Source organism: Asterias amurensis, chromosome 11, assembly GCF_032118995.1.
Source record: "Asterias amurensis chromosome 11, ASM3211899v1".
In the NCBI taxonomy this organism is placed as follows: Eukaryota; Metazoa; Echinodermata; class Asteroidea; order Forcipulatida; family Asteriidae; genus Asterias; species Asterias amurensis.
This window is the reverse complement of record NC_092658.1, coordinates 18,186,124-18,305,732: the sequence shown is the minus strand read 5'-3', so window position 1 is coordinate 18,305,732 and position 119,609 is coordinate 18,186,124. Positions and strand designations below refer to the sequence as shown.

The window sequence follows — 119,609 nt, the reverse complement described above, 5'->3', positions numbered from 1 at the left end:
TTACATGTGAACATTTCATTTCAAAGTTTGGTTGCGTTTTTGAGACAACAGCGAACATCCGGAGCAATATGTCCACGTAGGAAAACATAATCCGAGAAGCGTTTCCGACAGCTAACGCTTCGCATATATTCAAAATTTGGGGCAAACAAACTGGTATCCTTTTTACCACAATCCTCCGAAGTGATACTCTACATCATTTTATATACTTGCGTCAATACTCTTCTTTTTTTTACAATGCAAATTCAATCTGTTTACAATGGTGCCCTCACAAGCCCCGACCTTCACATTCACTTCCTATAAAAATGCCAGTGAAGCAACACTAGCAGACTCTGCTCACTCTCCATTTTCAAACCCAGAAAACAAATAACGGAAAGCTGTTTGCTTAGCCAATTTACATGTTATATCCTGGGCCCAATTTCATAAAGCTGAATATGCTTAAAATCTTTCTGCTAAGGAGAAACTTTATTAAATAAATAGTAAATTTGCGGGTTCAACCATGTGTAAATCTCTTTTGAGTGAGTGTTGGCTCTAAGACCAAACCAAACCGGCTCTTTTCAGAGCCAACACTCACTTACAAGATATTTACACATGGTTGAACCCATAAATTTACTATTTATTTATATTTTCTTCTTATTTCTCCACACCATGCAAAGCTTCAAACAATACCTATCTCTCTGCTACGCAAAAATAAGCAGGATACCAATCACAAATTGTGACATGGTACTTTGGCTGGTAACCTTATTATGGTAAGCATAATTTGGTTGTGCTTAGCTACTTTTTGTGCTTACAGCAGCTCTTTGAGATTGTGCCCTGGTGTCAAACATACAAGGTATATGAAACACAGTCACGAAATGCATTTTTACAAAAAAAAAAGAAAACAAAAAACGTGGACAAAATTTCACATAATACACCTTTGAGCTCGTTTATATATACTTTTGGTTACAATGTGCCACAAGTTCTGCCACTTTGTACATTAACTAATATCCTCTCACCACTAATACTTTTTTTCTATAAATATTGCAATATCCAAATACAAAAATTGTTTTGGGAGAAAACTGTAAAAATTGTCCCCGTCGTTTTCTAAGGCACAATTAAAAAAGAATGGATTTTGAAATTATATTAGAAAAAAGCAGAAAAGAATAGTTCAAATAAATTGGGAAAGAGATACGTTCTTTAAAAACCAACAGGTAACTGAAGAATTATATTTGTCATCAGAACGTGTTAATAGTTGTTTTAAACAACAAAAATAAAATTTGGATAAACAACATACCACCATACTGTTTTCTCAGAGAATATACATCATTCCAAAATTCACGTTAAGAATGTACAAGAACATGTTGTGACCAATGCGACTATTAATTCAAAACAGGTAAAGAACATCCATATGAAATTGTTGATGATGTTCAAATAATAAACTCCTCATTTGGAATGAGGCTCAATTTGGCAAAAGAAAAAATAACTTTTAATTCATGTTCTTCTTACACATGTGAAAATGGACCCTATTGTGCATATTATGTCATTTCAGTGGGGCGCACAAACAAAACCGTTTCTGTAAAGCAATGATTTTCTTTGCTCAGAAAGTTTTTGTGCTCACAGGCTTTTATAGAATCGGGCCCTAAAGGGATGAGCTATTTATTGACAATTTATTACTCAAATTTATAAACGGAGATGGTAAATTCCTTGTTTGTTTCTGTCCCTTTGGGCACTTAATGTTTTTAACTATACATAAATCCTGTATTCTAAATTATTTTTAATTAAGCAACTTATCCATGCAGTCCATTTATGCATGCACTTCAAACCCTTTTCATAGCACTGCCATTTCAATATTCTCATATTCAAAGACGCCAGAATGAGGTGCATACTGATCAAAACGTCAAGTTGAAACCAACAGTTCTTTTCAGAACCACCCTAACTCATTACATGGTGTTACTGCAAACCTTACTATATCGTATTTCAACCATGCAAAGTTTCCTACATAGTGAGGCTTGAAAGACATTTATAGTCTGGCCCCTCAATTTTTAAAAGTATGCATTTCTAACTGTTGTTGATGTAAGGAACATAAAAAGATGGCAGCAGCATTTATAAAAAGGTCTACGACAAAATGAAAGGCATGCATCCTTTTACTACTTCATTACTAATCAGCCTCAGGTATAAATATTATCCAAGTTGAACAATGGACCATTTTCACCATCTGTTAAAGCAAAACAAAATACATAAATATTTTTGACTAAAAAAGTTATTAAAATAACGTAAGAAATTGACATTAAGATTAAAACATTCGCAATGTATTTCATGTACTTGAACTGACGAGTCTCACATCTTACCTTTTCCTTGCTGTTCTAATTGAGCCTTGAGTCTCTTAATTTCATCCTGAAGTGCTTGATATGCCTGCGATCAGTGAAGAAGAAACAAAAGCAACCCCAAAGGTATGGTTAGAGAGTGGAACCTCAAGCACTGCTAGGCCTCCGTGCCAACCCCGAGGAAACCCCCCTCCCCTCCTAAGCCTTTCTCTCCGTCCCCTGAGAAAGTGTCCTTGAGATGACACAACTCGGACCACCTCTTTTCTTGTAACAAAGCTTTGTGTTTAAAGGCACTAGAAAGGTTTGGTAATTGCCAAGACCAGTATTCTCACTTGGTGTATCCCAGCATATGCATAATACAAATCTGTGAAAATTTGGGCTCAATTATTGGCCTTCGAAGTTGCAAGAGATGAATGAAAGCATAACACCCTTGTTGTTTGTGTGCTTTCAGATGCATAAGAAAAGACTTCAGCTGAAGTCTTCTGGGGGAGCTATTTTTCACAATGTTTTATATTATCAGCAGCTCGCCATTGCTTGTTACCAAGTAAGTTTTTATGCCAACAACTATTTTGAGTAATTACCAAGAGTGTCCAGTGCTTTTAAGTATTACTAAGACCCAAAATGTCTTACCACTGAGCAAGACTCCAATGAGTCAAAGTGATCACCCTGTGGTCCGTCATGCGTGTTGCTTTTCTCAGGGTGTTTATGCGGCTCTTTCTTTACTGGATCCATGATCAGACCGGCTTCTTGGAAGATTTTATCCAGTTTCTTCTTGTATCCCTGCAATTTAAATGAATCAGGTTTACAGCTGAAAACATGCATTGTGTCATTTGTTTACAACTGTTAGGTACTCCGCCAATATTTTGGTCAAGAATCCCCAAACATCCAAGGTCTGAGAAGTGTTTTCCAGATTTCGTATCACTATTTGGGATTTAGAGGACCCGATATAAACTTTTGAGTCAAACAAATTGCAAAAGTTTGTTTTATCGTTGATTCTTCTTTATTGGGTTGTTATTGATGACATTTCCAAAATGGGACAAGAGTTTCAACCAATAAGTGACCTAATTTGCCTATAAAAGTGTTTCTCAGATTGTGTATTGCTATTTTTATTTTTCCTGTATGGCAAAATCTCTCAATATTTTCGACCAATATCTCACCTTTTCAAATGAAATAGTCACATGTTAGTTTAATTGTATACATCTCCATTTACATAGGATTAAAACAATCGAACCATTCCCAAAACCAAAGGTATACTTAGCCTTTAAAACATACTATTCGAAACAGTGCGTTGGTGTAAGCGTACACAAGGAGTTCAAACTCACCTGCTGTGTTATTTCCTCATTGAATAATTCTCCCTCGATTTCGTCCCATCTGCTCTGAAGTGATCCGGGTAGTGTTGGGTAAACTGGAAAGGGGACATAAAATTGACAATAGTAATACAAATAAATCTTTCTGGTATTGAACCAGTTTACAACATGCTTCGATTTCCTCTCATTGCACTTGTTTTTTTCTAATTTACCGAGTCCTGTCAGTACTTGAGCAGAAGCAGCAGAATTTCAGCCCTGGGTTTTCACCTTTGAGGGGGCAAAGCGCACTTCCATTGAAAAATCAAAACAAAATTAAGGAAACTTTTGAGAGGGGCACCAAGGCCAAGACCAGAGCCACATAAAGAGATCTCTGTGTAATTACAACCTGGAATCTGACATGATTCTTACAATTCTAGAATAACCAGAAACTCCTACAGTGTCCCAGCCTTCAAATGTGCTCTCAAAACCAACCTTTTTCCCTCATCAAAGCTGGTCGTCTTTGTACGCGTTCTGTCTTTTCCCCTTCTTTCTTTGACGCCTTGTATCCTTTGGCAATTTGGCGCTTTTACAAAAACAGTTTTTTTTATATTTCTTGGTCATTGATAAAGTCTAGACTTACCAAGTAATGAATGCTTATGGCAGACAAGTGGCGTATTAAAGACCATGGCGTATTCACAGGTAGAAGGTTCAGACACATTGACTATGGAATTCAAGGCACCACAGGCTAGTTGCACCTACATCGAGAGAAAGAACCAAAAAACCAGATCTCAGGATGAAAAAGTTTTGAACATATGAAAATGCCTGGAATATATACTTATAGAAACTTACACTGGAATATATTATTAGACCCATTCGCAGCTGGATGCTAAATTGCACGGTTATTACAAGGGAATAAAAATACTCGAGAAGATAAAACAAGAAAAATTAGAAAAATGAACTGCAAAATTTAAAATGAATAAAAACTACATGACTTACAGGGCAGTGGACACTATTGGTAATTACTCAAAATATTAATTAGCATAAAACCTTACTTGGTAACGAGTAATGGGGAGAGGTTGATAGTATAAATCAATGTGAGAAACGGCTCCCTCTGAAGTGGAGTAGTTTTCGAGAAAGAAGTAATTTTCCAAGAATTTGATTTCAAGACCTCAGGTTGAGAATTTGAGGTCTCGAAATCAAGCATCTGAACGCACACAACTTTGTGTGACAAGGGTGTTTTTTCTTTCATTATTATCGCGCAACTTTGACGACTGATTGAGTTCAAATTTTCACAGGTTTGTTATTTTATGCGTATGTTGAGGTACACCAAGTGAGAAGACTGGTCTTCGACAATTACCAATAGTGTCCACTGCCTTTAAACACAAGTTTTATTATGAGCACTTACTGAAACCTGTCTGTTTTTTTCACCGCACTCGTCGCCTTCTTTCATCAGCATTTTCTTAAAGGTGTTCCTCTCTATACTCCACTCTTGCCATACCCTGAAGAGGTTAAAAGAAGAATTGAATGTTAAAAAAAACCTCACTGTACATTGGATTCTAGACTGAGCAACTTCACCCCCCCGCAACCCCAAATCCAACAGAACCTTGCTACACCACTCCCCAGGATCCAATTCCATAATGCCTGTAAACATAAGAACTCGCTAAGCACAGAAAAATCTCACTGAACAGAAACTGGTAACAGACACAATTCCATAAAGTTTACATTGTTGCAAATGGTGCCCCACTAATTGTATGCTTAGCAAGGACATTTGCTAAGCAGTATTTTCTGCTTAACAGCTTTATGAAATTGGGCCCATGTTCCGAAGGGAATATGGGGACACAGATAACTAAACATTAAAGTAAGTGATTTATGCAAAATAAAGCGAGTAACAAATATAATCTGTGAGAATGCAAGGGGCAGTTTCATTTTGCATGGGGCACTTCTGTTACAAAGGAGGTCTACATGATCACTTTGACGGGGGACCAAGGCCAAAACCCGGGGCAGATCAGGCCTCAGTCATTTCATTCAAACACACAGATTTCAAAGACTGAAAAAGACACCTTACTTACCCTAAAACACCACTGTAGGGGTTCCATCTCAAACTCTGCTCATGCTGTGTCACATTCTGGAATGGACAAAACTCATACTTGTACCTTGTGGGGGGGGGGGGAAGTAAAAAAGACACATTTGGACTATTTGAAAATCCAGAGCAAAATGTCACATGTGTATTGCTTCTATTACAGCTATATATACACTATCAGAACCATGAACATTATGCATTGGCTTATATATAGTAGCACCACTATAAATATTAATTAGTGATAAAGACATTTGTAACGCACCTAATGCAAAAAGCCTCTAAGTGCATAAAAAGAACAGTAAAATATACAATTACCAAATAAGAAGCTTCAGACAAATAAGTTTTATAAGTTTTACAAATAAGTCTGTTTTTAACAGAGACTTAAAACATTGTAAAGAACTAGCCTGGCGAAAACGCACAGGAAGACTATTTCATAGAAACGGTGCTGCGTACAAAATGATCCATGGCCCCCCTAAAATGAAAGAAGCTCTTGTAGTTGAAAGCAATGACTGTTGAGGAGATCATAAAGTCCGAGTAGGAGAAAAATTGTAAACACGTTCAGATAAATAAGCAGGAGATTGACATGTTTGAGCCTTGAAATATAACAGAAGAATTGTATAACTTGTAAACAACTTAACTGGGAGCCAATAATATTTCAGCTGAATTGGACTTACGAGTCAATAATTTTTGAGAAGCATCTTCCGTACAATCTCTTCAGATGAGGAGGACCTGCAGTTCAAGAAATTAATCATAGCGTCATTAACTTAAGATGTTTACATTTTGATTTAATAGGGGAACATACAAAAGATATGCCCTTTTCGGCTCAGACTGGCTTGACCCCGCAGTTGTTTTTACAATCTCGGTGCTTCACATCTGCACTCAGGGCTTCAGACGAGAGGACAAAGTCGGAAGTCGAAAAACAAAGCCGAGGCCGTGGATACGAAAATGGCTATAGTTTAATTTTGGGTTGAACAAAGAAAAATCAACTGTAGTGGGACATGAACCTGCGACCTCCAGATTAACCTTCCGGGGCTCTTTCCCAATGAGCTATCCTAGCCCTGATGTTAGTGGTCTCCAATCTTGAAGTGGTCTTACATGTACCATTCCGCTAAAGTTGAGTGATAATTACAATGTGTACAATATAATTACAATGTGTACAATATTAATTTTGGTTGTTACACATTTTTTCACAAGGCTCGGGAAAGTACTGAGTATACAGTGCTAACACACATTGGTGTACGGGTAAAAACCAAAATTAATATTATTTATCCCCGATGCAAATTTACCATCTCTAACAATGTGTACAAGTTGGCACTCTAGTTGGAAAGACACTACTCTCGGATTGCAACGGTTGTGGTCCACTCGAGTTATATGCTTGTGGTTTATGTTCATCGGTGTTGGTAAAACAAAAAGAAATATTCTTTATCCCTGATGCAAATTTTCATCTATAAAACTGCTGCAGTACCCGCTGCTAAAATTATATAGGATTTGAACTGCCTCTAGCTACCGGGCAATTTCAGTGGCCTAGTTGGTAAGACACTGCTCTAGAAATTGCAATGGTCGTGGGTTTGAATCCCACCCAAGTAATGTGCCTGGGGATTTTTTCACAGAGCTCGGGAAAGTACTGAGTATACAGTGCTAACACACATCATGTAAATGGGTAAAACCAAATTCTTTATCCCCAGTGCAAATTTACATCTATAGTTTTCATATCCATAAAGACAAAGCGACAAAATAGTATAACGACAAACACTCCATTCTTCATGCTCAAACAATAATTTCAATGAACATTTATAAAGCGCTGTAATCAACATAAATGTTTATGGCGCCACTTAAAATCTCATATGAGCATCAGAATCTTCACAAAAAACCTACCTGAGAAATTGGAGGGTTTGACTTTCGGCTGAAGGCTCTCTGGTTCATTGTTGTTATCATAGTTTTGCCTATGTACAAAGAGAAATATTAAGTTACATGCTTAAGTCTGTAGGTATAGCCGGTCCATGATTGACCCCATAGGTATGACCTTTTTATGACTGACCTCACAAGTCACACCTGCTCATGACTGACCTCACAGGTATGACCCTTTCATGATCGACCTCACAGGTCAACCCTGCCCATGATTAACCTCACAGGTAAGACCAGTCCATTATTTACATCATAGGTATGACCTGTCCATGATTTACATGTACCTCACAGGTATGACCCGTCCATGATTGACCTCACAGGTATGACCTGTCCACGACTTACCTCACAGGTATGACCTGTCCATGATTGACCTCACATATATGACCTTTTCATGATTGATCTCACAGGTATGGTCCGCATGATTGACCTCACAGTTATGACCTGTCCATGGTTGACCTCACAGGTATGACCTGTCTATGATCGACCTCACATGTGTGACCGGACTACAACCAATATTACTCAGAGTGTTAAAATGAACTTTGCTGAGTTAAAAATAACTATCAGACAGGAAACAGTTATGTTAACTTGTTTCGTTCCTGGGAATGCGAATGCCATACAACAATGTTTCACAGTTGAGATGAACACATTTCAAATGTTCTGAATTGTTTGTTGCAATTTTGTGACGTCAAAATTTGTATGTACTAGGTTATATTTAAAAACAAATTTTCGAGTTCAAGCTCATAAGACACTTGATGCAAGGCTCTGTACTTGAGACTTCTCACTCAGAATACAAATGATCTTACCCTGTGTTTATCGGTTCCTCTACCATTCTCATCCGGACTTGACGAGCTGAAACAACGTTCCCATCTGCATAAATGATGAATACAACTCAATTAGCACATTTAACCCTTAAAGGCACTGGACACTATTGGTAATTAATAATAATAATAATAACCCGTTTTTATATAGCGCTTTTCACACCCGGAGGGTGTCCCAAAGTGCTTCACATTATTATCCCTGGTCACTGGGCCTTAATTCACTCCTTAAACCTTCTCAACTCCCTGGTGGGGAGTATACAGCCTTGTGCAACATTAATATGCGCTACTCGGCTAAATCAATCACAAGAACCATCTCTGCCCTCACAGGTACCCATTTACCTCTGGGTGGAGAGAAGCAATTACACAAGTGTCATGACTGGGATTCAAACCCACACTCTGCTGAACAGAAGCACCAGAGCTTGAGTTCGGTGCTCTTATCCGCACGGCCATGACACCCTTAACGGTTTATTATTATTAATTACTCAAAATAATTACAATTTTTTAAAAACTTGGTGATGACCAATGGAGAGCAGTTGATAGTATAAACTATTGTTAGAAACGGCTCCCTCTGAAGTAACATATTTTTTTAGTAAGAGGTAAATTCTCACTCAAGTAATAAAATGCTCTCAGCTGAAGCCTTTTATTATGCATCTGAAAGCACACAGAGTAATGCAACAAGGGTGTTTGTTATTTTATGCAAGGGTGTTTGTTATTTTATGCCTATGATGTAAAGATATCTACAAGTTCTCCTTCATGCCCACAGCAGTCAGACTATGGAACGTACTCCCTGCAGATGTCATCACCGCTCCATCGGTGACCATCTTCAGGTCACACATCTACACCCATTAGTTTCAACTAGGGCATAGTGTTGTTTTTACTTGCACTTATTTCTAAGCACAACTTTACACCTGTTTCACGCACACCTAGTCTTGCTAGCTTTTACATCCAAAAGTGGACTTTGCTAAGTACCAGCGTAGATGTTGCTGTAGAGATACAACAAGTAAGAATACATTGTCTTTGACAACATGCAAAGGTGTCAACTGCATCTAATTTGAAGTATACATTGTACCATGAGTCATGTAGTTTTGAGAAGAAGGATATTGAATTGAATGATTATTACGGGCAATACTAGCCATTGTTTGTAAAGTGGGGCTACCATTTTATTAGCCCACCTTGTTGAGCTGTTAATGGCTCCGCTTTTAACATCAGTCTCATCACTGTCACCATTACAGCCCACCTTCGATACATATGCCTTAAACGCTAAGTTTTCAAAGGTCGCAAAATGCGTGGTAGTTTGATTGCAAATTTCTTCCATTTAAAAAAGTCCTATACTACTCCAACATACCTCATTTTATTCCTTACATTTGTGGAATTACTATGACACATAACAGGGCTTACTAAATGATGACTTTGTCCAGATGTGATGATTTGAAAATTGGTCCAAAAAATCGTGTACAAAAATTACATTTAACGTGACATGTTCTTGGGCGCCGCCATGTTTGAATGATTCTCCTCTCGTTGGACGTGAGAAGTCAGGGCACCAGGCAAATCTTGCAAGTCATGAATATCCAAGAGGTAATGTCACGTGGCGCTGATTTATCAATTTGTGTGGTGTACAAAATAAATATATGTATGAGGTGACGTTGCGCGGTGGTAGTTTCCAGATACAGCGCATCGCTACGTCACCATTCAATTTTTACTGTACACACACATAAGCCTAGCGATCATGATGTCACCTTATAGATATTCATGACTTGCAAGATTTGCCGGGCGCCCACGATCATTTATTACAGTATTCAGTAAATCCCCCCAAAAAATGTTGGGTCATTTTCACTTAAAATATTTTAATATTTTCCCCATATTGGCACACCATAGAATCCCAAATAGTAACCACCTCACGTGATCCATCTAGTGACTAAAGCAGAATGAAACTCAATCTAGCAGATAGTAATTTTGTTTTGAACATTTGAAGTTGGATGATGTTTCTTTGACTCATTTGAATGTTGGCATAATAATGTACTAGTGATTAGTACAAAAAATCAATCATTTTATAAATGTTTGAGCATAACCAACGACAGGAAACTTTTTTCTCAGCATGATTACGTCTGATGAAAATACAGACCGTGAGTAAACTGCATAGCTTCTGTCACCGGTGCAGCTTGCACAATCTCGCGGTAAACGGGAATCAAAGTTTGGGACCGAAAACATATGAGGGTCGATAACGTATGACGCTACGATCATTTTAGTTACTTCCAAGCAAGAAAGAAAGAAAGAAAAAAAAAAAATAAAATACAACTCAGCCCTCAGAAATTACCCCTGAGGTGTACTAGAATCGTCAAAAGACAACACAGGGAATATTTCCGTTCGGTACTAAGTTTGTGGTAAAACTAAAAAAAAAACATTTTCACAATTAAAAATACAATTTTTTCACCAGTTTGAAAGAGGTTTAGATGCATATGACTTGTGTGCTAATATTTAACGGTTGACTTATGTTCAAATGTGCTGTTAAAGTGCATTTAAAAATTTGTTGTCGTGAGTTGTCGTGAGTTGTCGGTAATCGGTATTTAGTGCGACCGATGGAGGCAACTCGGCATCGTTTAGCGTAACGTTTAATGTCCGGAATCTGGGCAGCAACATTTTTCTGAAAATGTTATCGAAACTGACTGCAAAACGTACCAAAAAATCAGGTGGATGCTTCAGAAAACAAATCAAAATCGAATCAAGTCGTTTTAAAACTTACCATTGACCACGACCAAGAGTAAAATCGTTAGATACAGAACAGGGGTGAAAAAAAGTTGGCAACCAGAGGCTGCCATGTTGGAATCAACCTCGTTACTTTAACTTCGTTCTCGCTGTTTAAAAGGCATTGATCTGAATAGTAAACAAGATGCACACGCATAGGAACGAGGTGGTGATCATGACTCACAATTTGTTTTGGAAGAGCACAACGATCGACTTGTGGGTGAGTTTGTCTCTTAGGGAAGTTTACTTCTGGCCAAATACTGGTTATCAAAAAGAGTGCTTCCAGATGATTTAACTTTTGATATTGTTACCATAATGTGTATTTGAGTTTGGTTCCACTGTGTATCACCGATCCCGTTATTTCAATATTTGATTGAGATCATATTGTCGGTGTTCAGTGCGGTGTCAGTATGATATGTCATTGTGTATAAATAAATGATGACAGGAGGGTATCCCCCCAATGGTAAATATGTGATCGTAGCCGTTTTTAACCCTACATCCTCATGAAGACCAGAGGATTACACTTACAGATTTGCCCATTTTGTTAACCACTTAAAAAAAGAAAACGCCCATTTAAATTCAAAATGACACGTATTATTTGAATTTGATCTCCATGCATTATACACAGATCATTCACTCAATGATCAATCACTGGTTTAACCAGTGGTTATTGCACCTATTAACTATTTTCTAAATTTATTAAAGCTCAACTTTCCACCTGTTTCACGCACACCTAGTCTTCACCTCCGATTGTTTTAGTTTACATCCAGAAGTGGAGTTTGCTGAGTACCAGTGTAGATGTAGATGTAGACTGCGTACGTAGAGAACAGTATTGTGTTGGGCGCAAACTTCAATCCTCGTGCACACTTTAGCCTCTGCTGAGTACGCAAACTTGATTGCTGAATTCCATTTTTTGCACACAGGTTTTACATTAGCTTGCGCACCAGAATTTTCCAAGCAAATTTCAAGCCTTGCACTAATTTGGTGCTGTCAAAAACAATTTTTTTTTTTGACTTGCGTTTGCTGCATTCCCGTCAAACCACAAAACAAACTTTTATTTAAAATAGAATCCTTGAGAGTTTAAAAGGTTTTTTTGTTGATTATGACCCAAGAAGTCCAACTGGTGGTCAGACAGGATAACAATCATCAAGGTAGATTAGTTTATCAACTTTGTTGACCATTTTAATTATTTTTTGGAATAAGCATTTAACTCGTAATTCTTCATCAGCTATGCGCCATTACTCCACGCATGCTGAGTGAGGTACCAGAAGTGGCGGATGATTGAGATTTGTACTGATGCACCATGGGTGGCTTATTCGCAAAAAAGAGCAGAGTTACTGAGCAAGACAAAGCTGTGCTGGTAAGTTGTCATTTATTTATTGTTATTTTAGTGTCCCTAAAGAAGTTTGTTTTGAAAATCCAATCCCAGGTTGTAGCGTTAACATGGGGGTGATCCCTGGCTACACAGTTACAGGTTTTATGGCTTCTGACTGGCACCCCAAACAAAGGTATTGATAAAATAGGGACACCACAAACATAGGCCTAGATAGCTCAGTTGGTAGAGCTACGACCTGTTAATCCGAAGGTCATTGGTTCAAATCCCACTCAAACCTCTGGTAAATTTGTCTTTGTTCCCCCCAAATCATTAAAACATGATATTTTTCTGTTTTCCGATTTTTTTTTGCCCCCAGAAAAATTTGAAAAGTCTAAAGAGCCTACACCATGTGTACTTAGAGTGTTTCCTTAACACAAAGCAGTAAACTTCTTACCTTGCAAAAGAGAGCTGTTCGTAGAACTTCTAATGCTGGTGCCCATCACCATACAGCTCTGTTAATTTTTTAACCTTAGATTATTACAAATTGTTGACTTTTATCAACTAAATTTGGGTAAATTAATGTATAGGCATAAAGCTATGAACAACGCTTTGCCAAGTTGCATTAATTCACTTTTCACACTTACTTCAAACATCCATTCACACTATACTCGTAGTACTGCCAATAAAAATCTGTTTGTTTCCCGCCAGAGAACAACATTGTACCAAAATAGTCTTGTTTAACGTGGCATTATGTTTTGGAATGGTTTGAGTTACTCAATTAAATCTTCAGTCAATCCTCCTGCCTTCACAAGAAAAAAAAACAAAAAACTTCTTGATGCTTATTCGTAGGTTTGAAGAATGTTGTTAACATACTCACCATCAAACATTATACTAGCCCCTGGCGTGTATTCTGTTTGTCTAGTCTGTCGCGTGTTTTCTGTCTTCTGTATAGTATTTTCTGTTGGTTGTCTGTCAATAGGTTAAGGCACAAAAGCCTCTGCTTCACCTTAATCTAATTGTTGTCCTACTTAAAGCTTCCTATTATATATAACTATCTAAATCATTGTGAACTTTCATTTGTTTTCATATCCTAAGTTATGTATTACTGTAAACTACTCATAATTTGAATATAATTAACAAACTTTGTTAAATGTGTAAATGTACATGTACAATGTACATGTGTAGGGCAGCAATAAAATAAATGTGTGCAAATACAAATACAAATACAATGTAATTTTTTCCAAAGACCAACTATCATGCCTGCCGTCGATTTCACCAGACTCTTTCTAACTTAGGATAAATCTTTGGACTTATAGGGAGTTAAGTTCCATATCTATAGATATTAGGATGCATTGAATCCATCCTAAGTTAGGACGGGTGTTTCGTTCAATACCGTTTCTTGAAATCGACTGCTGATTATTTACCCAGTCAGTTTCCTTTGTGGTTTATTATTTGAAAAATAATGGTTTATTATTTGAAAAATAATAATGACAAAGTGTTAAATTGTTTTACTCAGCAACTGAAACAACAGAGAGATCAGTTGAAGAAATACCAGAGAAAGATCGAGAACAACTTATCGAGGGAAAGAGGAGTGGCCAAACAGCTGCTAAAAGATGGAAAGAAGGAGTAAGTTATTTAAATTGTTCAGAACTCGGCCATCTTGCTTTGTCTCCATTGAAATCAGTATAGACCTGTCTATAGTATTGTAACGTCAAAGCCCAAGTTTTTGCCAACTGAGGATGGAAAACTATGGAAAGCTACAAATGAAAAACAAAAAACAGATAGCTACTGTTTGATACAATGTTACACAAATATTCAAACATACATGTAGTGTTGAACTTGTTGGAAACAACCAATATTTGAGGTATTTTATTTAGCTGAAAAGTTGCAGAAAATGTTGAATTTTGTTAAAACATCTGGGAAAAAGGCACTGGAAGTGCTTCAGTAGAAACTAGTAGAAACCCAATTTCTTCAATGGGTGCCCTTTACCAAATGCCTTGGTGACCCATTCCTTTAAAAAAAAACGAAGCATACAGACCTGTTTCGCATGGGTGCTTTAATTTGTGGGATGTCCTCAATAGACCTTTCCCATAAAGTATGCTAATTACATTTACGCATGCGTACAGACCCTATTGGTTGGCAAACGCCATAGGGTTGCACTGTAAGCACAAGCACAAACAAATTTGCATCACGCCACCATCATCCCCCTACAAAAAGCAGCCATGTTTCTTTTTTTGCCGACCAGTCTAATATTTCATGGGAAGGGTTTATTATATTTGCCTTTTTTCATCGTTTTAGGAAAGCCAAATTACTCTTGAAGAAAAAACGCTACCAGGAGCAGGTGCTGACCAAGACGGACAACCAACTGGAGAGTCTGGAACGGCTGGTTCAGGAGATCGAGTTTGCTCAGATTGAGGTGCAGGTCGTTGAGGGTCTGAAAAATGGCAATGACTGTCTCAAGAAGATGCACCAGGTTTGTCTCTAATAATAACATTAATAATAATGATATTAATTTTGGTTGTACCCTTACACCTATGTGTGTTAGCACTGTAAACTCAATTGTTTCCCGAGTTTTGTGAAAAGAATTACAGGCACATTACTTGGTTGGGATTTGAACCCACGACCTTTGCAATTCTAGAGCAGTGTCTTTATTGACTAGACACCGAAATTGCCCATCTGTCTAGTGTTCAAGACCCTATTCTGAGATGCAGGGCAAATACATTTAAGCAACAATAGAGAATATAAAAAGATACAAATCATAAAGTTAACACTAAAGGACATGCATAATATCACTACTTATATATGAGTCTCAGGCAAGAAACAGTAAACTTGCAGGTACAATCATGTATTGAATCTCTTTTGTTAGAGTGTAGCTCTGAAGAGAGCCAGTGTGGTCTTGTGGCTCTGAAACCAACACTCCAACAAAAGAGATTCAATACGTGATTGTTATTTTTTTAATAAACTGAACTGTATTGTTTGTAAATAATATGCAAATGCAAATAATATGCAAATGCTGATTGTTTATTTACAGATGATGTCACTGGATGATGTGGAGAGAATAATGCAGGACACACAGGACGGAATCGAGTACCAGAGGGTAAATCTTGAAATCAGAAATATAGCTCATATATTTATTTCAGTTTGTACATTTGCAAGAATAAGGCATTTGCGAGTTAGATTTTAATAATATCTGGTACAATGGCGCTTACATTTGAATTCAGCTGACTATGGAGACAGTTGATATGTCAAGTGGTTCGGGGCAAGCTTTTGTATAGCAACCTCCAGATGTTAATTTTGGTTTTTACCAATACACCGATGTGTGTTAGCACTGTATACTCAGTACTTTCCCGAGTCCTGTGAAAAATGTCACAGGCATGTTACTCGGGTGGGATTCGAACCCACGACCCTTGCAATTCTAAAGCAGTGTCTTACCAACTAGACTTCCAAGGTTGCCCGGCAGCTAGAGGCAGTTCGAATCCTACCCGAGTAACATGCCTGTGATATTTTTTCACCGTCTCTTATGTAAATTAGGCAAAAGCTTGCCCTGAATCATGTGACATAGCAACTGTTGTGATAGTCTGAGGAATTCAAATTTAAGTAGTAACTTGTGATCAAGCTCGTCATTGTACCAGACAATATTCAAATTTAACACCCAAATGGCTTAGAGCCACTTGCATGTAAAGGCCACTTGTGGCAGACATTTTTCCAGGGGGAGGAAAACTGGCACAGGAGAAAAACATTGCACATTTTTGTTCTCATATGGTCCTAGTTGGGAATCGAACTGGGGCCACAGTGGTGAGAGGCGAGCGCTTGAAAGGGTTTGGGTACTTTTTGTACGACACAAATCACAATGTCTACAGGTATAAATTGAACTAACACATTTGATGATAATGATAGGAGAAAGTTTCCCTTGTATCATTTCTTGCAGATGTGCTGTAGTTTTTTTGAAAAATGAGTTTATTTTTTTATAGCATGTACAACAAATTTATGCAACTCTCCTGAAAACATTGCTCTGTGATTTTTACTTTTATTTCTCAAAAACTTAACTACTAATGAAGCTGAAACTTCTACAGGTAAATTATATTACATATTATGTTGAAATTTGAAAAAAGTCAGTAATCAGACATCACTAATGGCCTTTAAAAAAAGTTTAAGTGCTTGATGATTACCTTTTAGTATTTTTTTTGTTTGATAACAAAAGAGAGTGAGGAAAAGCACTATCTGCTGATGGACCACCTTTCCTGGAGTGTCACTCTTAATTATTACTGAGATGCATAAAATTACTGACTGAGGTTTGATAAACTGTGATGTTGTTTCAGTATTGTGGTTCTAGACCTGAGTACAATTTGATACAAGCCACAAACAGGACTGCTTGCATTGACAGAGCAGCTCTAAATCAGCATCATACAGGATTACAAACAAAGACTAATTGGGCAATATGGATGGCGCTATTATAAACCTGTTCAGAGTTCTTATTGTCTTGATGCCATGTGTTGGGAGTATTGGATTTGTTGGAAATGTTCTTGTATGTGTGACTATAATCTACACCAAGAAACTGCATAATGTGACCAATTTGATGATACTCAACCTCGCTGTTGCAGATGCTTTGGTCTCTGTATCTTATGCTCCGTATGCATCTATAGCTTTGCAATACTTACTTCTTGGAAACAGTTCATCTCATTCTAGCATCAGCCAGTGTACAGCAGACAGGCTGGATCAGTTCACTAGTAATTGGATATATGCTGTTTTTATCAACTGCTTTTGTGCCAACTCTGTTCTCAGTCTCACATTGGCCAACTATGAACGATTTATTGGAATCAGTCGACCTTTGCATTATTCAAGCTACTTCACAAGAAGGAAAATCACACTGTTGTTACTTGCTGTTTGGGTAATTCCAATAACAGTGTATTTGCCTCGGTCAGTCCTCATAGTAGATCAGTACAAAAGAGACAATTGCACATTGGTGGTACAAAACAAAACTGTAGTCTTTGGCATTGCAGCAATGCTGTTGCTCCTTCTACCCATTGCAGCTACAATTTGGATGTACATCAGAATCCTCATCAACCTGAAACAAGGAGCCAGAAACCTAGAAGAGCAAGGAATCCAAGGCCCAGCTCAAGAACTTCACCAAGCTCACAGGAAAGTCACCAGCACTCTTGCTATCATCACTACAGCTTTCTTCATTCTTGTCTTGCCTGGAGCTATCTGGTTTTCCGTTTCATTGGTGTTTGAACCAGAAGTTGTTTTTTCATTAGTTAATGAGGCCATATGGAGTACATGTGGACTTCTCGCCATGCTGAATTCTGCCATCAACCCAGTCTTGTATGGATTAAAAGTTGAAAAGCTCAGAAAAGCATTCATATCCATGGTGGGTCGATGTTACCAACGAAATCATCAAAACCAAGTTGGACCTCTGTGATTAAGATGACATTGACATGTATCAAGCAGGATGAGAAGACTTGCACAAATATGAGCGCCTTGCACAACAAAGCTAGAAAAAAAAAAGTAAGGGTAAAAGAAAAACTCACCAAACTCCAACACCATTGTTGTAACCCACTGTTGACTTCAGTACTCAGTGATTCAAACTGCAATCTTGTGGAAACAGTACTCAATCCGTCAAACTCCAGCACCACTATAGTAACCCACTATTGGCTTTAGTACTTATTGAATCAAACTGCAACAGTTCTCTTGTGGAAACAGTACTCAATCCATCAAACTCCAACAATATAGTAACCCACTATTGGCTTCAGTACTCAGTGAATCCAAACTGCAACAGTTCTCTTGTGATCGCATCAACTCCAATACAACTTCAGTAAAGCACAAGTCTCAACTCATCAAACTGAATCAGGTTGCGTGCTCTTGAACTTTATAAAGTTAGTGCAATATTAACATCTATTAAAAAGGTGCAATATGATTGTAACCTTTTGTCAAGCAGTCTAGGACTTAATATTTTTTTTTGGGGGGGGGGTACAACGATATATTGTTGTTGTTCACCTAACTTGGAATAAATTAAAAAATGAAGTGATATATTCTTGTTGTAGTCAGGTTTGGTGACTGATTGATATGATCACTTTGAATTCAAACTGAAAAGAGCAGTATCTAATGATGGAAGTGTTTGGCTGAGTGGTTAAGAGCACCTAGTTTTAACTCTGGTGTTTCTGATCAGCAGAGTGTGGGTTCAAGTCCCAGTTGTGTCACTTGTGTCCTTAAGCAAGACACTTAACCATCGCTTCGTCCTTCGGATGGGACGTAAAGCGGTTGGTCTGTGTGTTGTGTAATGCACGTAAAAGAACCCAGTGCACTTATCGAAAAGAGAAGGGGGTTCGCCTCGGTATTCCTGGTTTGATTGACAGCATATTGCACAACAGCGCCTTGTAAACCATTACATGGTACTATGTCAAAGGAGTTGATCTCATGATTCAAACGTAGTCCCACATACCTTGCAGGAAAAAACGCTATGTTAAAGCGCCTTGAGCATCACTGAGTGATGGATATGCACGCGATATAAAAAGCCGCTGTTATTATTATTATTATGATGGCCTTGACCTGATATCAACCACTTTGTCTGTTAATAAAGTCACAAGACATATGAGTGACGGGCAGCAGTCACAGTATTACAATTCTGTATGGGATTTAATTTGGTTGGGCGAGCAGCAATGAAAGTGCAATGAGCCAAGTACAAATATAATGCTAATTGCTTTTTAAAATAGGTTATATTTACTTTTGGGGTTGCAGGTATGGTACTTTTGATTCAATCAAGTTAAATTCAATAGAGTGCTTGTTTTGTTATATGCATACTTAATTGCAAACAAAATAGTTAGGAAAAGCAGTATTTGCTGATGGACCACCTTTCCTGGAGTGTATCTCTTAATTATTAAACTAAAAGGAACGTTAGTGACTGTGATGTTGTTTCAACACTGTGGTCCTAGACCTGAGTACAATCTGATACAAGTCACACCCAGGACTGCTTGCATTGAGATAGCAGCTATTAACCAGTCTCACATGGGATAACACAGTGACTCGATGTGCAGCATGGATGTATTTTTTAAAACATCTGCAGTTATACTTTTCTTGATTCCAATTGTCGGCAGTATTGGATTTGTTGGAAATGTTCTTGTATGTGTGACTATAATCTACACCAAGAAACTGCATAATGTGACAAATTTAATGATACTCAACCTTGCTGTTGCAGACACTTTGGTCTCTGTATCTTGCGCTCCTTATGCATCTATTTCTTTACAATTCTCCCATTCTAAAAACATTTCATTACATTCTAACAGCAGCCACTGTCCAGAAGACAGGCTTTTTCAGTTCACTAGTACTTGGATATATTATTTCTTTATCAACTGCTTTCGTGCCCACTCTGTTCTCAGTCTCACATTGGCCAATTATGAACGATTTATTGGAATCAGTCGACCTTTGCATTATTCAAGCTACTTCACTAGAAGAAAGATCACGCTGTTGTTACTTGCTGTTTGGATAATTCCAGTAATAGTGTGTTTGCCTCGGTCAGTCTTCAAAATAGATCAGTTCAAAAGAGACGAGTGCGTAAACGGCGAGCTACAAAAACCTACAGCCTCTAGCATTTTAGCAATGCTGTTGCTCTTTTTACCCCTTGCAGCTACAATTTGGATGTACATTAGAATCCTCATCAACCTGAAACAAGGAGCCAGAAACCTAGAAGAGCAAGGAATCCAGGGCCCAGCTCAAGAACTGCACCAAGCTCACAAGAAAGTCACCAGCACTCTTGCTATCATCACAACAGCTTTCTTCATTCTTGTCTTGCCTGGAGCCGTTTGGTTTTCTATATCCTTGCTTCTGGATGCAGACCTTTTCAATATTGATGTTGCCATATGGAATGTATTTACACTTCTCTCAATGATGAATTCTGCCATCAATCCAGTCTTATATGGATTCAAGTATGTTCAGCTGAGGAAAGCATTCATATCCATGGTGTGTAGATCATGTAACCAACAAAGACAGCCAAACCAAATTGGTCCTCTGTGATTAAGAAAGTACCAGGGTGTGTCTAACTACAGAGAAGTCTTTCAAAATCTGACCACCCGAAAGCTAACTTTAAGTCGTTAAACACTCCTAAACCCATAAAACTCCAACACCATTGTAGTAACTCCAGTATAGCGTTGCCTGCGCAAGGAGTTAAGCACAGCCTACCTTGCGCAGGAGTAGGCTAACTCTCTGGACCTTCACCCCATAAGTCTAACAGAAAGCAGAACCTTGACAGTTGGTAACAGGTGATGGTAGCCCCGCAGTGTTCAGCTAACTAGGACTAGTTGACCCCTGCCATAGTCCCATGCGTTTAGCTTCAGGGTCGTTGGTAGGCACTAGATGCTGGGGGAAGGGAGAATCTCCCAGACGGCCGCCAGCAATAGACCGTATTGAATAACCCTAATTTTGCTGTGAAAGTCGCCATCTTGTAGGGCAAACCGTATGCGCGTCCAAACGTGTACATCAATAAGGCACGCAGCACGCAGCATTCCCGGTTTGATTTCTACTGCACATGCACGCACACAACCATGCACACGCACACAGACGCCATGTTGTAGGGCAGATATTTGAACGGTGACGTCATATTCAATATGGTCTATACCAGTACAACTGTAGTTAACGACAGTTCTCAGCTCATCAAACTGCAATAAAAGGAGTACGTGTCATCGAGAGGCTTCCTCCATTGTATTTCATTGTATTTTGACTCCACGAGGGTAAGTCCAGAAAGACCTGGGGCGGATTGCAATAAAACGGTCTTAGTCAGCTGTCTAAGACCAGTCAGTTATAGCCGGCTATCTGTCTTAGACGGTCTTAGCTTAGTCAGTCATTAAGCCTGTTGCAATAAGCCGGTCTTAGATAAGTCGGCGAAAAGTAATGCAATAGAACAAATGTCCCATTATACTTAGCACTTCTGCAGTCACTGGCGGTACGGCATTCTTCTTATTGCTTTGGTTTAAATCATTGGATATCAAATCTGTGAGTTGTATCATTTTTTACTCTTGGGAACATATGTTTACGATACACTGTATCGTCATCAATGCCTCTCACGGGTGTAATCTATTTCTAAAATACAATCTCGTCGTAGAGCTCTTTGCATCAAATCATCTACAACTAACAAATGCAGCGCCATCTTAAAGAACCAAAACAAAGACCGATTATAGCCAGCTCAGGGGCGGATTGCAATAAAACGGTCTTAGTCAGCAGTCTAAGACCAGTCAGTTATAGCCAGCTATCTGCCTTAGACGGTCTTAGCTTAGTCAGTCATTAAGCCTGTTGCAATAAGCCGGTCTTAGATAAGTCGCTGAAAAGTAATGAAATACAAACAAATGTCCCATAATACCTAGCACTCTGCAGGCACTGGTGGTACGGCATTGTTCTTTGCTTTGGTTTAAATCATCCGATATCAAATCTGTGAGTTGTATCATTTTTACCTTTGGGAACATACATTTACGATACAATCACCTTGATCATCATCATAATGCCTCCCATGGGTGTAATCTATTTCTAAAATAAAATCTAATCCTAGAGCTCTTTGTATCAAATCATCTACAACTAAGAAATGCAGCGCTATCTTTAAAAAAACAAAAAACAAAGACCGATTATAGCCAGCTCAGAGCAGGCTTAAGATTTAAGACTGGCTATAATTATAGACCGCGCTATTGCAATCGGTCTATAATAAAAGACTGTCTAAGCGCGTCTCAAGTTAGCCGGCTATAGCGCATATACTGGTTTAAGACCGCTTGGTGCAATCCGCCCCTGAGCAGGCTTAAGATTTTAGACTGGCTGAAATTAAAGACCGCGCTATTGCAATCGGTCTATAATTAAAGACTGTCTAAGCGCGTTTCAAGTTAGCCGGCTATAGCGCATACATGTAGACTGGTTTAAGACCACTTGGTGCAATCCGCCCCAGAGATTTCAGTCTTGGTTCTGGTCATGAATCGAATTGACGGCCTTGTCTCACATCCGAGGTTTTGCAAACACAGTTTGTGACTTAAGGTTTTGTCTCAGATAAAGAAACAACAAATCTTGGTACTTCAAACACAATGTTTGTTTCTTTGGCTTTGTTAAAGTCATGGTGCCAGCGCGGTACTAACTAAAATAAAACATTATTCTGTTAATTCCACTTAAATAACTTTGTCAGACTTGAAGTAATAACTTCGTTTCTAGAGCACAATACTCTGCTCTTTAAATACTCTGAAAATCTGATTATCTTTAATTGCATGGTATCAATAGTTTCTTTTTTCATTTATTTAATTTGTTTGTGGTAGTCAGGTTTGATTGAAAAGTTTGAAAACAAAACAACTGAGAAGGGTAGCATCTAATGATGGACTTGACCTGATTTTAACCACTGTGTCTGTTAAAGGAACACGTTGCCTTGGATCGGTCGAGTTGGTCTTTGAAAAGCGTTGTAACCGTTTTTTATAAAATGCATATGGGTAGAAAGATGTTGCAAAAGTAGAATACAATGATCCGCACAAACATGCCTCGAAATTGCGTGGTTTTCCTTTTACCTCGTCGACTAACACGTCGGCCATTTATGGGGGTCAAAATTTTGACTCCCATAAATGGCCGACCGTGTTAGTTCGCACAGTAGAAGGAAAACCACGCAATTTTGAGGCAAACTTGTGTGGATCATTGCATTCTACTTTTAAAACATCTTTCCAACCATATGCATTATATACAAAACGGTTACAAACGCTTTTGTTTTGACCAACTCGTCCGATCCAAGGCAACGTGTTCCTTTAATGAAGTCACAAGACATGTGAGTGACGGGTACTAGCAATCACAGTATTAAAGTTCTGTATTAGGATTTAATTGGATCTTATTAACTACACAGGGACTGCTTTTATTGGGTGATGTGAAATTGCAACAAGCCAAGTACAAATACAATGCTAATGGCTTTTTAAATAGATTATAATTACTTTTTGAGTTTCAGGTACGCTGCTTGATGCTCGTTTTTATATGTGTATATGTTACTTGTTTGCAAACAAAACAGAGTGAGGAAAAGCACTATCTGCTGATGGACCACCTTTCCTGGAGTGTCACTCTTAATTGTTACTGAGATGCATATTTAGTGACTGTGAGAATGGCTTAGTAGATCTGAGTACAATCTGATACTAGCCACACCCATATTAGTGACTCTGATGTTTTTTAACACTGTGGTCCTAGATCACATCCAGGGCTGCTTGCATTGAGAGAGCAGCTACATGTATAAACCAGTCTCACACAGAATAACACAGTGACTCAATGGGCAACATGGATGTAATTATAAAAACATCTGCAGTTTTACTTGTTTTGATGCCAATTGTCGGAATTATTGGATTTGTTGGAAATGTTCTTGTATGTGTGACTATAATCTACACCAAGAAACTGCATAATGTGACCAATTTGATGATACTCAACCTTGCTGTTGCAGATGCTTTGGTCTCTGTATCTTGCGCTCCAACTGTATCTATTTCTTTGGAATACTTTTATTTAACTAACATTTCAATGAATTCTAACCTCATCCAGTGTACAACAGACAGGCTTTTTCAGTTCAACAGTACTTGGATATATTATTTCTTTATCAACTGCTTTCGTGCCCACTCTGTTCTCAGTCTCACATTGGCCAACTTTGAACGATTTATTGGAATCAGTCGACCTTTGCAGTATACAAGCTACTTCACTAGAAGAAAGATCACGCTGTTGTTACTTGCTGTTTGGATAATTCCAGTAATAGTGTGTTTGCCTCGGTCAGTCCTCAAAATACATCACTACAACAGAGACAATTGTGTAAATGGTGAGGTACGACAACCTACAGCCTCTGGCATTGCATTAATGCTGTTGCTCCTTCTACCCATTGCAGCTACAATTTGGATGTACATCAGAATCCTCATCAACCTGAAACAAGGAGCCAGAAACCTAGAAGTGCAAGGAATCCAGGGCCCAGCTCAAGAACTGCACCAAGCTCACAAGAAAGTCACCAGCACTCTTGCTATCATCACAACAGCTTTCTTCATTCTTGTCTTGCCTGGAGCCGTTTGGTTTTCTATATCCTTGTTTCTGGATGCAGACTTTTTTAATATTGATATTGCCATATGGAATGTATTTACACTTCTCTCAATGATGAATTCTGCCATCAATCCAATCTTATATGGATTCAAGTATGTTCAGCTGAGGAAAGCATTCATATCCATGGTGTGTAGATCATGTAACCAACAAAGACAGCCAAACCAAATTGGTCCTCTGTGATTAAAGTTGGGGAACACCACCCGAGTTGGGGAACACCACCCGAAATAAACTGAGCTAAACTTTTGTTTAAATTATGTGAATTGTGAACTGTCGACTGAAACTCACCATTATTCTGTTTTAGGAGATTGATGAGTTGCTTGCTGGTAGCCTGACGGACGATGACGAGGCGGCCATCTTGGAAGAACTCTCTCAGCTGACGGGAGTGGAGGGGACAGAGTCTCAGCTTGACCAATTACCAGATGCACCAACAGATCAACTTCCTGAAATTGGTAAGAATGAAATCGCAAGAAAAGTTTTACTAAAAAAAGGGGGGGGGAAGTATCCCAGATATATTTTAACTCAACTTATTTCGATTTATAAAAACACAATTTGACTTCAAGACTGTGTTTTGCAAAACAATGCAAACACAATTTGTTCACATTAGGTCTAGTTCCCCAGGTGTTTAATTAAAATTATGAACAATTTGGATGGAAACTAGACAATTTTTACTAAAGCAGGGCTTTAACCTGCAACCTGCAACCTCTGGAGAAACATGCCGGCGCTCTACCAACTGAGCTATCTAGCCCTAATGTTATTTGAAAGTGTTTGTGCCCTGTAACATTTGGCTCACGCTTTGTGTTATTTTTAACTGTTTTTTGCACTGTAACATTTGGCTCACGTTGTGGGTTATTCTGAAGTGTTTTTGCTCTGTAACATTTGGCTCATGATGTGTGTTATACTTAAGCATTGTGCGTGTAACATTTGGCTCATGATATGTGTAATTTTATACTTTGACAGAGAAAGAAAAGAAGAGACGGAAAGAACAAGATGAGGATGAGCGGGTTATGGTGCCAGCTTCATGAGACCATTATTTATCCCCAATAGACCTTATGCATTGATGTCATCCAGCCGCCATCTTAGAAGTAAAACTATGACGACATAGTCAAAACACACAGATTTATACGAGCGGCGCACAGGTTTGGCCAATGAACAGCCCGCTTTTTGTAACTCTAGGTGAGGGCGCCCTACTGATATGACATCATTCACATAAGGTCTATAGATAGTTCCTACACATTTTCACACATTGTCAGCCGTCTTTACTGGCAATCATACAGCATTAACTCAGGACTTTTCTGGGTTAATACAGCATGGTGTACATAGGAGATTTACTAAAATTCCTTGCCTGACTGGTCGGTGAGTTACTTGGGTGCGTAGGAAATGAGAATGCTTATAGCGCAGCTCTTAGCTGCCTGTAATGATGACGTGTATCGGGAACTATCTATAGACTGCAAGTCTTGTTAAATTTTTGGGTTATTTTTTTATGCAAGTTGCCAGACACACCAGAGTTGGGACCCCTTTTGTTTCCACTTTCATCATGAAACATTCCTATGCGTTATCACCAAATTACTTAGTCATAAGAATGTTTTTCCTTTTATGTTCATGAAAAACTTTTTGCAGAAAATATATTAAAAACTTTTAACTTGGTAAGCATACGTGTTGTAGCTTTCGATTCAGTTTATTTTGATTTTCGCCAGTCACCCTTCAGTGCGGCATGGAACTCAAGTGTTCATACAATTGGGAATAATAACTGTTCTTGAAGTCCGTTTAAGTACTGTTCATTTTATTTTAAGACACAAAGGCAGCATGGGTAGGCCTATCCCTCCTCTGGACTTAACTGTTGTGGGGGGTATTTAGCCAAGTACACTGCGATGGAAACGTGTCAATAATGTAGAGTCAGTACATGTACAAGAACAGCTCTTCTGTCTCGACAATGCATTGTCACGACTGGTAAGCAAGAAATTGTTCTTGGTGGTAATTTTACTTAAGTTTGTTGACCCCCAAGGTCATCTCACACATGCATGCTGGGACGATGTAAAATGGCGACCATTAACTAATGCATGGTTGAATGAATAAAGTATCAGTGATCTAGAAATCAGAAGGAACGTGTGTCATCCTTTAATGTACACTCACGCTAGATATGGTGTTTATACTATGAGACATAAACTAACGGAAAAGTTTCTGTATCACACCACCACTTTTTCATTTGATATGAAATAATATAGTATCTAATTTACCTTACTTTTTGAGATATGGCGGAGACAATGCTACAACACTATAAGGTTTGGGTAAATTTGTGTGTACACGTCTGCCATACCTCAAAAAGGCTTACAAGATACCCCTTTTTGTAAAAATGAGTGAATGGGTTTTCAAGGGGTTTCAAGGTGTTGAATTTACACCAGCTCTAATTATCACAGTCATACATGTAAGTGGAGAGTGGTTGGGAAAAGAGTATTTACCTCACATTTGTTGTGTAAGTCAGAGATTCTGGTTGGTTACTTAAAGCATCTCCAAGAAAATAACACCTGGATCAAGAGGCAGGCAGTTTCATCAGTCTTGAATGCTCTTTCTGATGATCTATTTGATTAAGCATGTCCCATTGGGGAGACCTCGGGGTCATGGATAGTCTTGGTTTCAATTGTTTTTACTGATTTGCTGATTCAACAAGGATGCCCTTGTCTTATGATGTGATTTGTTTTGATTTCTTCAAGTGAATCTTTTTAAAATGTGGAATTACTTTGAAGTGCGCCCTCTGTTGACGATTACTAAATCCAGCATTGATAGTGGTCATCAGCTAGTGGTTTATAATTTGTCTAGGACATATAAAACCATACCCTTTTTGTTTCAAGATTCATTTTGGCTCTGTGGCAAACTGACACCTTGCCAAGATTCAAGAGAGGAAAAATGTGAATAATAAAAATAGTGAAAAAAAAACCCCAAAAACAAACAATAATTTTGATCACTGTTTTGCATGCTGTGATATTAATGTAATAATTTGGTCTCCAAACTGCAAATGTTGACAGATGTTTTAGGCCTGTATGCTTCGTTTTTGAAAGGGCAAGGGCACCAAGGCATTTTCTCCTTGTTAAAGGGCACCCTATGAGGAAACTGTAAGTTTCTACTGAGCATACCAAGGCAATGATCAGGGGCCATGAAGACAATCGCCTTCGCTCAAACCTTGGGGTTCAAACTTATGTCCACAGAGGACAAAAGACAGCGTAACACTCCCAACATGATTCCCATTAATTTAAATAATAATAATAATATTATCAAAGTGTTATATAGTGCATGTATCTACCAACAAGGTACTCAAGTTATTAGTATATACATTTTTATAGAAAGATATGTTATTGAAGTTATAAAATCTAAGACCCAATTACATATATGTAGCACTTTTTACAAGGGTTTACAAGGTGCTACGGCACATTAAGCAGCCACAGCCAGGAACACAGGGGCATACCCATTCTCTTTTCGATAAGTGCACTTGGTTCTTTTATGTGCGTTACACAACACACAGTACCAGCGGCTCAACATCCCATCTGAAGGACAAGCAATGGTTAAGTGTCTTGCTTATCGACACAAAAGTCACAACTGGGGACTCGAACCCACACTCTGCTGATCAGAAACACCAGAGTTTGAATTCGGTGCTCTTATACCGCTCGGCCACAACACTTCCACTCTTAAAGAACTCATTGTGAACTCAAAAAGCAAAATCAAACAGCTAAATGTACAATTAATAGCAACTATTTGCATTTTTTATTTCACTTGTTAAATATTAGTTGTTACTCTTTTCCTTCCCCCCCCCCAAGTAAAGTAAATAGTATATAATGTTAGAAAAACAACACCTTCACAGTTTATTTTTTAAAAATGTACAAATATTTACAAAATGCAGTATCAAAAGTTATTTCTTTTCAGCCAAAGAAATGTTGGAAGCAAATAATATACAAAAAATGTTACATAGTATGTAAATAAAAAAATATACTGCATAAGAATCGCCCCAAGAAATCTCCTCTGTGCTTTTAAAGCCATTATACACTTTCGGTACAGAAAAAAAAAAAAGTTCACAGATTTACAAATAATTTACAGGGTTTACAGAAGGTAATGGTGAAAGACTTCTATTGAAATATTGTTTCATGAAATGCTTTACTTTTTGAGAAAACATTAAAACAATATCAATTCTCGATAGCGAGAATTACGGATTTATTTTAAACACATGTCATGACACGGCGAAACGTGCGGAAACAAGGGTGGGTTTTCCCGTTATTTTCTCCCGACTCTGATGACCGATTGAGCCTAAATTTTGTTATTTCATATATAAGTTGTGATACCTGAATGGTGGGACTTGGACAATACTGTTTACCGAAAGTGTGTAATGGCTTTAATGAAGCTATTTAGCAAATAAAATTCATTGATAATAATAAATATTAATAAATTGGGATGATAATCATCCTTTCTCGCAGCTGAGTAGCTGAATTGTGAAGGACACGGCTACAATGTTGTCCAGCCAAAAGCATGCAAGGGTGACTGGCAGCCAGCCACATGTGACCATATATGACCACAGACCACAGCCAGAGATCAAAAGTGGTTTTTTTTCCGGAGGGAAAGAAAACTTGAGAAAAGCGCTCAGGAGAGAAAGTAAAGTTTCCTTGGCATTATTGCGCGTCTGCTTAGTGCACAACTCTATGGCGTTTGCCAACCAACAGGGTCTGTACGCATGCGTAAATGTAATGAGCATATTTCATGGGAAGGGTCCATTGTCAAAGACCAGTATTTTAACTTGGTGTGTCCCAACATACATGTATGCATAAAATAACAATTCCATTTTCACATGTAACCAGCCATTCAAAATTGTGGACAATATCTCAAATGAAAAAACTGTACAATTTTTCAAGCAAAAATTCAAACCAATCAAAGTGTTCCTCACAATTTCTTTCTGGCCCGAGTATTCAAAACATATCCAGTGTGACACAACACAATAATCATCCATCCCAAAATTATTCAAACAAACAGTTGCAAAATCAGAAGATATTTCTAGTTTAAGACACTGGACACATTTGGTATTTATTAAAGACCAGAATTCTCACTTTGTGTATCCACCCCAACATATTATGTATAAAATAAAAAATCTGTAAACATTTTAACTCAATTGGTCATAGAATTTGCAAGAGAATAATGAAAGAAAAACAAAAGAAAAAAGAAATTTGTGTGCTTTTCAGATGCATAATATAAGGCTTCAGGTCTAAAGTCTTTTATTATTATCTTTTTAAAAAACTACATTACTTCAGAGGGAGCCGTTTCTCACAATTTGTTATCTATCAACAGCTCTCCAGTGCTTGTTATGCTAACAATTATTTTTAATAATTACCAATAGCGTCCAATGCCTTTAAAATTGCTTGAATTGGGACACACCACACGATAAGTGATCCAAACAAAACCAATCTTAGAATGCTACAAAATTTATCTTCATGTTTGAATACAAATATATATATATTTTTTAAAGGTGTCAACGTCAGTATAAAGATATAATATGTTCATTCACTTATAATAAAATAACTCTCTGTGATTAACAATGTTATAATGAAACAGTATTATTGCAATATTTTGTACAATTATCCAAAAAGACAAAACTATTTTAAAAGGTTTGGGTACTCTTTGTAGGACACAAAACACAATGTCCACAGATTTACATTAGGGTTTAAAGATAATAATGGTACAAAGCTTTTCTTAAAACATTACTGGCTGTGATGTGATGTAGTATTTAAGTTAAACAATGTCACAACAATAATTTTTATGCGACTCTCATGAAAACATTACTCTCTCAATTTCACCTTTTTCTCTCTCAAAAACTTGATGACTAATGAAGCTGAAACTTCTACAGGTAAATAATATTACATACATGTTCATTTACAGTGACTAGGGATTCATGTCATGGCTAAAAACTTGATCTACAAAATCTATCAAAACCCTTTAAGGCACTTTGTCAATTGATTTACAGTTGAGGCACATGATGATAAAAGTTTCTCCATAAAAAATAGATTTGTTTAAAGGGTCTAGGTACTTTTTGTGAAACTCACACAGTACATGTATGCAGATAATGATAGCAGAGAAAGCTTTCCTTAAAAGATTAATTGCTAACGTGTTTGAGAAATGAGTAACACAAGTCACAAAAATTATTTGAGTATGTAAAACGTATTTACAGACATTAGCGTTTGATTGTGAGGTCCCTATGGAATCATGAACTATAACCCAGTTATTGCTCGCTTGTGCATTGGCCGCCAGCTATCAAAGGGTACCATCATGAAAGGGCACCCTACCTTAAAGCAGAACTTGGGCAAAACACACACCATTGCAAATGTTTGTGCTGGTCTGACAAAATACTGAAAACTGTGACTGTAAGAAAAAGAACTCAGCTACAGGGCGAAGGATTTCTACTTGATGGCCGATTGTTTCTCCCTCTGAATGATGACGTCTAGGAGATCCTGCCGATCCATATTATGGAGGATGGAGACCAACTCTTTCATCTTGAAGGGTCGGAGCGGCTGGGCCTGCTTCTCCCAGTAGGCCAGGATAACCTGGGTGGGCTTCTTGCTGTACCGGCGGCAGTAGTCGTCAACCATGAAGATCTCATTTGCAGTTAGACCTGCAAAGAAATAAATGGAGATTTTCATATTAATAACATGATTCAATAGATGGTAATTAGCATCGGGGATAAAGAATATTAATTTTTGGTTTTACCCATTAACACTGATGTGTGTAAGCACTGTATACTCAGCACTTACCCAAGCACTGTGAACAAATCACAGGCATATTACTCGGGTGGGATTTGAACACAAGACCTTTGCAATGCCAGAGCAGTGTCTCACCAACTACATGTACACCACCCAGATTGCCCGGTAGCTAGAGGCAGTTCGAATCATATATTTAAGCAGCGAGTACTGCAACGATTTAATAGTACTGCAACGATTTAATAGATTGACATTTGCATCAGGGATAAAGAATATAATTTTTTGGGGTTCTTTTACATGCAACACACAACACACAGGACCAACGGCTTTACGTCTCATCCGAAGGACAGAGCATTATGGTTAAGTGTTTTGTTTAAGGACACAGGTGTCATGACTGGGGATTCAAACCCACACTCTGCTGATCAGAAACACCAGAGTTTGAATCCAGTGCTGTTACAACCACTAGGCCATGACACACCATAACGTTGCTGTATAGCAAGACTCTGACATGGTTCTAGCTTGAGTCACGAAACGTTTAGTGACTCAGACTCAAATCATCGTTTGCTGTAACTAGACATTGGGAACCCTTGACTTAATACCGTGAGGTTAGTCACTCAAGAATCTACTGTGGGTGACTGGACCTATTTCTGGGGCTTTCCCCCAGAATTGCATTCAAGGTGTGAGACAAAACAAAAACAAAAGTTTCATCCCAAAAAACCAATAAGCCTTTTTAGGATATGGCAGACACTACTATTTTAGGTTTGGGTAAACTTGTCTGTATACACTCAAACCAAACAGTGTACTCCTAAAGCGGCCACCATACCTCAAAAAGGCTAATGTATTACACAGCAGACATATCTTTGTCTTACAGTGTTCACTAGGTTACTGATGATCTGATGGTCATTGTGGAGCATTTAAAAGTTTTGATTTGGTGAGTTGGAATTTTCAAATTGTTTTCATTTCCCCGACGACGTGCAAGTCAAATATCTAAGCAATGGATTGTATACTTCTTGTACAACTTGGGACAAAAACAAAAATTTGTCTGTTTGTTTACACATTAAATTTTGAAATATCAGCAGTACTTTTTCACTCTTTGTATCGGTTTTAAATACTTAAAAAATAACTTGCCCCACTTTAGCCTCATTCTGAAAGGTTTGTGAAACTGGGTTTGATGCAATTTTCATATAAGTTGTACAATAATAGAGTTTGTTTCATGAGGGTATAACAAATCTACATGAAGTAGGAGGGGGAGGGGGGGGGGTCAAGATACAGCTCGGATCTAGAACTTTTTGGTACCCCTATAATTTGTTATTTCCCTGGGACCTTTTGAGACGCAAATCCAGTACATCCCATGACGGTTGTATGTAGCTCCCTGGAGGTAATCCTTGTTCCCGTCTTATGGGAAGGGACAAGTTCTCTGTAAGTTCCTCAACGAGGGGGGGAGGGGGGCGGCAGAGAGAGAGAGAGAGAGAGCGATGCATGGAGGGGGTCATGTGGTGTTACAAGATTAGAGGCAAACGAGGGGAAGTTGAAGTTTGGAGGGGGAAGCTGCATTTTGACTTCATCCTCTGCATTTATTTTTTTAAATATATTTTTGTTCAAGAACGTTTTTAGATTTTGAAGATGCTTTTGAGATGTTTATGCACAAATAAGTCACAAATTAAACTGCAAAAGAAGAGGGAAGTAACCTCTCAAATACATGTACATGTATTGAGTAAGAAATTCCATAAGTACAGCACATAAACAGTCCTGTACGCTTCATTTTTGAAAGGACAAGGGCACCAAGGCATTTTCTCTGGCTAAGAGGCACCCAAATTTCTACTTGAGCATTTCAAGGGCACGAACAGTGACCAGGGGGAGTGGAGGCAATCGCCTCCGATGCCTCCCTGAAGTACGTGTTTCAATTCAGAAAGAGCTTTTTCAAATGATATCCCAACACTTGCCGATGCAAATACCCAAAAAACACAATGTACAAATTACGAGAGAAGCACATTCCATTACTTACACACAAAATAAGTAAGTGCTACTGTTGTTGTAACTTGACTGACTTTATAGGAAACAATACGATGTAGTAGCTGCTCAATATCCCCTGCATTTAATTTAACTCCTCTCATTTTAGCATGGTTGTAAAATGTAGCAATGTTTCACAAGAGAACTTGGACAGTAGAAACAATTGTTGTCCTTCCCCATCAGGTATATTTTGTAAAATGTTACAACCATGCTACAAATTAGCAAGGGACCCTTGCTAACTTTCTCTTGTGTGAAAGGGGCTTAAGACATTGTAACACCATTGTTGGGACAAGTTAAACATGGTGGAAAGTTGATTGAACAAATGAAGTCACTACATGTACCTTCACATGTACATCCGCAAATTGTTTGAGACACAGGACACTATTGGCAATTACCCCCAAACTTACTCACTCAAATATTAAAAGGCTATGCATCTGAAAGCCAACAAAGTTGTGCAACAAGGGCGTTAAGGGTGTTTTCTCTTTCATTATTTATTTGCAATTTTGAAGACCAAATGAACCAAAATGTTTCACAGATTTATTGTCTTGTGTATATGTTGGGATACACCAAGTGAGAATACTGTGCAGATGTTGGGATACACCAAGTGAGAATACTGGTCTTTAACAATTACCAAAGATGTCAAGTGCCTTTAAATCAAAATTGAATGGATACGGATGTCAATGTACAGTGTACTTTCCGTTCTTCTTTGGGGTCTATTTTTGTACCACTACTGCACGTGACACATTCAAGGACTGAAAACTGTGCACTGCCGAAAAATGAAGGAGATAAACAGGATTTGTCTCTCACATTGGAATAAGGCCAGATAAAAAAATAAAACTGTTGAGCATCCCGACCGCTTCCTTTTTAGAGGCTGCCTCTATTTTTTGTCTTTCCTTTTTTTCTGAAAACAGGGATACATTTTAAAGACACTGGACACTTTTGATAATTGTCAAAGACCAGTCTTCTAACTTGGTGTATTTCAACATAGGCATAAATAACAAACCTGTGAAAATTTGAGCTCAATTTTGTCGTCGAAGTTGCGAGATAATTATGAACGAAAAAGCACTAGTGCTGGGTGAATAGTGAAATTTTGTTATATTAACCGGATATTCGAATAGTTTTTTCGCCGCTGTTCGTTTGTGAATGAGATCTTATAGGCGGATTGATATTAGTTTTAGACAGTATCACTCGGTTCATTCATAAAAATGACCGGATCTAATTGAAAGATGGCGATTTGCTTTTTCTTTTGATCGTGATTGACTCTACGTGAAGGAAAACTTTTGTAATCTTTGAACAAATTACGTCATTGTTTGAACTCTTCACGGAGGTGAGCATAGTTAAATACTTAATTTATGCTGTTTTATGCTGTCTTAATGGAAGTTTCATAAGGATTCAGACAAAACATTCATATCAGTTGTCGCCCGACGTCCCCGGATATTCGGATATTAAAGAATATCCGGTTACTTGGCTGTAATTACAGAACTATCCGGTTTATAAATAGCTATTCGCGCCCTATGCGGATATCCGGTTAAGAAAAAAAAGGCATTCGCGGTTACGGATAGAAAAACCTATTCGCCATTAACCGGATATTCAAATAATTCCCCCGGGCCTAAAAAGCACCCTTGTCACACGAAGTTGTGTGCTTTCAGATAATTGATTTTGAGAACTCAAAATCAGCTTATTCTGAAGTGTCAGAGGGAGCCGTTTCTCACAATGTTTTATATTATATAACTGACATACAGATCCTTGTCATTTGATTGGTGGAACTTACTTCACGTGACATTCACTATTACTCCCATCCACACCGGCGATCAAAAAGACCTATTCGCCCATGGGGAATAGCATTTCCCACTCAACAGTTAGGATCATTCTTGTTCTCAATGTTTTTGAGCAGTACAGTGCCGCCGCGCCGCTAATGTTATACTTTTAAAATACATCAAATGACAAGGATCTATATGTCAGTTAAATAAAACAAATATTGAGTGGCTTTAACTCGTGGAATGGAAGGAATATTATCGCTCGGTAAAATTTGGACTGTTCCATTTCACTCGGCTTCGCCTCGTGAAATGGAACAGTCCAAATTTTACCTTGCAATAATACTCCTCCCATTCCACTCTGAGCCACTCAATATTTGTATACTATCAACCTCTCCCCATTATTTGTTACCAAGTCAGGTTTTATGCCTAGATAGATAATTATTTTGAGTAAATACCAATCGTGTCCACTGCCTTTAATGATCTCAGACGATAACAAATTAATTTTGAAAAAAAGCTGAGGGGTGTCTTTAAAAATGTGTCATTTTGAAAAAGAAAAAGAACAAAAAGGCCTCCTTCCTTGTTTCAAAAAGGCAGGACGCTAAACATTTATTTATTTATTTAACAACAACAGAAAAGCCTGTGGAGGATGAACCTGCTGTACATGTGATGGGACAGCAGTGGGTCAGACTCTGGTTAACAATATCAACAATGACTCATCCATTTTAGTGCACCTGTAGACCCTTTCAGCTTAATACAGAGCAGGCCTGAATTACTATTGTTATATAAAAGTACTTTTTCCCCCAAAAATGGTTCAATATAATAATATTAATACTTCTGTATGTTCTTAGTAGTAGTTTATCAAAACCCTAGGGGCATATCCCAGCGCTAAATATTTATAGTCCTGCAAGGTATGTGGAGCTATGTTTTAAAGTATGAGACCTATTCCTATAATATAGCACCATGTAAATGTGGCGCAATGCAGCCAATCAGACCAGGGACACAGGGGCGAACTACTTCTCTTTGCGATAATTGTAATGAGTTCTTTTAGGTGCATTACACAAAACATAGGACCTATGAATTTTCCCTCCAATAATGGGTCAGTGTCACAACCAGGAATTGAACCCACACTCTGCCGAATCAAAAACACCAGAGTTTTAGTTTGGACATGTTGGAGTTCTTATTCGCTCCTTCACGACATCCCAATAAAAAAGAAAAAAAACCATAAGGGATGGAAAAAAAATTACTAATGTATCATTATGTTATATTTCAAAGAAACACAAAAAGTTGTCTTGTGACAGGAAGAGTCAAGTCTAAAGAGATCGGAAGTCACTAATTTACCACACAAGCATAACGCACCCAGTCCCACATTAATTCAATGAAGCTCCAACCTTCGAGCGTTATTCATATATTTATATGTAGGTTTAGCCGTGAACCGAAAACCTATAAAAAGGTTTTATTATGCACAGGGCTTGAATTTCTCGGAAAAACCCAGAAGACTATCGGGCTTGTAGCTCAAAATATTTACTAGACCAAAATTTGGTTACAAGACCAGAATATATACATGATGAAAAGAAAAATTGCTTTCACATGTTTAAAGGCAGTGGACACTATTGGTAATTACTCAAAATAATTATTGGCATAAAACCTTACTTGGTAACAAGTAACGGGGAGAGGTTGATGGTATAAAACATTGTGAGAAACAGCTCCCTCTGACGTGACCTAGTTTTGGAGAAAGAAGTAATTTTCCACGAATTTGATTTCAAGACCTCAAGTTTAGAACTTGAGGTCTCGAAATCAAGCATCTGAAAGCACACAACTTTGTGTGACAAGGGTGCTTAATTCTTTCATAGTTATCTCGCAACTCCGACGACCGATCAAGCTCAAATTGAACAGGTTTGTTATTTTATGCATAATGTTGAGATACACCAAGTGAGAAGACTGGTCTTTGACAATTACCAATAGTGTACACTGTCTTTAACAACTGAACTGTTTATTTTTGAAAATGCACTTTTCAAGAAGATTTATATAATTTGGCTTACGGGCAATCATCCTTTCAATTAACAAAAGTAAATTTATCAGAGACCTCTGGACTTTGTCCAGTTTTTAGTTTACTGGCCCAGTTCTAAAATCACTCTAAGGCCTCAGGCCTGTGGTCCAGTGATAAAATCCAGCTTTAATTGGTCTCATTGTGCTAGCTAGGTTCTGAAACTAGCTGAAAAACCCCCAGTAATTAATATTTGTATAAAAACCCAGAGCACGTTTTGTGATTTTTAACCCATACTTAATATCTTGGACTGACTAACGACCTGTTTTGAAAAGTCACCAAACCTTTTTCTAAATGAGCTTACCCAATACAAATTGCTCACTTGATAATTGTTGCACGTACATTTATAAACATGTGTACAAGAAATGGTTTCCTTTACTCTCTTTTTGGTTATGGGGAAGGAGAGGTTGGTTGGGGTGTGGGGGAGGGGGGGGGGGTGTCTTGGGTCTGCTAGGACAAGAAAACATGCGATTTTGAGCTAAACTGTTTATCAGATTTCACCACACTTTATCTGGGCCAGTCACATCGTGTTTAAACGGTGACCACAGTATTAGGAAACAAACATGCCCGTATTGGGGTGGGGGTGAGGTGGGGGGGGGGGGCAGCATTGCAACAAGGAATCTTTTAACTGGCTTACCTAGCTGTTCTGCGATGCCCTTCCAGTTGTTCTGGAATGTTATTTCTGTGTCGCACATCAAGCAGAATTTGACCAGGACGCCGTGAGGGAGTCCCATGGAGCAGCCCATCTCCTTGACATGCAGCATGGCATCCAAGACCTCATGAAGCTCCTAAGAATCCAAGACAAGTCAAATACACATTTTCAATATGTTCAAATGTGTCTTACATACATAAATATAATTATGGTTTTTACCCATACACCGATGTGTGTTAGCACTGTATAATCAGTACTTTCCAGAGTCCTGTGAAAAAATATCACAGGCATGTTACTCGGGTGGGATTCGAACCCACGACCCTTGCAATTCTAGAGATAGTGTCCAGTGTCTTTAAGGAAGTCAGTTAGGGGAACTCCCTAAAATTGTCACAGGTTATTGTCTCATTGTAGGATGATCCTTATGACTTCAAGGGGAGAGTGCTATGGTCTGACATGTGACATACTGTGCGGATGTTGTTATCATTAACAGGATGTGATGGGCAGCAGGATGTGATGGGCAGCAGGATGTGATGGGCAGCAGGAACTACCTGAACTGGTCAGTTAGGGTTAAAAAGGGCAAGTGCCAATTTCAAAAAACAAGCATTAAAAATTGCTAAGCATGGAAACAGGTTACTTAGATGCTTTCACATTCTGTTAATTCATTAAAGACGATTCTGTGTAACCTGTCACCATAATATGCCCAGACATCGGACATTGCTCATGTTAGAGATTTTGGGTCAGGAAAAAAGTTGGTAATATTTAATATGAAATAGAAATACATTGCTTTATTTTAGAATTGTACGTTTTATGTTAACATGGGAAAATTGGAAAATGTCAACCAGATTCAATAATACCTTATCATTGACCCTCTGCTCTGAGCGGGAGTAGGTCAACTTTGGCCGCCGTTGGTGGCCGCTGTGGGCAAGTACGTACAAGTTGTTTGTGCCCACTAAGGTCTCTATAAAGGTTTAAGGGCAGTTTTCAGTTTCATATACTGTAAGAGGAAATCGCAGCCTAATATCTTGGTGCTCATACATGTACACAGGAAAAACCTAATAAGAATTTTTTTTAAGGCACTGGACACTGGTGGTAATTACTAAAAATAATTGTTAGCATAAAAACTTACTTGGTAACAAGTAATGGAGAGCTGTTGATAGTATAAAACATTGTGAGAAATGGCTCCCTCTGAAGTAACTTAGTTTTTGAGAAAAAGGTTATTAATTTCTCACCAAATAATTAAAGACTTCACTGAATTGCTTTTTATTATGCATCTGAAAGCACACATAGTAATGCACAAAATTTCACAGGTTTGTTATTTTATGCATGTTGGGAGACACCAAGTGAGCATACTAGTCTTTGACAATTACCAAAGGTGTCCAGTGCCTTGAAGATAAAATAAAATTGCAAAATATATTTGAAAAAGTAAGACTGGGAGTTTGCAAAAACCGATTCCCAGGGACCTAATGCTAGGTCACTCCAGGGGCAATCCGCTTATGGGTCAATTATAGTCAATTTCCATAGGCGTCACCTTCTTGAGGGATACGGGGGTGAAAACTTTAAACCCTAATGTTCCCCCCAGAGTTTGGTGTAAAAATAGGTAAATAATTTGACAAAACCCAAGCTCGCCCAAACACTATGTGCTTCTGACTTTCTCCTGAAAACCTGTCACATCCAATTGCACATTTTGGCAAATTATGGACTGAGAATACCATGAATACTATAAACTGTTTTGGAAACATAAATTTAATTGAAATTTATGATTGTTATTATTTATTTGTTCTGGTAATGAAACCAAGGATGCCTCATTTAAGTGAGTTTAATCACTGTAAATGTATAGCTCGCAAGCCTGAGGAAACCCTGTAAACAATGCAAGGGTGTTGGCTTTAACAGGAACCAGAAACACCTGGGTTAAGCCCTACTCTTCCATCTGTAAGTGTCCTGCAGCCGATAATGAAACGCTAGGATTTAACTGGAGTTACATGTAGGACAAGTAACTCATCCAACTTAGGGTTAATCAAGGCTGGGACTCGTCGAAAGTCCTAAGATTAAACCTAAGTTAGGAAGAGGTTGGTGTAATCGACGGCTGGGTTCTTTTACAGGCCAGGCACTACCAAATCTAGTCCACATGACCTACATGTACATGGCTTAATATCCCATCCAAAGGACACAGCAATTAATGCTTAAATGTTTCATGACAAAGCAAATATGGTTTTAGTATCTTTCTCAAGGACAAAAGTGCCCGACCAGGTGCGACTCGAACCTACTCTGCTGATCAGAATTACCAGAGTTTGAGTCCAATGCTCGTAGCTACTTGGCCACTACAAGCCACCCATAAAACTGTAACTTGTCAATTATTTCGTTTAGTCATCGTTAATAATACAGCTCAATTCCTTTTTTAGACTGAGGAAGGATCCTTTTGAGCACCTCTAGGGAGATTGCACTAAAGGGAGTTTTATGGGAGGTGGAAACTCAACTGGATACATTGTCCAGACGCAAACAAGCAGAGTTTACATACATGTTTCAATGAACAACCAAGGTACATACGTATGAGCCTACATGTATACTGTATGTATTTCATTTTCAAGCATTGTTTTAGAAAAAGGAATTAAGACTACTATCGAAGTAAGATACTACATGTAAATGTCTCTTCAAGTCAAACCATCAAATGTCTTTTATAATAACAAACATGTATCAACTGTTAAATACAGACCAGGCCTGATAGCCTACATGTACTTACGAAGAAACTGAAGGCGATTGCCTCCTTGCACCCTGGTCAATGCCTTGTTACCCTAAAAATGCTCCAGTAGAAGTTTACTATATCCTCACAGGGTGCCCTTTACCAAGGAGAAAATGCCTTGGTGCCCTTGCCTGGTGCCCTTGCCATGATAGAAAACGAAGCATACATGCCTGACTGACATCGATCGGCACTGACTAAAGCAAGCTGAAGTACCCCGTAACTCCCCCCCCCCTTGCCCCGGTCCCTCTTTAAAAAAGAAAACACATCCCTTACAGTGTCCAATACAGGAACACACCTTGTTTGAATGGTTTCCCCGAGGAAGCCTGGCAGCTTTGCACAGGGAAATTAAGAGTCGGATGCGGATTATTGGATACAACCTGGATTTATACAGACCGGCACCAGACTGCTGTCAGATGAAAAGAGGGAGGGGGTAACTCGGGAGAGAGGGGGGGGGGCAAGGGGGAGGGGACAGCAGAACTGGGTAACTGGGAGGGTTAACATGGGAGGGAGTTTGGGGTAACAGGGGATGAATAACAAAGAGTGGGGTAACGGGGGGGGGGGGGGGGGGGTAACATGGAAACGGAGGGGTAATGGAGAGGAGATAAAAGCCTTGGGGACGAGGTAATGGGGAGGGGTAACAGGGGAGGGTTAACAGTGGAGGGAGTTGGGGGTAACATGGATGGGGGTTATTTGGGGAGGGGCACAAGAGGGGGAGGGGATAAGAAGAGGTGGGGTAACAGGCGGAAGAGGTACTAGGGTGGGGTAATATGGAACTGAGGGGTAATGGTGAGGAGATAAAAGCCTTAGGGATGAGGTAATGGGGAGGGGTAACATGGGAGGGGGTGTAGTGAGGAAATAATAGGAGGATGGGTAATGTGAAGGGGTAACAGGGCAGGGAGTGGAAGAGGTAACAGGTTTACCAATTGGTATAATTATCATTAGACAACCAAGCAGTAAAAAAGCACTTCGCTGTACTTTTGTTCCCATTCTATTGCCATGCATGGAATGACAACAACTTGTTCTCAGTTCACACAACCTTTCCCCCAGTTAATGAGAGGCCAGCTCCTTGTTCTTGCCACAAATCAATTTTTCATATGTGTGTGAATTTTCCTTGGCAGTCGGAGGTTTGGTTGTGTACACATGTACATGTACATAGAACATACATGACCACATTGTTTTTCTTTTTGTGACAGTGTCGGTCCTCAGTGCTTCGGAATTTCCTGTCCAACCTTGGGCATACATGTACAGTATTTTCAATGCCATAAGGAAGTAAGTAAATCGCACTGCTGTGATTTGTCTATCTTCTAAAAATGTGTGAATGTGTAACTACTGTTCAATGTACACACACAAGTAATGCAAGACTGATACTTCATGGAGGCAATGAAGGCGATTGGCTCCGTGCCCCTTGGTCATTGCCTTGGTGCCCTTGAAATGCTCCAGTAGGAATTTACACTTTCCTCAAAGGGTGCCCTTTACCAAGGAGAAAATGCCATGGTGCCCTTGCCCTTTCAAACATGAAGCATACATTAACGGCATGGTAGTGTCCACTGCAAATTTTGCAGGCTGGATTTTGTTCCTGACATGATTTGAGAACCACCTCGGCCCAATTTCATAACGCCTGTAAGCACAAAAACCTGCTAAGCACAGGAAAAACTTGGTAAGCAAAAACATTCCATGAAGATGACATTGTTGTGACTGCTGCCCCACTCATTTTTTGCTTGGCAAAAGAAATTTGTTAAAAGCAATATTTTCTGCTAAACAGCTTTACAAAACTGGGCCCTGCCCCTCTCTAATAGTAATTCCAATTCATGGAATGAAAAATCTTTTCACTGTTATCGAGGCCAGCCTTCAGAAACCGCCAGTTTTTTTCAGCGATCGTAAACAAAATGTTAAAACACGACGATGCACTCGGCCACATCTGTCGCCCACACCATGGAAATACCCACTGCATGCAAAAAGTGCAGAAACAGTCCGCACGCTGTGATTGGCCGTTTATAGACTCAAAAAAAACACGCATATTCACGCACTGAAAAAGAATTGCCACTCAGTGTGCCGCACGACTGTACAATGGTGCAATGTACAGCCTTGAAGCATATTCAAACATGTATTACTTTTGCCGATTGAGGGCATGCGCGATGCGGGGCAAAGTTCATTGATAAATAAATGTTCTGTGAGTTGTTACCGATCGTAATTCTGTGCGTTGTTACCGATTGTTGAATCGTGATGATTTTATTGCAAACGTTGATCTTTAATGCCGGAACCGCTAATCACTAGTTCATGAAAATGGTTTTATTGGAAAAAGTAATATTTAGGGCCAACATTTGGGGATATGATTGTCCAAAAATGTGTGGATTTTTTTTCTCCTACGACGTAGACGTAAAACAAAACAAAAGAACTGACCGACCCTCCCGATTTTTTTAGCCAAAAAGGGCAATAAAAGTTTTGTTGTTATGCCTGTTTCTTAAAAAATTTTCATCTTTTCACACGAGGTAACATTTTACAACCATGCTACAATTTAGTAAGGGACCCTCACTAACTTACTCTGTGTTAAAGGGGCTTTAGTTTGTTTACCTACCCGACTGAACAGCATCAGTAATGTGTAAATGACGATTTGTTTACATACGCACACAGCAAATAACAAACTGGCACAGGACTTCAGCACTTGTGTACAAGTAGTTTCATTGTCCATTTAGGGACAGCCCCTGCCATTGTATAAGCCTGTGACTACCACACTGCAGTCAAATAATCGACCTTGAGCTTGGCTAACAATAACCACAATTGAATGATTATTCTATGCAAAGAATGTTGTTGAGTGGGAAAAGAAGAAAAATTGTCTGGTTGGATCAGCACACACATTCTCGACAGCCTTCATTTCAATGTAATACTATTTACAAATGGGTCCCTGTGGAATGCTTATATTTTTTGTTGAAAATGTGGCAACACTGTACATATCCCCTTCATTTAGTGGACACTATTGGTAATTACTCAAAATAATTATTAGCATAAAACCTTACTTGGTAACAAGTAATGGGGAGAGGTTGATAGTATAAAACTTTGTGAGAAACAGCTCACTCTGAAGTAACGTGGTTTTTGAGAAAGAAATGATTTTCCACAAATTTTATTTTGAGACCTCAGAATTATATTTTGAGGTCTCAAAATCAAGCATCTGAAAGCACACAACTTCAAGTGACAAGGGTGTTTTTTCTTTCTGGTCTTTGACAATTACCAATAGTGTCCAGTGCCTTTACTAAACATTTGATACAAATCACTCACCATTGATTCACAGCTCTGAGATCCTGAATGGAAGTGGTCAGTCCTATCCAAAAATAAAATACAAAGAAATACATAAATAGTTTGTACATGTATGTTCATTGAATCAAACCAGCGCGCAACAGCCAGACTCCATATAAGAATTCCATTCTATTTGTATTGTTAACAAAAATGAGGCAACATAAGTCATCATCGAAATGTGTTAAATTGCTTATTGTTAAACTTTTACCAATGTATGACTGGTGACTGGTGTACACAGAACTTGGCCCATGTGGCTATGACACATGTGTTCTGTCCTTCAACTTGTACATATTTGTTAATGTGCCTTTTTTTTAACATCTTGGACTTTTGTTATGAAGGGGTGGAACTTAATAATAACAAATACTAACAATAATAATAACACTATTTATAAAGTGCCTTTTCCTAAAGTTGCAAAACCTAGTAGATCAGTCTGAAATAAAAAACTTTAGAACACTGACTTTGTGAAAATGGAAATTTGGAAGTTGTCAATTCATGTCAATATGTAACCCACTTGCGATCGCGGATAGGGTGTAATGTCAGAGAGGTTTTAGGTCATTCTAGTGCTTACAGAGTTAACATTTTTAAATTTCTGTATTATGTATAGGATATATGAATTTTTCATCTTTTAAATGAGCAAGGTCTTGGAGGGCACATCTTTTTAACTTTTGACTTTTCCCTGGACGGCCTCTGCTTGTTATTATTATCATATTGTCCGAAGAATTCAAATCAAACAAATCAATATAAATCAGGAGGCTTTCATACCTGGTTGAACCTGGATGTGCGGGGGGCTTTGTCCTCGGTGGCAGTGGTAAAGGATTGGGAGGTAACGTTAAGCCAGGGTTGACATAAAGACTCTGCTCAGACGGCAGGTTGATGTACTCACTCTCAGCCGAACAGGACTCCATCCTTCTTACATGTAAGTACCCTTCCTTGAGAGACTCTGTGGACATGTACTCCGGCTCGACCAACTCTGTGAAGCCAGAGTGGGTCTTGGGCAGCTCAGCGGGAACAGAATGCGAGCGAATGTAGGTCGGGGTTTTCGTATCGCTTGAAGGATGACTGAAACCAGTGAGGGACTGGACGCTCGTCCGAGTGGGGCTCGTCTTCCTTGATTCCACCGAGGAACATCTTCCCCGCTCTTCTTCCGACGACAGCGACGACAAGCTCTGCGTCATGTCCATTGACGTCACGTCACTGGTTTGTGACAGAATGCTGGTCATAGAGCCTCCGCAAGAGTCACAATCATCAGTTGGCTTCATCACCCTGCTTGCCTTTTCCATATTGCCAGGCGAGATCAGCGTAACCGGTGGTTTTGGCAGCGGTAGTTGTACTGCAGATGTGACTTCCGGACAGTCTGGTTTCTTTGGAATGGGCGGCAAGGCTCTCCCGCCAGTACTAGTTGGTGAGTCCCTGGATGGCTCAAAGACTTGCTCTGAATGAATTTCGTGTAGTATACTCGTGGAGGCAGACATGCCTTTCTTCATTCTGGTGCCGGCCTTACTCTCAGTCCATGTGGGATTTCCCTGCCCTGGCAAGACATATGAAGTAGTCCGTGGTGGAATGCAAGGACTTTGTTTGTGGCGGAACTCAAACTCTCGCCTGGAGTCTGTTTCAGGAGAAACAGGAACAATTTTTATCGCGGGGACACTGAGGAACTTGGGATCTGACATCTTCCTCATGGCAGTACCACAATCGCCTTTCTGTGTTTCCAGTTTACAGGTTGGGGCTTCTTCGCACCGACATGTTTCCCCGGGCAACCGCAGATGCGGATGGTAAGTGTACATATTCTCACTGGGTGTTTGATCAGCTGGCATATTCTGAGAGGTCCATTCCGATTTACAGCTGGAGCTCGTCATCGTAGTAGGATCACTGCACACCGAGGTAGAACCATCCGGCGGTACCTTCTGGTTATCTAGGAGGCACATTGTAACAAACATCAGGTTAGAAACAGAGACCGGGCATTCAAATAATTTTTCAAGACAAATGTTCAATAAATTTAATACTAACAGGTAACAGATAAAGATGGAAGCCCAGCAGCCGATTTCGACTTAGGACGAGTAACCTATCCTAACGAAGGATTAGTTCAAAGCGTCCCAACGTCTAAGCTTGATACTAAGTTAGGTAGATTTTTAGTGAAATTGACAGAGCTGTTTTCAACAGACTAAACGCCAACTTCGGCTACACCTATGGCTAGATCAGAGCGTTTGACAGTGTTGAAGAATAGGCAGATGCGCGCAATCTAGCCGTAGCTGAGGTTGCCGTTTTGGACAAGGTCTAATTCTTACCGTTCGGACAAATGTAACTCTGACCCAAGTAACGAGAGCGTAGATTTTCCACGACTTCTTTAATCTTGGCAGCAAAGCGTTCCTTTTCAGCTTTCACCTCGTAGTAACCTGAAAACAATTTTTAATTGTTAGAATCAAGAGATGCAATATCCCTCAACAAAATAGTCTTGTCAGTGCAACAGTCCATAGACTTTGTGTACCTTTATCGCTATGGCTTTGGTTAGATCATTTCATCTGGCAACATTACACCCTGTGTCACTACAACCAGGAGCCACTACAAACACTACAGACTCTAAATACGTCATCATCACAAAAACTTTCAATCCTAAATCTTGCTCTTACAGACCTCTATCATGCTGCCACCATCTCTGTCATGTTCCTTGTATCCAATAAACAGTAATGGTTATTAATAATCTTTGTACAAAAAGGAACCAGACTATTTCTCCTTCAAGCTTCAGTTTGATTACATTGATTGGAAGGGGGAAAAAATCAAGATGAGTGCCCCATGATAAAGGTCTGTAGATACTGTACTGTGTTCCATAAAAACACTCACCACTATTGTTGTTATCCTTCATGACGTTGAAACAAAGTTTGGTGTTTTCATAGGAGATGTGCTGGATGGTGTCCAAGCACCAGCGCAGGTAGTGTCTAGGGGGGTTGAGGTAGGCCAAGCATACACTGGCCCAATTGATGTGTAGTGTCAGACCGTCCTCCTTGGTGAAGCTGTTGGCACCCTCTAAAGGTTTCACCAACCAACTCTCTGGTGGGGAGTAGAGAAAATAAGGCACTAGTTAGCTTGAGTTCTACCAGGAAAATGATCATGGCTCAATTTCATGGCTCTGCTTACCACCGAATTCTGCGCTTGCGATCACCATTCCTTGCTTGTAAGAGTGTAAGCGTAGAATGCCTAGTATTGTGGAGTATGTATGCACAGGCACAAGCCAAAATTCCCTGCTAACCTGTGAAACAGGCTTGACATACATGTAAGCACAGAATTCCTAGCTTCCGAATGTGCTGATTCTTTGCTTAAGGTACAAGCAGAGCCATGAAATTGGGCCCTGTAAGGATGCTCATTCAAGGCCAAGTCAATCACTTACGATGCTTCCAGAAATCTTTCACTTTCTTATCCCACTTCTCAAAGATGGACACTGTTTTTGCACCGTTGTTGTGGCTGTGCTGGAAGAGCAGCGTGGGGTTCTGGATGGTGATGATCGCCCAGTAGCGGGCGGGCGACTTCTTGTTGTGCTGCCTGACGGAACCTCGCTCCGTCCCGATGAAGTTCTCCTTGCTTAGTACATAGGTGTTTTTCTCATTGGCCTCTTTGTCGTCCCTGAAGAGGCGCAGAGTCAAGGAATCTAAAAAAATAAATACAAAAACAAAATTGAGGGATGAAGAATCAGGAATGAGAAAATCTTGTTTGCATTCCTTGCATTAAAAATACACAACAAGTATTAAAGGCACTGGACACTATTGGTAATTTAATAACTCAAAACAAATGTAAGCATAAAAACTTAATGGGTAACGAGCAACGGAGAGCTGTTTATAGTATAAAACATTGTAAGAAACGGATCCCTCTGAAGATCATAGTTCTTGGCTACTACAGTGAATGCTTTTCAGAGAGTCCTTGGCTTTACAACCACCACAATAAATGAAAACAAATCAAATTAAATGAATCTGCAATAAATCTAGTACTTTGAAACTTACCACCATCTGCCGACTTTTCCAGCACAGCCCATCTCTACAAAGAACAGTGGAACAAATTTACAGTTAATAAAGTAGCTACAAATTACATGCATAAACAGGAGTTACTAACTTAGCTCGAAGTAAATAAACAAATATAGGGTATGTTCAGACAGCGTACTAAGTTAGACCCAAACTGGTTTAACTTTTACGAGCAGCAGGGGGTTATAAAACCTTACTTGTAACAAGTAATGGAGTGCTGTTGATAGTATAAAACATTGTGAGAAACGACTCCCTACTTGAAAGTTTAATGCAACTGCAATGAGACTCCATGGGTATTTTGGCATTTCAAATCTTTCTTTATGTATGTTATTTGACCACCACTGAAAAGCCATCTATTGAAAGCCTATTGAGGGTATTGGCTAAATGTCTGCGGAAAACTAGGTTTGGTAACCAAATGGACATTGTGCTCAGGCTTGAGTAGTTTCTGTGTGGGATCTCAGGCGACTTAAGTCCAGGCCTGATACTTCCCTGAGGCAACTAAGGCGATTGTATGTGTGGTGTAAGAACTAAACTTACACAAGGGCTAAAGGGTCAGGCTTTTTAAAAGAATGAATGAACAGTGTGTTCTGTTGGTTGCACTACCCGATGCTAAAACATAGTCTTCGCACTGCCTCTAGCTGCTCGGCAAACTTGGTGGTTTACATGTAGTTGACATGACACTGCTCTAGAATTCATTCATTTCAATACATTTATTTCAATGTTGCCATAAAGTTACATTTGTGTACATCATTAAAGTTAATATACATGGTAATGAGTAAATAATGACAAACCACAGATGAAGTAAAACAATAACAATTTACACCGAAGTTGAGTAGATAATGACAAACAGGACAACATCTAGGCATAGGGTGAAGCCAGGCTTTTGTTCCCGTACCTACGGACAGACAAAAAACGAACAAAACAAACAAATACACCAACAGACTACCACAACACTGACTTACATACAAAACATGTACATGTATGGGTACAAAGACAAACATCATCCGGAAAATATATCATAACTTTAACTAAGAATTAAGGACTGCTTTTAATTTTTTTGCAAATTTTGACAAAGTAAGTGCAGATTTAAGTGAATCACTGAGACTATTCCAATATGTAGTACCACGTTGGACAAGACTATTTCTAAATAAAGATGTTTTGTTGAAATGGACATAAAGATTTTTCTTACGAGTACTTCGAGTATCATACGAATGAATATTTGAAGTTAAGGTAAAGAAAGAGTTAAAACAAGAGGGTAATGCATTATGGTTGTATTTATACATAAACTTACCTAAGTTAAGGCGATAAAGATCATTTAATTTTAGAAGTTTAAATTGTTCAAAAAGTGGAGCTGAATGATCACGATAACCAGCATTAGAAATGATTCGAACAGCCTGCTTTTGTAAAGTAAATAGTTTGTTACACTGAGTTGAAGAACACCCCCAAATGAGAATGCAATAGTTTAAATACGGCAGAACAAAAGAATTATAGATGGTCAATAAGATATTACTAGGTAGGAAAAACTTTAAGCGATTCATTATACCTATATGTTTAGATATTTTAATTGATACATCTTTGATATGATTTTTCCAAGTTAAATGTTCATCAATATATATACCTAAGAATTTCGTGACTTTCAGTTGATACCATTTAGAACTAAGGGAATAGATTGAGTGTATTTATATTGATTTGCACAAAATAAAACATAGTTAGATTTTAGTACATTAATACACAACTTATTTGCTAAAAGCCAAGTACTTATTTTTTAAAGTTCCAAGTTAAGGTTCTGAATTGCGGCATCTACATTATTATGACTGTACAATAAACTTGTGTCATCTGCAAATAAGCAAAATGAAATAATATCAGATGAGTTACAGATGTCATTGATGTAAATAATAAAAAGCAAGGGACCTAACACGGAACCTTGTGGAACACCACAAAAAATAGGTTGATCAATAGAATTGACGGCATTATATGAAACAAATTGTTTTCTATTTGATAAGTAACTCTTGAACAAGTCCAAGGCTATTCCACGGATACCGTAATGTTCTAATTTACGAAGCAAAATTTCATGATTAACTGTGTCGAAAGCCTTGGACAAATCCAAAAATATACCAATAGAGATGTTCTTGTCATCAATAGCTTGTGATAATTTATTAACTACATAAGAAATTGCTAGGTCAGTTGAGCGATTTTCTCTAAATCCAAATTGGGATTCAGACAAAATATTGTTTTTGTTTATAAAAGAGTTTAATCTAGAATAAATTAACTTTTCAAAAGTTTTTGAGAATATAGATACTACTGTGAAGGGTCTATAGTTTTCAATATCATGCTTCTGGCCCTTTTTATGTATTGGAGTAACTTTGCCTATTTTTAACCCGTCAGGAAAAATTCCTAACGCAAAAGACATATTGAACAGCTCGGCTAATGGCTTCGCTAATGAATACCTAGCCTGTTTAATAACAAAAGAACTTAAACTGTCACAGCCCGACGCCTTACCATGAGGAATTTTGTTAAGAATATCCACTACTTCCTCTTGCGTAAAAGGCGTTAAGAAAAGAGAATGTGAACATCTGTCATTCAGAAAGGATTCAAACGCTGTATTACACAATGGGAGGTTACTAGCAAGCCTGATGCCAATATTAACAAAGTAATCATTAAATGTATCAGCAATGTCTTTGTTATCATCTATTCTCATGTCATCCTGAATAAAACACGAGGGGTTTGGTTTTTGCTTATTCTTATTTAATAATGAATTAATTAGCTTCCATGTACCTTTCACATTGCCTTTTTCTTTATTAAATTTTGTATTTAAGTAAGTTTTCTTTGATATTCTGATTAAAGAATGTAACTTGTTTTTGTATACAGTATAACAAGATTTATTTTCTAATGTAGGGTTTTTAAGAAATTTTTTATACAAGTAATTTCTCCTTCTTATGGATTTATAAATACTATCTGATAGCCACGGAGACTTATATTTATCATAACGGCATTTGATTTCTTGCACAGGGAAATGTTTGTTATACAACGTTTGTACATGCTTCAGGAAAATATTGTATATTTCATGAATATCATTTGGAGACTTTAAAAATTTCCAATCAGTCTCATTTAGATCATCATTAAAACTGTTTACGTTATTCGTGTTAAAATCACGACTGACATATTTACGTTCAACCTGATTTTTTTCTTTAAATTGATCAATAATAAGAAATACAGGTAAGTGGTCACTTATGTCAGTAACTAAAATACCAGCAGAATGGTTTAGAAAATCATTTGTTAGTATATTATCAATTAAGGTTGCACTATAACCTGTGATTCTAGTTGGTTTGCTTATGGTGGGATAAAGCGATTGAGAAGAAAGAACATTAATAAAGTTTTGTACAGTATTATCAGTATCATACTGAAGTAGATTGATATTGAAATCACCCATAATATAACACTTTTTATTCTCAGAATTACAAAGGTTGTTGGTTGATATGACACTGCTCTAGAATTACAAAGGTTGTTGGTTGATATGACACTGCTCTAGAAATACAAAGGTTGTTGGTTGATCTGACACTGCTCTAGAAATACAAAGGTTGTTGGTTGATCTGACACTGCTCTAGAATAACAAAGGTTGTTGGTTGATATGACACTGCTCTAGAAATACAAAGGTTGTTGGTTGATCTGACACTGCTCTAGAATAACAAAGGTTGTTGGTTCAAACCCCACCCAAGTATAATGCCCGAGTGTGATTTTTTTTCCCACAGAACTCACGAAAATACCAAGTATACAATGCTATGTATTACACACATCAGTGTACATTGGTACAACCAAAATAAATATTCTTTATCCCAGATGAAAATTTAACATTAAAGTGCGTTCTGTATAAGCACAAGTACACATTCCAATTTTGAGGCAGTTTCTATAGAAACTGTCTGGAAATTGGGTTAAAGCCATTGGACACTTTCGGTAAACAGTCCAAGGCCCACACTTCGTGTATCACAACTTCTTTATATATAAAATAACAAACCTGTGAAAATTTAGGCTCAATCGGTCATTGGAGTCGGGAGAAAATAACGGGAAAACCCACCCTTGCTTCTGCACGTTTCCCTGATGTCATGACATGTGTTCAAAATAAATTTGTAATTGTTGCTATGATCGAGAATTGATATTGTTTTAATGTTTACTCAAAAATAAAGCATTCATGGAATGATATTTTAAGAGAAGTCTTTCACCATTACCTTCTGTAAACCCTGTAAGTGTAAGTTATTTGTAAATCTGTGAACTTTTTTTCTTTTCTTTTCTGTACCGAAGTGTGGCTTTAAAAAAATTATTTACATGTATGACATTTCAATAACCACTAAATTTCTGTACACTGTCCACTACCACCACTACAGAAACAACACTTCGCAAGAATAACAATTCTTTTCTTGCATTTATTTCTAAGCAAGCAAGCATGTCACAGGAATTAAATAGCACTGGCATGTTCTAATATACATGTACATAGACTCAATTATATTTCTGTCCCCCACTCCACACACGTTCACCATAAACACCCACACAAAATAATTACCAGCTTCCTCTTCTGAATCGCATCCTTTAAAACACTTTTTAAAGGCAGTGGACACTATTGGTAATTACTCAAAATAAAAACTTACTAGGTAACAAAGAATGGAGAGCTGTTGACAGTATAAAACATTGTGAGAAACGCCTCCCTTTGAAGTAGCGTAGTTTTTGAGAAAGAAGTAGTTTTTCACTAAAATATTTGAATTTGGTTTCAAGACCTCGGAATTAGATTTTGAAGTCCTGAAATCAAGCATCTGAAAGCACACAACTTCATGTGACAAGGGTGTTTTTTCTTCCATTATTATCTTGCAACTTTGACGACCAATTGAATTGAACATTTTCACAGGTTTGTTATTTTGTGCATCTACATGTATAGCCTACAATGTTGAGATACACCAAGTGAGAAGACTGTTCCTTGACAATGACCAATAGTGTCCAGTGTCTTTAATACATCTGCCTCCTTTAAATACAGTATTTGGACACCCTGTTTTTAATTTATACAAATTTGGGGCACCTTATTTTGAATTTAGACAGCTTTTGGACACCCGTTTTTGCAAATACACATTTTTACAATTTACCTGTTTACAGGTTAGAGACACCCCGTTTTGAATTTGGGGCAGTGTTGTTTTAAACAGTTTTAAGACAATATGTACGGGGTGTACTGAATTTGGACAGTGTTGTTAGTTTTATGACATTCTGTTTTGAATTGGGACAGTGTTTGTTTTGGACAGTTTCTGGACACTCTGTTTTGAATTGGGTTAGTTTTTGAACACCCCGTCGGCCCGGATGTCCCCTGCATGCAATGCCAACTTATACAGTAGTGTATCATGAGCCGATTTTGTGTGCAGTTTAATACGTGTATTTTAAGAATACTGCCCAGCCGGATTTCATCAAGGTCCACATGGTCCTGATCAGGGATATAACTTTAACTGAAAGGGGTGAGGCTCCTAGTCGGATTTACAAAGCACGTTTTAGTCGCCCCATGTGCCCCGGAACCCACCCTTGCCAACGGGAGACTATCAGCTGAAACGAGCCCATGTTTTACTTAATGAGATATCCTGCCGTGTCAATTTGAGCTATCCATGCTGCATTATGAAGGGTGAGGCGAGTGGGGGAACTGAGCAGCGCATCAAATCACTACGTTTCTCCAATGAGATCATGTTTCGTCCCAACTTTACAATCGTCCCAACTATGGTTTGGACAGGTCCTAACTCCAGTGTTACAGTTGGGGCGTCCCAACTGAGATTGGGATCGCCCACAGGATAGCCTCAAACCTATTTCCTCTGAAAAACTATACTTTTAATGGTTATAAGAACAAAAGAGAACTCTTGAAGATAACACATAAAACTCAACAAACAATTTGTTAATTCATAATAGTTTGATCTGTAAAAATGTTAATTTTCTAGGATTTTGCTATATTATGTATCAAAAAATCCCTAACTCCATACTCCCACTACATATATGCACAAGGCAAATTCAGAGATCCCCAGCTTGCTCCACTGGTACCCTGTACAATAACAACTGCCCGAACTACAGTTGGGACGCCCCAACTTGTGAACATTCAAGTTGGAATAACTACATGTAGTCCCTAACTATAGTTGGGACGATTTTTCAAGTTGAGACGGAACATGTACAATATATAGTGAATGATCCTCGTGATTAATTAAATTAAAGATAAACAGTGGTGCCAACCAGCCTGTGGTTAACAATTACTTTATTGTAAACCATGAACTTCAGAGTACACAAGATCATTGGCTCATGCATGGCTCATGGGTTTATGGGTTTACGTACAAGGGTGAGGAACAGCCATTATAGAGCAAGGATGTCTCTATTATTTTGGAATCTGACTTGAAATTGAGAAGGGACAGGTCTCTAAAGTGGGCATGGCAGAGTTCTTCACAATGTTCATTATTACGCCATGTGTAAAACATGTGAACTGCTAAACAAAACATGCATAGTAAACAACTGAGAAGCCTGAACTAAACTTTGTGCACTTTTTGCTATTTAAAAATGTATCGCATGTAAACACAATTCAATGAGAAATAATAAAATTACAAGTTATGATGAAGGCCTACATGTATACAGAAGTAAATATTCATAAATGAAAAATACCAGTTCCTGTTTTGGGTTTTGTTGTGTCTGTCTCAATTCCATTGGGCCTTAGTTTCTATCCATTTACATACTACAAACAGTCTAATAATTGTATTCCTGGACAAAGGGGAAATTTATGTACATTTGAAGCGTACAGTGTCTAGGACTATCCTTGCTCTGACAATTATCAGGCTGTAGTGCTAGTGGTGAATGGCATGGTGGGTAGCAAACATTGTGCTGCCTGTCCTAGTTTTCAATCTCAAATTCTAATTTGAGGAGAAAAAAATAAAAAATTACAATGATTTAATTTAAAGTGTATCGATAGCCTTTAAATGTCATACAAGCACACATAGGATAAAGGTTCTTTGTTTATAAATTATAATCAGTCTCATGATGATTTATTCTTTTAGAGCAAGATTGTTTTCACCTGACAAAGCAGGTTTTGCCCTTGAACTTGTTTAGTGACTGTCCAGCAGGACCAGTTTGATTTGTCATTTCCATAGTCCTTCACCTTGATCGCTTATCAGCCTGTTTCTCAAATGAAACAAGGATGCTTTTTACCATAAACTAGCCAGCCAGACTACTTGGAGCACATTTTGGCTTGTGTTTTAACTGGCATTGCGGATTATCATAAAAATAATTGGGGAAGCTAATCATCCTTACTTGCCCACATGAATGTAGAAGCTGTATTGCAAAGGACGCGGCTACAACATGTTCGCAAGGCAGGCATCGACCTTGGGTGCCAGACACATCAACCCATTTTTTCCTGACGGAGGACAGCAGAGAATCAACGCACAACTCAACTCACATGGCCCTGGCCGGGTATCGAACCAGGGTGAGAGGCGAGCGCTTTAGGCCAGCTTGCCCCCATACATTAATTGATGGACATGGTGGCGTAATGTCTTGCTTGAGTGGAGGGGGGGGGGGGGGGCCTTCCCGACGAAACAGTAATTCAAAGGAAAAGGGTGTTTCTATATTCAGGCTATGGACTGGATTATGGTGCAATAACTTTCTAAGCCGGTGTCATTATCACCAGCTTTAGACACTTTCTGGGCCAACTTTTCACAATCTGCCGCCCGCTGATAAACCTTTACCATGGGTGTACAAATTGTACTAGAAACATGAATTACATGTATTAGAGGCATGAAGCAGCGAAGAGGAAATTATACACAGTGTATGAAGTTAATGTATAGTTAGTTAGTATAAGCAATCAAACAAACAAATATTGTTACTTCCCCAACTCCCTTTAGTCCTCACTCCCTTCGAAAAAAAAAATACAACTTTGAAATTGATTTGAAAAAGCCAGCACAAGCACGTTAATCCGAAGGTCGTTGGTTCAAGTCCCGATAAACTTTGTTTTGTTCAACCACCCAAATTCTAAACATTTATCTAGTCAGTTTCCCTTCCAACATTATAATACTTTGTGGATTTTTTTACACATTTGAAGCTTTTGTTATAAAAGTATCAGATGGCTCTTGATACAAGTAGTAGACTTTCAAAGGCCTACTGTACAAGTAGGCTACACGTATAACTTTCCAAATAGATTTGAACCAGACCTCCTTCAAATCATGATCTATTTACTTTCCCTCCTGTCATTATTTTAAGTCGTTTCTTGCATTGTTGTTTCTGTTTTGGTTTTAAATATAGTTCTTTGATTTTGCCCTGCATTGGTTTTTTCTTTAAACTTTGTAATGTTGTGGAGCAATAAATAATAACAATTATAATTATATAACTTTTTAATAATGCTTGAAAAATGCTTTAGGGAAGTGGTTTGCAGTTTTTTTTTTCAGGTTTCCTGTTCACTTTTTAAGAAACCTTTACATGTGACTACACACACGATAATAAAACACTACCACAAAGCAAAGGTCGTACACAGTAATGCAACAAATATGTCTCTACGTACATGTAGCGCCTATTGTGTATTATCCACCGCATTAATTATGGGTCAGAAAAGTTGTTTCGGAATATTCCAGTGGTTTTGGAAAATATGTACAATGTCTGTGGAAATATGTTTTCATTTCAAGTTTAGACACATTTATAAAGTAAATGTACAATTTCTGATTAAAAAAAAAATTAAATTAAAAGAACAAATTTAACTTAACAGATAATGTTTTGTTTTATCATGGAGGAATATTCCACTCTTGAAAACAAAACAAATGCACACGAGCCTTGAATTAGGGTCCTGAAGGGTCACAGCAGGGGCACTTCTATGTAATTTTGTATTGGAACTTTGCAGCTACATGTAGGTCACCACAGCAAAAGCAAAGGGCACCATGGCAATTGCTTTGAGTCCAGGGATTATTTCGAGGCCTGCGCATGGTACAAAGGAGATTCAGGCCTTTTTATTTCCTGTGCTCGTCATTGCCTAGTTGCCCTATGATCTGTTTCAATTTATATACAAAAATAAATTTCCGCCATAGAAGTGACCTCAACTAAAGAAAAACTGCCTTGACCTTACAGGAACATTACACAGGTCTACTTTAAAGCTACATTTGTACAGCGGTGTACAACCCACTGGGCACACAATACAAAAAGCACATTCAGGCCCGATACTTTCAAATTGCCTTCATGCTCCTATTGTAGTCATTGCCTTGGTTCCCCTTGAAGTACAAAGTGAATTTTTTGTCATTGAACGTGTTGAAGAAGAGCCCTTTACCAAGGAAAAACTGCCTTGACCTTACAGGAACATTACGCCTACAAACATTGTAGCTTACAGCAGTGTACAACCCACATTCCTAAAATGATCAACCTGTTGCCATAAGAAAGAGAGCCATCACTTGAACATGGAAAAAAACAATTATTTGCCACGTGAGCCCTCATTAACTAACTCTGAGCAGGGAAATCACTGGCTTCCCCCTCATCTTGACAGCTTAGACGTTTGCCCCCGAATAATCAGGTCATGCATTCGAAACATTGGAAGGAGACTAATAAGTGCACATTGTTTATCATGAGCATGCAAACATCCACGTAGGTGAAACCTGCAAGAGGTTTAAAGGAAAACGCCGCCCATAATCCGTGTGTTTCCTGAGTCCAATCACTAACAGAATGTGGCCGTATAACGATAATTGTAACACGCCAATAGATGTCATCATTAATTTCCCCCAGCCCATCAGGCTTATAAATTTAAAAGGTCCGATGTTCATACACTTTGCAGAAATCCACAATTCCCAATAGAGGTTGCTAATACATTAACTGCACAGTATAAATCATGCACAAAAATTCCCTTAAAACACCCAAGGCTAAATCTGTGGTATAAAAAAAGACTTGTACAATAAAGTGGCATACGTGTACCTTGTACAGCCAAACCCATTTCCCCTTCCCCCACCCTAAATTGTTTTTTTATTATGTCTTTTTTTGGGGGGGGTCGATCTAATTTTGCACGTGAAGCAGCTTCAAATTGGTGGAATCAGGCGTTGTTTCCCCAACAGGACCTGTACTTTGTACTTGCAGATTAAAATGAATCCCACATGTTGAACTTTGTACAGGTTTATCTATCCAGCTACTGTGCACTGTCGGTACTTTTCATAAAGCAGTGTATACAGTGAACATATACCTGGCCTACATAGTTTGCAATACATTAGGCCTACATATTGTGTATTTGAAGTACATTAAAGCCATTAAAAGTTCACACATTTACAAATAACTTACAGGGTTTACAGAAGGTAGTGGTGAAAGACTTTACTTTTTGAGAAAACAGTAAAAGAATATAAATTCTCGTTAGCGAGAATTACGGATTTATTTTAAATACTGTCATGACACGAAGAAACGCGCGAATACAAGGGTGGGTTTTCCCGTTATGTTCTCCCGACTCCGATGACCGATTGAGCCTAAATTTTCACAGGTTTGTTATTTGATATAGAAGTTTGATACACGAAGTGTGGGCCTTGGACAATACTGTTTACCGAAAGGGTCCAATGGCTTTAAAAGAAAATCTGCCCACAAGTGACATGTAAAAAACATTGTTTTGTACAATGTTCTCCTGTATCAAACATTTACTCTGTGAACACTGTCATCTTACACTTTATAAATAATTCACTGTCATCTCCTTGGATGTACATTGTGTCCACAATGTTGTCTCAATGTGAAATCTTGTGTGACTAGGTCTATGCAGAAAAATACAGAGACTGTGATTGTAACACAGGCCTTGTGCTTTTGCCGTGGTGCCCTTAAAAAAGTTCCCGCACAAATTTTAACTTTCCTCATAATTAAAAAAAAAAGACCCTTACATACTGGTCAGAGGAAAATTGTTTGCCCCTTCAAGATTGAAATTGAAGGCATGGTAACATCTTCAAGATACAATTTGCAGTTTGATTCTGATAAACAGGATACAGACTTCAAATCAATGCAATGTCCATGTCAGTGTTAAAGGAACACGTTGCCTTGGATCGGTCGAGTTGGTCTATGAAAAGCGTCCTGTATCCGTTTGTTATAAAATCGATATGGTTAGAAAGATGTTTTAAAAGTAGAATACAATGATCTACACAAATATGCCTCAAAATTGCGTGGTTTTCATTTTACCTCGTCGACAAACACGACGGCCATTTATGGGAGTCAAAACTTTTACTCCCATAAATGGCCGACCGTGTTAGTTCGCGACATAAAAAGAAAACCGTACAATTTTGAGTGATACTTGTGTGGATCATTATATTCTACTTTTAAAACAACTTTCTAACCATGTGCATTTCATAACAAACGGTTTCAAACGCTTTTCATAGACCAACTCGTCCGATCCAAGGCAACGTGTTCCTTTAATAATGTGTTACAAGTAACTTTTATATAAAAAACAATAACAACAAAATAAGAAGAATGGGAAAGGGGACTACGAAGGGGGAGGGGGGACTGGGAACTAGGGAAGAGGGACTTAAAAGGAAGAAGTTGGGATACAAGAAACCTCTTACCTTTACTATTCTAGTGTCAATCACATGGTCAAGAAAACCTGAGATGAGCCTCTCATTCAAGTCCGCCATGGCACCCATCCAAATACACTACTGATCCCTCCAGCTTTTAGCAGTCAGGTAGTTGTGTACACGTACACTCTGGCACAAGGTATAGGCCCAGCTGGTTTAGCCGGAGCCACGTCTTATATTAATAATTTCCGTCTGTCTGTGGAGGATGATACGCCGCTAGTTACAGGGATCTGTCTACGGCCGCCAGCCACACAGGAAAGGCGCTGTAAATTGCTCGAGTACCCATAAGATCAAGGCTGTAGCTCTCTAGCGCTCGTTGTTTTGAGAGCAGGGTACCAGCTGGTAACCACTGTATAGTCGTGTATAAGCCAAGGTTATGAGATCCAACCCCTGCTTTCTTTAGTTCGACGTTGGTGGCGATGAATAGTCCGTGAATAGCAATAAATGAAGTGTCAGCAGTTGGTGAAATGAGCTTCTGTGTACACCTTAACACAGCTACCAGCCAGGTTACCAAAGTAGAGTGAAAAGGAAACACTCACTTTCTAGATAAATTGACTGAGCTGTAGAGTTCCTTCACGTGGTCAGAGCAATCACTGCTCACGTATCTTCACAAAGTGAAGACTCCAACCACCAAAGTTTTGCAATAATTCCAATTTGTACAATAATTCCAAAGAGTACTTTTGCTTTTTCTCCAGCTGGACATCAAGGTTCTGAACAGAGTAAAACAAAAAGTTAAGCCTAAGTTTAATAAATTAGACACTAAGACAATTGACCAGGACAATTGGAGGTATGTGGCTAGTTATAACAGTTTGAAGTTGAACAAAGAAGGTAAATAATAATATGGAATACATTCTTGACTTAATAGACCTGCAGTTAAACTGCGTAGGGGAAATAAAGTAACGACCCAATATACGGAATTTTAGCCTAAACCTTGTGTCTAAAAAAAACATTAACACTTTTGAAATGGCCGCCGAATAAAAAATATATGATTGGGAAAAGGTTAACATGCTTATGGATTCAACTTCAGCCCAAAAGTCTTAAAATAGTTCACGATTGGGTGAGCACTGCTCACTGAAAGTAGTCGACATCTTGGATTGGAGTTAGCTTTGAATGCTCCAAAAAGGACTTGGGCCTACCTAGCCTCACAAATTGAATGCTAATTCCCCCGCAGCCTAATTTTCATACCGTTTGCGTTGACGTTGGTTTAATCAGCAGGATCCACAAGTTTGGATGTAAAGCTAATTTTCATACCCTTACATTTACAAAAGTAAGCAGTGCAGTGCTTGCTCGTATAACTATTTTGGTTTCGTTCCGCTATCGTCTCCTGTAACGGGAGACGCTAGCAGAATGAAACCGAAATAGTTCTAGGTAGGACATGTAGGAGGAGTATGCAGTGCTCATCCAATCCTGAGTTATTTTCAGACTTTTTGGTGTCAAATGAAAGTTGAGTCCATAAGCCATTCATAAAACTTTGTTTACCCCAGAATCATATATTTTTTATTTTCAAAGGTGGATAGATTTTTGGGAAAGACCATGATTTAGATAGTTTACCATTTTTTACCAGCAGAATGCGGCCGACGAGTACGATTACAAAAGTTAGTTGGAAAAGACTGGAGCATGGACGCAGGACAGACTCCCACCCAGAGAGAGTGGTCAAAAAATGGCCGGCTGGACACTCGGTTTGAACAATTTGAGGAATAAAAGTCAATGAGTATTTAACGTAATTGGGGAACTTTTAAACAGGTACTTACCTCTACAACCTGTTCTAGCTGTGTAGTTTCGAAAACTAACTAAACTAATAAGACGTGTCAGACACAGGGGACCGACCGCGACGACATCGACACCGACCGGCCGTGCATGCATGGATGATGGAGTTTTTGAGTTTATGTGACGTGCACGTAAAATAATGGTCCAACATGACTGAAACGCGAGAGGGCGCCCGACCGTTTTTATGGACAAAACTACACTACAGACTTCTTTAAGATTTTTTGCTAATTATCCCAGAAAATAACACCACTCACTGCTGCTAATTTTCTTGAAGTATATCCCTTACAAGCCAATGGGAATCTTTTCTGTAAGTGTAGGGGGCGTGGGCCGGGTTCTGAGTGTAGGGGCGTGGCTCTGTGCTTATGGGCGCATGGGTTCTGAGTGTGGGGGGGGGGGGGCTCTGAGTGTAGGGGTGTGAGCTCCGAGTGTAGGGGGCGTGGGCTCCGAGTGTAGGGGGCGTGGGCTCTGAGTGTAGGGGGCGTGGGCTCTGAGTGTAGGGGGCGTGGGATCTGAGTGTAGGGGGCGTGGGCTCTGAGTGTAGGGGGCGTGGGCTCTGAGTGTAGGGGGCGTGGGATCTGAGTGTAGGGGGCGTGGGCTCTGAGTGTAGGGGGCGTGGGCTCTGAGTGTAGGGGGCGTGGGCTCTGAGTGTAGGGGGCGTGGGCTCTGAGAGTAGGGGCGCGGGCTCTGAGTGTAGGGGGCGTGGGCTCTGAGTGTAGGGGGCGTGGGCTCTGAGTGTAGGGGGCGTGGGCTCTGAGAGTAGGGGCGCGGGCTCTGAGTGTAGGGGGCAAGGGCTCTGAGTGTATGGGGCATGGGCTCTGAGTGTAGGGGCGTGGGCTCTGATTGTATGGGGCATGGGCTCTGAGTGTAGGGGCGTGGGCTCTGAGAGTAGGGGCTCACAGTGTAATGGTGGCCTATTCTGAGTGTAGGTGGGCATGAGCTGTGAGTGTAGGGGCTTGAGTTCTAATGTAGGGGGATGGGCTCTGAGGGTAGGGGCATGAGCGTTGGAGCTCGAGACCATCTTAAGACATTTTATAATGGTCTCAGTCTCTGTTCGATCGACCAGCAAAATCTGGGAAGGGCTGGTCTTGGTCACGGGAGGTCTGGTCCTTCTTTTGGTTACGGTTTTGAAAGCACAGAATAGTCTCTCTTAGCAGAAACAGGTTAAAAGCCAAAACTACATTGTGGCTGGTGCCCCACTCAATTTATGCTTAGCAAAGAAGTTTGTCAAGCAGTATTTTGTGCTTTACCATGTTTACAGCTTATGAAATTGGGTTCTGGTCTCTAATTTGCAGAGATATAAGTACCCTGTCTAAGCAAAAGGTTTGTCTTCCAATGAATACCAGACAACCAATGTTATAGAAAAAGATGGCTTTACTTGACAAAACCTGCATGGAGGTGAGGTGACACAGTCCACTTACATGTAAAACATTTCAGACACAAAACAAAACATTTGCAAAACAGATTTCTTTTTATTATTTTTAAGTGTAAAAAGCCTCAAAGTATAAAAAAGTAACCCAGAAACCTTTCTTAAAGAAAGCTTTGTGCTTATTGAAAAATGCATAGTTTTTGTTGTTGTTGCTGTACAAAAGTAAGAAAAAGTAAGTTGCTATTTCAGACTACATGAAGTTTATAACATTGCTCTTGTTATATTTCTTGCTTTCCCCTATGTCCCTTATTTGAACCAAGAAATGCTGTCAGCATTTAACTAAAAAATGTTTTCAGCCTTTGAACCAGTAAATGCATTCATACAGGCAAGGTTGTAAAGATAACAACATAAAAATAATTTTAGAAACAATCACTTAAAAATAGAAGTTAAACATAATGTCCCCAAACTGGCACTTTGTGCTTCAGCTTTTAGATGTACATGTACTTAAAAATGGAAACAATACTTCAAATCAGGGTGTAAATACTAAAGGAAATCCCTTTTTCAAAGATAGCTCAAATTACGGTAAATCCCAACTTTTTGTAACATCCAAGTTGGGATAGTTTTAACGCTAAACACTTATTAAGGAAGGAATATTTATCTCTCCCTATCTGGGTTTCTGTATATATAATAGTAGTGGGAGATAGTACTTACATGTATACAGCAGTTCATTTGCTATCAATCAATTTCTTTCTGTCCCTACATGTACACAAAGAGTTTTATAAAAAGCTACAAAATATAACAAACTTACTTCCTGCACACAACAAAAATAAAACAAAATTCATAATGCCAAATAATATGTTTAAAAGCTTAAGTACTGCTCTTTAAAATGTGTATACCAAAAACAGCTACATCCATTGTGCATTTATTTCAGAAATACAATACTCGGGTCACTATTCTTGCAGTGACCTTCCTTTTGTCGTTACCACTTCACGTCATCGAATAATATAGCTTCCTGCTAAAAAAATTGCAACAGATTTACCCCAACTACATGTGGCCAGGAACCACCGCTTACTGCACTATTTTGATGGATGGAAGTCAGTACCTTAATAATGTATCGTCTGCATGCATTTCAAGCACCCATCATGTCAAACAAACACCATAAAACAATGTGCACCCTATTTTTAATACATTTATCTGTACACTGCATAACTTACATCATGCAGGGCCCAATTTCAAGGCACTTAATTATAATATATGGGAGACTCTAGATGTAATCTTAAAGTATTGCACATACTCAGACCGACATTGTCATCATGTAGTACTGAGCATGCGCGCGCCCCCTCGGAGTCACAAAAAAGACCATTATGTCTGCTGCCACCAGCGTCTCAAAAGTCTCCTATTAAAATAGACACCATTGCATATGACGTCACTAGCCGATATAGCGCCCTCACTAACATGACTAAGGTCAAAGGAAGACCTGCCATTGGCCGAGACTTGTGCGTTGCGCATACGCTTCCATTGTTTAACCTCTGTGATGGCGGCCAATGTGAGGGATCTATACCAACACTCCGATAATAACAATTCAAAATGATGATGACCGTATAACAAAATGATATAACAATACAATGTTAGATAGCTCAGTTGGTAGAGCGCCGGCACGTTAATCCAGAGGTTGTTGGTTTGAATCGCACTCTAGTCAATTCTGTTCAACCCCAAAAAATGTATGAGCAGTCACTACTTTATAAGAGAAAGAGTGTACAGTTCAATCAAAAATTTTAACAATTTGACAATTTGCTGTGGTTGGGAACAGACATTCATTCATTGGAATAATTGTACAACTGTGGTCAGAGTCCAAGAAAATGTGCAGTTGGGTTTTAATAAGCTGTAGAGATGATTAGGTTTGAAGTTAATAAGGGAATCAATGTTTGGTGAAGAGGTTTTCAACTAGTGGTTTAATCCCAACGAGGCCTGGTTCTTGATAATTTTACCGAGACGAAGTCGAGGTAAATTATAAAGAACCTGGCTTCGGCGGGTTTAAACCACTAGTTGAAAACCGATTCAACACACTTTGATTCCCATTCATAAATACCTTTTCGGTCAAAAACATCATCACTTTTTGGTAAAAAAATAAAATAAATGCAAAAATTATAATTGTTAAATGATTTCTTTCAACACAACACCCCTCAAGCTATGAAATGGTAAGGCCCTCCACCGCCCTCGGGTAAACAACTCCTTATAAGGGAATGCTGTGCATGTCGCGCGTATCCCGTAATGTGGCACAACTGTTTCAGCCGTTGCTCTCGACCAATAGGAATGAAGAAACTGTCTTAAAAGAACAGGTGCAAGGTCGCGTGTTACGCCCATGAATTAACACTTTTTACCGGTCATATACAAAGGTTTATACACACCCACGTGACGCGCTCTCCACCAATAGGAATAGCGAAACTGTCTGAGGTATTTATGCATGTAAATTTAAAGCTGTCAACAACATCATAAACATCCACTACATCATTTTTCCAGAAGCTGATCAGATCATACTGATCAAAACATCTAGTTAAAACCAATGGCTCTTTTCAGAACCACTCATTTAGAGTATTACCGCAAACCATTTTATTTATCATAAACAGCACATTATTTCCTGGGCATAATGTACAGTGTACCGATTAATTCCCGGACGGGGCCAGATCATCAATTCTTGTCAGTCAGGAAATGCTGGGAATGTATTTTAGGCATCTTTACCTAAATGTCACATGAGAAGTAGGTTTTATTAGTATGAAGCTGACCAGGAAATGGATTGTGCTTGTTCTGTCATTCCTCAAACAGAAGAACAGAGAACCACCAGTGAGCAGGATACCAGTCAGGACACATAATGTCTTCACAATTTTGAAACACAAAGTAAGGCACTACAGGAAGATCTATAACAGTCTTCCACAGCTTCTTGGTCTGATGTACATGTATACACTATGCAACAATTCTACACAGTGTTACGTATACATAGATAACTATAATTTAAAATAAGGAAAACTTGTCTATCATGCCATTTATCTTTAAAAGTAGTTTAACACCAAGTTAAATGTAGTAAACAAGCATATCTTCACCCAAATAAAATAAAAAATACTGTAGCATAGTACACGTAGTACTACACTGAAATACATTTAAATCTACAAACTTAATTTACAAAATTGTCATCATTGCAGAGGAAACAATTTTGTGATGTGAACTAAGTAACCGTGATGGTGGCCAAAGTGTTATTCACAAGACTGCAATTTAACTGGGGTCCCTTGCTTAATTTGAGCAAGGTTGTAAAATGTAGCAATGGATGTCAAGATTTTGCAAGAGAACTTGTAGAATTTTACAATCACACTACAATTTAGCAAGGAACCTTTGCTAAATTGCTCTCATGTGAAAGGGGCTCAAAGCAAACAAATTGGTCTACATGTAGTTGGCCAACAAGAGAAAAAAGCCATGGTCATATAAATCATGATCACACATCCTCTACCAGTAGAGGAAACATGACCTCATGATGCTGCAATGGCTTTTCACCATTTCAGTTAAAGCTCAGTTGCCAACACTCTATAAGGAAGTTGGAACAGGCTCAAGGAACTAGTAAGCAAAGCGCTGCTTAGAAATAGACAGGGAGGCCAAAGTACTTTTAAAGGGAAGGTACACGTTTTGTAATTACGTAAAACAAATATTAACTTAAAAACTGACTTATATCAATATAAACTACAAGGGAAACTGACTGGGTAAATTGTGAAATGTTTTTTGGGTTGAACAAAGAGGTGACTAGAGTGGGATTCGAACCAACGACCTCCGGAACATTAATCTGGAGGTCGTTGGTTCGAATCCCACTCTAGTCAATTCTTTGTTCAACCCCCAAAATCATTTAAAAACTGACTTGTAACGAGCGTTGATAGTATAAAACATTGTCAGAAACGGCTCCCTCTGAAGTAGCATAGATTTTGAAATAGAGGTAATTTCTCACTAAAATAATAAAAGACTTCTAGCTAGAAGTCTTTTATTCTTATCTGAGAGCACACACATTCAGTCAACGAGGGTGTTTTTTCTTTCATAATTTTCCAATTGAGCTCAAATTTTCACAGGTTTGTTGTTTTATGCATATGTTGAGATACACCAAGTGAGAACACTGGTCTTTGACAATTACTAATAGTGTACCTTCCCTTTAAAGGCAGTGGACACTATTGGTAATTACTCAAAATAATTATTGGCCTTTCTTGGTTATGAGTAATGGGGAGAGGTTGATGGTATAAAACATTGTGAGAAACGACTTCTACTGAAGTGCCATAGTTTTGGAGAAAAAAGTAATTTTCCACGAATTTGATTTTGAGACCTCAGATTTAGAACTTGAGGTCTCAAAATCAACGATCTAAACGCACACAACTTCGTGTGACAAAGGTTACTTTTCTTTCATTATTATTTCGCAACTTCGATGACCGATTGAGCTCAAATTTCCACAGGTTTGTTATTTTATGCATATGTTGAGATACACAAACTGTGAAGGCTAGTCTTTGACAATTACCAATAGTGTCTACTGCCTTTAAGCTTCATGCACAAACCCAATTTGTTGTACATAGACATTAACGCAAATACACAGTAAACACGCTGTAGGCTTTGAATGAGGTGCATGCTGGTCTAGCTAGTGCTCAAGTTTTTTATCCCTAGCTAGACCAGCATGCACCCCATTCAACAGTATCGCTTGCGAAATTTGTAGTTGTGAAAAGGTGTATGGTGGTGTCCTCCTTTATCATGATATCACTTTTTGCTAAAACGCAGACCTCATCTTCCGTTAAAGCCAGTGGACCCTTTTGGTACAGAAAAAAAAAAAAAAGTTCACAGATTTACAAATAACTTACAGGGTTTACAGAAGGTAGGGGTGAAATACTTCTCTTGAAATATTATTTCATGAAATGCTTTACTTTTTGAGAAAACAGTAAAACAATATCAATTCTTGTTAATGAGAATTACGGATTTATTTTAAACACATGTCATGACACGGCGAAACGCGCGGATACAAGGGTGGGTTTTCCCAATATTTTCTCCCGACTCCGATGACCGATTAAGCCCAAGTTTTCACAGGTTTGTTATTTGATATAGAAGTTGTGATACATGAAGTGTGGGCCTTGGACAATACTGTTTACCGAAAGGGTCCAATGGATTTAACAAGGAAGTAGGGCGTTAACTGTGCTTTACCAACTGCGTAGTGTAACAGAGCAAAAATATAAAGTTTTTAACATCGCAATGCCATCAGTTCAGATTTACAATGGTTATGGTTAGCAAAAAAAAAAAATTCTGCCAAGGCACCATGTTGTTAGCAGAAAAACGCCTGCTTACAGAGTTATACAAAATCCCATGGATTTTCCCAAAAGAAATTGAGACATGGTAATTTGGCTTGTGACCTTGTTCTGGTAAGCAGAAGTGCTTTGTGCTTAGCGGCTCTACGAAAGGAGTCGAGAGGACAACAAGTGAGGTAGCTGCAATGAGTTAATCAGTGGGCACATACCGGTATACAAAGGCATGAAGGAGATTCTATCAAGAGCAAAGTTCTTGTCTGAGTAAAATATTTTATAAGTGTAAATTTCAGCCGACAAATTTCATAAGAGTTAACCGATGAATTTGTAGGCTGCTTGTAAAAATGGCCTACGTACATACTGCCATTAAAATTAATAAAGCAACAGACTAAAAAAAATATTTTTTTCATGTCAATGCCAACAAAATTGTGCATAAAAATATACATTTTGTTAAAAAAATACCTACAAACTAAACATTATTTACAATGACTGGTTTGGCGCAACTCTGATGCACCTGTCTGAAAAGGGTGCAACTTTTCCCTAAAAACAAGCACCATTTAACCCCAGCACTTTCTATGTGTGCAGAAATTGATTTGTGTCTATCTGAACGTTTCTGACCTGCGATGCATCCCCTCCCGCATCCCAGTCTTAAAAGAAGCATAGATTCATAGAGGGAAAGAAAAGGCACAAGAGAGTGGATTATTTCGATACTTAAAAATGTTATGTTGTGAGCATCAGGTTGTCCAGGTTCTTCTTCAAGATGGTGACCTTCACGGCGTCAAACACACGCTTTATATTTTGCGTGTCGATGGCAGTGGTGAAATGGTGGAAGAGCGCCTTGCTGCGGTCACGGCGACGCATGTCGAACATGAGAAGGATAAAGTCCTGTACCTGTTTCATGTTAGCGGATTCGCCTTCAAACTCAGGGAAGTAGTCCTTGAGGCTTACCACCTTGACTTTCTGCTCCAGAAGGTCCGTTTTATTTAAGAAGAGGATGACTGACACCGTCGAGAAGTACTTGTGATTGACGATGGTATCGAAGATGTTGCATGACTCTACTAGTCGGTTTGTCACGCGGTCCTCCATCAGGACCTGATCGAACTCGCTGGACGACACCAAGAAGAGGATGGACGTGACGTTCTCGAAGCACTGGAACCACTTCTGTCGTTGCGACCGCTGCCCGCCGACGTCGACAAAGCGAAAGGGGACGTTCTTGATGTCGATGACGTGCTCGACGATACCCTTGGTAGCTTTCCGTGCGAAGAGAATGTCTTGCCTAGTAGGGAGGAAATCCTGCATTTTTGTTGGGCGAAAAACAACCCCAAAATATATCTGATTAAAAAACAACCAAAGTGATTATGTGTGATGTGCATAATTCGTAAGTTAAACTTGTTTTGTTTAGACATCATGACATTTGCAGGCTGTGCATGTGTGCTGTATTGAAGTTTTGTGCCACGTGTATGAAGTTTTGATGCAACGGAGAGTAGATGACATAATTGTCACTATCGATTACAAAATATAGAGCCAAACCCTGTTGTTAGCACAGCTCATAATTATTTGTGAAGGTGAATCTTTGCTTTATTTTTCCACTAGCCAGCCAGGCTTTCAAACTTAAAAAAAAAAAAAAAACCTGATTTTTATCATGGAATACTAGAAACAATAAGTGGGGGGCTTACCTCTTGTCCAACCCGATCCAGCTCATTTAAGAAATACTTGACTGAATCTGCCTGGAAAACAATTTGAAAAAAAAATAACATCAGTACAAAACATGACCTTGATCTCAGGATCATTTGAAACTACCTGTTGCAACCTCCATATTTAAAATACATGTATTTCACATACATTATAATGGGCAAGGACACCAAGGCATTTTCTCCTTTGGTAAAGAGGACCCTATGAGGAAACTGTAAATTTCTACTGAAGTATTTCGAGGGCACCAACGCAAGTCCCAGGGGGCATGAGGGCAATCACCTTCGTTTCCAGTCTGCTTTGGTAAATTACTCAAAATGGATGTTAGCAGCATCTTCTTGGTAACGAGCAATGGAGAGTTTAAGATGTTGAATTTTCATCGAGGATAGAAAATATTCATTTCGGTGTTACCCGTACACGTGGTGTGTGTTGTTTGGTAGTATTTTCAGTGGTCACATGCTCTCCTTTCAGACAGTTCCAAAACCACACATAGTATTTTAACACGCAGTGGATGGCTTGGCACCCTTGTACACAATCTGACAATAGAGAGTTGTTGATAGTATAAAACACTGTGACAAACCACTCCCTCTCAAGTAACGTACATGTAGTTTTTAAGAAAGAGGTAGTTTCTCACAATGATAAAAGACTTCAGCTGAAGCCTTTTAATTTATGCATCTGAAAGCACACAAATTAATGCAACAGTGGTGTTTTTTTCTTTCATTATTCTCTTGCAAATTTGATGACAAATTGAGCCCAAATTTTCACAAGTTTGTTATTTTATGCATACATGTATGTTGGGATACACCAAGTGAGAATACTGGTCGTTGTTAATTACCAAATGTGCCCAGTACGTTTTAAAAATGTCCTAAAAGTCAACCCCATTCTATCATAACTAATACTCGGAAGCAGAGTTACTTCGGAAGTAGAGTAAGCGTTCATTTGTAGTGGTTTTTCTATCTATTTGCAAATCTTTGAGCCGAGACATTCATAATAAAAATGAATGAGGCTTTTACAGACAGTAGGCGAGCCTGAAAACGCTCACTACAGTAGGTTTGGAAACACTTCCGTGTAGGAATAAAAGCCTTGTTTGTTTTGTGTGAATGGTACATTGATAGTACTTCACTGCAGTCAGTAAAATCACTTGTACATTAGTCGTCAAATCTGTGGGCACGTACTCAATAATACAACCAGGGAGCGATAGTTTCATCCAGCAATTTTGCATATAGCAAAACAATTAGCATTGAACTTATTTTGTGCACACTGGCTGCATATTATGAGTGGCAAATTTTGATTGTCGAGCACCAATTTTGTAGTTCTTGTGTAGCATTTTGCTCTCCCTGCTATAATAAAAGGGAAAAAGTTTCCGGTAACACCATGTAATCATAACCTCCAAATGAGTTGTGGTGTGTCTGAAAAGAACCGTTGGTTCAGAACCATCTAGAAGCACCCCAACTCATTTAGAGATTATCATTATGGTGTTACTGGCCGCTAACCTCAATCAATCAATCAATCAAACAAAATTTGTATAGCGCCTAAATCAAAAGTTTGCTCAAAGGCGCTGAGGCACAGAAGAAATAAAAAGTCATTGATGGTAGGCCTCCTGAAACAAGTGGGCTTTCAGAAATGCCTTGAATGTGTTGAATGATGTTATGCCCCTAATGTGATTGGGAAGTTTATTCCAGAGTTTAGGTCCATATACCAAGAAGACTCTATCAGCAAAGGTGATGTGACCTCACTACTGTAATACACACCATGCAAAGTTTCAAATCCTTCGTTTCTTTCAGTCAGTTCTAACACCACCCCTGTGCATTTTGTAACATATTGTACAAAGTACACTTTTACAAATTTGAACCTTTCAGCATCGATTTTGACCATTTCCTTGCCAAACAATTCTGCACAGTGAATGTTTATTTGTCTTCCTGTTCATTATGTCCCGAACCATTTCCTTGCTGACCCTATATTATGCCAACCACATTGTACCATGTACAAACACAGACTACAATAGTTTTTGTACTGTAGCAAGAAAAAACACAAGCTTAAAATCAATGCACAACCCTGACTTTCCTTAGCAGAAAAATCCTTTAAAGACACTGGACACTAGTGAAAGACTAGTCTTCTCAACATATATGCATAAAATAACAAACGTGTGAAAATTTGAACTCAATTGGTCATCGAAGTTGCGAAATAACTATGAAAGAAAAAACACCCTTGGTCTTTGACAATTACCAAAGGTGTCCAGTGTCTTGAACAGAAAAAATCCTTATAGGAACCTTACAGAGTTGGTAAGAAACAAAAATCACGAAAATCACAGACTTACATAAAACTTACACGGTCTAATGATGATGATAGTAGAAAACATCCCTTGAAATATTTCTGTCTGATTGAAGTTTCATATTTGATGAGAAATAAATAATCTTATTTTGCATTTGGAGGTTGTCACTCAGGGAGCGTTTTATTCTTTTTTGTTTTGGCATCGATGCAATGCAGAATTTGTAATCGTTTTTTCCCACAATTTTTCTCGTGACCCAGATGGCCAATTGATCTCAAACTTCTACATGTTTGATAGTTTATGTATGGTGGATCACATAAAGTGCTTACACTGCCAGCAACAGTTTTGTAACGCTCACTTCAAGTTTTGGGGTATGAACAAAGAAAAATTTACTGGAGCGTGTATTATGCTGTCGCTCTGCCGAGCGCGCCATATTTTTGACTGCGCCAGGGTGCTCTCAATAGTATTTTTATCACTTGCAGGAAATTAGTAAGCAATATTTTTGCTTAAGCAGCTCTATGCAATTGGGCCCAGAGCCATGGTCTCCGAGGCCTCCAAGCTCCAAGTGTAGTTGTTTAAGGCCTGGTGGTTGTGTGAATATAAATAGAAATAGTTCATGCGGAAAGTAGTCAACTACATAGGCCTACTGTACACATCATGCATTTCCTACTATGAAACATACAATAAGCCCACATGTATTTAGGGTGCAATAATAAATCATTTCAGATCTGAATATACCAGCCATGGCCAAACAATCTATAAGTTCAGAGGTCACCATGCAAACATTGTAGTGGCACTCCCACCATGAATTGTGTCCTTTGAATAGTCACAACAAATCATTCATGAGTGAACAACGCTTGTGTTTTGATTTTGTTTTAGACACCATGCTGGGAGTTTGAATCACATAATCTGGAAAAACTGTTCTGTCCCAACTTGATAATCACCCCAATTGGGACTGGTCCCAACTTGAGTGATACAAAATATTAACTTGTTTTTTTACCCTTTACTACACCGATGTCAGTCAGCAAGTATAATACTCATCACTTTCCCGAATTACCTAGAAAAATCACAGGCCTAATGTAGTACTCGAGTGGGCTTCAAATCCACACCAAATATGAAGTTCTAGAGTAGTTCTTGAGTACATAGTGTCTAACATACTAACTAGAATTGCAACGGTTGTGGGTTAGAATCCCATCCGAATAATATCTCTGTGATTTTTTTCACTGAATTTGGGAAAGTACCGAGTGTACAGTGCTAATACACATCGTGTAAGGGTAAAGAAATATTATTGAGTGTTACAGTTGGGGCACCCAAACTATAGTTGGGATTGCCCATAGAGCTCTACAGGATGAGCAATTGACAGTTGATCAAACGTGCGTGGACTGCTGTATTTAGTGCTGTGTGGCACAGGTACAGTTAAACACCTTTGGTGGAGTGCTAGCTCAAACGGCATTTATGAAAGGATTATCAAGATTTTTTCTGCCTAACAAAAGCATTGTTTGCCGCTTTAACAAACCGCTTTGTTCATGTTGCCTTGCTCATATAAGTGGGAATGGGGCTCATATGGAGAGACTGGCTCTAACTTATACCCTTACATACTTCGATCACAACTATTATAGTTAATCCATTGGGGCAGGGGCACATCCCACCTAAAACATTTAAGTTGAGACTAGTCCCAACTATAAATGGGGTGCCTGTCAAGTTGGGGACAACCAAAGCCAACAAATACAGGCCTGGAATTTCATCTTTGAAAGGGCATGAGCCATTTTCATTTTGCAAAGGGCACTTCCAATGGAAAGTCAAGGGGAAACTTTTGACATCTGAAGGGGCGCCAAGGTCAAGACCAGGAGCAATGGAGGCTGGCCTCCTTGGCCTGTGTGTATAATGTAATTCCGATGTACGAGGCATTTTCTACTTTTTAATGGGCACCCTACGAGGAAATTATTCAGAGCATTTCCAGGGCACCAAGGCAATGATAATGGGGTACAGAGATAATCACCCTTGGTGCCTCCGTAAAGTAACAGGCCTGCGCTTTGGAGCGAACGATTGATGTGAATCAATTGGGCTTCAGACCCTACATGATTGCATGGGGATTTCCCCAGTTGGAGTTTTTTTTATGAATCACTATCTCTTAAGGTACATGTATCTTCAGGCCTTATGGATGCACAAATGTTGCCTTTCCAACAAAAATATGCCCTTTATTAGCCTGCCTCATTTGAAACTATTCTATTTACTATTTCCTCGTCCCACCTTCAATTGTCTTTTGTACTTTAATCCTTTGTGGTCAAACCAGGCCTTCACTACCCCCCTCCCTCTTCATTGTTTATCACATGCTTTTTGCTGTGTGTTCCCCTCACCCTCTCCGGCCCCCTCTCTCTATTCATGTACCCTCTCTCTATTCATGTACCGTAGTATGTACCTCACTGCTTACTATTTATGTTACACAATACACTCCCATGGGTACAATTAGCTACCTGTTCATGTTTGTTGCATTCTCATTGAGAAAGACTTTGCTGGGGTGGAAACATCGAGCCATTAAATATGTACTATTAAAAAAAAAATTGTTAAAATAAATCATTATTTTTTTAAATAATTTTAATTATTTTTTTTTACAAAATTAATTAAAATAATAATAATAATTAAAATAGTTCCCAGGGCTCGAATTTGCCACTGCACCAGAGGCCAGTGATTTTACCATCAGGCAAGTTTTAACTCATGACCTGACAAGTCTGTTGGGCTCATGTTTTTCAATTGATTAATTTTGATCCTCCTCTGGACTAGTACTAAAGACAGTGGACACTATTGGTAATTGTCAATGACTAGTCTTCACAGTTGGTGTAGCTCAACATAAAACAACAAACCTGTGAAAATTTGAGCTCAATCGGTAGTTGAAGTTGCGAGATAATAATGAAAGAAAAAAACACCCGTGTCCCTTGTCATACGAAGTTGTGTGCTTTCTGATGCTTGATTTGGAGACCTCAACATCTAAACTTGAGGTCTCGAAATCAAATTCGTGGAAAATTACTTCTTTCTCAAAAACTACATGTACGTCACTTCAGAGGGAGCTGTTTCTAACAATATTTTATATTATAACACCCCTTGCAAGTATTCTGCCTGCTCATTGGTTTAGAGCGCGTCACATGACATGTCTTAGTTTTGCTAGACGACGGCCGTGTGATAGTGCGTCGGTTTGCCATGCGCTAGTCCGAAGACTAGCACACGGCGCCGTGCGCTAGTCCGACAGACTAGCACACGGCGTGCAGTACCCAGACGTCCGTTGCGTGTACGAGGATGATAAATTAATAGTCTGTAACCGTTTCGGATTGCAGGACACTACATGCAACACAGTAAGTAAAAGTGTTTGCAATCTGTATTCGCGTCGTCCGTGGATTGTAGCATTCAGGTCTGTAACTTAATAATAATAGTACAGTATTTAGAAATGTTTGGGGTGTTATAAAACAAATATTGACTGCTTTTACTCGTGCAATGGTTAAAAACTATGACTCCCTCGGTGATCCCCGGAGCGTTCTATTTTCCCTCGGCTTCGCCTCGGGAAAATAGAACGCTCCGGGGATCACCTCGGGAGTCATAGTTTTAACCATAGCACTCGAAGCAGTCAATATTTGTATACTATCAACCTGTCCCCATTACTCGTAATCAAGAAAGGTTTTATGATGATAATTATTTTGAGTTATTAACAAAAGTGTCCACTGCCTTTAAAGCGGGATCTGATCGCCCTTGTGGATTAATGGGTGATCAAAAGTTTTGTGGGTACGCAAAGGGCAATTTGAGGGCGAACATCCGAAAGGCCCGAAAACATTTTAGATATTATTAGGCCTATTAACCTCAAAAATACTGTGATCGTAACCGTCCATCCTCCCATTGGTCAGAGATTGGGAGGATGGAGTAACACTAACACTCACTAGCGGAAGGAACACATCCAGGAGTATTTGCAACTAACCTAAACGACCTTTTTAACATGATTTTGACATTATCTGGCGTACAAATGTTTAAAATTAGACCCAGTAACTGGGGCGCAGTACTCCTTTTTCAAAATTTGACATTAACGACCGATAATGTCAAAATTCGAAAAAGGAGTACAGCGCCCCAGTTACTGGGTCTAGTTTAAAATAAACCATTGTTGGGTCCAGAAATTCTGACTAGAGCACCATGCCAGGCCTTCAAATAACCCTTGGCCCCTTCTTCAGCTTTGGTGCCCTTTGCATAATTATTTGCAAAGTTCCAATACAAGTTAAAATTTAAACTTTCATTCGTCTTTACTTTTTTAACTTACTCAATACATACAATAGAAATGTGCTTTACCAGAGGAAAATTCCTGGGCCCTTTCATGAATGACATTCAAAGCTTGCATGCACTGTGACTGCATGTATGACCTTTATAAGTTATAGACTAATTTAGACTTAGAGTTCATCATTTTTGTTATCATCAATGTAATAACTTGTTGATAGGAACTGAAACTCACCATTTGAAATTCCCGTCTTCTGTCATATGCCCCCTGTATTCCACTGTCGCTCCACAGAGCGTAGCAGCTCGGTACAAACTGCATAAAATACGAGGGTTCAACGAGCTGAGTTGTATCGCACGTAAGAATAACACCTCCCTGTTTCTCGTTGGACGGGTCCCCCCACGGGATATCCAGCTTTTTCCGGGCGTCCTGCAGCACCTTCAGCCCCTTGATAATGTTCGAGAAAATGATGGTACGGTAGTCGCGTAGATCTTCATCGCTGAATTCCTGTCCGTGGATGATTTTCATCTGTTTGAGGAAAGTGCTCTTCCCACTCTCGCCGGCACCGAGTAAGAGGATCTTGATCTCTCTCTTCAGATAGGACTTGTCCTTCGTCAACTCTTTATCGATGGCTTTACTCCTAGATCTTGCCTCCAACTCTTGCGGAGAGAGGCAACACGTTATTACACCGCCCGCCATGTTGACTACTTAAAAACTTCCAATACCACACCCATGACGTCACAAGCCGGAAGTAAAAGTTCGCGTGTGATGGACGTCCGTGTGCAGTCTAGACTTGATTTCAAGTCTGCATCAGCCACGAACACGCATTTCAAGAGTAGACCTTATACCTACAAATTGTTTAATCCTTTAAATCTTTTAAACACGTCATTTTTAGCTGTAACCCCCCCCCCCCCACGCTACTACTGTCGAGTTACTTTAAATCGACTAAGATACAGTGAAGAAAGACTGAGCTTTACGTACCCATTTCAACGGTGTTTTGATAGTCTCACCAAAAAGTTACAAAAATAATAGTATCCTCACACAAACATACAATACATTTATCGGTAATAACTCAAAATATAGCATCAAAACTTTGTTGTCGAAAGAAGTGATTTCCCATGAATTTTGATTTCGAGACCTAACATTATAGATTTTTAATGATCAAGCAATTGAAAGCAACTTCGTGTAACAAGTTTTTTTTTTCTTCCATTACTATCATCGCGACTTATTAGACGACCAATTGAGCTAAAATTTTCACCGAGGTTTGTTATATTGAGAACCGTGAGAAGACTGGTTGACAATTACTAATATGTCCAGTGTAATATAAAACAATTCAGATTTATGATTTATAAAACAAGTTTTGTTGTATGTATGAAAGCCCCTCATATATCGCATGGCATGTCTTTACAGAAATGTCAAACAAGGCCTAAAGAACTATTCGTAAACAATTAAATCTTGAGACGCTAACGGTTGTCTGGGATGAATCTTCTGTGGCTCCAAATGAATAACACTAGTTTCCCCCTTCTTAAACCTTCGGAGAATTATTGTTTACCGTAAAAACTAAAATATTATTGCCTATAGCCTACAGTAAAAACTAAACCATGTGTATACGGGTACCGAGTATTATTCATCTGTTCATTTTCGGTTGGCCCCAAAAATATAATTTGATGTGGTTTCTTAAAAAAAACCTGCTGATTGATACTCGGAAATCTGGTTGTAATAATCCATCAAACAGAGGGCGCTATGCACATTTAGCGGTCTCCACATTCTTGGCAATTTCGACGATGCCATGACCTAACGCTCGTGGGTGTATAAAATCGCCCGCAAAAAATGTTTTTTTTTGTTAAGAAATCCAGCATACTATTTATTTACCAATGAGCACTGAAATGTATTGCATGCCAGGAAATAGACTGGAATGTATACTGTAGGGCCTAATTTCATTATGCCTGTAGACACAAACAAATTGCTAAGCACATAAAGATATAAAGGTAAACAGAAACTGGCTACCCAAAAAAAATGAATTTAAGAAGCGTTACCGCGGTAATGCTCTCAGATTGTGTTCCTATATATAGGGATTACTCTTCCCATTTAGACATAATACATGTACTCTGAAATGGCAATAAACTTGGGACGGTGAGAAGTATACAGCTTTAGACAATAAGCTGTTGCATCGTTTGAGAAACATTTCACTTCTAAGTACATACGGGTATGGAAAACGGCGTACCACTTGTTATCCCCAAAAAATTGAATATAGGAAGCGTTACTGCGGTAACGCTTCTCAGATTGTATTCCTAAAGGGATTATTCTTCCTATTTTGGACACAATAATTGAACTCTAAAAATTATTGGCAACACAAACTTGAAAGTAAATAAAGTGACAAATATTGTAAATTATGTAAACCTCAAGCCGAAAAACAACATAAATCTGCTCACACAGCAGGAAGTATCCTCGAGCCCAGTAAATGATTAATGACTAGCACTGACTGTATGTGTTTACCTCAAGCCCAATAATATTAAGTTAAATTGGCTCATCAGTTAGGAAGTATCATGAAGCCTAACAAGGGCATAGAAATGTTCTTGAGCCCATTAATGAAAAGCATTGATATGGTTCATTGTAAAATGCGCTATATATAAGAACTTATAAATGCTAGAATTCCTTAAAGAAAACAGTGTCTGTGAAAAGCTCTTGGAATAGCTCTTCTACATCGGCATAGCGAAAACATGCAGGACAAAAGCCTATAAGAAATAGCGGTTATATAAGTTAAGTAGAATGATTTGCATACAAATTACATGAACAATGTGGCTAAGTATTGAAATCCCTACATTGCATTATCTGCGACCCACATAACTCCAGCCATTTTGGTTTATACACTGTGTAGGGCGGCCCATACTATGTAAATCAGGATTTTGTGCACTGTTTTCAAAGCGCTATACTTGAGTGAACAAGACCGCATGGCTTGCACTACTGGACCACTAGACCACGACAGACTGGAATCTGCGCTTCTCTGGACAGGACGGGACTTGGACCCCGCTCTCCTGATGCACTAAACTGGCTAAATTTTGAAAGAATAACCTTCTGAAATTTAGACCGTTATGTTCAGAAAGAAGTATCTTTTACTGCAAGAAAAATACAACAAAAATTTACTGTTCGAGCCTTTCTTTAGTAAGCCTAAGTGGACAACTTCGGTGTTGGGCACATCCCTGGGGCCGAGATAGAGAGAACTCCGGTGAATTACCGTACACCGAGTCAAATATTAGCAAGACTAACTTGATGTCGACCACAGCTCATATTTTCCCAGCAACTGTTACTTTAATTGCTGGGAAAACTACAGACAAATTGCCTCCTTTATTTACACCCCATGAACTTGAACTGTATGTTGATAAGGGGTTGTTTTCTCCAAGAGCTTTCAAAGGCGAGAGACGGTGATGGTGAACTTCGGAGCCCCTAAAAAGGCACAGGTAAAAAACACGATGAGATAACAATTAGAATTTGTTTGGTAACATTTCCGTAACCTGCCATCACTTTTTTATTCTGTATGAAATAAATCAATATCTTAGTCACTCAAATAAGATAACTAATTTTGGTAAAGATGAGTGGAAATGTGGTGGCAAAATACGGAAATCTATCAATTGTTGTTACTAATTTTAATTAAAAGTGTTTGTCACTCCGGAAAACCATAAAAAAGGATAGCCATGAAGATGTACTGAAGCAAAATTAATTGTTTATCGTTTTATAGAGCGCATAATAGCTATTAAAAACATAATGAGTTTTCTTTACCCTCGATGTAAATTTAACATAATTTTTATGAGTATCAATTGTTATTTCGAGGGATAATTTTAACTTGTTAAGAAATGAAATCATTTATTAACCTTTTCATTTTATTTACCTCTTCTTTTAGGTGTTCTAAAGACTGCTACCTTCTGCTGACTACCTGGTGTGGACCTAGACGAGGGAACCAGCGATTTGTGAGGCGTTGGGGTATACAAGCAGGCGGTGACTAGCTGGTGAACAGCTCCCGCACGAGGTAGTCTATGGATTGTGTTTGTTGTCTGTGGAAGTCGCCAATGGACCAAGGTAGGGGCAAATTGCTGTATCCGACCTGCCACTTTTCATCTAAAATCCTTTTAAACACTTTTACCAAAAAACAATTTGTTTTACACCCCCCCCAAAAAAAACTAAATCCTTTATAAATACTTTGTTACCCCCCCCCCCCCCCCAAGCAACTGGTAGCAAACGCAATGGTTGTTGACAACAATCAATTAAATAAACTTTTCCGTGAAAATCCTTTAAAAATTCTTGATACAAAAAAATCCTTTCAAAGAAATTGTGTTACAAAAAACAACCTTTCTAACAATCAAGTAAGGTGTAAAAATTTACCAAACAAAACAAAAGGCGGTCGGATACCCCAAGTTTGTCAAAAGGAGACAAGACAGAGAAATGTGGAGAAGACTGCAAAAGGTAGGAGATCTAACCCGTTCTCTTGCAGAGTCCCACCCCTGTTGTAACTCCCATGTCCACTACAAGATGTTCCAGAAACTTGTTGATGTTGTCCCTAAAATACTTTCAAGGTGATGTCACACTGTCCAAGGCTTTTTTCTTGAAGTGCATATTGGTCGAAGCCAATGATGCTTTTATAATTAGAAGACTAGTCTCACTGGATATTTCTATCGGAGTTGAAACTTCAAGTCGCCAGTTGTCATTTTAAGACTAATTGTCATGATTTCTTTTATTTATCGCATTATTTTTTATAACTTATAAGCTCCAAATACCATATAATTTGTTATCTTTTATTTCATTTATAATAGTTTAGTAAGCTAACGCAAAAATATTTTTTAGGGATTCCTCAATTAAAACAAATTTCCTCACATTTACTCTGCCTATATAGCACCCCAAACCCCAGTAATCTCATAAACAAAAACTACTCTTTAGTAATATTTCTGTCCAATCTGCATGAATGTGATGATCAATGTTTGAAATGAGAGTAGTAAATAACTAATTTAGATTTGCTAAATTAATATTTACAAACTCGTTTCAGCATTTCATCATGTTGACACCAAGTCTCTTACATTCAGATAGCCTAACTGAAAATAGTATAAACAAAAATCTTATTTAATAATAATTAACATAATCTGCATTCATTTGATGGTCAATGTTTGATTGTCGAGTTGTAAATAAATACTTTAGAATGCTAAATTATTATTTACATATTCGTTTCAACATTACATCAAATTCTGAATGTTGGCAAGTCCTTACCGTTTAACTTAGGAGACAACCGAAAACAAAAGTGTTAAATAAAATAAAAACTTGAAAAAATAATAATAATAAAGTAGCAAACATGCAGTTTTGCAATTTGCAAATCTGTTTTAGTTAGGAAAAATTCCACAAACCACTTTTCTATTTGGTAGGGCTGTAAACGCAAAGAAGAATAAAAAAAAATTAAAAAATTGATGAAGCAAAGTTGTCTACCATGGAAAAAATTACCCCAACCATGCCTAGGTATGTATGGGTGGTAAGCTAGTGTTGGCCTAGACAGTAAGCTAGTGTTGGCATAGACAGTAAGACAGTGTTGGCCTAGAGATAACACAAACTTTCCAACTGTTTAAAGTCTGGGTAACAAAACTAACTCTTCCATGCCTTAAAACATATTTGCCACTGTATTTTACGAATTGCTAATCTTGTTAGATTTAAGTTTCTTTCAATATGCAGATTACGTTTTCTTCTGGACACGATGAGCTGGTCTAACTGCCAACATCTTCAGCTAAAGGTGATCTACCAGCAAGGTCAGGGCGATTAAGGCATGAACATGAGCAGATATGACCACATCTTCGATGTCTCTGATGTGTGACCTAAGGCCAGCGAGGTCAACGAGGTCAAAGTATTTGCAGCAAATAATCGCAGACTGGGCCAAATTTCATCAGCCTGTAAGCACACAAAAAGTGCTCAGCACAGAAAAAATATTGCCAAGCAAAAACTGGGTGCCAGCCAATTTTGCTGAGCAAAGAAATTTGTCAACTAATGTTTTGCTAAACAGCTTAATGAAATTTGGTCATGGTTAATAAACTGGTAAAGTATCTGGGTAACTTTGAAAAGAAAATCACATGAAACGTCTACACCAGTTTCTTAAAATGGATGCTGTAGAAGGTGACTGTTCATTCATACAGTTTGGTAAACAGGGTAATCTTGTGGTACTTGTAGTTTGACTAAGTATGACCACTGATGATACCCTTTCCAGATTTTCTGAAAATCATCAAGAAATGCACATTTATTTTTTTAGTTATTCTCCTGCGATCGGTCACAACCGCTTCAAATTAATATCATTAATTTGTAATATTTGCCATTCAACAACATCAATACATATACAAGCAACCAACCAATGCACAAGCAAACATCACAATGTGGAGTCAAAATGATTCTTTGTATTTCTGCAAATAAGAATAATGGGCCAAATTTTAGAAACAAGATTCAGCTTGTCTTGCAATTATCAATGCAGTGTATTCGATGATTATGTGTTTGTTTATTTGTCTTCTTTTTAGCAGTCTTGTGAAGAAATCAGTGATGACTACAGCCAGAGCTGTTGCGAGGTGCATCGGCGGAGGAGGCAGATAGGAGAAAGTCAACAACAGACTGCATGGTAACTTTGTTGCCCAAAGTTCTTTAAAGTTCATCCCATTGGTAACGAGATGTTTAACTAAAGGGGCCCCACAAACAATCGTTTTGAAGGTTATGAAATCGAAAGATTTTGAAATAATATAAATTAGTTCTTTTGTCTAAATTTCCCTTTTCAATAAAGAAGATTCTTCATTGAAATTGGAGTTCTCGTTTTTAACAGAAGAAACACTTTAAGAAACAAAACAAGCAATCACTGATCTGTAAATGCTGCTAGTGCTTGTCTGCAATTGAAGGACTTATATAATCTGAGTTGGTAGCCATTTTCGCTCATGACTCTTTCTCCGGAGAGGTGATCCTCGTATTAAGACATCAATAAAGATATTAAGATCAATTTTTGTGATTAAAACTTCATTAACACTCTCCCACAGATTATTCACCAAAGGTCAACTGTTCAAGATGTGCTCAGCTGGACCATGATGGCGCCTTACTGACTGTATGATGATACTCGAGGAGAAGACTACACCCCCCCCCCCGGGCCATGTCACATGAGACAATTGTTTACAGGCAATCAGTTCAAGGCAAACTCAAAGAAGATCATTCAGTTATAATTGACTGTCCACATAATTGTTGTGAAAACCGTATAAAAAATTAAGAAATACCCAGTGAGTGTGCTGCCAATTTGGTCATAGCATGCACTGCAGTTGATTTTCTCCAAGTTGCCTGTAAGGTTGCCTATACAAGTTGTCTGTGGAAGTTGCCTCGTGTGACAAGGCCCTTCGACCCGGCTTTGGGCTCTGGTCTGGCTTCAACCTCCATTTTGATGTTCAAACAACATGGCAAAATTCACGCTGCTCCAAAATTTACAACTGAGCCCATGCTGAAGCCAGAGCCCAAGAAGAGGTTTGGAAAAGGCCCTTAGTTTAATTCTTTTCTCCATAAAGGCACTGGACACTAGCGGTGATTACTTAAAACAATTGGTTAGCACAAAAACTTATTTAACGGGCAATGGGGAGCAGTTGAGTATCAAGCATTTTTGGTAATAGCTCAATTTGAAATAGTTTTTGAGAAAGAGGAATTTTTTTCACTCAAATAGTAAAATACTTTAGCTGAAGTATTTTATTTTAATGCATCTGAAAGCACACAAAGTAATGCAACAAGGGTTTTTTTTGTTCGTTTGCAAGTTGAGCACTAGTTTATGCATTATGTTGGGATACACAAAGTGAGAATGCTGGTCTCTGACAATTATCAAACGTGTCCAGTGCCTTTAAAGACAAAACTTAGGTTATTTCCAATGCCATTTTGTTTATCCTTAATGGAACATTAAATATCTTAAAGACTCTTATTCCATCAAAATCCACATCAGTTGACTGCATGTATCTGGTACACATGGTTTGTTGCGAAATCATTGCTAGTTTATTGTGGAGAATCAAATTCATTAAATTGCAGTGATCTTTTGATTTTGATGAACTCGGAGTAAAGAATACAACTTTAAAGACTGTACAGCGTTGTCAAATAAAAAATAAATAATAAAAAATGAGTTTGAAATTCTTCAGTAAAATTGTTGAAATAGTTTATTCTGATGTCAATTAATTCTAATGTTAAAGGTACTGGACACTATGGTAATTACTCAAAATAATTGTTAACTCAAAAATTTACTTTGTAAATTGCTTATAAAAGACTTCAGCTGAAGACTTTTATTATGCATCTGAAAGCACACAAAGTAATGCAACACTAAGCAATACTTTTCTGTGCTTATCAAATTTGTGTGCACACATGCTTTAATGAAATTGGTCCCCGGATGATATTAAGAACAAGTTATCAATCACTTCGCTTTGTACTTAATACTATGCAGACCAAATAAATCTCGCTTCTTTATTATAGCATTGCAATCTTTACGGCAGTGTACAATTGGTGACAACAGTTTGACAATTAATTGAGGATAATGCATTAATACTTAAGATAGACAGTAAAGGTATCTTTGTTTACTATTATTTTATTAGTTCACGTTAACGAAAATAAAGTGACAAAAGTATTGTAAAGACTAATAAAACTAAATAAACGCCCAGATGTGTACGGTTTCAATCTGGATGTCCATGTTTTGTTTTGTTTAGTTGCCATATAATTAATTTAAAGTATACATAGCTGCACTATACCGGCACTGGTTGGGGGGGGGGGGGGGCGTTAGATATATTTGGCTTGTGAACTTCACAGGGTGCATTGGGGTGGGGGGGGGAGGGTTTATGATTATCGCAACTGCCATGCATAATTAGACACAATGAACAAACTGGTTTCACCACACTTCAATTTGAAGCGCGTGAATATAAAGTAGGCCTAGGTACACACAGCCGAAATTTCCACCGAAAAACTGTCAAGAGAAATCATCGAGGCCTATTATTTGCACTTTGGTGGGTTGGTGTTAGCTGCACTATAATATGGCACTGGGGGGGGGGGGGGGTGCGGTAGCACTTTCAGACCTCTAGTCTGTGAACTTTACGGGGTGCATGTGGTGGAAATGATTATCGCAACTGTCGAACAAAATGGTTTCACTGTCTAAATACACGAAGAAAGAATGTCCGCCTGACAAACTGTTAAAATATTAAGAGAAATGATCCAGGCCTATGCGGTAATAATTGTCACCCAGAATCATCCCAATGGTTTAAGACAAATAAAAGGTTTATGGCGAACCGAGAAAATAAACTTAGTTCAAATTTAAGGGGGGGGGGGGGGGTAAAGTTCCTTATTTATAGAAATAATAACAGCATTGGGGGTAGCGGCGTAGCTTCTTCTTCTTTTTTTTTTTTTTTTTTTTTTTGGGGGGGGAGGGGCTTCCAACGGCAACATTCTCTCTGTTTAATGGCAGGTTAAGGGAAAGTCGACGCATGGTCGAAGCGGGTGAAAAAACGGCATCAAATAGAGTATCAATTAATTAAACACACACAATTATGCCCGTCGGCTTATACAGAAACCCACGTACTGACCACAAGAATTAAATTACTTCCACTTACGTACCCATGCCTTTCAATTTTAATCGAAACCTTATGCCTATATTTCTATACGGTTATCATGGTATTTTCTTTGAACAAAAAATCTTAACTTGTCCATAAGGTTGGCCATGATTGTAGAGACACGAATGATATGTAAAAGATATTGCAGGAGGTTTACTTTAGCGATATCGTAGCAATTTCGTTCATTTTTTAAAATTGTATTTAACACCCTAACTCATTATTCCTTAACATTGAAGCACCAATGATGCTTAATACGAAAAGGATTCAATCTTTAGAATGTCAGTCATTGGTCTTTCTCATTTTTTCATCTATCTTTAGCTTCTTTAGGGAGCCACTTTATTCTTCGTGGCCCCCGGGGCTGGGATGTATTGTTTAACATTACGTTTCCCGATATAGCACAGTGAGTGCAATAACAGAATTAACCCCGAGTCGAAATTTGGCAAGCTGGTTTTTTGGGTAGGCATTTGAAGTCATGGTGGTAAAAAGTGAACCTGGACGTTACATATACGTTATAAAATAATTATTCACAAAATTGCATAAAGTGAATAATTAACTTAAAACGTTTACTTCACGCTAAAATTTCTGCAAACCACTTGCACACCATTGACTAGAACCTACATACCAAAAAATACGTCCCTTCTCAAGTTTCAATGCTGAAAGTTTTACCGTACAACAATATTTAGTGCTGTAGCTGGTAACAGCCCCGGGGGCCATGAATCTCAAAGTGGCTCCCTAAAAAAGCTAAAGACAGATCAAAAATTCCATATAGCAATGAACTCAGTAGTATTGCCTTTTTCTGTAGCCATGATCTTATGGGTGAGATCATGGCGAATAGCTTTGACATTATTCCAGGGGCTCACCCGGGTTTGTTCCAAGTACCCTGCGTGTGGAGTGGGTCTGTTGGCCGAAGGTGAATGATGAAAGCAGTGATAGGTCGTACGTTAAGCGCTTGTCAGGGGCTCAAATGAGCGAGCACCCGCGGGGTTAGACCCAGGAAGCCTAAACGAACGGACCCAGTATTGATGACTTGCGCCTTAACAATGGTAACAGTTGCATAATGTGTTGACGGTGCATTGACGTGACGGTAGATGGGTCGACGGTGTGTTGACGGTTACCGTGTGTTGACGGTGCGAGTTGAGGGTGGAATGACGGTAAGCGAGTTGACGGTGGGTTGGCGCAAATTGTAAACATCACGTACCGGGAGGTGAAGGTACGGAAGCGTATGCCGAAAAAAAAATCGGGGCTCCACTATTTCGCCCAGGCGGATTACTATTTCGCCCGGGCGGATTACTATTTCGCCCGGGCGGTTTACTATTTCGCCCGGGCGGATTACTATTTCGCCCGGGCGGATTACTATTTCGCCCGGGGCGGATTACTTTTTCGCCGGGCGGTTTACTATTTCGCCCGGGCGGATTACTATTTCGCCCGGGCGGATTACTTTTCGCCCGGGCGAGTTTACTATTTCGCCCGGGCGGATTACTAATTCGCCCGGGCGGATTACTATTTCGCCCGGGCGGATTACTAATTCGCCCGGGCGGATTACGAGGCCGCATGTTTACACAGGGCTACATGTATGTTTTTACTTTTACCTTAACAAACATCATTAAAGTTCTCTTTAACCCCTTCCAGCCTCCTTTTTCTACTTCAACCCCCCTACTCTGTCTTCCGTGTAAACGCATTTAAACAACAAACATAAGATCTGTTCTAACCATTGCTTTGACTATTTGGCAAACCACTAATCAACATCAAACTGTCAGGGAATGGTTTTTTACCAGAGACCACACCGATTATCAATCAATCAAATCAAATTGTTAAATTTATAAGGCGCTAGTCCAACAATCGTTGCTCATGACACCAAGTTTCTGTGAGGCTCATAGGCCGTGATACATGCATTTGATAGCCGGCAATTTTGAAATTCAAAAAGGCGGCCTTTACTTCATGATGCAATATTGTTTCTATTGGTCTTATATTTATATTAATTATATTAATGCTAGCTTTAGAGCTTGATAGTCATTGCGAATGTTACTTTAGTCATCAAAAACAGGATTTTCAACAACATTGCCAAAGTTATGGAAACAGATACATAAAAAGGCGGCCATTTTGAATTCGAAGATGGCCACCATCTGAAACAACTCAGTTGTACCTTTTATGTTATTCTGATCACAAAAATCACCGTTTTATCACATTCACAACCAAACATGAAGGAAAAATATAACTTAAAATGGTGGCCATTTTGAAATCAAAGATGGCCGCCATCTGCCAGATTTTCAATTTTGCTAACATGTATTTTCTTGTTTTTTAAGACCTAAAGAAGGTATCTAGCTAGGTGGCATCTTCTAATCATTTATTTTCTGCGGATCACCATAAGCTCCTGAACCAAAAGCGGCTTTACAAACTGGAGCTCACAACCATGACGTTTTGAGAGTGGTTACGTGTCGGGGCTTTTCGCAAATCTATCAGAAAAGCGCTGAAGACTCTTCAGGTTGGTGTCACATAATCACATTTCTTGGCACATACTACCAGACGAGCTGCCCACAAGATTACTTGTCTTTTCCTTTTCCAAACAACCACCTCCCCCCCCCCCTGTCGCCGGATTTGGTTTCGAATTTCCCGCTCCAGAATTATTTTGGCCGTAGTACTTTCTGGATAGTGTCGGTCTCCCTCTTCCTCGCACTTTATATCTTATCCTAACCCCACTCCTACCAACACCAGCTGTTCTACCTTGCCCCCCCCCCCCCATAAAAAGAACTTTATACAATACATAATAACGCCTCATACGGTTTTTCTAAAGCTTGGATTCCAATACATCTCTCTCCATGTAATGAGGAATAATTATAAAATAATTAACCTCTAGCTTTTTGAACGTGTTGAGTGCGTCCCGGTTTTACTATTTACTGTGCTTGATTACGCTTTTCCCTTTACACACGGAATAGTAATCCGCCCGGGCGAAATAGTAATCCGCCCGGGCGAAATAGTAATCCGCCCGGGCGAAATAGTAATCCGCCAGGGCGAAATAGTAATCCGCCCGGGCGATTTAGTAATCCGCCCAATTTTTTTTTCGGTATGTCCTATATACGCTTCCGTATAAAGGTGCTGAAGAATTGCACGTAAGTAGACAAAATAATATTTATGATGTTCTAAAACAAAACAGTGAGTTGATGGGGGTTAGAGGATTTTCTAGAAGAGGAACTGTACCTTTACAGCTTTGTTTTCATGTGAGTGTTGATATCATCATTGCCAATTGCGTGGGACTCGTCGTACGTAGAAATCGCACTGACCAGTTATTATTATGAGGGTCTGTTCTCACTATATCAACGGGACTGTGACTTTGAAGGTACAAAAAGGCAACATTTTCCCCTTTATTTTGTTTGTACAACTGATATAAAAATGTAATGAATGTGCTAGCCACAGAAATTACTCGGTCATCTTTTTGTTTAAAACTTTTTTCTAAAGTCAAGTACATACTTGACATTTTGTATTGGAATTGACTGAAAAGTGATGACACAAAATTTATAACTAATGAATCGATTTCCTCGAAATTTATTTAAGTTATTGATCCATTGCTCCTATATGGTTATCTGTCAAAATAAAGATAACTTTGAGGTGTTTAAGTCAGCATTGTAACATAGACAGACATAAATATGTGACAAATTAATATCCCTCCATACTGCAAACCTAATGTCTTCAAGATTTAAAAATGTGACCGATATAAAATACATATGTATAATTTTAGTTCTTGGTTCTGAAGCAGGCGGTAAATTTGATAAGTTTGAAGGGCTTTATCGATAGATCATTTTGGTAGAGCGCCTGCTCGTTAGTAAATTTTTTGGGGTTCATCTCCCACTCTAGTTAAATTTGCTAAACCCCCAAATCAGAAAATAGTTTTCGCAAATCACTTTGAATCTCCTTTGAATGGGACACCATATTGGATTTAGCTTGTGTGCACACGCACATTTTTGTCTGAACGCTCATATTATGTATATGCATAGATTTATTTATACATCAACTAACGGTTTTTTTCGGAACAAAAACTACTAAAAAATATTAACACATAGCGGCTACCGCAAATCTTATCTAATTACATTCATGCAAAGTTTCCAATCCTGCTTAAAGACACTGGACACTATTGGTAATTGTCAAAGACCAGTCTTCTCACATGGTGTATCTCAACATATGCATAAAATTACAAACCTGTGAAAATTTGAGCTCGATCGGTCGTCAAAGTTGCGAGATGTTAATGAAAGAAAAAACACCCTTGTTAACGAAGTCGTGAGTTTTCAGATGCTTGATTTCGAGACCTTAAATTCCAAATCTGAGGTCTCGAAATCAAATTCGTGGAAAATTACTTCATTCTCGAAAACTACGTCACTTCAGAGGGAGCCGTTTCTCACAATGTTTTTTACTATAAACAGCTCTCCATTACTTGTAACCAAGTATTTGTTTATGTCACCAATTATTTTAAGTACTTACCAATAGTGTCCACTGCCTTTAATTTATACATCGTACATAATAAATAGATTGGGACTTCAAAACTTAAGGAAATATATAGCCAAGAGTTTGTAAATGGCTTGTATATGTGATGGGATACAGGTAAGACTAATGAAACGCACAGAAGAAAAGGAAAAATCCTTTGGCAGGATTTTTTGTCACCATATAAAAATGAGTACAGCCCAACGGTTTGGTCTGAAAGGTTCAACTGCATATGCATGTATTAGGGGCGTTACGTCCAGTTTAAGTGAATTGGCTCCTGAATAAAGATTTGCATAAAGCGAATAATTTTCTGCAGACTACTTTCGCACAAAGACTTTAACTAATACGTCCTCAAAATACCCCCTTGCCGAATTTCGGTACGGGTTAACATTTTCACAACAAAAATAACACTGTGGATGTAGGCCTAAAGTAAATGTATGTACTAAGCCCGAATGGCTCGAACGAATAAACCAATTTAAAAACTGATACGACACATCCAGCCCAGAGGGCCACGAAGCACATAATAGCTTTCTAAAAAATAGGCTACAATCAGACGAACAAAAAAAGTTGAGAATAACACTATTGCTATAGTGATTCTCGGTCGCCTTACCAATCACCACTGAAATACTCAAAGTGATTACCCGTTACTATAACAGCTCCAAATAAAAAGTAAAAGTCTACACATTAGGTTTCTAAGCTACAAAACAACGCAGAATTAGAACATATTTAAAGTTGACTCCGAATAATTCACTAATGTTACGTCTAAACACTAAGTTAAAAGAGGACACCAGATTAATCGAAAGGTCCCAGGTTCAGGCCCCACTCTGGTAAATGTATCTTTGTTCAGTTAAATAAAATCCCCACCAAAACCCCCCATATTACCCAGTGAGATGTCTATTACTTTATATTAGAAGAAATACTCATGATAAACCAAATTAATATGGTGTTGCAAGAAGTGAACATTACAATTGAGCATAGCGAGGCAGTCGTTGCATGCAATCGTTTCATTTAATTTATCAGAAGACTTTTTTGCGCATTTTTTTTATAGCTGTATAACTATTGGTCAGCGTGTTGAGCTAATAAATCGGCGTATTTGGCCTACTCACTAGTCTTGATCCAAGACGTCCCTATCTCGTACTCGTAACGTGACATTGATACACCGACAGAGGGCGCACTTTTCTTCGACCGCTGCTGATGACGACTGCTGTAGCAATCAAACCAACGGTTAGACTTGCGCAGAGCTAACGGGCGATACTGCGCGCATGGTTTAGCGAGAATAGACTTCCCGACAGGCGAAACGGCGCGCTGCCCATGCATGTTAGCGAGGCTGGGAAGAAATCCATGCGATTTTCTTGTAACCAAGCCTACCCATTTTACCAAAATTTATACCACGGATTCTTTGGTGTTTTTGCTTTACGCGTTTCAAAATCTCTTTTGTAGTGCTCGAATGGATCAAAGTTTCCCTGCTTGACCTTTGACATAATATCTGCCTGTTTGCGAATGTCTTGAAGAGCATTCACTCTAGACCGCCATCCGGGCTTCACCTCGTTCTTCTCTGACTCGATCAACAGATCTACATACTCAACGGTACTCAACGGGTTCGGCTTCAACGCGATCGCTTCCAGTCGCTGCAAACTTTTATGCGAATCCGTAATTAAGACAAACACGCATTTCTGTACGTTGAGAAACTCTTGCTCATGTTTGCGAATGACTTGTTCGACGGTTAGTTTCTTGCCAGTCGCGTCTTTATATCGCTCCTCTAGCTCGGCGTACGATCGCTGCTCCATCTCGCTGTAGTACTCGAACCTGTACTTCTGATTGAAATGGACATCCCATACACATTTCCCTGGACAGACAGTGCAAACTCCATTCCTCATAGACGCACATCTTTGCTTGTCGGCGTCATTGGCATAGACACAAGGATAATGACAAGTGTAATGACACTTGGCGCAATTCGTAATGTACTTACCAGAGCAGGAAATATCTACTTGTTTGCTCTTTGGAACTTCAACCTCGTACCTAAACTCTTTGTTTGCCTCGATCTCTACCTCGTGCTGCTCAAGGATCTGGTGCTCTTTCCTCAACTCCTCGAATTTACAAACACCCATCCGGATCTGGGGTTGTAATCCTTCAACAGCGATCTCCAAACGTCTGCGTTCCTCCAATACTTCCTTAGTAAGGGAAAGACTTTTTGATTCCAACTTTTCGAGAGCCGCAAAAAAATTGCGCATGCTCCGTTCTCCCATATTCCAGAACATTTTGTCAAAATCGGCATTACCTTCGTCACCTGAACCGCTGTCTAACAGGGTGTCGGTGCCTGCTTCTGCAGGAATGCCTTTGGTGTTGGCAAACAATGCCGAGTTGTTAAACTTGAACATGCTGTCATAGCAAGGAATGTCAGCCTCTCTAACTGCGTTGATGACCGGTGGTCGCTGACCATCTGCGAACGTCACAAGAAGAAGGATGTTTTGGGAAATGTCCTTGCCGAAGATTGACAGAATAGAGTCAAAGACGTAACGCTGGGGACAGGTTAACCGTGCCTGTGACGATTGTGCCACGAACCCTATGGCGTCAATGTGATCCACGCGATGGGCATCTGGGTGCGAGAAGAAATCTCGAATTTGCTCGATGATTGCCTTGTCTCGTTCAATACCCCGGGTATCTCCAAATCCAGGAGTATCAATAATGGTCAAGGTGTAGGAAATGTGGTGACATTTCTTCTTGTTGATGGTGTATGATGTGATGCATTGTGTTTGACTGTGTGCTTGCGACTTGCTCCCTTCCCCGTGTTCATCGATAATCTTGAACCTAAACTCGTCATCCCAGTCCACCCCAAGAATGAAGTTGATCATTCCGTTTATCAGGGTACTTTTACCGGCACCGGTCGCGCCAACCACCATTATCACTTTGTGTGTACGACTTGCGCTATGCCTTTTCCCAAAATTGTAACTGAAGTACTTTGCATTGGGACGCACTGGAACTTTGGTCAGGGGAACTTTGTAAATCGATGGTGTCCCGTTAACGCCTGGCGATATTAAAGGGGCCTTTCGAGTGAGTTTGTGTGCATATTTCTCGACTCTTTGGATTGATCCATTAAAGAGCTCAACTCGCTCACTCACCACACCCATTCCCGCTTTGCCACACACAGCTGTGACCCAAATGCTGTACTTCACCTTGGCTCCTGCACCCTGAATTGTAAAGGAACATGAAGAATCTCTGGTGGTTTTGGTCTCAGTTGTAACGGCAGTCGAGGAGGGTCCACCAGTATGTTTGTATTTGATTAAGTATTTCTCGATGACCACTCCCTTACCAACTTGCTCCGGTTGTTCCCACACGATGGTTATCTGATCTTTTGACTCTTTCTGTTTCCTCACTTGTGTCGGTGGACCGGCAGGGAATGTTATACATTCATCGCTGGCTTCACTCTCCAGACTTGAGCCGACTTTACAAATGCAGGAGACTTTGGCCTCATAAGAAGTGAAGGGCTCCAAATTCTCAAGTAGAACTTTTCTCTTGTTTGACTGTGAGTGAACTTCGTTCCACCGGGTTGTTCCTCCAGATTGACATTCGTTCGTCTTCCTGAACTGCACCAGATACCGCTGCACCTCAGCCGTTCCACAATCAGGAGGTTGCCACTCTAGCCAGATTTCGTCGTGGGACTTGTTTGTGACAGTTGGTTTACCGGGTCTTCCTGGTGGTTCGAACCCAGTAGTGGTCAAAATACCGAGCTCGTACATCGAAATGGGCCCTTTCTCTGGAGGCTGCTTTTCACCCTCGTCGAAACATACCACAACAAAGACAATATCCGTCTTCTTCTGATTCGCCTGAGAAAGATCCATGAAACTTTTTGCATGTTTCCTGACATTCCTGGATGTTGTAATGTCATCAAACCAACCTTTAACAACGGGACAAGAATCTGATGCACGTGTTTTAAGATACGCGGCCGAGCTATCGAGGTAACCGTTCTCGTCCCCGGCAGGAAACGAAAAGCACACAAGGCATTCAATCTGAGGATCGAAAGTCAACTTCTGTAAATCTGCACGCGATTGTACGATCTGAATTCCAGCAAAGAGTCGCATGTAAGCCTGCAAGATACCCATTTCCTTATCTTTGTTTTCGATCCACTCAAGGAGTCGGTTCGGACTCCACGGGGACTTTACTAACTCACGAATACCCTCGGCCAGTGTGGCCTCTTCCACACTGCCCCCGCGAATTGCAGGCAACTTTTCCGCCAGATACTTTTGAAATGACACCTTATGATCAGATATGATCTTCTTCATTTTGCTCAGTTTCAATGGAAACTGAGGGAATATCTTGCACACATCTTGCATCACCATGGTACTACATTTAACCTGTAATTGATCCAGTTTCTCTACTATCCCCTGGGATTGGTTTATCAAGTCAATGTTAACCTGCCTAGTGGTAGCCTTCCCCGATGAGTCAGACCCTTTGTTTAACCCTTCTAAAGGACATAGCCACGCCCGTATTGGTACTGCATTTTCCCCGTTGCCACCCAGCATCGAGGGCAGTTTTATAAACATATCAGCTGCTTCCCTGTAATTAGATGGTTTGTTTTCCACAAGAAAATCTCCATGAAATGTACAACCCCATGCTTTAGTATCAAATAATGCCTCATCCCCACCATCACTCATTGAACCACTCCCCTCCCCGTCCAACAAGGGAATCTTTTCCATTATATCTTTCATCTTTCCCTGCACATCTGGGATGTTATCCCCAACACCACATTCTCTGTCGAAAACAAAAAACGCATGAGCACCGTACAGAATACCTGTTACTACATGAGTTGCAGTACCATTAAGAAACACATCTGGTTGGAGGAAAGTTTCATTCTCCAAGTGTTTCAATGTCAACTGCTCAAACCTCGTGGTAGTCTTGTAATGCAGCGTCAGGCGTGCCTGCCGTTCAGAGACTCTCTTGTCGGTAAGGAACTTGGCTGAGCCCTCCGGTTCAACCAATCCACACAGGACACTCGCCTTCAACGATGCTTCGATGTCGAGGGCAGCTGTCTTCTCGTTCATCCCATCTGATGCAATGATGGTGGTTTGAGCTCCAGGCTGAGGGAGCACTTCGTAATGACGTTGTATGGTTTGCGAATCCCATAGCGTCGACCCAGGTATGATAGAGTCATTGCGGCAGTCGTACAGCATGCCGAGCTTCATAGGTCGACCCAAGGCTGGAAGTCCATCCAGTGGTAAGTTTTGGTCTGCCATTGGTTGGCGATATTATCTGTGGATAATTGGAGAAAAGTGACAACGGATGTCTTTAGAAAGTCATTTGTGGCATAAAAAATTATGTCCGATCGATTTCAAACGTTTCAGTTATGTAACTGCATGGTTCATTACATAAAGTGCTTAAACTGCAAGCAACTGTTTTGTTAGCAAAATCAATTCTGTAATGTTCCGTTATTCCTAGCAATAAAAGCAACCCCACAGGAAGCTCCACGTCATTGGTAAGGTCCTCGGGCTCACAAAATACATGATTTAATACCGTCTACAACAAATCATCCAAAAGCGAGGCACGAAGTCTTTATAAATGGTGTGGGTTCCGTGGCCCGCTTATAGGAACGGAACATGTTGATATAGATTCTAATTTATGTTGTGAAGAGGCCATTCCAGATCATTTAACAAGATAAATTCTTGATTATTGTTTTACTCTTGCGATCTCGTTGCGAATGTTTTTATTTATTATTTATTTATATAGGCCTATATTTTACATCTTTAGACACACATAATGATTACATGTTGGACAGGGGCTAGACAGGGGCTGGACTGGTGATACAGAATACGTACACACCAGACCCCTGCCAACGATAAACATTTTGATTTTATCTTAAGAAAATAGAGATTGCACGCAAACACTAACGCAAACAAAAAAAGCAAAACCTTGCAAAACCAACACCCATAAAACACCATACAAACAAGAGGTCAGGACAACAATTTAAAAACCCAGACAAGACAAGGTCCCAAATTATTCCCAAAGGCCAACGCGACAGCCAAAATTAAACGGGTACCAAAGAACATCTCTTAAAAACCATGAAGCAGGAATTTAACAAAATACAAAATTAGTTAAACATTCAATTAGAAACCACCAGTACTAATCAAGGTCCTCCTTCGGCTTCATCACTAAGGGACTTGTAACCCTTGTTTGTTACCTGGTACTCATCACAAAATATGGGCACTGCATGCAATCAACCAATCGATCAATCAATAAATCACAAATGGCCTAAAAATTTGCACAGCTTCAATCACGGGTACACTTTTTGTGTGTTCATTTTAGCAACAGTTTGGAAACCACTGAGTATCAGTTAATATCGCAATGTTTTTCATTATATCAATTTAACAGTCGCTGTGTCGATGACGAATTAAAGTGCTTTGTTTTCCGTTGCTGGTTTAAATCGGCTTGTCCTTGAATATGTATTAAACAATGAAATTCAGCCAGTATTAGCCTTGCTGTGTGTGTAACTTGATATTTGGAATAAAAGCATGACCTTTAAAGACCTGGACACTATTGGTAATTGGCAAAGACCAGTGTTCACAGTTGGTGTATCTCAACATATGCATAAAATAACAAACCAAATTTGAGCTCAATCGGTCGTCGAAGTTGCGAGATTTAAATGAAAGAAAAAACACCCTCGTCACACCGTGGTCAAACGAAGTTGTGTGCTTTCAGATGCTTGATTTCGAGACCTCAAAATTCTAAATCCGAGGTCTCGAAATCAAATTCATGGAAAATTACTTCTCTCTCTAAAACTACGTCGCTTCAGAGGGAGCTGTTTCTCAAAATGTTTTATACTAACAACCTCTCCGCATTGATCGTAATCAAGAAAGGTTTTAAGATTTTAATTATTTTGAGTAATTACCAACAGTGTCCACTGCCTTTAAAGCCATTATACACTTTCGGAACAGACAAAAAAGTTCACAGATTTACAAATAACTTGCAGGGTTTACAGAAGGTAATAGTCCAGGAGCCAAACCCCAAAATTTAGGTAAAGCGTGACATTGAGTACAACTAAGATTTTTTTTGCAGAAATATGTTCTTCAAGGTGTCTAGTATGCCATTCCAATGCATGCCCAGCTGGCAGGGTTGAGCATTTTTTGTTATTACCAAAAATCACTTTTCCCATAACGTTTGTGTACAAACGCTCATCAATGTGTTTTATATGATAACAACAAAACTCTTCACATGTTTTCTCGACAAGGAATACTTTTAGGTGTGTACATACCAGATATTCCACGTAGATATTAATTTAGACACGTGGTTAATAATATTATGTATTTACTTATATCTCACTTTGGTGAAATTACGTACTCAATAGGTTACTTTGATTCTGATCTGACCTTTGGCCTGGTGCAACATTTCGCAACATTTCTAAAAATTTATAACAAACGCTCATCAGAATGTCCTCCGACAATGGCATCCATATCTCATCGGTGAGGAACAGTCAGAGTTGAATGGTAATTTTGGCTAGAGTTGATGGCATTTGGTTGAGACTTAATTTGTTTATTGAGATAGTTGCATCAGTGTATAATTATAGTTAAACATGACACCACAAAACTTTGTTTTAGGTACTCACACCCCAAAAACTGCAAGTAATGGCTTGATACATTGGCATGTATCTTGTTTTACTCAGAAGCAGGACGACTGGTATATTATGAAGTTCAATTATAACATGATTTTGTCCCCTTTAGAAATTTTTGATATTTTAAGGGTAAACCACTCATGTTGGACTATTTTTAATTATAGTTTACTCATGTTATAGATACATAGAAATGTTGCGCAATGTTGCACCCAGGTCAAAGGTTAGATCAGAAACAAAGTAACCTATTAATAACATAATTTCATCAAAGTGAGGTAAAAGTAAATAAATAATATTATTAACCCGAAACCACGTGTCTGAATTAAAATCTACGTGTAATATCTGGTATGTACACACCTAAAAGTATTCCTTGTCGAGAAAACATGTGAAGAGTTCTGTCGTTATCATATAAAACACATTGATGAGCGTTTGTACACAAAAATATGGGAAAAGTGATTTTTGGTAATAACAAAAAATGCTCAACCCTGCCAGCTGGGCATGCATCAGATTCTTAAAAGGGACCCCTGGTGGACTCATTTCAGCAAAAAATGTTAGTTGTACTCAATGTCACGGTTCATGTTCAGTTCTCCTGGACTATAATGGTGAAAGACTTCTCTTGAAATATTATTCCATGAAATGCTTTACTTTTTGAGAAAACATTAAAATAATTATCAATTCTCGATGTCGAGAGTTACGGATTTATTTTAAACACATGTCATGACACGGCGAAACGTGCGGAAGCAAGGGTGGGTTTTCCCGTTATTTTCTCCCGACTCCGATGACCAGTATTTTGTGCCTCAATTTTCACAGGTTTGTTATTTTATATATAAGTTGTGATATACGAAGTGTGGGCCTTGGACAATACTGTTTACCGAAAGTGTCCACTACCTTTAATGCATTCCCTATGTTGTATTCTAAATGTCTGTGTGCGATCGCTGGCTAACACGGCATGCAGTTACAGGTAGGTTGAATGCTTTCACCCCAAATGAATATATTGACAGAGGGGCGGGCATAGCTCAGTATTAGCAGAGCACCGGCACGTTCATCATCCGTAGGTCTTCAAATCCCGCTTTATAGTTAATTTTTCTTTGAGCACAATCCAAAATTATCATGTATGCAGTAAGTTTTCCGTTGTTTATTATTTGATATACACGAAGTGGCTTATACCTATGTCCCCAATTATAGTATCCGGCCCCCTCATTTAATGACCCCTTTAAAAAATGGAATTTTCAAAAAAGTAACAACTACAGTGAGTTTAAAATGTTACATTTTTGTAAGATGTGATAATTTCAATCGGTTTTGCATGTTTTCCCCCATAAAATGTAATGTTTTTTTCAAGTCATGTTAGATTATCTTATACGAATACAGTTTAAAGGCAGTTGACGCTATTGGTACTCAAAATAATTATTAGCATAAAACCTTTCTTGGTGACAAGTAATGGGGAGAAACGGCTCCCTCTGAAGTGCCATAGTTTTCGAGAAAGAAGGTATTTTTCAACGAATTTGATTTCGAGACCTCAGATTTAGAACTTGAGGTCTCGAAATCAACCATCTAAAAGCACACAACTTCGTGTGACAAGGGTGTTTTTTGCTTTCATTATTATCCCGTAAGTTCGATGAACGATTGAGCTCAAATTTTCACAGGTTTGTTATTTTATGCTTATGTTTAGATACACGAACTGTGAAGGCTAGTTTTTGACAATTACCAATAGTGTCCACTGCCTTTGAAACAAGAGCGCTAAGTGGGTTTGTTTAAGAGAAAATCAAACGGGAAGTAGGCCTACAGTCCGAGAGAAGAAAAATGATGCTCCACTTTTTGCACCCCTACAAAATTACCCTACAAAGTTTCGGCGCATAGCTTTTTATACAATAATGAATACTCACGCCTTGGAGACTCGGAAAGCCTGTTTAACACGGTCGTATAGGCTGGGGTTCATAATCATGACAATGTCTCCAAAGTGATCATCGCCTTACAGTTAAAGATCAAGTTCAATGTTGCAGCCTTTCCTTAGTACGACTAGTTGAGAAAACAACGAGCTATAAGCTATCTTCTTTGCAGGATGAAATAATTATTACGGATTATAATATTTCGCACTGGTCGACCCCACATCACATCATAGCACAGAAGCGCAAACCTGCACACATTATAGGATTACACGTGACGGAAAATGCAGATTAATATTTCTCATCATCTGGGAAAACCCATGACAGTTACAACTTCATTCTCACACTGGTCGACCCCACGTCAAATTGCTATAGAAGTGAAGCGTTAATCTGCACTGGGGAGAGGTGTGAATCTTCTCCGAAAAGTCTAGAAACAGTGTGTGGTTTCGCAATAGTTCGGTTTTTCACCCCCCCCCCACACTTCATATGTTGCAACATAAAATAAAACACGTTGCGCAATTCTCTTCATAACAGAAGGGGGGGGGGGGGCGGGAGGGAGGGAGGGGAGGGCCGGGGGGATTCCTCAATCCATATGGTCATTATGTGGTTTGAGCGGAAAGTTGTGTGCATTATGTGGTTTTTTTCATTATGTGGTTTGGGTCATTATGTGGTTTGACCTGAACTATTTTAATTTGAGCAGTGACCTGCATAAAACTATTTATTTTTCTGAAATTTAAAAAGCATTGTAACTTTTTACCTGATTTTTGTACATTTCCAATTTTTCGTAACAATAATACCTGTATTTTAAATTGTATTTTCATGTTATAAGTTGACTGATGTTGTTCCAACAACAAAAATCTTGAAAACAGAGAAAATGTTCATTATGTGGTTGAGCAAGAATTTCTGTGAAAGATTTAATTGTTGATTTTTCTTCTTTTAAAAAGGGCCCTCCTTTTATCGGCTCAAGTTTTGTGTGTGAAAGTAATAATATATTAAACTGCACAAAGGATTCCCCTGATTATCTTTGTATTTTTAAATTTATTTATTTTGTTTTGTCTAGATTCCCATAGAAAGATCAGAAAAATGTAGTGTCAACACGCTTTGCTGGGTGTTAATGTAACATTGGTCAATTAATTTGTTTATTGTGGAACTAGTCACCACCCTTCTGATAAGGCCCAACATCAATTCTCAAAGTAATGGATCCATTATAGTTGTGTATACCTGCTGTTTTGATTGTTTTTTTTTTATGGATGATTAATTCTATGTATTTTGCTAATTTGAGACTATTTTTTTTTTTGAACATTCGAATGATCTGTCGCACGAAAATCATGGGCGTAGGCCTTTCGAGACCGTAGATAAGAATGTTTAGGACTTGGCCGTATCAACAGGAAACCTTTTACTTTTAGTTTTGTTCTCATGGTCAAGACCACAGAGATGACTTCCTTATTGTAAGCGGAAAACAGACCACAATCGGACACAGAATAAATAAATAAATAGGCCTAATATTAAATATACAATCACATTGGCATCAAGCAAACTTACTTTCTTTAAAAAATTTAAATGCATAATTATACAACGTTTTTACTTGCATTATGTAATATGTAGTTTATGGCATGATGGGATTGAACCTTTGAACCATCAAACCAACAATTGAGTTTGCCACACTGTAAGAGTATGTGACGAGAAAGAGATTTGGCTAAAGGTGCATCGCAAATTAATGTTTGTCCTTTGAAACATTAACTTATTATAAAAAGTATTTGCAGTCATATTTTTTTTTTTTAAGTTATTCTACCTGTACCTTCCCCTAAATTAAAACCTGTGATGGCCTATAACCAGACCAAAAAGGCATAAACACAAAGAAAACAAGTCCTAGAAATCACTGTCCGAACTATTCGATAACGTACAACGTACCTGTCTCTTGAATCATCAGTGGAATTCAAATTAGCGGTAACTTATGACTAAGCATGCGAGGCATGTCGACCTACTCAAATCTAACTGTAACTTTAACAACATTAATGTGTACAAGTTCATCGTTAGGGCCCTATGCCGAATGAAGTTTTATCAGATTACATCTTTTGATAAGGTCATTGGGCGAGCAGATATTATAATAGGCTATTAGGGTAACCAGCATAATATTTTTAATAAACGGTATTTAATAAATTATTCAATTAAATTATTACATCACACAGGAGGCCTATATAGGCAAAACCAAATACCACTTTCATCTAGTTTAGAAAATATCCCGGATACATAGGTCATGGAGATACAAATAATTTCTACCTCCATGAGGTCCCCTAAAAAGAATTTGGTCGCCATATTATAGTTTTACCAACAACAAGTTCAGCCATAGCAACCACATTAATGTAGACCATGGAAATCATCACAATTCGGCGACCAAAATTCTAAAACCGTGTAGGCCCTCAACCATATAATTTAAAATGCACAAGAACGCATCAACTGTTAATGCAGAAGTAACAAACAAAATTCGAAACTTGCAAATAGTTTATTATATTATATCAATATTGAATAAATCGTTCACTTTAAGACGAATGGTTTATAAAGATAAAATTATTGACCAAGTATAGCGTTCACATTCCTTCCCAAACCACATAACAACCCAAGTGAAGCGCCCTCTGTTGGTGAATACAACATTTGAGCGAGAATTGGGGAAAATTCAAGACCTTTTTAATTTCTAAAAACAAATTACTCTCTTTGAGCTAAACTAACGGTTTATATTAATTACGTGACGTACTTTTCAAGAAAAACATTATTTAAGGTTGTACCCTTGCAAAAAGCATTTTTTTGAGACAATGAGAAATTCTTGCTGAACCACATAGTGACCCATTTTAGACTTTAATTTGTTAGTAAAAAAATCTAGGAAATTTTTACAGCTACAAATTTTCAGGAACATGAAGTTATTTAGTAAATTGTTTGATTCAGTTGAAAAACAAGTAATTAAATTATTTTGTTGACAACTTTACAGCCAATTTAATTTTGGGAAACCACATAATAACCCACTATTTGTGTCAGATTTGTGGTTAAAATGAATCCCAAAAAAATGATATTTTGATAATTTGAATCAATAAGTTGCTGTTTTTCTTTAATGGTTTAAGTAAAAGAGGTCTTTCTTGTTCTTCCAAAAAAAAACTGTGATAAAGTCACTTAAAGTAAAGAAAAGACAATTTTTTTTAGTGCTTGGCAATATGCAGAGGAAAAAAATCACCATCACCACTTAAAAGACATGTAGTGGTACTATGGGGTCGTTATTGACTTTTTGGAGGTCGGTTAAATACAGTTTTGGTGAATAGTCAGTCTTTTTTAGGGTGAATAAAGAGGAATATGTGATTCTCCCCTCCTTTTTAGTTTGTGGGCGTAAAAAGGGGGCCAAAAAGGTAATTAAAATATAAAAGCCACATAATGACCAAGTTCGCGCTCATCTACTCCTGGCTCTCCCCGCTCATTATGTGGTATGACCAAGGCATGAAGAAGTCAAATACTTAAGAAAATATGAAGATCTAAACCTAAAAGTAAATGTGTATCAGCCTGATGGTGTCATCAGACCCCCGTATAGCGGACTTCATTTCCAAATCCGGCTTCTCCTTTTTTACAGGAATTTCTGGTGGCCTGTACTGTATGAAGTTATGCCCTCTTCTGGATTAACTGTAAATTATTGACCAACGGCGTTGCTTTTGCCGAGTCTCAGAATTGAAATTAGACTGGTCCCCTGGATAAAGTCAGGCACTAGCTGATTTTTATCATGTAGAATCAACTATGAGCCTTCGTGTAAAATGAATGATGGTCAAGGGGAGATTGACAATTTCATAAAGCTGATCAGCACAAAAATTATTAAACGTATATATAGCATGAAATTTCTTGATAAAAACAAGATTACCAAATACCGCAACCAAATTAGTTTCCATGATCATGTGGTGTATAAAACTTGTTACTGGTCTTCAGCTGTTGTGCTAATCCTGAAAATAATGTGGAAATTTGGTTGGAAATTCTGTTTTTCTTAGCTCAAATCCAGTCAATCATGGAGACGCTAGCGGAACGAACTTCATACTTCTGAGTTCAGAGTGTATGCATGGTCTTATACTAGACTGTGTTACGTTTGGGTTTACATTTTTTCATCATGCACAAAAATATATCACTACGCTCAAAAACCACATAATTCACCAAAAGAAAACGCTTAAACCAGGGCTCAAAATCCACATAATGAACAAGTTAAGGAGGGGGAGGGGGGAGGGGGGATTAGTGCAGAGGAAATTCGTTTGTTTTTTTTAGCCTAATGCATTCCATCTACTAACTATCTATCTATTGGTGTAGTACATTCCTTTTGTAGTAGAGTATAGTTGAACTGTAAGGTGCAAAGTGCGCGATCAGGAACATCCTATATTTACAGTGAACAAAGTGCAAACTAAGCAGTAAGCAGTGCTAATACAGGTTTTCCCGGTCAATTTTAGCAAAACAAAACTTCAATTTCGTTGACAGGCATTCCAGGGTTGGCATTCACATCCCCGCATTTCCCCTCCTCTCTAACTATTGGATTTCTTCATGCATTGTCGATTTCACGCACACACACTTAGAGAGTAGACCACTCGTCTTATGTACCGCCCTCTACTGACAACTTAAAAATGACTGTATAATTCAACTCAAGTACAACTTGGACTGAACATGACACAAAGAGTTCAAGTAGTGCCTCTTTATTTTGAGTCTCAATCTAATGAACCCGTAACACACATAATTTCTTTTCTATCATGATTCAGATTTGCTTTAGTGAGTTATTCTATTTCATTTGAAGGGTTTCGTACTCGCGACGAGTGCAGCAGCTGTGATTACTCATAAGTGCAATACATTTTGAGAAACGAAAAATACGGTTAGCATTCGTTTGGTTTAGCATAATGCACTCGGTCAATTTCAGCAAAAAATACTTCAATTTTGTTAACAGGCATTCCTGCATTCATATCCCCGCATTTCCCCTTATGAGTCCGCTCTAACCACTGGGTTTCCTTTGAGTCTCAATCTAATGAACCAAACACACATCGTTTCTTTTCTTTTTGGCAATGACTCGTGAATTTAGGCCTAACAGCAACTGTGATTAGTACATGTACAATGTATTTTGAGAAACATTTCACTTGGAGTAACGGCTTTTATAGGAAAGGATATTTACTTTTATCCCCAAAATTGAAGATAATTAAATAAGAGGCGTCACCGCGGTAACGCTCAGGGAATGTTATTCTGTGTGAACATTCGCCCCGACTGTTAAATGTTGATTAGACTTGATTTTCAGTCACATTCTCGTGTGAGAGGTCCCTAAAGCATCAAACTTTCTATAAAACAACACGTAGCATACAGTGCGACAACTCTGTTGTTTTGCTTGTTTTAATCACGTGAATAGAACCCAAGTATTGACGCAACATTATACCTTGTCTGTACATTATTTTAATGCATATAATGTTATTGCCTATATTGACGAGGACGTTCGACCACAACAACATTGACCTCAGCAATGACACACTTGGGCAAAACTTCCATGTTCTTGTAGTAGGACAGACCAAAGAGGTTTTTGAACACAACGCATTATCAAAGGATGAGAACTATGTCTGCATTAAAATAGTAAAGCTGATGTTTTTTTATGAAAAGTTTAGCAGCTGCTCAAAATGTGGATATATTTTGGCCTTATTATCAAAACTGAACGGAGTGAGAGTAACCCAGGTAAGAAACCAAAGATGTACTCTATTTGTGACCCCTTCAATCATAGAACAAAAATAATGTGTCATGATATGATTTTGAGAAGAGTCATACTTGGTTTTTGTTTACCTTTGGTTGATGTCACAAAGCAATAACATTTATTGCAAGCAAGACAATATTTGTTAGTACATGTATTTCCATAGTGATTTGTATTGTGAAATAACGAGTAGCATAGCAACTATGACTGATGTGCAGTAAGCTCTTTGTGAAATTGGCCCCTGTGGGGGCGATGTTTGTGAACCTTTAACTGTTTGTTCATCTAGCATTTATATTATTATTTTCAACCAAATTGAGTATTTTAAGCAATGAAATAATGCATTTTTCAGATATAAATTTTAGACCAATATGTGAATTCAAATTTGATTATGTATGCCACATTAATTGGGTTGTTAATTTAATGTAAAACAAAAAAATCATACTAATTATGCACATCATTGTGATTGTTTGTAAAAGCTACTTGAAATAAATAACTCCAGAATTCCTTTCGAATTACCATAACATGGACAGCATTAATACTTGAATAACTCAATGGTTTTTTTTTATAAATATTATAAATCTGGTAACCATTTTTGAGATTATCTGGCAAGTAAGAAAGTTTTACACCAAAGTGATGATATTCAAAGTTCATGAATGTGTTGTGCATACAGTAGGAACAAAATATTGACAATTTAACATGAGCAGCAAATGTTTAAAAAGATTGCAGGAGTTCTTTTGATGTGAAAAAAAACCAACATCATTTTGTTATTATTTAAGATTTATGATTTAGAATAAACAGCTAAAAAGAACATAAAATCTGTCTGTTACTTACCCTTTTATATATTTGCGTTTTTGGACTTTCTTTCATGAACCACAAGTTCAGAACCTGAAAATGAAAAGATAAAAACATTAGATTCAGAAAAGATATTGTTGGAATACATGTGTATACAAATAACCAAATTAAGTCTAAATTTTATGTGAAAATAAAAGCATGACTTTAATATCAACAGAACTGACCAAGTTTTTTTATTTTGTAAAAAAGTTTGTATAACTTGTTTGTATAAAATAATTCAGTGTCTCAATGAGGATTTTTGTTTCTTTGAAACGAAACTGTGGCTTGAATAAAAAAATTGGCGGCCTCCTCCATTTCCCCATACAGCCGTCCTTCCTCACCATTGTAAGAAATGTATTTCGGAACAAAACCTCTAAAGGTCATTGGTCAGTTCTGAAAAAGAAGAAGAAAAGAATCCGTGTTTTCGATGTCTTCCTAACACCTTACAGATTCTACGATTAATTAAGCCTAATATAAAAATCCGCTACCTAAAAAAGAACCTATCTAAGTAGAATGTTTGTTTTCCATCTCTTTTAAACAAAGCTTTAAACAACAAAAAACAATAATACGATTATTTACGCCAACATTAAAGAACACTATCTAAAAAGAATCGTCTGCCTTATGGGGAACTTTGTATTAATAGGTAATTCTAAAAGGAAAACAATCTAATTACCTATGCGTGTAATGGTGATTCTTCATCATATCCTCAGCATCTTGGTGGTAGATAATGGTGGTAGAACTGTTTTGTTTGTTTTTGTTTCCAATATTTTGTTAATTTGATTTCAAAATCCAACACCGTCAATTTAGTTTGGATTTGAAAATCTCTTCAATTAATAGACAAAATTGACAAAAATAATTCACAAAATTGACAAAAATAACAGACAAAATCGACAAATCAAAGAGCTTCATGGACACCAAACTCCTTGGCCCTCACCAAAACATTACAAAAGTTTGTTGTGTCTATAGAGGGCGCTATTCAATCTGAGTGGATAGTCAATACTGAATGTAAACCACATACAGCAAGTGTAGGGAGGTAGAAATGAGTATAGGAGAAAACCTATTTCTTCAAATACAAAATATTCACTAATTGTATGACAGTGCAATTGTTATCAATGCAAGAAAAACATGAACCTTGCTTTATCCAAGGTTAAAGAGGAGAAAAAACAACTGCTATATGCAGTAACACTGCTTAATGCGTTTAAATCCTCCTTTTTTTCCTTCAAGAAAATATTCCCCAAGTGTATTACAGTGTAATCATTATCAATACTTGTAAACCACATACACCAAGAAAATCCAAATCTTGCCTATCACAGGAAGGTAGAAATGGTTACAGGATAACAATCAACTGCTTTATGCAGTTACACTGCTTTATGCAGTTGACACTGCTTTATGCAGTTACACTGCTTTATGCAGTTGACACTGCTTTATGCAGTTTGCCATCTGCTTCTTTTCTTAAAAAATTATAACAACCAAGTATATAACAGTGTCATGAAAATCAAGTTATAAAACCACAAGGAAAGTTTACTGATTCTTAACAATGTACATACAAGATTTGAATATGTTCCTCCTGTTGTCATTTAAAAATGATAAATCCATCCTATGCAAATGTAAAAATCTTGCCTTTGAACAATAGTTTGGGAGTATTCATGTCCTTTTGAAGGATCAACTGTCTATCATTTCCATGGCAAAAGAGAGAAGATTCCTTTCACATTCCAGTGAGTTGAGACTGTGTTGAGACTGTATTTCCAAAACAGTTCTTGGCTGGCAATAAGCTTAGTAGGCTAACGTAGTTTAGAGTTGATAAGCAGTCCTTACTGTTTCTTGATGAGTAATACAAGAGCTTTGATGGGCAATCTTGTTTCACTGAGTTCTCTTGTTTTCTGAACAGATGAACATTTGTTTAAATATTATAGTGTTTGATGGTCGAATGTAATTTTGCTGTGTTAATTTGTTGTTTTGTGGATGTATTTTTTTGTACTGTATTCAATTTCTTTAACCTAATTAATTTCATTAAATTAATTGTTAATCTCTACTTCACCTCTTCATACTCATTCACTGTACTTTCACAGCCTAAACACTCATTGCTACTCATCCACCATTTGTTTTTATAAGTTGTTAAGAACTTTAGAAATTGGACAAGTAAAATAGTTTAGGTTCAATAGAGATGGTGGTGCTGTTGGCTAAAGAGAAGCCAGTTCCACATACAGCGATTCGCTGAAGGAAGGGACGATGCACTGGTTAAAAGTTGATCAATATGACCACATGGGGAAGAAAATGTGCAGAATGACCCATCAGTTGAAGCTAAAAATGTAAGATGGATGGATAACCCACCATTTAAAAGAGAACAAAGTGATTGGAGGGGGGTGTCACCCAGGGAAAATAAATAGTTTTGAACCTCTCATACATTTTATAAGAAACCCAGCACACTATTTCCATCACTTCATTCCTCTCCAATTCTTAAAAATTGGTTACAACTATAATTAATTAATTTGTTTAATAACATGTAATTATTGTATTTTAAATAATGTTTAAGTGTTTTGTTGTGTTTGACTGAGTGTCCATTGTTTGTGAATCTTGCATTGTGTGGTTTTGTATCAGTCATTGTTCTCTCCTTAAAGTATATTGTTTCTTGCTCTTGGCACAAGTCAGTGAGAATGTTTATCCTGACTTCTTCGTTCATTTTATTGTCAATCCACAGAACATTTTCCATTGTAATTGTGTCATGTGCTGGCACAACATTACACTTGATGAACTTGACGATACTTTTTCCTCTTATGTGATTCAGTTTTTCATGAAGCAGTTGAGTGCATGTGATGACTTTCAATGCTGACCCTTCTTTTTCCATAGACATTTCCAAAGACATTTCCATATATAGACATTTCCATAGACATATTTTTTCCATAGACACATTTCTTTTGCTGGCACATACATGTATCTTGATAAACTTGATGATTGTTTGTCGAGGGTGACTTGTTAATATACTGTCTTGGAGGTGCTCAGTTCACGTTGACGTCCACGATATTGATCCTGACTTTTCACTGGCCATGTCAGTGGCTGGCACAAATCTTGACAACTTGAGGCTATGCATCCTTAACATGTCATTATATAATGTATATTAAAGTTGTGTTTCCCCTGGAAAGCATCTTGTCTTGAAATAAACTTAAAGATTGTCTCTTTCATGTCCACTACCAAAATATTAAATTAGTAACAGATTTCCATACATCCATATATATTCATTTAAAAAAAATGATTATAAGTACTGGTATTTTTGTTCAAAAGGCAAAAAATCAATTGAATGACTACTACTCATTTAATTATGAATGCACAATATAACATTGTTTTTAGAGTCACAAATCATCAGACATTGTTCTTGGGTATATAGAGAACTTCAATTTTATAGTTGTTTCAAACAAGTCACATGTTCCAAAAGAATATTGGCAAAATCGGGTCACTCCATGTTCGTGTGCAGCGCATTAAAAAAATCCTGGAGGTGGGTTCTTGAATTTCCAATTCCTGAGAAAACATCTTTCAGTTTTTCAATTTTTTTTGGCATCGCTCATTTTAAGACATTGTCAAATGAAGAATTTGCCAAGAATGTCCGAAGCGAAGAAGTCTCAGTCCCTAAAAAATGGTGCTTGGAATGGTCTGTTTATTTGTACATGTATGACTGCGATGTTTTTGTTCAAGTTGTTTATGTTTCATGATTGTCACAAGATGATATTTTTGAACCTACATTTATTTTACAAATAACTAGTTTTTAAAAGTCCTAATCTATCACTTTCATTCATCAATGCATCAATCTTTTTAAACTTTCACTTACATCCTTTCAAAATTACTCAGTGTTTTTACTCCAAGTGAGGATACTTGTATTTGGCAATTACCAAAGGTTAATGCCTTTAAGGGGATGGCACAAAAAGGGATAGTATGTTAAATGGCCATACCTTTAAACACAGAAAATGAAGAATTCTCCAAAATAAGCCAAAGGAAAGAAAGAAAAAGGAAACTAGCACCAAGTTACTTTTTCCACTATCACCAAGTTACTATCACCATGGTCACATATGGATGATCAAGGTTAAACCAACATTACATCAGTTGGAGAAGTTGGAGTATCAGCCAATTCTGAGAATTAAGAAGTTCTCATTTGAGCCACAGATGACAGAAGGGCTGAGATTGCATACGAAAATTGCTCATTGAATTTCAATTACTATGTTATGTTACTCATCACATTATGATCAATTCGACATAAGAATGCAACAGAAATAATAAGACAAAAAAAGTATGTTGACTTACTCAACCATCCTCCATTAAAAGTTTGAATAACATAATATCTAAATCTACCAACAATGAGGATAATAAATCCTCAGGGAGCCAAAGAAAAACAATAAAGACAGAACTACAATGCCACCACAACGTATGGTGAACAAACATGGCTTCAAATTTAAGATATTCAAGGAGGCATAGGCCTTAAGATTGGTCCATGGGCCTTAAAGGATGGGTCTATATGGGCCTTAATGTTGAAGATGGGTCCGTACGCCTTAAAAGATGGTTCCATAGGTCTTAGGCCTAAAGACGAGTCTGTTGGCCTTAAAAGATGGATCCAAAGGTCTTAATACATAGTAAAGATGGGTCACTAGGTCTCAAAAGATGGGTCCATACAAGGCCTAACACATAGTTAAGATGGGTCCATAGGCCTTAAAAGATGGTTAATAGGTCTCAATACATAGTAAAGATGGGTCACTAGGCCTTAAAAGATGGGTCCATATAAGGCCTTACACATAGTTAACATGGGTTATTAGGTCTTAACACATAGAAAAGATGGGTCCATATGCCTTAACAGATGGGTCAATAGGTCTCAATACATAGATGGGTCCATATTAGGCCTTAATACAAGTAAAGATGGGTTCATAGGCCTTAAAAAGTGGTCAATAGGCCTTACATACGATAGTAAAGATGGGTTCATATAGGTTTAATAGTAAAGGGTCCATATGCCTTTAAATGGGTCCATATATCGCCTAAAACAAGTAAAATGGGTCCATATAGGCATTAATACAAGTACTGATGGATCCACAGGGGCATATACCTACAGAAGGGTACATATGCCTTGAAAGATGGGTCCATATTATAGACCTTAATACATATGTAAAGAATATGGGCCCATATGCCTTAAAAATGGGTTCATAGGCCTTCAATACAAGTAAAGGCGGGTATACATGTATAGGCCTAGTTAAGAGGGGTCCATAGGCCTCTAATAAAAGTAAAGATGGGTCCATATTGGCCTTTAATAAATATTGAAAAGATATCTGTTCAATGTTTATTAAAGGGCTATATATGGATGCCATAATAAAGTTGGGTCCATAGGCCTTAAAAGATAGGTCAATATAGGCCTTTATACAAGTAACGATGGGTTCATAGGCCATTTATACAAAGAAAAGATGTGCTCATATTGGCCTTAAATAAATATTGAAAAGATATCTTTTCAATGTTTATTAAAGGGCTATAAATGGATGCTATATAACGTTGGGTCCAAATAGGCCCTCATTTATTCATTATAGCCATCCTCCTGCGGTATAGGTCACAGAAATTGCTTCCTAACCACTATGCGTCTCCATAGGTCTCCATAGGTCTCTGTTGTTTGTTTTTTTAGGGCCACCTTTGGGTCTGCTTCCTGCAATGTGTCCTTCTAGGAAAATGTTGGGCCTTATAGTAAAGATGGGTTCTTTGGCCAATTCCACACATGCACCAGTTCAAAGTCAAGAAGAATATGAGATGGCCACCAGCTGAAACAGAAAAATATGGGATATATGACCCACCAGAAACAAAAAAAGTGGGGGGGGGGGGGGGGGTGGCGGGGTGACCCACTATAAGGAGAAAGTAAAAGGAATGGCCCATCACTTCCATCAATGCGCAAACACTTGGTATTAGAAGGTACCAATACTCCCACACTATTTCAATCACTTCATTAATCATTCTTCCTTTAAAATTTGTAAAAATAGTTGATTAAGTTAACACTAATTTTATATCTTCAATTGTTCTATTTTAATGATGTTGAGATGTTTGTGTTTTGTTTGTTTGACTGAGTGTCCATTGTTTGTGAACGTTGCATTGTGTTGTTTTGTAACAGCCACTGTTCTCTCCTTAAAGTTTAGTTTCTTGCTCTTGGCACAAGTCAGTGATAATGTTTGTCCTGACTTCTTTGTTCATTAATTGCCAATCCATTGAAACATTTTTCACTTCCATATTGTATGCTGGCACAACAACACTCTTTTTTCCATAGACATTTCCATAGACACATTTTTTCCATAGACACATTTGCTGGCACATGATCTTGATAAACTTGATGATGGTTTTCCTCCTTGGTAACTTGTCGAAACTGTCTTGAAAATGCTCAGTTCACATTGACTTTCCATTAAATTGATCCTGACTGTTCACTGTAACATTGTTGCTGACACACATCTTGACAACTTGAGGCTTTTCATCCTCAAAATGTCATTGTATATAAAAGTTGTTTGTCCCATAGAAAGCATAATGCCTTGGAATGGTTTTAAGGATTGTCTCTTTTACTTCCATGAGTTGACCAAAATATTAAATTAGTAACAGATTTCCATATATCCATACATTTTTATATTTTAATGCAATGACAAAGTACTGATATTTGTTAACTAGTTAAGGGCAAAAAATTAATCAGATCACTAATAGCACAGTATCACATTGTTTTTAGAGTCAACAATCAGAAAACATTGTTTTGGGCATGGAGAATTAAAGTCATGGTGTTTCAAACAATCCTGGTTGACTCGCATGTTCTAAAGAATTTCGCACAATCTGGGCCACTCTTGTTCTCGTGCAGTACATTCCATAAATGTTAGAGGTGTGGCTTTTTGGATATCCAATTCCAGAGAATATATATCTTGAAATATTCAATTTCCACTGTTCAAATGAAGAAGTAGTCCTTCAAAATGTTCAAATCGAAGAAGTCTCAGCCCCTAAGAAATGGTGCTTTGAATGGTCTGTTTATTTGTATATAAAAATTATGTTTGATTGCAGTGTTTTTGTTCAAGTTAATAATGTTTGATGATTGGTACAAATTATTCTAATTTTTAGACTACATTTATTTACCAACAATTCTTTTTTAAAGTCCTAAAAGTCCTCTACCATCACTTTTCATTCATCAACTCATCCATTTTAAACATAAGGCTCCTTTCAAAGTTACTTACATGATTGTTATACCAAGTGAGGATACTGGACTTTGGCTATTAACAAATTAGTACCCTGCCTTCAAATAGATGGTTCAAGGGATGGTATAAAAAGGTGCCTCCTTCTGAGGAATAAGAATTCCTCAATAAGCCAGTGGAAAGAAAGACAACGATGAAAACAACTGACACCAAGTATATAGGCATAAAACTATCACCACGGTTACAAAAACATGATTGATATTCAAGTCAATAACAAAATACCACAATTACCTTTAATCAAAGAAAACTAACATTGAGAATGAACTTGGGTTCCGATCCAAGGCAACGTGTTCCTTTAAGGGACCAGGAAAATTGTGCATTTTAGATGCTGGTGATTCACCCTTCAAAAAGCGGTATCATCCATTGCCCCTAGGATTAATGCCCATGGGACACTTTTGGTTTTACACAGTGCAAAACTTGGGCTTCTTGATCGAGGTGGTCAAAAAGATGGGGGGGGGGGGGGGACACACACATGTCCCCCTGCCCCCCCCCCCCTCCCTGATTGACGCCCATGCATAACACATGGTACAAAGATTAAAAACCTACATGGTTTAAAAACATTCTAGTCATCAACCATGAGTTCTCAAGACCCTAACACAATGGAGAATAATATATATCTCTGAAATTAATTAAATTTAATTGAGTAGAGTAGGCCTAAACAGCAAAAGCAAGACAAGTTCTCAAAAGAACATAACTTTCTGCCCAGTACATATACACCTATACAGTGTTACCGAAGACCAAACAATATTCAACTTAGTTGTTTTTGTGTTACTCGATACAGCAGCCTTTACCTGCTGTTAGTAAACACATCTTCTAGGGAGACCACAAAGTTTAACATGACAACAGCTCCACTATAAGTGGAGATGATTTGTATATGGCCATCAGAAAATAAGAGACAAGACAAAGTACACATCTTACAGTGAGTGTTACCACAACACATCCACTTGTCCTCATTGAGGGACTGGCATAGCCTACAGCCAAAAAGAAGATAACCAATCCTCATGCCAAAAGAAAACAACACACATAAAAGTAATAATCTTTCCATGTAATAAGTGTACATCTCTAAGATTTTAAAACTCATGCATACTTCCATCCACTCAAACATTTTCACTTCATCCCTCTAGGTCTATCACTCCTAAAAAATAATCTTTAAAATTAACACCATTCTTATTATAAGTTGTTAATTTTTTTTATGATTCTAAAGCTTTTTACCATTAATTTCAAACCTATTTATTTTTTAATTATAGTTGTTGGGCAGTTTTAAGTATCTGTTGTTTGTTTTGGTTCTGTAATGTTTGATGTTATGTTGTTGTTAATGTTTGTTTTGGATATTTGCACCATTTCACTGTCCATTGCTAATTGAGATAATATTTGAACAGCTGTGAATTGGTTCTTTTTCCAAAGAGTTGGCTTCCTCCGCGAATACTAGAATAAAAGTTGTATAAACTGCCAAAGTCTGTTTTTAATATCAGTTTAATTTAGTACAGTTCAGTTTGTTTCCACTCAATCAGTGGAATACTTTGGGAGAATGTGGATTAATAGCTCAAACTCGTTGTCAAAGAGATGCGTTGACACATTCTTGGGTCATGACCTCTATCGTTGTCAACTCTGGAATGAGACAGGTGTTTCACACAATAGTTAATGTTATACAATTTCCATTGTGTAGTGAGCCTCTACAGCTGCACTCAAGTTCTGTTTTATAATTGGATTAACTTAAGCCATTTACATGTCTAGACCACAAATACCTTCATAACACTGACATAGTGAGTCTACCTGAACATAATCTAATTAAATAGACATTTTGATTTATCCAATGGGTGCCATGTATAACAACAAAATTTGATTCAGCTGTACACAATCACGATTGTTGATAAACATGAACCCTTTTCTAAACTATTTGAATATTTTCTGATAATCTTGTCTTTCTCGGTCATTAATCGGTATAGCGATCAATAAATGAGTAAGTGGATTTTGCAACAAGTTTTAGTGTAGTTGTGTTATTGAAGAAGTTATTATGAATTGTTTTCCAAAAAATGGGACTCCTGTGTCAATTAGAGATTATAAAATGGCAGTCCTACTTCAAATTTTCCTTTCGAATCACCATATCATGGACAGCATTAATACTTAAACAACTCAATATTTTTAGAAAATATTATAAATCTGTTAACTATTTTTGAGATTATCTGGTAAGTAAGAAAGTTTTACACCAAAGTGAATGATTTTCAAAGTTCATGAATGTGTTCAGTTGTGCATAGGGGGCCCACAGTAGAAAAAGTATTGACAAATTAAGTGAGCAGCAAATGTTTGAAAAGATTACAGTGGATCTTTTGATGTGAAAAAAAACATTATTTTGTTATTTTTTATGAGTTATGTTTTGAAATAAATAACTAAAAAGTATATAAACTTTGTCTGTTACTTCACCTTTTTTATATTGCATTTTTCGACTTTGTTTCATGAACCACAAGTCCAGAACCTGAAAATGAAAAGATTAAAAAATTAGGTTCTGAAAGACATTGTTGGCATACATGTATAAAAAAAAACATTAAGTCTCAAATTTTTGTGGAAATAAAAGCATGACTTTAATATCAACAGAACTGACCAAGTTTTTTATTTTGAAAAACAGCTTGTACAATTTGTTTGTATAAATTCAGTGTCTCAATGAGGATTGTGGTTATTGTTAAAAAAAATTGCGATAAACCTTTATACATTTTCTTTGAACAAATTGTGGCTTGAATAAAAACAAAAAATTGGCGGCCTCCTCCATTTCCCCATACAGCCGTCCTTCCTCACCATTGTAAGAAATTTGTTTTGGAATAAAACTTCGAAAGGTTATTGGTCAGTTCTGAAAATATTGAAGACATTTTTTCTTTTCTTTTGTGTCTGGAGAGGGCATACTGAATGATAAGTATCAGCCTACTGATATTGTTGCTATAAGTAAGATGAACTAGACATGTACTTTTGTGAGGTTTCCCATGTCTTTCGAACACCTTACACTAATACGATTAATTAAGCCTAAACCTTAAAACCCACTATCTAAAAAAAAATCTATCTAAAAAGAATCCATGTTTCCCATCTGTTTCAAACACCTTAAAATAATACCATAAGCCTAATATTAAAATCCACTATCCAAAAAAGAATCTGTCTGAAAAGAATCCATGTTTTCCATCTCTTTTAAACAACAAACAATAATACGATAATTAAGCCTAAACATTAAAACCACTATCTAAAAAGAATCGCCTGCCTTGTAGCTATAATGGAAAACTCTGTGTTAATAGGTAATTCCTGGCCTAATTTGACTATTTTGCATTATTCTGAACCAGTATACTAAGTAGTTCTATTAAAAAAATTGGTTTAAGGTATTTAGTTGTTAAATGTAGGCCTACTTCAAGGAAAACTGCATGACATTTTTAAAAATAGTCAACAACCTACTTCAAAATCATATAAATTATAAAAAAGTATTATGGTGTAAAGCTTATCATCTGCTTAAAAAAATAATCATCGTATTTTAGGCCTTGATTTTTTACTTTATTGTATTATTTATTAACAGTTAAATGTAGGCCTAGACATACTTCAAGGAAAGGGGCATGAAACTTCAGGGGAGGGGGTAGTTATTAAGCCTACAACTTCAAATTCATGTTACCAAGAAATATGGGTTAGACTTGTCATCTATTGAAAAATAATCTTATTTTAAGCTGTTATTTTCTTATTAAATACAGATTGAAAGCTAATTACCATGTAGCCCTGCATAAATGAAGTAGGTGTAATCTTGAATCAATTAAAAAAGTTAGTTTCTATAGAGGTAGGCCTACGATAATGAGGAAAATTAATAAAACTGTGTACTGGGCCTCAAACAGGATATTCTTATCTGGTATCTAGGCTAAACTAGGCTAAACTAAGGTACACATGGGTGTTACAGGCCTCCATCAGTTGAGTCTTGAATAAAATTAATTTGCTGCAGAAACAATGGGAAAATGGTGGTCTTAAAAAAAGGAAAACAATGTAGTTACCTATGAGTGTAATGGTGAATATTCTTCATCATATCCTCAGCATCTTGGTGGTAGATATTGATGGTAGAACTGTTTTGTTTGTTTTTATTTTCAACAATTAGTTAATTTGATTTCAAAATCCAACACTGTTAATTTAATTTTGCTCTGAAATTCTCAGCAATTGAAATAATAGACAAAATTGACAAAAATAATAGACACAATTGACAAAATAACAGACAAAATTGACAAATCAAAGAACTTCATGGACTACAAAAGTCCTTTTGCCCTCACCAAAATAAATTTAAAAAGTTTGTTGTGTCTATAGAGGGCGCTATTCAATCTGAGTGGATAGTCAATAATGCATGTAAACCACATAGAGCAAGTATATGGGGAGGTAGAAATGATTACAGGGGGAAAACAACCACTTTATGCAGTTACATCCTCTTTTTTTCTTCAAAAAAATATTCTCCATCAAGTGTATTACAGTGTAATCATTATCAATGCTTGTAAACCACATAAACCAAGACAATCCGAATCTTGCCTATCACAGGAAGGTAGAAATGGTTACAGGATAACAATCAACTGCTTTATGCAGTTACACTGCTTTATGCAGTTACACTGCTTTATGCAGTAACACTCTGCTTTATGCAGTTACACTCTGCTTTATGCAGTTACACTGCTTTATGCAGTAACACTGCTTTATGCAGTAACACTCTGCTTTATGCAGTTGACACTGATTTATGAAGTAACACTCTGCTTTATGCAATTGACACTGCTTTATGCAGTTTGCCATCTGCTTCTTTTCTTACAAAAATTATAACAACCAAGTATATTACAGTGTCATGATGATCAAGTTATAAAGCCACAAGGAAAATTTACTGATTCTTAACAACGCACAGACAAGATTTTGATATGTTCCTCCTGTTGTCATTTAAAAATGATAAATCCATCCAATGCACATTTAAAATCTTGATTTTGAACAGTAGTTTGAGAGTATTCAATGTCCTTTTGAAGGATCAGCTGTCTATCATTTCCATGGCTAAAGAGAGAAGATTCCTTTCACATTCCAGTGAATTGAGACTGTGCCGAGACTGCATTTCCAAAACAGTTCTTGGCTGGCAATAAACTTGCAGCACGTAGTTTAGAGTTGATAAGCAGTCCTTACTGTTTCTTGATGAGTCATACAGGAGCTTTGGTGGGCAATCGTGTTTCACTGAGTTCGCTTGTTTTCTGAACAGATGAACATTTGTTTAATTATAGTGTTTGATGGTCGGAATGTAATTTTGCTGTGATAATTTTTTGTTTTGTGTATTTATTTTTTTGTACTGTATTCAATTTCTTTAACCTAATTAATTTTATTAAATTAATTATTAATCTCAATTTCACCTCTTCTACTCATTCACTGTACTTCCACAGCCCACTCATTGTACTCATCCATCATTTTTTTTTTTAAGTTGTAAAGAACTTAAGAAATTGGACAAGTAAAATAGTTAAGGTTCAATAGAGATGGTGGTGCTGCTGGAAGAGAACCAGTTCCACATACAGAATGACCCATCAGTTGAAGCTAAGAATGTAAGATGGATGGATGACCCACCATTTTAAAGAGAACAAAGTGATAATGGGGGGGGGGGTGCCACCCAGGGAAAAGAAATAGTTTTGACCCTGCCATACATTTTATAAGAAACACAGCACACTATTTCCATCACTTTATTCCTCACCCACCCTTAAAAATTGGTTACATAACAAATTACTTTGTTTAATAACGTGTAATTATTGTATTTTAAATAATGTTTAAGTGTTTTGTTGTGTTTGACTGAGTGTCCATTGTTTGAGAATGTTGCATTGTGTGGTTTTGTATCAGTCATTGTTCTCTCCTTAAAGTTTATTGTTTCTTGCTCTTGGCACAAGTCAGTGAGAATGTTATTGTCAATCCACTGAACATTTTCCATTGTAATTGTGTCATGTGCTGGCACAACAGTACACTTGATGAACTTGATGATACTTTTTCCTCCAGTGTGATTCAGTTGTTCATGAAGCAGTTGAGTACATGTGGTGACCCTTCTTTTTTTCCATAGACATTTCCAAAGACATTTCCATAGACACATTTCCATAGACACATTGTTTCCATAGACACATTTCAATTGCTGGCACATATCTTGATAAACTTGATGATGGTCTGCGAGGGTGACTTGTTTTAACTGTGTTGAAAAGTGCTCAGGTCACGTTGACTTTCCAAAATTATTGATCCTGACTTTTTAATAACAATGTCAGTTGCTGGCACAACTCTTGACAACTTAAGGGTATTCATCCTTAAAATGTCATTGTATTGTTTATTAAAAGTTGTTTTTCCCCTGGA

General features: G+C 38.1%; 6 protein-coding genes across 6 annotated transcripts; 2 read left to right on the top strand and 4 right to left on the bottom strand.

Annotated features, from left to right (window-relative positions):
- Positions 1-595: 595 nt before the first annotated feature.
- Positions 596-11,247, bottom strand: LOC139944247 (N-acetylglucosamine-1-phosphotransferase subunit gamma-like). The gene is made up of 11 exons (XM_071941222.1): positions 11,130-11,247; positions 8,375-8,438; positions 7,542-7,609; positions 6,341-6,395; positions 5,656-5,739; positions 4,992-5,085; positions 4,227-4,341; positions 3,623-3,705; positions 2,931-3,080; positions 2,325-2,388; positions 596-2,191 (listed from the first exon to the last, which is right to left on the bottom strand). Exons 1-11 carry the CDS (start codon positions 11,203-11,205, stop codon positions 2,145-2,147), a joined length of 900 nt encoding a protein of 299 aa, XP_071797323.1. The 5' UTR covers positions 11,206-11,247; the 3' UTR covers positions 596-2,144.
- Positions 11,248-11,289: 42 nt separating this feature from the next.
- Positions 11,290-26,601, top strand: LOC139944248 (charged multivesicular body protein 6-A-like). The gene is made up of 7 exons (XM_071941223.1): positions 11,290-11,351; positions 12,360-12,491; positions 13,963-14,072; positions 14,745-14,919; positions 15,478-15,543; positions 24,805-24,952; positions 25,461-26,601. Exons 2-7 carry the CDS (start codon positions 12,435-12,437, stop codon positions 25,523-25,525), a joined length of 621 nt encoding a protein of 206 aa, XP_071797324.1. The 5' UTR covers positions 11,290-11,351; positions 12,360-12,434; the 3' UTR covers positions 25,526-26,601.
- On the top strand, positions 19,479-20,453 carry LOC139944092 (somatostatin receptor type 4-like). Its single transcript, XM_071941048.1, has one exon. The coding sequence runs from the start codon at positions 19,479-19,481 to the stop codon at positions 20,451-20,453; it is 975 nt and encodes a 324-aa protein (XP_071797149.1).
- A 121-nt stretch (positions 26,602-26,722) lies between the features above and the next one.
- Positions 26,723-61,133, bottom strand: LOC139944244 (uncharacterized). The gene is made up of 10 exons (XM_071941219.1): positions 61,021-61,133; positions 59,261-59,979; positions 47,706-47,739; positions 47,099-47,356; positions 46,555-46,761; positions 46,002-46,109; positions 44,479-45,628; positions 43,699-43,741; positions 37,674-37,824; positions 26,723-31,140 (listed from the first exon to the last, which is right to left on the bottom strand). Exons 2-10 carry the CDS (start codon positions 59,336-59,338, stop codon positions 30,929-30,931), a joined length of 2,241 nt encoding a protein of 746 aa, XP_071797320.1. The 5' UTR covers positions 59,339-59,979; positions 61,021-61,133; the 3' UTR covers positions 26,723-30,928.
- Positions 61,134-62,533: 1,400 nt separating this feature from the next.
- Positions 62,534-76,629, bottom strand: LOC139944243 (guanine nucleotide-binding protein subunit alpha-13-like). Its single transcript, XM_071941218.1, has 3 exons — positions 76,153-76,629; positions 69,388-69,438; positions 62,534-69,004 (listed from the first exon to the last, which is right to left on the bottom strand). Exons 1-3 carry the CDS (start codon positions 76,612-76,614, stop codon positions 68,432-68,434), a joined length of 1,086 nt encoding a protein of 361 aa, XP_071797319.1. The 5' UTR covers positions 76,615-76,629; the 3' UTR covers positions 62,534-68,431.
- An 11,991-nt stretch (positions 76,630-88,620) lies between these two features.
- LOC139944396 (uncharacterized) lies at positions 88,621-99,746 on the bottom strand. The gene is made up of 2 exons (XM_071941406.1): positions 99,480-99,746; positions 88,621-95,246 (listed from the first exon to the last, which is right to left on the bottom strand). The coding sequence occupies exon 2, from the start codon at positions 95,228-95,230 to the stop codon at positions 91,373-91,375; it is 3,858 nt and encodes a 1,285-aa protein (XP_071797507.1). The 5' UTR covers positions 95,231-95,246; positions 99,480-99,746; the 3' UTR covers positions 88,621-91,372.
- Positions 99,747-119,609: the final 19,863 nt, after the last annotated feature.

Coding starts and splice junctions, on each gene's coding strand:
- LOC139944247 (XM_071941222.1), bottom strand. CDS start 11,205: ATGGCAGCCTCTGGTTGCCAACTTTTTTTCACCCCTGTTCTGTATCTA. Junction 4,342..4,991: donor AAAAAAACAGACAGGTTTCA/GTAAGTGCTCAT, acceptor CTCTCGATGTAG/GTGCAACTAGCCTGTGGTGC. Junction 3,706..4,226: donor CCATAAGCATTCATTACTTG/GTAAGTCTAGAC, acceptor TCCCCTTTCCAG/TTTACCCAACACTACCCGGA.
- LOC139944248 (XM_071941223.1), top strand. CDS start 12,435: ATGGGTGGCTTATTCGCAAAAAAGAGCAGAGTTACTGAGCAAGACAAA. Junction 12,492..13,962: donor AGCAAGACAAAGCTGTGCTG/GTAAGTTGTCAT, acceptor TGTTTTACTCAG/CAACTGAAACAACAGAGAGA. Junction 24,953..25,460: donor AGATCAACTTCCTGAAATTG/GTAAGAATGAAA, acceptor ATACTTTGACAG/AGAAAGAAAAGAAGAGACGG.
- LOC139944092 (XM_071941048.1), top strand. CDS start 19,479: ATGGATGTATTTTTTAAAACATCTGCAGTTATACTTTTCTTGATTCCA.
- LOC139944244 (XM_071941219.1), bottom strand. CDS start 59,338: ATGGGTGCCATGGCGGACTTGAATGAGAGGCTCATCTCAGGTTTTCTT. Junction 47,357..47,705: donor GGAAAAGTCGGCAGATGGTG/GTAAGTTTCAAA, acceptor TTATTTTTTTAG/ATTCCTTGACTCTGCGCCTC. Junction 45,629..46,001: donor GAGTTACATTTGTCCGAACG/GTAAGAATTAGA, acceptor TGTGCCTCCTAG/ATAACCAGAAGGTACCGCCG.
- LOC139944243 (XM_071941218.1), bottom strand. CDS start 76,614: ATGGCGGGCGGTGTAATAACGTGTTGCCTCTCTCCGCAAGAGTTGGAG. Junction 69,439..76,152: donor GAAGACGGGAATTTCAAATG/GTGAGTTTCAGT, acceptor ATTGTTTTCCAG/GCAGATTCAGTCAAGTATTT. Junction 69,005..69,387: donor TGGATCGGGTTGGACAAGAG/GTAAGCCCCCCA, acceptor ACAAAAATGCAG/GATTTCCTCCCTACTAGGCA.
- LOC139944396 (XM_071941406.1), bottom strand. CDS start 95,230: ATGGCAGACCAAAACTTACCACTGGATGGACTTCCAGCCTTGGGTCGA.